Source organism: Pistacia vera, unplaced genomic scaffold (genome assembly GCF_008641045.1).
Source record: "Pistacia vera cultivar Batoury unplaced genomic scaffold, PisVer_v2 Contig63, whole genome shotgun sequence".
Lineage (NCBI taxonomy): Eukaryota > Viridiplantae > Streptophyta > Magnoliopsida > Sapindales > Anacardiaceae > Pistacia > Pistacia vera.
This window is the reverse complement of record NW_022196479.1, coordinates 132,865-277,043: the sequence shown is the minus strand read 5'-3', so window position 1 is coordinate 277,043 and position 144,179 is coordinate 132,865. Positions and strand designations below refer to the sequence as shown.

General features: G+C 35.1%; 9 protein-coding genes, 1 non-coding gene and 1 pseudogene across 13 annotated transcripts in view; 9 read left to right on the top strand and 2 right to left on the bottom strand.

Moving 5' to 3' along the window:
• Nucleotides 1–1,263, bottom strand: part of LOC116111238 — a 1,570-nt gene extending 307 nt beyond the window's left edge. Inside the window, exon 1 of the mRNA XM_031397436.1 lies at nt 939–1,263. Within this exon, the coding sequence (XP_031253296.1) occupies nt 939–1,191 (253 nt within the window). The 5' untranslated portion in view covers nt 1,192–1,263. The remainder of the gene's footprint in view (nt 1–938) is intronic.
• Nucleotides 1,264–2,914: 1,651 nt separating this feature from the next.
• On the top strand, nt 2,915–5,987 carry LOC116111217 (lisH domain-containing protein C1711.05-like). 3 transcript variants are annotated; one of them, XM_031397413.1, is made up of 4 exons: nt 2,915–3,229; nt 3,693–4,063; nt 4,618–4,660; nt 5,244–5,987. In XM_031397413.1, exons 1-4 carry the CDS (start codon nt 3,103–3,105, stop codon nt 5,699–5,701), a joined length of 999 nt encoding a protein of 332 aa, XP_031253273.1. In that variant the 5' UTR covers nt 2,915–3,102; the 3' UTR covers nt 5,702–5,987. The 3 variants fall into 3 exon arrangements, with proteins under 3 accessions (XP_031253273.1, XP_031253270.1, XP_031253272.1); XM_031397410.1 differs by having other exon boundaries at nt 5,214–5,987; XM_031397412.1 differs by having other exon boundaries at nt 5,238–5,983.
• A 375-nt stretch (nt 5,988–6,362) lies between these two features.
• LOC116111218 (ATP-dependent Clp protease proteolytic subunit 3, chloroplastic) lies at nt 6,363–10,349 on the bottom strand. The gene is made up of 5 exons (XM_031397414.1): nt 9,946–10,349; nt 9,387–9,501; nt 8,080–8,255; nt 7,009–7,104; nt 6,363–6,903 (listed from the first exon to the last, which is right to left on the bottom strand). The coding sequence occupies exons 1-5, from the start codon at nt 10,228–10,230 to the stop codon at nt 6,610–6,612; spliced, it is 966 nt and encodes a 321-aa protein (XP_031253274.1). The 5' UTR covers nt 10,231–10,349; the 3' UTR covers nt 6,363–6,609.
• Nucleotides 10,350–10,795: 446 nt separating this feature from the next.
• LOC116111216 (E3 ubiquitin-protein ligase SINA-like 10) lies at nt 10,796–14,115 on the top strand. Its single transcript, XM_031397409.1, has 2 exons — nt 10,796–11,309; nt 13,307–14,115. The coding sequence occupies exons 1-2, from the start codon at nt 10,893–10,895 to the stop codon at nt 13,955–13,957; spliced, it is 1,068 nt and encodes a 355-aa protein (XP_031253269.1). The 5' UTR covers nt 10,796–10,892; the 3' UTR covers nt 13,958–14,115.
• A 3,833-nt stretch (nt 14,116–17,948) lies between these two features.
• LOC116111194 (E3 ubiquitin-protein ligase SINA-like 10) lies at nt 17,949–19,044 on the top strand. Its single transcript, XM_031397390.1, has 2 exons — nt 17,949–18,287; nt 18,403–19,044. The coding sequence occupies exons 1-2, from the start codon at nt 17,949–17,951 to the stop codon at nt 19,042–19,044; spliced, it is 981 nt and encodes a 326-aa protein (XP_031253250.1).
• Nucleotides 19,045–21,770: 2,726 nt separating this feature from the next.
• LOC116111193 (ultraviolet-B receptor UVR8-like) lies at nt 21,771–22,403 on the top strand. Its single transcript, XM_031397389.1, has 3 exons — nt 21,771–21,913; nt 22,131–22,229; nt 22,309–22,403. The coding sequence occupies exons 1-3, from the start codon at nt 21,790–21,792 to the stop codon at nt 22,401–22,403; spliced, it is 318 nt and encodes a 105-aa protein (XP_031253249.1). The 5' UTR covers nt 21,771–21,789.
• Nucleotides 22,404–24,082: 1,679 nt separating this feature from the next.
• Nucleotides 24,083–27,201, top strand: LOC116111192 (annotated as a pseudogene).
• An 8,827-nt stretch (nt 27,202–36,028) lies between these two features.
• Nucleotides 36,029–38,137, top strand: LOC116111191 (E3 ubiquitin-protein ligase SINA-like 7). Its single transcript, XM_031397388.1, has 3 exons — nt 36,029–36,283; nt 36,610–36,699; nt 37,352–38,137. The coding sequence occupies exons 1-3, from the start codon at nt 36,029–36,031 to the stop codon at nt 38,135–38,137; spliced, it is 1,131 nt and encodes a 376-aa protein (XP_031253248.1).
• A 17,150-nt stretch (nt 38,138–55,287) lies between these two features.
• Nucleotides 55,288–105,377, top strand: LOC116111186 (E3 ubiquitin-protein ligase SINA-like 10). 2 transcript variants are annotated; one of them, XM_031397380.1, is made up of 2 exons: nt 55,288–55,777; nt 105,183–105,377. In XM_031397380.1, exons 1-2 carry the CDS (start codon nt 55,292–55,294, stop codon nt 105,270–105,272), a joined length of 576 nt encoding a protein of 191 aa, XP_031253240.1. In that variant the 5' UTR covers nt 55,288–55,291; the 3' UTR covers nt 105,273–105,377. The 2 variants fall into 2 exon arrangements, 1 of the variants encoding a protein (XP_031253240.1); XR_004125026.1 differs by lacking the exon at nt 55,288–55,777 and adding an exon at nt 62,483–62,573.
• On the top strand, nt 91,557–91,663 carry LOC116111246. Its single transcript, XR_004125030.1, has one exon. It is a non-coding gene; the product is annotated as a small nucleolar RNA R71 (small nucleolar RNA).
• LOC116111185 (peptidyl-tRNA hydrolase ICT1, mitochondrial-like) lies at nt 99,111–101,915 on the top strand. The gene is made up of 7 exons (XM_031397379.1): nt 99,111–99,456; nt 99,536–99,595; nt 99,691–99,773; nt 100,762–100,826; nt 100,919–100,952; nt 101,247–101,317; nt 101,780–101,915. The coding sequence occupies exons 1-7, from the start codon at nt 99,174–99,176 to the stop codon at nt 101,868–101,870; spliced, it is 687 nt and encodes a 228-aa protein (XP_031253239.1). The 5' UTR covers nt 99,111–99,173; the 3' UTR covers nt 101,871–101,915.
• Nucleotides 105,378–144,179: the final 38,802 nt, after the last annotated feature.

Here is a 144,179-nt window from a genome sequence, read left to right as displayed (position 1 = left end):
ATCTGTCTTCAGCAAGCCAAAAAAAGAAATAAGAAAAAATAGCATAAGGAACAAATAATCCAAATACAGGAAGGTTTTACAGAGTAAATCTATTTTACCATATTTAAGAAAAGAAGAGTTTAATTTACTTGAAGCTTAATCAAATCATGGTCACTAACATTCATGGTTTGGTACAGTCAGTGGTAACTTATCTTGTAATGGATGACATCTACAAATTTAAACTTTCCCATACTTGCAAGTCTGCAAGCTTAATAACCGATTGACTTTCCATGATTCTTCTCCCATCAAAAGATACACTATGTATATGTACAAACACACACATAGATAACTTCTATATTCATATTCACACACATAGATAACCTCTATATTCATATCTAGATTTTTCATTTTTGCCAACACTATAATTTTAAATTAACTTCCTAACTAAAACTTGTAGACAGGCATCTTTCAGCAAATTTCCCATTATATAGTAAGAGGATTTAATTCTCAAAACAGCAGAGACGCATTGCAATTTCGGTAAATTACAGGAGATCAATGTAAAAATTTACCCTTTTTCTTAAAGTATGATAGTAAAACCTGCTGAAAATATGATAAACAATTCATTAGGGTTGTAAAAAGCTCAGCTCAAATTTTCAACGAATTGCAAGATGAGAAAATTAACAGTCAATCAGTTACCAGATTATCATATGCAGAATTGCAATTAATGGCCATAACATAATTTCTTCCACAAAATCTAATTCTCTACGGACAAGCCTAAACTTTAAAACCCTTGTCTTAATCAAAATTACAATTTTTTTTTTAATTTTTTATTGAACACTTAACTGCAAGAACTTGGAAACAAATTACCAATAGAATAGAACTACCAATAAAAGGTTAAAGTAACGATGAAATGAGATGAAAAATTAGTTAAAAAGAGAAAGAGAAATGAAGTGGGTTACCTCCAAAATGGGCGGTGTGGAATCTACAAGCTCGAGGGTGATTAAGCAAAGGGTCGAACTGGGTTTTGCAGTTCTTGCAAGTTCTGAGAGTTTCGGTATTGGGGTTGGCTGAGCATTGAATTGTATTGAGTTTTGGTGAATACGTGAGTGTTGTTATTGGTCGCAAATGACGTTGGAAAATCGTTGGTGAGGTTCGATTTCTATGGAATGAAGTGAAGGAAGGGAGCGAGTGATGAGGAACGGAGACAGCCATGAGAACTGAAAGGAAGATTCAATAGAATGACGGTTCGGTAGACAAACTAATTGTTTTTACTACACTGCCACTGCCCACTGAAAAGGGCAAATGCCAAATGGGGGTAATAGTACAACTCATAATACAAAATTTTTGGATGAGAATTAGTTTCATGGAAGGTTTTCTTTTGTGATTTTTTTAACTTTAATGAAAACTTTTCTGTCAAAATTTCAAATTAGAAGATTTATTTAATGCTAACCTTAATCATTCCCCCTACTCACTTCTCTTATTCATCTTTATTAAAATATTAGCCTTTTCCATTTTTTCACTTTTTTAAAAAAATGTGAGTAAGAGAAGTGAGTAGGAGAAGTGAGTAAGATTAGCATTATTCTTATTTCTCAAAGGAGAGGAATTAAAATTATTCCCATATTTTAAAAATAATTCTTCCAAGAACAGATTTTGTTAAATTTAACTCAGAATTAGTAACTTTTAAGAGTTACCATGTCTTAATTTATTTATTCATCACTCTTTAACCTTGTTTTATTTTATCATTTTAGGTTATTTTTACTTGGAATTCAAAACTATTATTATATTTTATCTTTATAATAATAATAATTATTATTATTGTTGTGATTTAAAATATTATTATAAATATGTTTGTATGAATCTATCCAAATGAAATGATTTTATTTGGACTCTTACTTATTAAGACAATTAAAATAATAGATAAATAAATAACTATTGTTAATTGTTAATATTGTTAATTAAAATTAATAGAGTAACCGACATGTACCCACCAAGGTTTGGCAAATCTACAAGTTCCTGTCCATAATTTCATAAATTCTAGATTCTCACACTTAAGTTAACATCGTTAGTGATTTTTAGGTTTTGATACTATATATAAAGTGTTATTATCATACTGCCCTTAATAAATAAATTACTTTTTAACCCCCAAGTTAATAGAATTAGAAAAAATCATCATACTTTCAAATATCTTTCAATAACACCCTTTTCTTCAATATATATATATATACACGAACCTTAAGAGAAGATGGACGATGATTGATAGACTAAGAGGGTTAGGTTGGTGGGGGATTTTGGAGAGCAGATGCCGAAGAAGCAAAGGGTGGTGACGGAGGTTATTTCTATGGTGGTCGACGATTGACAAAGTAAACGGGTATGGTGTCATAGGGGTTTTGGTATAAGGGCTGAGGGGAGGAAGATGGTGGTGTCAAGGAAGGCCAACGATGCTGAGTATAGGTTGAAAAGGCTAGAAATGGCTGTCGCATGTGATGGAGCTGGGTTGTGAGAATCGACCAAATCGAGAGTTATCAAGTCTGAAAAACATTTGGAAAATGATAAGGTGATGATTTCTATCGATTTTGGTGAGAAAATCAACCTGAACCAACTTCAAACAGTCGTTGATGGTGATAGCGATGCTAACACTTTGTTGATTTTGATATGTAAAGGGTTATTTTAAAATTTTTATTTTTATTTCAGATTTATTGTGGTGGAAATGACCAATTTACTCTATAACCTTTTTATTAAATGATTTTATGTTAATTTAAGAGTAAGAATTTAGAATTTATGAAATTAAGGTTAGAAACTTGCCAGTAAGCCAAACCTTGGGTGCGATCATGTCGTTTACTCAAATTAATATAACATTTTTGTCTTAAAGTGATAAAATGATGTGCTTCCATCAATTTAATACAAAAATTAAACGTAAGCCCGCTGCCAGAAGCAACTAATTAACGAACTCCACTACTCTGAAAGACCAAACTACCCTCTACCCTCTACCCACAAACTCCCTTCTCTGACTTGTCTGCAACTGGCAACTGCCATCTGCAACTCACCAGAAAAAAAACCCTAGAATTCTAGGGTTGAATTCTGCTCCAATTGTCCTTTATTTCATGAATTGGAAAGTTTTCAACCATGGCTAACAACAATGAAGAGCCAAGCTCTGCTCCAGCGTCTGATCGCTGGTACAACATTACTCTTGGCTCCTCCTTCAGAGACCACCACTACAATGGTCAATCTCCCAAGTTCTGCACTTTACGTTGTAAGTACTTCTGTGTTCTTCAAGAAAGCTCAAAATATTTTCTGGGTTATATTTGGTTAAGGGGAAAACTAAGTAAAAAATGAAAAAAAAAATAAAAATTTGAGCTTTGTGTAGGTGTAATGTTGTTTTGGTTTCTAAAACGTTAAGAGTAAGCTCAAGGGAGCAAGTAGACATTGTAAATTTTAGATTTATGTTAGTTTGGAAGTGTTAAAACAGTTTATATTTAGAAAATGACAATTGGACATTAGTATTTTTATTTTTTTGGGTGCCAAGATTGCTTTTTGGAGAAAAAAGGGAAGATTATGTTTCAATGGTTTCTTGGCGGGCTAACATCTGAGGGAATCATCTGAATCAAGCTCAAAGGATCATTTTCATAAGGGTTTAAGTCGTCGGGTTTTGTTGTATAGTAGATGCTCTGACGCTATTGATATGTTTTCTCTCTTTTTTTTTTTTTTTTTCCCAGATGAATTTAAACCAGCTTCTATTGATCGTAACCAACCTGGCTTACTCCACAAGAGCAAGGATAACAGGGTTACGGTAGAATTTCAAAACAATCAGCAGGGAAAACCTAAGGTGATTTTTGAGGGCGTTGGTGAAGATTACAGGGATAAGGACAACGATGCAGTTTTATTTTTTGATGGTGAGACATTTCGATTGGAGCGGTTGCACCGAGCTGTGAAGCGATTGAGGCATGTTCGTATACCTGGTGAGCCTTCAGCTGCAGCCGCATCAACCATGACTACTTTGGTCACACCTGTGGTGGAATCTCACTCTACTGCAGTTGGTAAAGGATCAAAACTACAGCCTTTGAGCTCAGGCATAGTCCATGAAACGGTGAGCCTGCAGATTTTTATATCTTTTTTATGGATACGATCATGTGAAGAGTGATCTTGATTTGTGATCTTGTAGGAAATTATCATTGAAGAATACTATAGATTATTTTTTCAGTTTCACAATTCTAACTTTTACTTGATTGTACCTCTGAGTTGACATGTGAGACAGTAACTAAGTATTTTAGGATTGCCATCCTGTTCATATAATTTTAAATTGCTTGACATGAAGATCCATTATAACTTAGAGGTTTTCTTTCCACACGACACAGATTTAATATCCATCATCAGGTGCTGAAATAGCTACTGAAAAAAGATATACTTTAATTGGTTGGAATCATCCATGTGAGTTGTGACATCTGGAACCTTTGTGTGTGATTACTACACTTAGTGTAGTTATTCTCTGGATGCCTGTATCATATACTGCAGGAATTATATTAAATTTTTCTTCTTCTTTCTTCAGATGTATAGATGACAAGTGTAGATTGTCTGCAACTGCTCCTATTTTGACATTTATAATGAATTTTCTGTTCATGCCATTTTGTATACAATCTCCAGGTTCAGGTGGAACAGATTGACACTGGAAACTCAACAAACTTAGGTATGGTTCCTTTCATTTCTTTCATCAATTTGCCATAATGGATAACGTTAAAACGTTAGTCACTGCACTGAAGACCTATATGCTTTAGTTAATGTCAAATTGGTCTGCGGCTAATCTGAATAGAAAGACTCAATTTCTTTGATTTTCTACTTTCATACAAATAGTTTTTTCACCGTCCTAGGAGCCCACTGGCCTTAAGTCGATCTCTCTGATTTCTGCATCAGAGTGTTCTGATTCTTGGTCTTGTTTTTCCTGTTCAAATTTGTGTACCAGAAACACATCCATTTTTGCCTAGTAAGCAATTTGGATGAAAATTACACCAATTTTGTAAATATACATAAAATTCAAAAATAAAATGATTTTGACCTGCTTTAATTACTATATTTGATCCAAAATTCACTGCATATAGGTGAAATGTGATAAACATATAGGGATTGCAAAATTTCAAGTAGGTACCTTTTTCCTTTAAACAGAATCTTAACAACGGAGCAATTGTGATTGTGTTTAATTCTAGTTTCATTTAAATGTGTATATTTACTCAGTTTTGTTACAGCAACTAAATTTTCCCCCCACTCAGATGCAGAACCTCAAAGTGAGAAGGATGTGGAGTGTTCATCTCTTCCTAATCCATCAACATCATCACCATTTGCTGAGAATTTTGAAGCCGAGGAACATGTAGAAATAGTTGATGACAATGATGACGGTTTTGAAGCAGGAAATAAAGGGAATGTTTCTGAAAAGGAATTCTGCACTGGTCTTGATATTGATATCAACTTACCGCATCAAGTTGACGTGGATGAAGAAATTGCTGATGTAGATGTTAGTGATGACGATGCGGATAAGGGCCCTAATGCTGCTGAAGCTCTTAGAGCTCAGGTAAATGCCGAATGCCGAAAGAAACAAACCTCAAGCTCAAGCAGCAGCAGTGAGACTGAGAGTAGTGGGACAGAAAGTGGTAGTGGGAGTGGGAGTGGAAGTGGGAGTGTGAGTACTAGCACTGATAGTGAAAGTAGTGATGGTGACTCAGTCAACTCCATCTGAGATATCTTGGCCATGCAAGCCTTTCAGCAAATTACTATGTTGGTGTAGCTTTGATATATGTATTGATAGTTGTAGAAAGATAAGAGTTTTAAGTTCTTTATGTATTTACTAATCTAGGATGGTTCTTAGGATTCTATATTAAACTGATCAATTGTTGATGTACTTGTAAAATTATGGTGGTAGGAATAAAAATTAAAGCACGTAGATTGTAGAGCCTGATTTTGTAGCATAGATGGATGGTTCATATTGAACTGATGAGGTTGCCCTCATTATCAATAACCAACTTTCGATCATCCTCAAATTATGCACGTACATTAACCAATTGAAGGCTTTGGAATGAAGTGGAGCATATTGGCATCTTCTAACGTTTTCATTATAAGTGATGACATAGATTATTAGATATACTGCTCTTGGAAATAGATGCATTAAACTATGTATACTTGTGCTTGTTTAGCTAGACTGCTTTGAATTACAGTGAGCATTAGCCTTGAGCAGTACGTTTTTGCGAAGTTGACGAAACTTAAGCAAAGGTTTCACCTCCACGGCGGGTAAAAAACCCCAAAACTCTCACAGGACAGGAAGGTTTTGCACTTGACACATTTTCTTAATGCTATTTGTTAGCTGTTAGAGATGCCAAAAGAGACACCATCGCATATGAAAGTATTTAAAGCCAGCTCCTCGTTAAGTGAACCATAATGTTAAGCAGCTACTAAGTGCAAATACAAACAGGAAAAACGCAATTGTGTAGGCACATTGGTAACTGTTTTGAATCAAATAAATAAAATCTGTACCCTACCAATTCTCTCAAAATTTATATTCAGTGATTGATAACCACTTAATCGACAAAGGTGAACTATGTATAGACCAATAAAAGTCAGGGGAAAGAAAGATAAGAGATGACTCAAATCTCATACAGGAGCAGAAGCTTCCTTTTCTTGTTCTGTGCCTCTGTCCTCGTCACTACCTTGATCCCCTTTATATCCATCTTGAAAAAGTTTATCCTCCGATGGAAAGTTCTTCTTTGCTTTCTTGCTACCTTCGACTTTCCACATATCCCATACCTTGGTTTTGGGTGGAGGTATTGCCTCTCCACTGGGTGCAACTAATCCTGGCTTGCCATCATCAATAACTTCATCTACTAATCCATATTCCTTGGCTTCCCAAGCATTCATGAAATTATCGCGGTCAGTGTCCACTTCAATCTGCAAACAACCAGAATTTCAAAGGAAAAACTGTAAGGAACCAAAAGGGAAATTCAGGAATGGAATATGAGAAATAACTAGAGGTATTATCATATAACCCAGAACCTGCTCTAGAGGCTTCCCAGTAACTCTTGACAATATCTTGTTCAGTTTAATCTTGTGGTATGACATCTCTCTTATCCGGATGCTCATCTCTGTTGCCTGAAATCACATGGCAAGAAAGAAATTAGTGACTTGCAGGAACAAACCATAGGCCTGATCTCAGCCAAACCCTAAGGATTGGAATTTCCTCTCAATTAGTCAAACAAATTTGTCACAGACGTCTATCATGAAGAAAGCAATGACATCTGATAAAGTTATTTTTATATAGAGACAATTGCGTGGTTATCAAACTTCATAACCATCACAAAAGATATAGACATTTTATATTAAAATAAAGAAGAATAATATTGAGCAACTTCTCGTAATATATAATACTAAAAGCATTTTGAATCCCCAGGCAAACGGCTAATAATGCTATTCCAACTTAATACTAGAGGGACGCTCCTTACTGAATTGATCATAGATGTGAACGGTCTGGTACTTCGTAATAAAAAGGAACTAGAGAGAGAGAGAGAGAGAGCAACCAAAGAAAAGTTTAAAGCATGCACTCTAGAAAGCATCAGAAAAAGTTGATCAAAGCCAAGAGAAATAATAACAAAAAACTTTGAATTATCCTAATATTTTAACATAGCTTTTTTATGTAATAGAGAGAAAATAAACAAACAAATATATAAAGAGTTGCTGTGCTACCAGAAAAAGGTTCCTAGGTGTGACTAAAAACTGCTTGTGGCTGACTGCGCTATTTAACCATGATTGGCTGCAAGGTGGCAACCTTAAAATTCTATTCAATCCTATTCTTAGACTTGATGTCTGATGAGAAAACATTTTATTCATCAATGCTATGTCTTCTGTATCAGCAACTGTTATCCTTATGTAATTCAACTTAGAGAACCTAATCCTACTAAATATCCCAGGAATTCTTGTCTAGCGCTAGAATTATAGGGATCTTGCTTGCCTCAAATTAAAGTTGGAGATTAAAGCATCCGATTCAAGAGATTTTTCATGCATTAGCAACTTCTAGTAGTAGGATTTCAAGAGTAATGTCCACGTAAAGAGCAGATAATGAACACTTACTTTGCCTCCAGCAGTCCCCAGTGGTTGATGGATCATCACTTTTCCATTAGGCATGCAAAATCTCTTCCCTTTTGTACCAGATGCCAGCAGAAATGCACCCATAGATGCAGCAAGCCCCAAGCAAACAGTTGAAACATCAGCCTTGCACAACTTCATTGCATCATATATTCCCATTCCTTCATGCATTGGCAAAAGACAAGAACAAATCAATCAGCATGTGAACAGATGTTTTTTAATTGTACTTAACTCCATACAGTAATGTGTAGACAAAAATCACTTGGATTCCTTTTTGGCTAGTTAAACCTGCCTAGGTCATCTAAGGAAATAAGATGGGAAAATTAAAGAAATTATGTGTAATTAAAAAAATTATGTGTATAAGGGTTTCCATGAAAGATTTCTTTACCAATTGTCCCTAATACAACCCACTTTAACAGTACTACGACTGTTGAGTAGTTTCATAGAATTTAAATCTACAAACCAAAGTAAATATAGACTTGAAGTTCTTCAGATGTGTTATCCAAATATTCGAAAGAACCATGAGCTTCAACAGAAACCAAGAATAAATAATTAGTTCACTTTAAATTAATCCCACTGCAGCAGATGGCAGGATAAGCAGAAATGTGATGGAAAGCAACAAGTACCAAACCTAGGAAGACAATAGACCTGTTTAACTCTGAAGAGCACAAACAGCTAAAAGATATTTCTAAGAAAGTGATGGTTTTTAGAGCATGCGTTTATAGGGGTGCGGGTGCTTTTGTGCATGAACAAAACAATAAATGAAAAAATAAGGGGTTTACTAAAAGTTTATAACTTCCTTTTGTTGCTAGAAGAGCAGAAATTCTGATTTCCCCTTCACACTGAAAATCAGAATCAATGTGAAAAATCATAAATTCTTATGGGATGAGTATCTCTGGCTTATAAAACTAACTAGCTCAAACCAAATATAATTGTAGAACCCTAGCATACCCATTGTTGACTTAATAACATCAAAAGAGCCCTATGCCTTGCAAAAACAATCCTCAATGGCTAATCAGAACCATCAAATATTTTCCTAGCCATAAAACCACTTACAAGTCATTATTGGATGCCAATTGGTATATATAAATGAAGTCGGTGATAAAATCATTTCTCAATCCGAGCCTAAACTTCAACCTCAAGTTACATTACTTATGCTCATTCTTCATAACAAGTTAACCAAAGATCTTTACAAGCATTTACACCATCTAACACCCCAAATACATACGCCAAATTTTCCGCAGATCCAATCATGCATAGTACAAAACATATATATTAACATATAGACGTACCAGCAGTAACAGAGCCACCAGGTGAATTGATAAACAACCTGATGTCTTTCTTAGGGTCTTCGGCATCAAGAAATAAGAGCTGACTAATAACAAAATCAGCTGTCATGTCATCAACCTGCCAAGATTGATATGAAAACCGGAAAATTTAATATACAGCAGAAACAACAATTTCCTTCATATTTTCCAGCTAACACAAATAATTTATGCATATACAATCATCATCCAACATATCCATTACAAAAATCCTCAAAATCATTATCAAACCACAATAGAATTTCAGAGAACACAACTGTATTGACAATAATCAGTAATCCCATCAAAACACCAAAATACCAGCTAATTCATCAGCATACATTTTACCCCAAATTCTGTATTGAACCCAGAAAAAAAAAAAAAAAAAAACCAGCTATACAACATCTATAACCTCATGTCACATCTCCAAAACAACAAATACTTCACAAATTATCAATTAAAAAAAAAAAACCCACTTCAGAAACCCAACAATTAAACCCAAAAAAAGATTCCTTTCACTGAAAAAGAGGACAATAAAGATTGAAACCTGAGAGCCCAAGAAGATGATTCTCTGACGAAGAAGCATGTTGGTGGTATCAAGCTCTTCAAATCTGGGTAGCCATGGAGCTGAAGTGGTGTTAGCAACAGAGAGATTAGACAAATCCCACTTGGTAGATAAGATGTGTCCTCTTGCGGACAAGCTATTCAACGCCTTAACGAAAACGGGTCTCTTTGTCTTGTTATGAAAGTGGGTTTTTACATGGGATTGGTTTGAGAAACACAAAGGCTTTGAAACTGAAGCAGCTGCCGCACATGTTAAACTCATCTCCATCTTCCTCTCTTACTCTCTTCCTCACAGTTTGTGTCTGGGCAGTTAAAATGGACTTTCGAGTTGAAGAGATTGTGTTCTTTCGCTGTGTCAAAACGGCGTCGTTCCCAGCTGCAGTTGCAATCAGTTTATAAGCGAGGGAGATATTATAATTAATTTATAGGTAGTTTTATTCTTTAATTTGATTAAAGATATATATAATTTCTGTGATTGGGGAATTTTTTATTTTAAATTTATGAGCCAAAATAAGTTCGATTAATATTAATCCTTAAAAATTCATATAACAATTTTATATGCTATCAAATCATGCATTTTAATTGAAAATTATCAAATTCTATATAACACATTAATTTGTATAAGTTAATTTACATAATATTATTCAGTATCAATTTTTTTTTTATTATTAATTCAGATTCAGAAAATTCGTAAACAGTTTCGTTCAATAAATAATTAGCTGTTTAACAGTAAATTTCTTGTTCAACGCAATCAAATTCTTTCTCTGTTTACCCATTTATATTTGGTTTTTCTTTTTAGAATCATCAATTATGTGGTTCGGGTCGGGCTCGCGCTTGATTCTTGATAATGAATTCAACCCGACACAGTTTCTCCCATCCCATAAAAATAAAAATAGGAAACGATAAGAGGTCCGGACAGAGGGTAGAGAGATGGCAAAATTCTCAGTGGGTAGTTTAGATGAGGGAGAAGGATCCAGTTCCAGGTACCAAAAGAGACGGAGAATGGATCGTCAACCTCAAACCGATTCCACAGAAACTGTTTCAGAAGAAATTGATCATGTAGATGAAGAGACGGATATCAGAGATCCGGATTATCTAGTATTCCTTTCTAATCAAGAAGTTCCTTTTGAAGAAGAACAAGAAAACGACGCCGAAGACGAAGAGGAAGACGAAGACGAAGCCGGATATGGAGTAGAAGAAGGAGGAGTTAATAATACGAGTGATGAAGAGATGGATGATCTGGTGGTGGAACCCGGTACAAATGAGTCAATTTCTGTGACGCTAACTGACCCAGAAGTTTTTGATTGCCCCATCTGCTATGAGTCGTTGTCCTCTCCCGTCTTTCAGGTTTGTTTTTTTTCCCTTCAAGCTCTGTCTTTTACACGTATTTGTGCTTGTATGAAGGTCTACTCATTTGGGTGTTTTTTTGTTTTGCATGAATTGTTTAGGGTTTTGGTTTTGGTTTCCTATTTTTTATTATTCTGGAGTTGATTGTGTTGAGATTCTCTTAAGTACTGGTAGTTTTTGTGGCTGGGGAGAAGTTATAATTGGATCATAAAATTAAGAGCAATTCTACTTTACTGGGGAGGTATGGATACCGCTTTGTTTTAGACCGTTGGATAGGATAAAGTAGTTCTCATGTGATAGTCCCAACTTTCCTTTATGATACTTTTCCGTTGGGTAGAATCACACAAGAATTAAAAGTTTAGGGCTTTTTTTATTTGGATAGTTGAGACAACGGTTTAGGGCTGTAATGATGAAGCCTGTGCAGACTTCCTATCATATCGTCTCAATAAATGTATCAGAATAAGTTTGCTTTGTTTAGATTAATTTCCATCTATTTGTGAGTTATGTAACTTGCAGTATGCTCATGAATTTGTTGGGTAAATTAACTTAAACACTAAGGAAGTTTTATCCAAGGGTTTTGTTCCTGTTGTCTTTGGAAGTCTTTAATTATTCATTCAAATATTGTATAAACAGGGTCTTCAGAAGATAAAAACCAAGAGAGTCAAACTTGTTAAGTTTAGATTTTATCTTTGAGACTTTTAGTGTTATGTTGGTGTCATTTTAAGAAGAATTTATTGGTTTCTTTATGAGAGTAGGAAGAAAGGTAAGTAATTGAAGCTGTTTAACTGTCCTCTACCTGTTTTTGCTTCCCTTTTTATGTAGTTATATATTTCAATAACCTTTTAGTGTGGAGAACATGTATAATAAGCTCAATGATAAATTCTGCTGCCTAATTTCCAATACTTTCAAGGTTAGTGATGCAAAGGCATCAAGATAGGGTGCATGTTGAAGCCCAGTAAACCTACCTTGCTGTTTTGTTGGGTCATTACTTAGGATTATATGTCGTCTCAATTTAGTTTCTGTCTTGTCCTTGCTTTCAATTGTTTAATGTTTGTTAGTTTTGAACACTACAGTTATTTGGTCGTTAGCCCTGTTTCTAAATTTCAAATTAGTATGTTTCCTTGAATGTGCTTGAAGGGTAGGAGCTTAGGCTTGGGATGGATTCATTTGTGATTTGCGATCAAGAGTTCAGTTTGATTTTTTTAATTTTCTCATTTTCTAGTTTTTTTTTCCTTTATTTCTTGATCTAGTGCATCAGTCGCTCAGAATCCCACCCTCCAACTCTTTTTGATTCATTTTGATGGTGAAAATTATTGCTAGGTACATAGTCTCTCATATGGTAAGCTGAGAATCTTCACCACCTTATAAATAATTTTAAGATTATGGTATAAATAAATGTTTCTTTGTACAAGTTAATGAGATGTAGAGTTTTCTCTCTCTATATTGAGTTCACATCCAATCTCCTCTGTTTAATTTTACTTCTGATAAACAACTGAATAGTTTTGTTTGGGAATGAGGTGAAGTAGGCCTATAGACTGATAGTTCAAGGTTAGTTGAAAGGATAAATTAGTTGACTAATTCATTATCATTTCTTTTTATGCTCTGCAAATATCGTTTGTGTTTAGTATCTATTGACATTCATACATACATATATGCATAAATACATGTGTGTATATGTGTCAAGGAGTAAAGTCTGCGTACTTGTCTTCTCTGTTGCATGAAATTATCTCTTACTGGAAGATATTGATATACTGGAAGCTCTCTATTATAATGTGAAATATACAGTTTTTGTGAAGAAACTGTGTTATATACTCTTATCATATCCTATACTGTTCTAAGAGTGCATGTAAATTATTAGGTGTGTATAACGGACATGCATGCTTGAGCATTTACATATATTCATGTTCTGAAATCTTTTTGATAATCTTCGCTGCACTAGCAATTCCTTGTCCAAATATAACAATCTGACGTCTTTTTCCATGCTTGTGGCATGTTAGTGTGAAAATGGGCATATAGCTTGCTCTTCCTGCTGCACCAAAATTATGAACAAATGTCCCTCCTGTTGTTTGCCTATTGGATATAACCGTTGTCGAGCAATTGAGAAAGTTTTAGAATCTATCAAAGTAAAATGTCGAAACACAAAGTACGGGTGCAAAGAAACGACGAGTTTTAGCAAGAAACTTGATCATGCGAAGACATGCCACCATGCACCATGCTCATGCCCCATGTCAGACTGCAATTTTGTTGGTTCTTGTACCCAGTTATACAAACACTTCAGGGATGAACATGAGAATTCATCAGTACAATTTCAGCACAACAAAGTCTTCCAAATTACCTTAAATGTTGATGACACTTCGCTTTTTCTTCAAGAAGAGAAGGATGGTGTCGTATTTATTCTTAACAACAGAATTGACTGTCTGGCGAATTCAATTTCTGTTTGTTGTATTGCACCCTCAACGAAGGAACGGTTCTGTTATGATATTGTGGCAAAATATGGGAGAAGCATCATAACATATCAGTCTTATACAAAGAACATTCAAAGCCGGATTGATAACCAACCTTCATCTAACATCCTTCTACTTCCAGCTTATTCCTTTGGTCATTCTAGGCAACTCAAGTTGAAGATTTGCATAAGGCATCATGGATGAAACAGAAATTAATTTTCAGGAGGGCTATATATATGTAAAAGAAATTATGATCATGTTGATTTGAAGAAACTCTTTTGTAAACAAGTGCTGTGCTTTATCATTTGAAATGTATATTTTATTTTGAACAGGCAGGGAAATGAAAATGACCACATGATAAGTTGAATCTATTATAACATTACTAAGAATAGAAAACAAAATAATATGTTTTTTTCAGTTTAGGAATTGAGAAAATTAACATTTCCCTTTGGAAACTAACGGTTTCGTCCCAAGAGCTGTCTTAAGGCAAAACTAACTGCATGAGATTAGTTGCTGAGACAAAAAAACACAGACTGAAGAGACTACGGTACTCCCAAATACCTTTCCAAATTAAATAAAATAGGATAATAGCTTAAGTAAACCCCATACTTTTCACAAAAACACTCACTAGTTTTGAAAATGCGAGCCTAACCCCCGTTCTGATAAGTTTTTTTTTTTTTTTTTCGTTTAATTAACTGTTTTAAAGGTTATATTGATGTTTTCAAATGTCTACAAGGGTATTATAGACTTTTTCATACCCTGAACTTCTTGACTGCCCCATTTGCTTTTAGCCCTTGACCATCGTGTATTTCAGGTCACTTTATGTTTGATGCTTGAATGATATTTCAGGGTGAGGATCAAGGGCATACAGTTTGGTCTCTTTGCTGCAGCCAATGGATTGAATCTTCTGCCTGCATTTTGCCTGTTGTATATATCTGCTGCAGGGCGATTGAGAAAGTTTTATAATCTAAGTAAGATGCCCTAACACAAAGTATGGCTGCAATATTCGAAACAATGCTTCACTCAACTGACATGTAGAATTGGGCACTTAACCTGCTTTAATTTTGTATGCTTGTATGGCGATTGATCAGTGTATGATTATGTTCAATCCCATTAGTGACGTCTAATACGTGCTATTTTGATGGCCTTTAATTTTGTGTGGTTGCATGGTAATTGAACAGTGTGTAAATAGACACTTAACCAGCTCTATCTGCTGCGCAGACCCCGCATTCAATAAGAGATGTCACTCCTGCAGTTTGCCTATTGGTATGAACCGGTGCAATGTGATTGAGAAAGTTTTGGACTGTGTCAAAGTTGTTTGCCAAAACAAAAATATAGGTAAAAAGAAAAAGTCCCTTACTGCAAGAAAATTGATCATGAGAAAAAAAAGCCTACATAAACCATGTTCTTGTCCCCTTTCAGTTTGCAAGTCCAGCAGTTTATCCAGTGTCCAGTGAGTTATACCAATACTTCTGTGATAATCATAAAAGTTCAGCGATTCACTTTCTGTACGATAAGGACTTTGTGATAAACTTAAAGTTCAATGACATATCCATATCCTTCAAGAGGAGAAAGATAGTGTCCTATTTACTCTGAATAGCAGTAATGAGCTTCATGGAAATTTGAAGTAGTGTAATTTAGCTAAGTTGCATTGCGGCTTCACGCCTTCACGGAAGAGAGATTTTACTTCCCATTCTCGAGCAGCATGCGAAGGTTACAGGATAAGAAAAAGAATGCACCCAATGAACATTCAGAACAGGATGGATAAGCCTCTACTCAGACACTCTTGAACCACCATCGTTTTCTTTTCTTAGTACTACTGAGCTCAAGTTGAAAATATGCATCGGTATATTGATTGTATATTCATACCAATTTTTTATTTTTTTTATTTTGTTGGTTGTGTTTCAATTTCTTTAATAATACTATACTTACAAAGAAATTTTACAAAGATTTTTATATGGCAAAAAATGAATGAAAAAGTAAAACAAAAAATCAAACTTATTAAATTCATTCATTCATTTTTTACCACATTATTTTGTATAGAGATCTTTGTAAAATTATTCTAATTTCTTAAGACAATTATAATGACCTTTTTTTATAATCATTTCCATGTAAATTATTTTTTAAAGTTCTTTTAAAAAAATCATATTTATTTAATTTTATTTTTTTCATAAACCATTTAATTAGTTTTATTATTTTAAAATAATAAAACTCCAATATAAATCATATCTAATATTCGAGCAATATTTAAAGTAACTTCCGAACGTGCCTTGAACAGGAGGGTTACTATTTCTATTTTCTTTAGTTTGGAAACTGACAAGCGGGTCCCATAGAATTGGAAAATACTCAGTCCGTCCTGGTTACGTTGGGCGCGGAAAGAGTGACATAAGACAAATCCAAATGTTTACGTATATTCTCTACTTAGTTCCTCTTAGGAAAAATAAATCTTTTATATGCAAAGATCTCCTGGGCTTCGTTTGGTTGGATTTTGGGAATATTACTTTTAGTATTCCTAAAAAAGTTAAATAGTAAAATACCCAAAAACTCACAATATTATTCAACTTTATTCAACATTTTTTAAACCCTCTAAATTTGTTAATTCAATTAAATACCCGTAAATATTTTTAATATTTTTGTTACGGCGACTCCGGCCACCCGTCCGACGGTGGTGGCCGACTGTCCGTATTTGAGGGTAGATTGAGGGTGTTTTTGTTAACTTTTAATGTTTTATTATAAGGGGTGTTTTGTAAAAAAACAAACATAGGAGATATTTTAAAATTTGTAAATCCTACATCGTAATACCCGTCCAATTCAACTTTTTTTTTTAACTTTTTTCAAAAAACTTTTTTCAAAAACACAAAATTATGAACCAAACGGAGCCCTGGATGTTCAGTTTTCAAAGAATTTGTCTTGTAATAGAAGAGATAATAACATTTTCATCCCTATAGTTTGGAGAAACTAACTCGGGTCCATAAAATGGGAAAGACTCTGCAGTCCTGGTGACGAGCTTCGGACGGTGAGATAGTGACGTAAGACAAATCCAACTGTTGGCATATCAGAGATATTCTCCACTTACATACTCAAACATCAAATCCCAACCCTACTTTATCTCTCTCCTCTGCTTGTTAAACTGAACAGAAACACACTTCTATATAAGAAAAATAATCCTGTCTTACAAAAAACAAAATAAAAGGAACCCCTAAATTTTTTAATCAAGTTCTTTCATTTCTAGCCATGTGATTGCATCGGATTTTCCACTCTCTTGATCTCCTTCAAAGAACCTTGTTTTTGTGGCGGGGTTGTTAGAAAATCCAAGTGGGTTTGCTTGACATCAGGTAAAGTGTTTTTTTTTTTTCTTTCTCTGTGTGTGTTTTCTATCTATGCTTAAAAGTCTTCTCTTTGTTTTTTCATTTTTGAAATAGAACATAATTGTGAAGAAAATATATCAATTAAAGTTAAAATGGAAATTCTTTTCACATTCAATAAAATGTTTTGTAAAAACATGTTGTCTTTATTGCACGAATATTTATTTTAAAAAACCTTTGTGGATTGGTTGAAATCAGTAAAGTTATGAACTTCTTTGAGTTTTTTCTTGTTCTGTGTTAATATTTTATTTTCTTATGTATTGTGAAATAAAAGTCCGATTTTCTGTGTCTGAAGTTGGATGAAAATTTCTATGTTAGATGAAATGGACCGACCCTTTACGTGTTTCATTGATTCTCTGTCTTCCTCACTTTTCGTATATTATCTGCCATGAAAAGAAAAAATAAGAACTTAATCGATTTGTATTGAAGATTAATTGATTTTGGGAGATGAAATATAAATCGCTGGACTTATACTTTATCAACCCCAGAATCTTGAGAAACTCTCCAAACCGAACAAATTGACTACCAATTCAAGGGGGTGTTTTTTAACCAATAAAAACAAAAACAAAAAAATAAAAACAAAAATTCAAGGGTGTTTTGGTGATCACATCAAGTTGAGCAATCTGCCATTTTTTTTTCAATTGTTTGCTTGATTTTCATTCTGCTCTTTTTGGACCGATGGTAGCTTCAGCTGAGTTGGTAATCACTTCGCGGTTATTATTTTTTATTTGTTGCTTCAATTGCTAATTTATGAATCATTTATGAAGAAACTCTCTATGATATAACAATTGAGAATAATGCATGGTTTTAAATAGAGTAGAGAACAAGAAATGGAAAAAATCTCAAGTGGTAAATTAGGAGATGGAGGACAAAGAAGCAGCAAGCGTCCTAGGAGATCGAGGAGTGCAAGTCAACCTCGAATCAACTACCGAGAAGAAAATTCTGAGGAAGAAGAGGATCCTGCGGAAGATGAAGAAAGTGCAACAGATGAACAGACAAATGAACCACAAGGACACGAAGAAAGAGATGAAATTTGTTGTGCAAGAAGTGTGGCTCAACAGCTGGGAGCAGGACTTTCCAAAAATGGTCCCGTTTCTTGGATCGTGTCCGACCCTGAACTTCTTGATTGCCCCATTTGCTTCGAGCCCTTGACCAGTCGTGTATTTCAGGTAATTCGGTTTTCCCTCAATTATTGGTGCGGCACTATTTCATTTTTCTGTAGTAATAATTTAGTAGTTCTTAGTTCTTACTGTATGTTTGATGCATGAATGATAATTGATTCAGTGTGAAGATGGGCACATAGTTTGCTCTCTTTGTTGTACTCGATTGGGAAGATGTTCTACCTGCCCTTTGCCTGTTGGAAATATCCGCTGCAGGGCGATTGAGAAAGTTTTAGAATCTGTCAAAGTAAGATGCCCAAACACAAACTTGTTTCGTTACAGCCTCCAGAAGGATCATGAGCAGACATGCCAGCATGTACCTTGTTCGTGCCCTCTTTCACACTGCAACTTCATCAGTACATCCACCAAGTTATACCAACATTTCAGTGAGAAGCATCAGAATTCAGCTGTACACTTCATGTACAACAGAGTCCTAAACATTGTCTTGAATGTCGATAACACGTTTATTGTCCTTCAAGAAGAGAAATATGGTGACCTTTTCATTCTCAACAATATGATTGAACTCCGTGGGAATGTAATATCTGTTACTTATATTGCTCCTCCGGCAAGGAAGGAGAGTCTCGTATACGATCTCATGGCAAGGTCTGGTGGAATCTCCCGCAGATTCCAGTCATTAGCAAAGACCATTCAGAAGGGGGATGATAATATACCTGCTTTGGAAGAGAGTCTTCTGGTACCAGCTGACATGTTTGGTTATTATGGGCAGCTCAAATTGCAAATTCTCATATCCAAGTCAAGGAATTAATAGCTAAGCTTATGTATTTTGTAAGGATCTGGAGCTTTATATTTTGTCTAAATTAAACTGGAAGTCTAGTTTTCCAGTTAATTATAGGTTAACATGTTCAGTGTTGGAGACAATTGGCAGCTGGTCAACTAATCAAGTAATATGCTGGAAAATATTTTGGTTACTTCTTGTCTTTCCTGGTCAATGTTGAAGAAACATAAATATAAATGTTATTAAGTGTTTTTGATATTGTGTTAAACATTGGGATTAAAATCCCAACCTAATGGGGTACTTTTTTGAATGTAATATTTGTTACGTTGATCCGGAAATATAGAATTGTACAAATATTAACTGTAATATCAATAATAACTGTGACATAATATGAAGGATATTTCAATTCTTTATCTTGACGAATTAATTTGTCCCATAGCTGTGGTCTTGTGTTAATTCACAAGTTGGGCCGGATAACAATGGTCTTTTCGGCATACTCTTCTCTTATTACTCTACTCTTATTATCTTATCCTATTATTCTATAATAAAAAATGCTTTTGATTTAATATTCTTCAACATCCAATTTTATTCTATTCAATTTAAAACATTAACATTCTCAATAAAAGTTTTAAAATTAACAAAAATGTCCTATCCATCCAAACTACTATCATCCGCCAACAGTCAACGTCGATTGACGATACACGATTAGAGATGGCAATGGGCCCGAAATTTTCGGGTACCCGGCCCGGCCCGGCCCGAAAGGGGCGGGCTTTACCCGAGGTTGGCGGGCTTGGGCCTGGACCTGGGCTTGATTTTAAGGCCCGACCTCGGGTACGGGCCGAGCATGGGTATATCTTTAGGCCCGGCCCGTCTTGAAAATTTTAGTATTAATTTTACTAATTTACCCTTATACTATATATTTAATTACAATATTATCCTATATATATATATCCATTTTTCCCAAACCCTAACCTCAATTTTCATCCCATATTAAAGGTTTAACATGTTAAAATTGCCTTTAAATGAGTTAGATGGGTTTAGTTCAACTTATTAAAGTGGATTTCACCATAACATATTATGCACAGCTGAAAAGTTAGTATAATCAACTATTATAGAGTTTTAATTGCTCACTTATTGCTTAAATTATTTGTGGAAATAACTTCAATTAATATTTAAAAACCATTTCTAAAATTAAAAATATAAAAAAATTTGAAATTTATTAATATTTAAAAATAAACATTATTAAAAAAGGCGGGCTTGGGCCGGGCCTGCGGTTATAAAAAACCCGTCGGGCCGGGCTTGGGCTTTGCCTATCATACCCGTAGCGGGCTCGGGCCGGGCTTGGGCCTGTGTCATGAGGTCGGGCTTGGGCCTGGGCCAAGGGGTACCCGGCCCAGGCCCGGCCCATTGCCATCACTATACACGATCGACTGAATCTGGGTAATTGTGTGTCAATCTATCTATTCCCGGCTGGATCTACTGTCAAATTTTCACAATTGCTTTGAACGAAATGACATCACTAGTTCACCGTTCACGAGCCCAACGTATGCAGGTTCACAACTTGAGTAAGTTCGAATTACAAGAGTGGAACCTCTGGCTGTTGCTCGAATATCGGATATGAACTCTGTCATCCATGGAGGCGCAATACAATTAATGAAATTACACTTCTAAGAAGTTCATTACTGTTGTTTAGAATAAACAAGACACCATCTTTATTCTTGAAGAATAAGGATTCTGTCATTGAATTTAAGTGAGTAGAAAACAAACCCATACAGGAAAGAACTTGTGGGTCGGTTCGGATCACAGAATGAGACCACTGTTACAAGGTTCCACCAGATGATAAACCTTCTCTCTGCTGCCTCGATTATTATTATTTACTTCATAAACTTCTTCTCTGACGTTGGTTTGAGGTGGATAATCCATTCAGAAGAGGGATGATAGTATTCTTTGCTGTTTATGACCAGATGATAGTTCAATTTAACTCAACTCAAAGCTTATTTATGGATGTCTGGAATTTTAAGGCATTTTCATAATTAATGCATCATGTTTGTAATGTACGTATTCAATCTTCATTAAAAATTTTTTTTTTTCAAATAAATGGTATATATTACCTTCAACAAAGCTACGGACACCGATTATTTTATACCAAAAATATGCACCGGCCTATGTGTACCCCTGACTCACACCAGCAGTCCAGACACCTGATTTTTCTATAAATATTTTTCTAGTGAATAGCCGTCCATCAATTATGGACGGCCATTCACTTACATGGACTCTCGTCTATATTATATATACGGACGTATCTATTTAAAGGACGCTCGTCCATAAAAAAAATAGAATAATTTTTTTTATAAAATTAGGGACGATCGTTCATCAGTTATGGACGATTGTCCCTTCATTTTAGACGAACGTCCACAAATAAGGGACGTCCGTTCTTAATTAAAATATGAAAATTAAAAAAAAAAAAAAACTTTGGGATGCGCATCCATAAATTTTAGACGGCCGCCTTATGTTTGGACGGATACTTTAAAAAAAAAAAAAAAAAAAATTCTAAACACATCTTCTTCGTCTTCATTCCCCATCTCCTCTCTTCTTCTTGTCCAGTGTTATTCTAAGAGTAATGCAGATAGTAACCTGACAGGATCAAGGGGAAAGAAGAAGAGGAGATGGTTACGTTTACTGTTAAGTGGTTTGTGTATTTCCTTCTTTCATCCCATTCTTCCATTTCTCTCCACATCCCTCTTTACCCTCTTCTTTCTAGTTACAAGATGGTACATGACTTGTTCATGGCAGTCTTCAATTTCTGTAGCAGGTGATAGAGAAGTTTTTATGCTTGGTGGATCCAACCATGGCGTATTAAGTGATCCTGAGAAGATGAGCCCTGCAAAGCCTTTATCTGGTAATACATTTTGATATCAAAAACTGTCATGAACCTGCTTGATAATTTGGATAATAAAAAGTGATTATTCATCTACATTTCTAATTTATGTATTCAGTAAACTACTTCAGTTTGATAATTGAAATCTTTATGGTCAAATGGACAATATTATCTTTACATTTACATTTGGTTATGATTGTAGTACACATAGTGATATATCTGTTGTTTTGTGCTCCAGAAAATTCGAACGAAGCTGCTCTTGAGAAAGTATCTGGTCTTGACGACGCGAAAGTTGTTCAAATTGCTGCTGGAGCTGAGCACTCTGCATTAGTAACAGGCAAGTTTCTGCAATCTTTTTTTATCTACTTACTTTTTTTCTCTTGCTCATCTGTTTTCACTTCTCAATGCCATTGCAGATAATGGAATAATTATGACATGGGGTTGGGGTGAACACGGTCAACTTGGCTTGGGAAACACTAGTGATCAAACCCAAGGCAGTAAGTCTGGATGATGAAGTCCAGAGCAATGATGCTTCGTTCCAAGTCTACTGTGGGAGTGGGTTCACATATTATCTGCATTACTCTTAGAATAACACTGGACAAGAAGAAGAGAGGAGATGGGGAATGAAGACAAAGAAAAAGAGAGGAGATGAGGAATGAAGACGAAGAAGAAGAAGAAGAGCGAAGAAGAAAGGTGTTTATAAATTTTTTTTTTTTTTTTTTTTTTAAAGTATGGACAAATGGATGGTTGTCCCCAAAGTTTGTTTATTTTTATATTTTAATTAAGTACAGGCATCCCTTATTTGCAAGCGTCTGTCCAAAATAAAGGGACGATTGTCCTTAATTTTTATAGAAAAATTTTATTCCATTTTTCTTATGGACGGGCGTCCTTTAAATGGGGACGCCTGTCCGTAGTAAATGGACTCCGTCCATATAATATGAATGAGAGTTCATAGAAAAATCAGGTGTCTGTACTACTGGTGTGAGTCAGGGGTACACGTAAACTGATATACATTTTTGGTGCAAAATAATCAAGTGTCCGTAGCTTTGTTATATTGCCTTAGTTATACCATAACAAGTTGTTATGATATAACTGAGGCAATATATAGCATTTTTGGTTTCAAAAATTTGGAATTAGGAATTTTCGAGTCAGGTTTTGGTTCCCGTAGTGTTGGAACCAAGAATCTAAACTAAGGTCTAGGTATCAGGATATGAACTAGGACTAAATTGTTATTTGTAAACTATTGGGGGTTTATTTGTTATTTTTCAAAAAGTTGGGGGTAATTTAAACTGGAAACGGAACCCATGTTTTAGGTTTTGATTCTAGTTTCAAATCTTAGAAATCGATCGGTTTTAATTTCGATTCCTTAAAAAGATCCAAGGTACTTGGAACCGATCACCTATGAATACTAACTAATTAAAAATTGATTTATAATTCGATGAATCAATGGCACTTATCATTGGTTCATCAGGTTAGTTATAAGAACTGAACAAATCGTAATTAACTTTGATATGATAAAAAGTAATTAGGTGGTTATAATCAAATTAATTTATATAAACAAATTGCGTCGCTTTTAGATAATTAAATTCAAGAACTTTTAACTAATTAAATTTTGTTTTGATATGACATCACATTGAAAGTTTTGATCTGCTTGCCTCATAAATTTATAAAATACTAATAATAATAATAAGGCTCTTAATCAATAATCCATTGTTTCTAAAGCTTAAAGATCGATCTAACTTTGATGATTAAATTAGTTTATAAGGTTAATTAATATTTGGTGAGATGTTTTCATGGGATAAACAAATATTCAAGTTGATCAAAACTAAAAGTTGGGGTTCATTGTAATATTTGGAATTCTAATCGACATTAAGGATAGGGAAAGACATCCTATGAATTTACAAGGATTAATTGAACGTTATTCAGTACTTTAACAAAATCACACATAAAATTCTTAATGAATCATCACTTCATTCATTAATAATATACAATGTATTTAAGTAAAATTTCATTGAATCTAGAGAATTAATTGAATAAATAAATAGTGATTGTATCAACGGAATACTAAGAAATTAAATTTATTTGAGGGATAATTAGTAAAAGTGAAGAGTGTGTATATATATATATATATATATTGAGGAAAAAAGAGAGATTAAGAAAGGGAGAGAGTATCATATTCATTTGTATCAGATGGAGTATTTTCAAGCAACGTGCTTTACAAGCATCCAAAGCAAAAAGGCAACACAGTATCTTCAAACCAACTTAAGAGAAAAAACTCATGGAGAAGATGAAACAGTGGAAAGCCGTTATTGTAATGAAGAAGTGAACAATGCTGAAGAAGAGGTAGAACATGAACAGCCAATAGAAGAAGAACAACAACATCAAGAATCAGGTCAAAATAGAGAACATGAACAGCCGATAGAAGAAGAACAACATCAAGGAACAGCCCGAAGTTCCGGATTAGGCGATGGGCTTGATTTTGTTTCCTGGAACGTCTCTGACCCAGAAGTTCTTGACTGCCAGTTTGCTGTGAACCTTTGACCATTCCCGTCTATCAGGTAAGTTGTTTTCTTCCCAAATTCTTTTCCAATTTAAATGTATATTTAACACAATTATTTTAATTAAAAAGTACTTTATTCAGTGTAAAAATGGGCATATTGCTTGTGAATCCTGCTGCAAAGGAATGAGTAGATGTGCCTACTGCTCTTCGATTATTGGGTACGATCGTTGCAGAGCCATTGAGAAGGTTTTAGAATGTGTACAGATTAAGTGCCAAAACGTAGAATACGGGTGCCAAGAGAGGATGAATTACAGCAAGAAACGTGATCACGAGAATAACTCCCGCCATGTACCATGTTCATGCCCCCTTCCAGATTGCAACTTCATCGGCACAAGCATCAACTTATACCGACACTGCAGTCTCAGGCATAAGGAAGCAGCTGTTCAGTTCACTTACAAAAGAATTATACACATCACATTACATATTGAACAAAAATTTGTGGTTCTGCAAGAAGAGAGACGTGGCGACGTATTTATTCTGAACCATAGGGCTGAACGTAATAGGATTGGGCATGCAATTTCTGTTCGTCATATTGCCCCCACATGCAAACAGCCAATCTTCTACAGTATTTTAACAAAACCAGGAGGAAGCAACCTTAGATTTCAATCTTCTACAAAGAACATTCAGAAACTGTCTGATAAACCTCCTTTGACAGAGGAATTCTTAATACCAGCTTCAAGCTTTGGTTATTATAGGCAGCTGAAGTTGGATATCCGCATTGGGCGTTAAATATGATAAGTTCTGATATATGCAGAATTAGGTAGTATTATGGTTGTGATAATAAAAGATCATATAGCCACAGAGGATAGTTGGAATTGCTTAATTGATTATCATATATTGTACTCTTGAATCTTTATGCTTATTAGAATATGGTTTCTATTTCGGAAAATCATTTTGAGTCACTTGCTCTTTGATTGGTGATCATATATGGTAATTGTAATAGTATTTCATCCAACGTCCATCAAATCCACAAATGAAATGTTTTCTGATGTCCCCAAATAATGTTCTTTGCTGTTTATGACCACTCAAATGATAATTTCATTTAACTCAAACCAAAGCTTATCTAATATTTATGGACCTCTGGAATTTTAAGGCATTTTCGTAATTAATGCATCATGTTTGTAATGTACGTACTGAATCTTTATTAAAATTATTATTTTCCAATAAATGGTAATATTGCCTCAGTTATACCATTCTAGGTTTTGAAAAATTGGAATTGGAAATTCCTGGATCTGCTTTCAGTTTCGGTTCCAGGAACAAAATCGAGGTCCGAGTACTTGGATAAGAACCGAAACTGAATTATAATTTTTGTAAACTATTAGAAGTGTATTTATAATTTTTGGAGGCTGTATTTTTATTTTTTTAAAAGTAGGAGTAATAGAATTAACCCAGGTACCTTAAACCAATCACCTTTAATAACAACAAATACTAAATATTTAAAAATTGATTTATAATTCGATGCATCGACGGCACTTATCATTGGTTCAATGGGTTAATAATAAGAACTAAACAAATCGTAAATAAACTAGATATGGTAAAAAATAATTAGGTGCTTATAATCAAATTTATATAAACAAATTGCTTTGGCTTTTAGATAATTAAATTCAAGAACTTTTAACTAATTAAATTTTGTTTTGATATGACATCACATTGAAAGTTTTGATCTGCTTGCCTCATAAATTTATAAAATAATAATAATAAGGCTCTTAATCAATAATCCATTGTTTCTAAAGCTTAAAGATCGATCTAACTTTGATGATTAAATTAGTTTATAAGATTAATCAATATTTGGTGAGATGTTTTCATGGGATAAACAAATATTCAAATTGATCAACATTGAAAGTTAGGGTTCATTGTAATATTTGGAATTCTGATAGACATTGAGGATAGGGAAAGACATCCAATGAATTAGAAAGATTAATTGAATGTTTTCAATACTTTAACAAATCACCCATAAAATTCTTAATGAATCATCACTTCATTAATTTAATATGAACCAACACTTCATTAATAATATACATTCATTAATAATATACAATGTATTTAACTAAAATTTCATTGAATCTAGAAAATTAATTGAATAAATAATAGTGATTATATCAACGGAATACTAAGAATTTATTTTTATTTGAGGGATAATTAGTAAAAGTGAAGTATATATGTTTCAGATCGTAATTATTAAGAACAGTGGACCAACAAGACGATTAACGAACAGAATGGAAAATTCCTCTGCAGTGAGTTAGGAGAAGGAAAAAGGAGGGATCATCAAGTAGCGAGGAGAGAGGAGACTTTCGAAGTAAACGTTATGAAGAAGACCAGGACAATATTGAAGCAGATGAAGCTGTAGCAGGAAATGTTGGCAAAAGAAAGGTGGAGGGACCTTTCCCAATGGCTCCGTTTCGTGACCGTATCAGACCCAGACTTCCTTGATTGTCCTCTTGTTATGAGCTCTTAACCTTCTCCTGTATTTCAGGTTTGTTAATCTTCTAAATTTAAGTTTCTTTTATGAGATTTTACATTTGGGAATTACCATGAGATTGAATTTTTGCTTTTGAATGATTGCTGTCAACGCACTTCAGTGGGCGAAAACGGACATGTAGTTTGCTCTACTTGTTGCGCCAGCACTAAACTGAAGAAGAAATGCCCATCTTGTAGTTTCCCGATCGGATTTAAACGTTGTAGGGCCATTGAGAGAGTTCTAGAATCTGTCAAAATAATATCTCAGTACAAAAAGAACGGGGCAAAATAACAAAGATGATCGTTGACAGAATGAAATTCATCACAATCTCCATCTTCAGTTTTTGGATCAGGAAGAGTAATACATATCAATCAAGGAGAAGAATTTAAATTAGGGTTTACTGAAGTTCTTAATATTTTTGATAGCTGTAAAACCATACAAGCAATTACTATATATGAAGAAGAATTGTTTTTAATTTCAAACTCCATTTATTAACTTATTACATATTAATTTAACAATAATATCCTTAAATTAGTTCAAAAGGTTCTTCAAGATATCTAACATGCACACAAGACAACCAAATTATGGCTATTTATCCAATTCAGTATTAGACGAATATTGATAAAAAGATTATTTTGCTTAGAATTTGACGTTGGAACCAGGAAATGAAATCTGATTATATGGTATTTTGTGATTATGTGAATTAGGAAAAAGAAAATAAGTGATTCTTTTGAGTGTGTTATTTTATGAATTTTATGTTTTTGTTTTCCTTTTTGGGCAAATATTGAAAATTATTAAAAAATGTGAAGAATGAAAACGTATTCAACATGTTTATCAGAAAATAATATATGAAAATATAAACAATAAAAATCCATGTGACATGGTTGTCTAAAACAATATTTTAAAAATAATATATTTATGATTTAAAAACATGTTTAACGTAAAATGTAATCAAAATAGATCTTAATTTGATCCCCTTAAGGAGATGAAATTGAATATGATGTAAATTAAATTAAAATATCATGTATTTAATATTGTTTAAGAGAGAAGAGAAAGACTTAATAAGGGGATATTTAAAAATGAGGAATTTATAAATTTTGCCCTTTTTTTAAATGAAAATTGGAAGTTTGCAAACGAACCACTTTCCCAAATTTTACAAAAAAAGAAAAAAAAAATCAGAAACCAAAGAACAAAAATGTCAACAAACGAAGACCTTTTATTTCGCTCTTTTATTTATTTATTTATTTTTTATGAAAGTATGATAGATGCTATAGGTGACCAGATGTTCGAATCAATTAAGTAAGTACACTAAAAAATAAATCATAAAAAAATGAAATGGAATTGTTTTGAAGCATCAGGAAGTGATATATTTTGTCGTTTTTATATATACAAATAAAACCAAATATGATGATTTTTAAGAACTCAACGGGCACTGTCCCTGGACCTGGAATCGAACGAAGAAATTTATGGAAAGACAAAGACAAAACTAGTGTTGTCTGACATAAATTGACATTGCAGAGAAAAAGCAGGGATGGAGAAGGAGGAAGCAGAAGGTGTAATTTTTATGAAAAGACAAAAAGGTGGGAACATCAATTATCAAAACTAGTTGCGGGAAGAAATTCCTGTGAAGTTCTTCGATTCAGCTACGACTTAACCATTCCTGTCTTTCTTTAGTATGCTAAGAGCGTCTGAAACCTCCTAGTCCTACACATCAACCCAACTTCTAAGGAATTGAACTTTTCTGACTCTCATCACAGTTAATTGGTTTCCTATTATTTTTAGATGAATATGGGGTGGATCATTGCCCAAAACAAAACATTTTTGAACTTTTATCCTATTTATAAAAATCAAAGAGAGTGATTAATAAACCACCAAGCTAAGCCTTTGGAGGCTTTATATTTATTCAAACACTTGTGTTAAAATTATAAAGATCTGTAAAATAAAATTATAATAATTTGTATAGCTAGAAAGTATGTGTCAAGAGTATCAATAACTAGAATATAAGATCTAGTATTTTCATGAATTTCCTACCATATCAAAACTCCATAGTTAAGCCCAATTAAAAATATAAATGTATTTTGGATAAAATGACTCAGTATATGAGGGATTGCTATAAGATTCTAGTGTAAAATTAATTGCAACACTAAGATATACTAATTAAGCAAATTAAATTTTAACATTTATTATCTATTATAATGTTAATATGTTACTCTTCATCTTTATATATTATAGCCAAAATTTATTATTTTGATCTAATAAGAGAATTTATTTTTATATTTTGTAGGGTCAAAATTTTATGCATCAATATTGCATGCACCTGACAAATAATTGAAAAGCACTTTACTTATTACTTTGGCTGGCTGGAAGCTTGGAACTTGTGAGTAGTGAAGCCATGGCAAATTCCTCTGAAGATGGTGAAGGAAGCCGGTGTGGGAAGAGGCGAGAAGTTAAGCCTGACCATTCCTGTCTGTCAGGTTTGTTTTCTTTCTCCCTTTCAAGTTACTAGGGATTTTGATTCTCTTTTTTCAGTTTTTACATTTTTATTGTGAGTATGGTGTTTTGAGATTCTTTGATTTGAAGTTAAGACCTTGTGGTTGGAAATAACTGGTTGATTGACTGTATATATTATCATAACGCTGTAAGATGGGGGGTTTCCTTTTGTGGGCCAGTAGTGGAACAACTTGAAAGAAAAGTTAAATCCACCCTTTTGAAGAGGGATTTTTTCGTTTATTCTAGAGATTAGTTTAATTCAATCAACCTTTTTTTTTTTTTTTTTTTTTTGTAATTTTATTTGCTAATTTCATCTGCTGCCTAATTTTTAGTGATTTCAAGGTTGGTGGGGGGGCAAGGGTACGAAGTCTACAAAGTATATTGAGGGCCTTGACATAAGTATGTATAGCCGGGTAGCACATAACGTGACAAAACTTAACCGTGATTATATTAAGTTAAAATTAATTACGTCATATTTTATCACGTCATCGAGTGCACAATTTGTACACTATGTTAGTGGCTGTATTACTTTTCCCTGATATACTGGGTCCCTACAAGCTTGGTTTATGATCTTGATTTGGTCCCTGTTTGGCCCTTGCTTTCCTTTGTTTTAGCTAGTTTAACTTGTTTGCGATAGTGAAAATTCTTGCAAGTTGATACTGATTTCATGGATGCTTGTCCATTAACACACTACAAACTTGGTTGACGTCGAACGATTAGTTGCTTCCTTTAGTGTGATTTCACGAACTGCTGTCTGTTTTTGATATGGTTATAAAGTTTCTGAAATTTGAGCCTCAAAATGTTGTAAACATGAATGGATTTGGGTGCGAAGAATTGCTTTCTTGTATTCCTGGGTTGAAAAGCACTTTATATTTGTTTTTGTTTATGTACTAAATTCAGTCTCGTAACATTTATTGCATTAGTGAGTCATCATATGCAAATATTAAGCACAATTTGATAATCTTTTGTTTGCTTTCATGGAAATTAAGTGTGAAAATGGGCATATAGCTTGCTCTAATTGCTGCAATGGTGCTATATTCAAGACCAAATGTTTCATCTACGTTCACCTATTGCGTAACCGCTGCTGGGCTATGGAGAAGGTTTTAGACTCGGTGACAAATTTTTTTAGATAGGTAATACATCACGAAAAAAAGGACTAAAAATAGCAACGACTTTGACCACTAACTCATGTTCTGCCCCAACACTACTAAAATGCCTAAAGACTAGGTCTACACACACGAATTCCAAGGACCCACGTGAAGGACTACTTTGACAAATTCATACAAACCCTCCCTTAAACTGATGTCTTCAAACATTCAGTTTAATACAATAGAAAAAAAAACTCCGAAATCCCTCAAATATCCCGCTTACAAACACCTAGCAATTCTTTTAACTTCAGAAACGATGGCATTTGAGGGGCTTTGTAATATGTCTGCAACCTGATCTTCACTTCTACGGTAGATGAGCTCAATTGTTCCATTCTTTGTGAGATCTCTAAGAAATGAAATTTCACTCTATGTGCTTACTTCTCCCATGTAGAACAAGATTTTATAGAGATTTTGATTGCTAAATTATTGTCACAAAAGATTGCAGTAGGCCCTTGTCTCTTGAAATGAAGCTCTCAAGAATTTTCTTCAACCATATGGCTTGACATGTACATGAAGTTGCAGCAACAAATTCAGCTTCAGTGGTTGATAAGTGACAATTGTGTTTCTTTGATGACCATGAAACAACCCATGAACCAAGGATAAAAGCAATGTCTAAAGTGTTTTTTTCTATCATCTTGATCCCCAGCATAATCGCTGTCAATAAAGTCTACTTTTCTCCCTTCTTGTAGAACAACCCAAATTCCATTGTACCTTGCAATATCAAAGTATTCTCTTGGCAACTAGCTAGCAGATGCATCTCTGTTGGATTCTCCATGTATCTGCTGATGAGACTCATTGAATACATTATATCTGGCCTTGTTGATGTTAAATACATTAGACTTCTTGCAATCTACTTGTAAAGAGTGTCATTAACCTTCTTTCCATTATGAGCTTTATTTAGCTTCAAACCAAACTTAGTTGTGTACTCACTGAATTGCAATTCTTCATCTAACCTATATAAAATTTCTATTAGCGCATATAATTTTTTTTTTTTTTTTTTTTTTTTGAGAAATAAAATTCCACACCAGTTGACCCACCTCAATGCCAAATAAATAATGCAACTTTCCAAGATCAGACATATGAAATTCATTCATCATGGACTTTTTAAACTTTTCAAACATAGTCATGTCATTTCCAGTGTAAATTAAATCATCTACATAAGCATACAAAGATCATCTTTCCTCCCTCAATTTTAATAAAGAGTGTATGCTCATATGGACATCTTCTAAAACCTTCCTTCAAAAAATAAAAATCTATACAGCTGACCAAGCTCTTGGAGCTTGTTTCAGCCCATGTAGAGTCTTTTCAAGTTATACACCTTATGCTCATACCTAGCTTCACATAACTAGGAGGTTGATCAACAAATACCTGTTCTTGTAGGTCCCATGTAGAAATGCTGATTTCACATCCAACTAGAAATAAGCCATGAGTTTTGAGCTACCAATGCAATCACCAATCTAATTGTGTCATGCCTCACAACCGGAGCAAAAACTTCTTTGGATCAACACCAAATTCTGCTTATAGCCCTGGGCCACCAAAAGCGCCTTGTACTTGTCAACTTCACCGTTCTCCTTCACTTTGTTTTTATAAACCCACTTCACACACCAATGGTCTTTTGCCCTTTTGAAGCTCTGTCAACTCCCAAGTGTTGTTTCTTTTGATGGCCTCATTTCAACATTCATAGCCTTCTACCACTTTAATTCTTTGACAGCCTCTTTGAAAGTTATTGGATCACAGTTTGGAAAACATGGCAAAATGGGTGAGTGGATCCTCAGAATAATCATTCTTGTTACCTCATAGTCTTGCATCCATGCTAGCCTTTTTCTAACACATTGAGATGTGAACCTTCTATAGCATCAACCTGCTCATCATATGTTGTTGCTGCTGGTGAAGTTTCAGATGTTGTAAACCTCATTTCGAGGATCTTCAAGAGTAAAACTGTTGTAGCTTGTTGTTGATGAGGCTGTTGTGTTTCTTCTTCTTTTCACATTTCACCATCAATATATGTTGGTATTGTCTGTTCAACACCATTGCTACTCCAAGCCTAGGTTCTATCTTCAATACAACAACATCACGACTAATGACAATTTTCTTGGTGATAGGATTGTACAATTTGTACGCTTTCGTTGATCACTAACACTAAGAAATATGCATTTTTCTCCTTGTCATCCAACTTTTTCTCTTTGCATCCGGAATGTGAGCGTAAGCAAGACACCCAAAAATTCTAAAATAATCTACCGCTGGTCTTCTCCGCTCCATGGTTCCTCCAAGCGCTTCTCTTCAGATCTCCTGTCTATGAGGTTTGTTTTTTCCTTCTATATCCTTCTTTTGAAGGAATTTTGTTTTATTAACTTGGGTTCCAAAAAAGTGTGCACACGAAAATGTTTTTTGCAAATTTCAACCTTGTAGGTGCTCCCTTCTGGGCTGCAACTTGTTGGTTCATCTACAAAGTTATATCAACATTTCTCTGTTGAACATATTAACTCAGCCATACAGTTCTCATATAATACGCCTTTTACCATCACTTTATAATATTGCTCGAACTAGTTTTCACGCACTTAACTAATTTTGGGGTTCATTAAATACCCTCTAAGCCTAATGTTCTAAGTAAGTCACAAATGTGATTGGTGACCCTAAGGTTCAAACTCGTAAAGTCAATGAAGAGAGCAACATTTTAACTACTAGGGCAGTTATTCTTTTCTATTATTAACTCAAGTTAATATTGGGTATATGTTGATCAGATGTTTTACGGCCAGCACATGCAAATTCCACTATGATCTCGGCAAGTTACAAAAAGACACCACCCTTAAATTTCATTCGTCCACATTTAGATGTAGAGAACTGCTTGAGGACCATTGTCAAAACGGATTTCTTTTGGTTCCATCCTTCTTAGCAGATCTTATGGAAACTCCATTTGGGCATCTGCATATGGGAAAGTGGTTTATCAGGTGTTCAGTAATTAAATGTTTTTTGTTTAAGAATCACAACATTTCTTCCAGAAATCTCTACTTATTTTGATCCAATTAATGTTAATTTAATTAACGAGTAGTTTGACACACCGTTAACGAGAGATTCATAATGTTAAGATTTTAACATAAATTAATAGTGTTAATATTATATATGTTACACCATTCAGTTTGAAATTATTATTTTTTCAAGAAATAAATTTGATGATATGATTAAATAACAAGGGATGAGATTAATTAAAAGATGGTGAAGGAAGAAGCAAAAAATTTTGGAAATAAAGAAGGAGAAAGAGAGACTCAATCTCGAACCAATAACAAGAAACTAAGTTTGTAAAGAAGGTGATAATAGCTTCCCGTTAAGAATTTTTGGGTGTATTACATAACAGGTTTTTAGTTTGAATCTCTACGATTATTATAAGGAGTTCATCCTAAAAATTTAACTGATCGTTAATTTCAAGATTCTAAAGAATTAGTTAAGATGAGTCCAGCTTGGACAACCAAAAAAAAAAAAAAAAAAAAAATGGTAGTAATTAGGGGTGTTCAAAAGAACCGGTTGAACCGAAACCGACGGGTACCCTGGGTTTGGTTCCGGTTCCGGTTCCTACCCAGAACCAGTAGTCAATGGGTAGGTTCCGGTTCCAAATTTTTGGAACCGTTACTGTGCGGTTCTGGTTCCTATAGTTAGGAACCGGAACCAAAACCAGGAACCAGGAGCCGAGACTAATATAAAATAAAATTAAAGATTAGGGGGGTTAATAAAACTTTTGTAAAAAAGTAATGTGAATACATTTATATTTATATTTATAACATTTAAAGTAAGTTGGTTTGACTTTTGAGAATTTACCTTTACAAAGTAATGGAGTTTGTAATTTTGAATTTATAATTTGTAATTTTATTTTTGTTAACAAGTGCTAGGTGGGGGGGTATTTGTAAGTTTTTAAGGGTTTTTTTGCCATTTTAAAAACTTTTGGGGGGTCATGAATTTTACAGGGTACCCAGAACCGGAACCGGAACCGTTCTTACAGGTTCTGGTTCTGGGTACCTAGGAACCGGAACTGTCGATTCCGATTCTGGTTCCAAATTTCAAGGAACGATCAGTTCCGATTCCTTCAAAAAGTGCAGGGTACCCGGAACCGAACACCCCTAGTAGTAATGATGGTAACACTGAAGTTCTGTGGGAGTGGACCATTTCTCTGATACTGACTCTCACAACACAACAGCTTTCATTTGCTCCATTTCCACTTTCCGTCTTTTGGGTTTTGTTTTCTTCTGATTTAAAGTAAATACTTCTCTTGCAACTTTTTCTGTTATTGTCAATTATATGCAAATATAAATTTCTTCTCATCACTTTCCATTTGAATGTTTGAATAACAGTTCAGCGTGAGATTGGGTAAAATTTATATGGCATCTTCTCGCGTAATATATAAATGGATTCGATGGTTAAAAAAAGAAAGTTGGAATAAAGATTTCTGGGTAGTTAGTAACTTCCAGTTTTTAACTCAAAATGTGATAAATAATATCATTTCATATTTAAGTTGATCACAGATAATACTTATGTAAAACGGGTGTTTCATGTTTGAATTTGGAAGAATGTCGTCATGAAAAGAAATCAAATCCTCAGATGTTGAAGATATGGATGAAGGAGAATGTTTAATCACAAGAAATGCTTCTGTGCACATCATGTTGGAGTCCTCTTCCAGAAAATTTTCCAGAATTTTAACTTTGTTAGTGCTAAAGATAAGAACTCAGACGTTCAGCTCCTGAATAATAAGCTCCATCCCATCATCTTAATTGTTTGATGACATATTTCTTATTCTTCAGGGAGAGAAAGAAAATATCCCTACTTATTCAGAATTCTATGAATCAATGGAAACTCCAGTTAGTTTTTATATGCTTGTATATTTGTTTTCATTATTCATTTTAAAATATTGAATCAAATTAGTGGCAACAGAAAAGAATTCAAATTTTATAATAAATATTTGTTGTCTGATCACCACAGAGAGTTTATCCAAAACATTCTTCATAAATTCAAGAAGAAGATGCAGAAGCTCTTACTTCGAAGTGATTGCCAGTTAGCAATTGATTCATACTGTAGGCAAGGAGATTTCTGATAAAATTCTACAATTACAAAGTCCATGGAAATTGATAATTAATTTAGTTTCGATTCTCAATTTTTCACTTATAAATTTACTATGAAAGACAAAAACACTCACAAAAAAGTAAAAAAAAGTAGCACTACCTAATATTCTTTGAGTTCTAAAATTAAATGAAGAAGAGAAAGAATTGTAGACGTAGTGAGTTGTCATTAATAAACTTTAGGGTTGACATGACATCACAATCTCTGAAATAATGCAGCTTCCGCAGTGTTTCTCATGGGTAGCTTCATAGCTTTGATAATTGATTTTCATAGTAGTGGCATTGGAGTCAGAAACCACTTTTCCATATGCTCAGTTACTTTACAAGACTCACCATTTAATCTTACTTCCATTTTTATATGCAAAAGTGAAACCAAAAATGCCTCAGAATTTCTCTTCTATGGATGCCTTGCAGTATGGAGACGGACCAAGCAACAGAAACCCTAAGAGACCAAGGAGGGATTCTCAAAATCATACCCACTTCAGACATGAAATTTCTCAAAATCGTGGCAATGGAGAGAGTCTTGATTTAATTGGAGCTAGTGGAAATGGCCCTTTGTCTTTGGCTCTGACTGAACCAGCCGTTTTTCACTGCCCCGTTTGCTTTCAACCCTCGATCCCTCCTGTGTACCAGGTTTTGTTTTCTGTCTCTTAGTTTTGTTATGTTTCTGAAATGGGTATGTTTGTTTTGCATGAACTGTTACGGATTCAGATATTAAGTCTTCAATTTTTATATGGGGTTTCACTTTAAGTTTTTTATATGATTTTTTGAGCTTGTGGGTTGTGAGACAGACATGGATCTCGTCTAATGCAGCTTGCACCTGAACACTGTTAAAGTTTGTGTTTGGCTTTTAATAAATAAACAAGGCTTTTAAAAAAAAAAAAAAAAAAAAAAGATAGAACAAACAAACTTTTGACCACAATTTTACGATGTCCTAATGGCAGTATTCAATTTGTTAGGCGATTTTGAAGATTTTATCAGTGGGCCGTAGGAACAGAGTTTATGACATTTCTTTGAAGATAGCTGAAGAACAGTTTTGGATGTACACTGTTTGAGTACATGGATCTTTGTGAGATGGTGGATTTTTAATAGATGCTATTAGAGATTATGGTTCGAGGCACCTACTGTTCCTTTATTCTTGTTGATCGTAGTCTTCCTGGATATCTTTGTGGGTAGAACAATTTAGAAACAACTTGTGTATTTGCTTTGGGGGAAAAACTTTAATGGGACAAGCTCTTCACCTCCTTTTGATGATGCCATATATGTCTAATTTTCTCTTTTGTGTTGCCATATTTGGGCCTAATTTTCTATTTCATCCAATTGTCATCATGATTCAGAATAACTACTCTTATCATTTGTCAATAACCATAACCATGATGGGCGATTTTGAAAACTATCTATTTCTTTATTCCATTGGATGGTCTCATCATGCGCTAGCAAAGTGAGGAGGTGAGACTGTCTTTTTGAAGTTTTTATCTTGGTTTCCTTGTTGAATGATGTGGTGTATGGATATTTTATCAATGGCATCTCTGCTTGTCTTAAAGCTTGAAATTATTTATGTTTACTTTCACTTCAAGGTAGAGTTCGACCAATACCAATTGATTGCTGAATCATAATTTCCAGAGAAGCTATGACATCCTCACTTGAGAATGAGAATTTTTTTTTGTATTAACTTGTTTGTGATAGCTTTTTTTGCTGTAGCAAGTCTTTGTATACATATCTTCGATAGAAGCTGATAACTGTTTGTATGCTTGCATGGCAATGGTAATTCAGTGTGAAAATGACCATTTATGTTGTTCCTCCTGCTACGCCAAATTACAGAATACATGTCCCTTCTGCTATTGGCCTATTGGTTACAATCGTAACTGGGCCATTGACCGACTTCTAGGATCAGTCAAATTGATATGCCGAAATGCCAAGTATGGATGCAAAGAAACTATGACTTACTGGAAGAAAGATGAACATGAAAAGGAATGCCACTATTCACCATGTTCATGCCCCTTCTCAGATTGCAATTTTGTTGGTTCATACAAGCAGTTTCAACGACACTTTGGAGGTGAACATAAAGATTCAGTTGTACAGTTTCTTTACTGTACATTCATGACCATTGCCTTAAATGTTAGTTTCAGAATAATTGTTCTTCAAGAAAAGGAATGCGGTGACTTGTTTATTCTCAAAAATACAAGTACTGAAAATCATTTGCATCAAATCTCGGTTAGTCATTTTGCTCCGTCCTGGAAAGGATTTAGCTATCATACTATACTGGCTAGACGCAACAACAACAGCCTTGCTATATTACAATCTTTGACAAAGAGCATTCATGCCCAGCAGATTAATGACAACCGTTTGATCGAGAGCGATCCTTTAATGGAGTTCATTTACATACCATCCCATGTTTTTGGTTGGAACGGGCTACTCAGGGTGGATATTTGCATCTCCCAGCCTACTCACAGGAGTGATGAAGAAACAGAGTTGATTTTAGCTTGAATCTTCAATCGAAGCTACTCATTTTGCAGTTGAAAAACACAGCTCTGATGCCATGAACAATTTGTATTTGAGAGAAGAGAAATTTTATTCAGCTTGAAAAAATTAGTATACAAGACGTTTATTACAGTTTATATATACAAGTAACCATGGGTTGCTAACCATAGTTCCAAATAGTGGTGTACTCACTGAATTGCAATTCTTCATCTAAAACCTATAAAAATTTCTCGCGCATATAATTTTTTTTTTTTTTTTTTTTGAGAAATAAAAATTCCAGCACCAGATTGACCCACCTCATGCCAATAAAATAATGCAACATTCCAAGATCAGACATATGAAATTCATTCATCATGGATTTTTAACTTTTCAAACATAGTCATGTCATTTCCAGTGTAAATTAACATCTACATATAAGCATACAAAGATCATCTTTCCTCCATCTTCAATTTTAATAAAGAGTGTATGCTCATATGGACATCTTCTAAAACCTTCCTTCAAAAAATAAAAATCTATACAGCTGTACCAAGCTCTTGGAGCTTGTTTCAGCCCATGTAGAGTCTTTTTCAAGTTATACACCTTATGCTCATTACCTAGCTTCACATAATAGGAGGTTGATCAACAAATACCTGTTTGTAGGTCTCCATGTAGAAATGCTGATTTCACATCCAACTAGAAGATAAGCCATGAGTTTTGAGCTACCAATGCATCACCAATCTAATTGTGTCATGCCTCACAACCGGAGCAAAAACTTCTTGTAATCAACACCAAATTCTTGCTTATAGCCCTTGGCCACCAAAAGCGCCTGTACTTGTCAACTTCACCGTTCTCCTCAACTTGTTTTTATAAACCCACTTCACCACCATGGTCTTTTGCCCTTTTGGAGCTCTGTCAACTCCCAAGTGTTGTTTCTTTTGATGGCCTCAATTTCAACATTCATAGCCTTCTACCACTTTAATTCTTTGACAGCCTCTTTGAAAGTTATTGGATCACAGTTTGAAAACATGGCAAAATGGGTGAGTGGATCCTCAGATAATCAATTCTTGTTACCTCATGCTACTTGCATCCTGCTAGCCTTTTCTAACACATTGAGGATGTGAACCTTCTATAGCATCAACCTGCTCATCATATGTTGTTGTGCTGGTGAAGTTTCAGATGTTGTAGAACCTCATTTCGAGGATCTTCAAGAGTAGAAACTGTTGTAGCTTGTTGTGATGAGGCTGTTGTGTCTTCTTTCATTTTCACCATCAATATATGTTGGTATTGTCTGTTCAACACCATTGCTACTCCAAGACTAGGTTCTATCTTCATCAATACAACATCACGACTAATGACAATTTTCTTGGTGAGTAGGATTGTACAATTTGTACGCTTTCGATTGATCACTAACACTAAGAAATATGCATTTTCTCCTTGTCATCCAACTTTTTTCTCTTTGCATCCGAATGTGAGCGTAAGCAAGACCACCAAAAATTCTAAAATAATCTACCGCTGGTCTTCTCCGCTCCTGGTTCCTCCAAGCAGCTTCTCTTCAGATCTCCTGTCTATGAGGTTTTGTTTTTCCTTGATCTATATCCTTCTTTGAAGGAATTTTGTTTTATTAACTTGGGTTCCAAAAAGTGTGCACGAAAATGGTTTTTGCAAATTTCAACCTTGTAGGTGCTCCCTTCTGGGCTGCAACTTTGTTGGTTCATCTACAAAGTTATATCAACATTTCTCTGTTGAACATATTAACTCAGCCATACAGTTCTCATATAATAATACGCCTTTTACCATCACTTTATATATATTTGCTCGAACTAGTTTTCAGCACTTTAACTAATTTTTTGGGGTTCATTAAATACCCTCTAAGCCTAATGTTTAAGTAAGTCACAAAGTGATTGGTGACCCTAAGGTTCAAACTCGTAAAGTCAATGAAGAGAGCAAACATTCTTAACTACTAGGGCAGTTATTCTTTTCTATTATGAACTCAAGTTAATATTGGGTATATGTTGATCAGATGTTTTACGGCCAACATGCAAATTCACTATGATATCTCGGCAAGTTACAAAAAAGAACCACCCTTAAATTTCATTGTCCACATTTAGATGTAGAGAACTGCTTGAGGACCATGTCAAAACGGATTCTTTTTGGTTCCATCTCTTCTTAGCAGATCTATATGGGAAACTCCATTTGGGCATCTGCATATGGGAAAGTGGTTTATCAGGTGTTCAGTAATTAAATGTTTTGTTTAAGAATCACAACATTTCTTCCAGAAATCTCTACTTATTTTGATCCAATTAATGTTAATTTAATTAACGGTAGTTGACACACCGTTAACGAGAGAATTCAATAATGTTAAGATTTTAACATAAATTAATAGTGTTAATATTAATATTGTTAACACCATTCAGTTTGAAATTATTATATTTTCAAAGAAATAAATTTGATGATATGATTAAATAACAAGGGATGGATTATAAAAGATGGTGAAGAAGAAAGCAAAAATTTTGGAAATAAAGAAGGAGAAAGAGAGACTCAATCTCGAACCAATAACAAGAAACTAATTTGTAAAGAAGGTGATAATAGCTTCCCGTTAAGAATTTTTGGGTGTATTACATAACAGGTTTTTAGTTTGAATCTCTACGATATTAATAAGGAGTACATCACTAAAAATTTAACTGATCGTTAATTTCAAGATTCTAAAGAATTAGTTAAGATGAGTCCAAGCTTGGACAACCCAAAAAAAAAAAAAAAAAATGGTAGTAATTAGGGGTGTTCAAAAGAACCGGTTGGAACGAAACCGACGGGTACCCTGGGTTTGGTTCCGGTTCCGGTTCCTACCCAGAAACCAGTAGTCAATGGGTAGGTTCCGGTTCCAAATTTTTGGAACCGTTCTGTGCGGGTTCTGGTTCCTATAGTTAGGAACCGGAACCAAAACCAGGAACCAGGAGCCGAGGACATAATTAAAATAAAAATTAAAGATTAGGGGGGTTAATAAAAACTTTTGTAGAAAAGTAATGTGAATACATTTATTTATATTTTAAACATTTAAAGTAAGTTGGTTGACTTTGAGATTTACCTTTACAAAGTAATGGAGTTTGTAATTTTGAATTTATAATTTGTAATTTTATTTTGTTAACAAGTGCTAGGTGGGGGGGTATTTGTAAGTTTTTAAGGGTTTTTTTGCCATTTAAAAACTTTTGGGGGGTCATGAATTTTACAGGGTACCCAGAACCGAACCGGAACCGTTCTTACAGGTTCTGGTTCTGGGTACCTAGGAACCGGAACTGTCGATTCCGATTCTGGTTCCAAATTTCAAGGAACGATCAGTCCGATTCCTTCAAAAAGTGCAGGGTACCCGGAACCGAACACCCCTAGTAGTAATGATGGTAACACTGAAGTTCTGTGGGAGTGGACCATTTCTCTGATACCGACTCTCACAACACACACAGCTTTCATTTGCTCCATTTCCACTTTCCGTCTTTGGGTTTTGTTTTCTTCTGATTTTAAAGTAATACTTCTCTTGCAACTTTTTTCTGTTATGTCAATTATGCAATAGAAATTTCTCTCATCATTTCCATTTGAATGTTTGAATAAGTTCAGCGTGAGATTGGGTAAAATTTATTGGACATCTCTCGCGTAATATATAAATGGATTGGATGGGTAAAAAAGAAAGTTGGATAAAGATTTCTGGGTAGTTAGTAACTTCCAGTTTTTAACTCAAAATGTGATAAATATCTATTTCATATTTAAGTTGATCACAGATTACTATGTAAAAAGGGTGTCTCATGTTTGAATTTGGAAGAATGTCGTCATGAAAAGAAATCAATCCTCAGATGTTGAAGTATGGATGAAGGAGAATGTTTAATCACAAGAAATGCTTCTGTGCACATCATGTTGGGTCCTCTTCCAGAAAATTTTCCAGAATTTTAACTTTGTTAGTGCTAAAGATAAGAACTCAGACGTTCAGCTCCTGAATAATAAGCTCCCATCCCATCATCTTAATTGTTTGATGACATATTTCTTATTCTTCAGGGAGAGAAAGAAAAATCCCTACTTATTCAGAATTCTATGAATCAATGGAAACCAGTTAGTTTTTATATGCTTGTTATATTTGTTTCATTTTCATTTAAAATATTGAATCAAATTAGTGGCAACAGAAAAGAATTCAAATTTATATAATAAATATTTGTTGTCTGATCACCACAGAGAGTTTATCCAAACATTCTTCATAAATTCAAGAAGAAGATGCAGAAGTCTTACTTCGAAGTGATTGCAGTTAGCAATTGATTCTACTTAGGCAAGGAGATTTCTGATAAATTCTACATTACAAAGTCCATGGAATTGATAATTAATTAGTTTCGATTCTCAATTTTTCACTTATAAATTTACTATGAAAGACAAAAACACTCACAAAAAAGTAAAAAAAAAGTAGCACTACCTAATATTCTTTGAGTTCTAAAATTAATGAAGAAGAGAAAGAATTGTAGACCGTCTGTCAGGTTTGTTTTTCTTTCTCCCTTTCAAGTTACTAGGGATTTTGATTCTCTTTTTTCAGTTTTTACATGTTTATTGTGGAGTATGGTGTGTTGAGATTCTTTGATTTGAAGTTAAGACCTTGTGGTTGGAAATAATTGGGTGATTGACTGTATAATATTATCATAACACTGTAAGATTGAGGGGGTTTCCTGTTTGTGGGCAGTAGTGGAACAACTTGAAAGAAAAGTTAAATCCACCCTTTTGAAGAGGAAGTTGTTCGTTTATTCTGGAGATTAGTTTAATTCAATAAACATTTTTTTTTGTAATTTTATTTGCGTAATTTCATCGTGCTGCCTAATTTTTAGTGATTTCAAGGTTGGTGGGTGGGGCAAGGGTACGAAGTGCTACAAAGAGTATATTGAGGGCCTTGACATAAGTAATGTTATAGCCACCGACGGTAGTGCACCGAATAACGTGACAAAATCTTAACCGTTGATTAATATTAAGTTAAAATTAATTAACGGTCAATATTTTATCACGTCATTCAGTGCACAAATTTGGTACACTACTGTTAGTGGCTGTATTACTTTTCCCCTGATATACTGGGTCCCTACATAGCTTGGAGTTTATGATCTTGATTTGGTCCCTGTTTGGCCCTTGCTTTCCTTTGTTTTATGTTAGTTTAACTTGTTTGCGATAGTGAAAATTCTTGCAAGGTTGATACTGAATTTCATGGATGCTTGTGCCATTAACACACATACAAACTTGGTTGACGTCGAACGATTAGTTGCTTCCTTTAGTGTGAATTTCACGAACTGCTGTCTGTTTTTGATATGGTTATAAAGTTTCTGAAATGTTGAGCCTCAAAATGTTGATAAACAATGAATGGATTTGGGTGCGAAGAATTGCTTTCTTGTATTCCTTGGGTTGAAAAGCACTTTATATTTGTATTTGTTTATGTACTAAATTCAGTCTCGTAACATTTATTGCATTAGTGAGTCATCATATGCAAATATTAAGCACAATTTGATAATCTTTTGTTTGCTTTCATGGAAATTAAGTGTGAAAATGGGCATATAGCTTGCTCTAATTGCTGCAATGTTGCTATATTCAAGACCAAATGTTTCATCTACTGTTCACCTATTGCCAGTAACCGCTGCTGGGCTATGGAGAAGGTTTTAGACTCGGTGACAAATTTTTTTAGATAGGTAATACATCAACGAAAAAAGGACTAAAAAATAGCAACGACTTTGACCACTAACTCATGTTCTGCCAACACTACTAAAATGCCTAAAGACTAGGTCTACACAACTGAATTCCAAGGACCCACGTGAAGGACTACTTTGACAAATTCATAACAAACCCTCCCTTAAACTGATGTCTTCAAACATTCAGTTTAATACAATAGAAAAAAAACTCCGAAATCCCTCAAATATCCCGCTTACAAACACCTAGCAATTCTTTTAACTTCAGAAACGATGGCAATTTGAGGGGCTTTGTGAATATGTCTGCAACCTGATCTTCACTTCTACGGTAGATGAGCTCAATTGTTCCATTCTTTGTGAGATCTCTTAAGAAATGAAATTTCACATCTATGTGCTTACTTCTCCCATGTAGAACAAGATTTTTAGAGAGTTTGATTGCTAAATTATTGTCACAAAAGATTGCAGTAGGCCCTTGTCTCTTGAAATGAAGCTCTTCAAGAATTTTCTTCAACCATATGGCTTGACATGTACATGAAGTTGCAGCAACAAATTCAGCTTCAGTGGTTGATAAGGTGACAATTGACTGTTTCTTTGATGACCATGAAACAACCCATGAACCAAGGATAAAAGCATAGTCTAAAGTGTTTTTTCTATCATCTTGATCCCCAGCATAATCGCTGTCAATAAAGTCTAACTTTTCTCCCTTCTTGTAGAACAACCCAAATTCCATTGTACCTTGCAAGTATCAAAGTATTCTCTTGGCAACTAGCTAGCAGATGCATCTCTGTTGGATTCTCCATGTATCTGCTGATGAGACTCATTGAATACATTATATCTGGCCTTGTTGATGTTAAATACATTAGACTTCTTNACAAATTCATAACAAACCCTCCCTTAAACTGATGTCTTCAAACATTCAGTTTAATACAATAGAAAAAAAACTCCGAAATCCCTCAAATATCCAGCTTACAAACACCTAGCAATTCTTTTAACTTCAGAAACGATGGCAATTTGAGGGGCTTTGTGAATATGTCTGCAACCTGATCTTCACTTCTATAGTAGATGAGCTCAATTGTTCCATTTTTTGTGAGATCTCTTAAGAAATGAAACTTCACATCTATGTGCTTACTTCTCCCATGTAGAACAGGATTTTTAGAGAGTTTGATTGCTAAATTGTTGTCACAAAAGATTGCAGTAGGCCCTTGTCTCTTGAAATGAAGCTCGTCAAGAATTTTCTTCAACCATATGGCTTGACATGTACATGAAGTTGCAGCAACAAATTCAGCTTCAGTTGTTGATAAAGTGACAATTGACTGTTTCTTTGATGACCATGAAACAACCCATGAACCAAGGATAAAAGCATAGTCTAAAGTGTTTTTTCTATCATCTTGATCCCCAACATAATCGTTGTCAATAAAGTCTGACTTTTCTCCCTTCTTGTAGAACAACCCAAATTCCATTGTACCTTGCAAGTATCAAAGTATTCTCTTGGCAACTAGCTAGCAGATGCATCTCTATTGGATTCTCCATGTATCTGCTGATGAGACTCACTGAATACATTATATCTGGCCTTGTTGATGTTAAATACATTAGACTTCTTGCAATCTACTTGTAAAAAGTGTCATTAACCTTCTTTCCATTATGAGCTTTATTTAGCTTCAAACCAAACTCGGTATACTCACTGAATTGCAATTCTTCATCTAAAACCTATCTAAAATTTCTCGCACATATTTTTTTTTTTTTTTTTTTTGAGAAATAAAAATTCCAGCAGCAGATTGACCCACCTCAATGCCAATAAAATAATGCAACATTCCAAGATCAGACATATCAAATTCATTCATTATGGACATTTTAAACTTTTCAAACATAGTCATATCATTTCCAGTGTAAATTAAATCATCTACATATAAGCATGCAAAGATCATCTTTCCTCCATCTTCAATTTTAATAAAAAGTGTATGCTAATATGGACATCTTCTAAAACCTTCCTTAAAAAAATAAACATCTATACAGCTGTACAGCTGTACCAAGCTCTTGGAGCTTGTTTTAGCCCATGTAGAGCCTTTTTCAAGTTATACACCTTATGCTCATTACCTAGCTTCACATAACCAGGAGGTTGATCAACAAATACCTGTTCTTGTAGGTCTCCATGTAGAAATGCTGATTTCACATCCAACTAGAAGATAAGTCATGAGTTTTGAGCCGCCAATGCAATCACCAATCTAATTGTGTCATGCCTCACAACCGGAGCAAAGACTTCTTTTTAATCAACACCAAATTCTTGCTTATAGCCCTTAGCCACCAAAAGCGCCTTGTACTTGTCAACTTCACCATTCTCCTTCAACTTTGTTTTATAAACCCACTTCACACCAATGGTCTTTTGCCCTTTTGGAAGCTCTGTCAACTCCCAAGTGTTGTTTCTTTTGATGGCCTCAATTTCAACATTCATAGCCTTCTACCACTTTAATTCTTTGACAGCCTCTTTGAAAGTTATTGGATCACAGTTTGAAAACATGGCAAAATGGGTGAGTGGATCCTCAGAATAATCAATTCTTGTTACCTCATAGTCTTGCATCCATGCTAGCCTTTTTCTAACACATTGAGGATGTGAACCTTCTATAGCATCAACCTGCTCATCATATGTTGTTGCTGCTGGTGAAGTTTCAGATGTTGTAGAACCTTCATTTCGAGGATCTTCAAGAGTAGAAACTGTTGTAGCTTGTTGTTGATGAGGCTGTTGTGTTTCTTCTTCATTTTCACCATCAATATATGTTGGTATTGTCTGTTCAACACCATTGCTACTCCAAGACTAGGTTCTATCTTCATCAAATACAACATCACGACTAATGACAATTTTCTTGGTGATAGGATTGTACAATTTGTACGCTTTCGATTGATCACTAACACTAAGAAATATGCATTTTTCTCCTTTGTCATCCAACTTTTTTCTCTTTGCATCCGGAATGTGAGCGTAAGCAAGACACCCAAAAATTCTAAAATAATCTACCGCTGGTCTTCTTCCGCTCCATGGTTCCTCCAAGCAGCTTCTCTTCAGATCTCCTGTCTATGAGGTTTGTTTTTCCTTGATCTATATCCTTCTTTTGAAGGAATTTTGTTTTATTAACTTGGGTTCCAAAAAAGTGTGCACGAAAATGGTTTTTGCAAATTTCAACCTTGTAGGTGCTCCCTTCTGGGCTGCAACTTTGTTGGTTCATCTACAAAGTTGTATCAACATTTCTCTGTTGAACTTATTAACTCAACCATACAGTTCTCGTATAATAATACGCCTTTTAACATCACTTTATATATATTTGCTTGAACTAGTTTTCACGCACTTTAACTAATTTTTGGGGTTCATTAAATACCCTCTAAGCCTAATGTTCTAAGTAAGTCACAAATGTGATTGGTGATCCTAAGGTTCAAACTCGTAAAGTCAATGAAGAGAGCAAACATTCTTAACTACTAGGGCAGTTATTCTTTTCTATTATTGAACTCAAGTTAATATTGGGTATATGTTGATCAGATGTTTTACGGCCAGCACATGCAAATTCCACTATGATATCTCGGCAAGTTACAAAAAAGACACCACCCTTAAATTTCATTCGTCCACATTTAGATGTAGAGAACTGCTTGAGGACCATTGTTAAAACAGTTTTCTTTTTGGTTCCATCTCTTCTTAGTAGATCTTATGGGAAACTCCATTTGGGCATCTGCATATGGGAAAGTGGTTTATCAGGTGTTCAGTAATTAAATGTTTTTTGTTTAAGAATCACAACATTTCTTCCAGAAATCTCTACTTATTTTGATCCAATTAATGTTAATTTAATTAACGAGTAGTTTGACACACCGTTAACGAGAGAATTCAATAATGTTAGGAATTTAACATAAATTAATAGTGTTAATATTAATATATGTTAACACCATTCAGTTTGAAATTATTATTATTTTCAAAGAAATAAATTTGATGATATGATTAAATAACAAGGGATGAGATTAATTAAAAGATGGTGAAGGAAGAAGCAAAAATTTTGGAAATAAAGAGAGGAGAAAGAGAGACTCAATCTCGAACCAATAACAAGAAACTAAGTTTGTAAAGAAGGTGATAATAGCTTCCCGTTAAGAATTTTTGGGTGTATTACATAACAGGTTTTTAGTTTGAATCTCTACGATTATTAATAAGGAGTCATCACTAAAAATTTAACTGATCGTTAATTTCAAGATTCTAAAGAATTAGTTAAGATGAGTCCAAGCTTGGACAACCCAAAAAAAAANTGAACCGAGTTCCAACCAAGGCTGTTCCTAAAACACCATTTGAATTATGGAAAGGTTGGAAACCGAGTTTGCGACATATGCGTGTTTGGGGATGGTCGCCTGAAGTGAGAATTTATAATCCACAGGAGAAGAAGCTGGACCCAAGGACCATTACTGGGTATTTCATTGGATATGCTGATGAAACTTACGTTACATGAGTAATGTAAATAACGTGATTTTCATCAGTTTTAAAGTTGATGGTCCACGTTCTTTGTTCAGTTTTCAAACGCTTCAGTTTTCAAACGTTTGGGATTTATGGCAGCCATTAAGCAATGCCATTATGAGCTTTATGGAAGCTTGGCTATGTATATTATTTTGGTCCCTAAGCTCAAGAACTCGAATATACAGAAAAATACACCATCAATAGAGTGTCTTGAGAGCTTAAAAGATCCAAAATACTGCTCGTGAGTTTGCTTCAATGGCTAGAGGTAATTCTTGATTCCTGGTTTATAGTTTAAGAATATTATATTCTTTGTATTTCTGTTTAGATTACAGATGAAATGTCTTACATTTTGATCATCTAATTTTTGTGTATTCTGTGATGAGAAACAAGTAAAGGTTTGATTTTTCTGTGCTCGGGATAATTTGCTCATTCCTACCACATATCACATATTCAGAATGTACAAATTATGTGGGTGAAATTTAATAATCATTAATTACATGAATTGTGGTAAGAATGATACGTTAAATAATAGTGTAGGTTTCGCAATTAAGAAGAAGAAAACAGAAAAAAAAAAAAAAAAACAATTCAACGGTATTAATTTCGATGATCGTAACTCATCGTTGGTGGTTGGCAAAGTTTTAAACTGATGTCATATGTCGCTTGAGATTCTAGTCTATTACTGGCCAAGACGTGATGCAAAATTAATTGTGCTAAAATGGTGATAGGGATCACCGTTTTTGCGCAGGTGATGAGGGAGTTATTGTTGCTTTAATATTTGTAAGGGGAGACTGTTGATATCCTATTCCCTAATATGTAGCAATATGCGGATATGGCTTTACTTCATTGATTTGATGTAGTTAAACCTCTAATATATCCATATCTGTATCTTAACGAATAAACAATTGAAATTCTAACTCATCTGGCATTACAGTTGCAGGGAGCCTTTTCGATTGATATTTTCTCTTCTGTCTTACAAAACCAAAATCTTAGTTCATGGTTTTTACAGGTTCGTCATATCCAACACCTAACTTGGAATTTCTCTTTTGATTCAGGTACTCACATTCATTATGTTCTTTCTCCCACTTAATTTTATTGTTAAGTTGTTTGTTTAATTACTTCATTAAGTATGTGTTAAAAACCAAATCCAGACTGAAAATGGAGGCTAATCTCACAATGCCTGGAGTACAAGATGGAGAAGGACCAAGCCTCCGGAAGCTAACAAAGAAGAAAAGGAAGGTTGGTTTTCGTCGATCTCGGACCAACATCAGAGAAGAAATTCCTTATCAAGGAGTTAATATTGATGATAACCTTGAGGAGCAACGATGTTGTTGGACTTTGTTTGCCTTTCTGCTTAACTAACCCAGAGGTTTTTGACTGCCCCATTTGCCTTGAGTCCTTGACACCTCCTGTTTTTCAGGTTTGTTTTCTCTTAAAACTTCTTGTTGATGTTCTTTACATGATGGTTCGGGTTTAGAAATGTTTTATCAGAGTAATGTTTGATCAATCAGTTGTATTTCCTCGAGACGTAACAGTTTTCAATATGATATTTTGGCAATGGCGTTGTTTGGCAGAGTCAGCGTTGAATCTCACACTAATGGGTTATCTGTTCGTGAGCGGCTTGATTACCCTGTTAGTTTATATAGGATTAACACCGTTGGGTTCCTTTTAGTTCCAAGACTTTTCATGGTTTATGTAATGGGCAGCTTGAGTTGGATATTTGCATATTGGAGCCTTTTTTACCTATTGACGAACACAATAGAAACTAAGTAATGTTTCTGACTAATGCAGCTGTAAATATTGCTTGAGGCAATCATTTCCTTGGAAAAAGATGAGAGATAGATATCAAGCTTTTGTTTGTCATGACTACGGGAAAAAAAATGGAAAAGTTGAGGGCTTGATTAGTAGTCACGAGATGAAGAAGGATAGTCAGCAGATATCCAAAGCGACATAGGACCTAAACGGACCTTACAGACCACAGACAAAGAGAGTAAATATGGTGGCATGATTTCTATTACCTTGAAAGTACAGAATCTTACTAACTTAAAGTTGATGAATCATATCAGTAGTGGTAATATCAAACATGAGAGTAATAATTTTTGAAAGTAATTTTTTTTTTAATAAACTAGCAAAGTGATTTATAGACTTTCAGCTATCACATTATTCTTGGAACTTGAAAGAAATATTTAATGTGTAATATATCATCATTTCCTAACATTTTGTCTTTCGTTAATTTGCTGAAAACTAAACGATTGTAATGTGCAAATGTTATAAAGTTTCTTGTTTCATTGAAATTGAAATGGCCTATCCCATTAACTTTAGTAATTATTATATATTATATTTTGGATGAATAGATCATTCTATGCAATGAATAGATTACTTTTAAACTTTCCAAGTTCATCCCAATAAGGGGTTGAGTCAGAATGAGTAATGATATATATATTGCTTGTCAAATATTTTTTACCTTGCAAAATAACATATGAGAGATGCATAGATAGAAATTATCTTTTTGTACAATAACAAACGGTAGAATAGAAGATATGTAATGTTTATATAGGATTAATTTCATCGTCCTTTTGGGAGACAATTAATTAAGTTGAAAAACTTCCTCATTTTTGGGAAATTATTAAAACCCCTCCCTTTTAAAAATATCACATCACCCTGCATTGTTTCTTTAATAACGTACAATATATGTTATGTCTAGGAGTGAAATCGAGTTGAGCGAGTCAGTATTGATAAGTTGAACTCGACTCAATCGCTACAGTACCAAGTTCGAGCTTGAAAAATCAGTTCAAACTCATTTCTCTCAGGCTCGTCCAGCTCGAACTCGAATTGAGTACTTGAATTAGAAATCGAGTTCGTATAATTGAGTTTTTTTCAAGTTCGAGTTCATCTAACAGGGGGTGGATTTGCAAATTTTATAACTTCTAAATTATATATGACTCCTTTACTTTGAAAACTATCAACTTAACTATTGGCTTGGAAATACTTACAAAAATATCAAGTCGAGTTCTATTGTGATCGACTCGACTCGATTACTACTCGAACTCAACTCGACTAATGTCGCTGAGTTCGAGCCAATATCAAGTCGAGTTCGAGTAGCTTGCACGTGATTCAACTCGATTTTTACCCCTAAATATGTCTATATGTGTTTATTAAGAAAAAGGAAATAAAAGAATATTGAAATTGTATAAGGTAATTTTAAATCATAACTATATAAGGTAACAAGAAGAATATTTAAATAAACTACGCAAAGGAGTTCGAGTGGTTCGACTCAATTTTTACCCCTAAATAGGTCTATATGAGGTTTATTAAGAAAAGGAAGTAAAGTAATATTGAAATTGTATAAGGTAATTTTAAATCAAACATATAAGGTAACAAGAGGCTAGGGGTGAGCGGTTCGGGTACCTTACATTTTTTGGGGGAATCAGAACCAGCCCACAGTGCAGGTTCCAAAAAGGTACCGAAACCGAACCGCACAGTGTAGGTTCTTAATTCGAGGAACCGAAACCTAAATGCAGGTTCCGGTTCCTTTCCTGGTACCCTGTAAATAATCAAGCACCCCTTATTATTAAAAAATGATAAAAATACCTTAAAAGTTTACAATACACCCCTAACAAATTTTGATTACTCATTTATTTATGTCCAATGTAACTCTAACCTGTAATCTCTAGGCAACACTTGAATTCAATCAATTCATCACAATTCACATAAAATTTGTCAATCAAAACCAACACAAACATTATTCATCACAATTCCATCAAAATCTCACCAAAATCATTGGAACAAACAACAAAATAGAAAGTTAGAAACTGTCACAAACTTTTTTTATTCTCCCACTAATTTCAATCACTACAATTATAAAACTACAAACAACCCAAAAGCATATATGATACATGACTCATGTCTAATGCTCCAAATAGGTGTGGATGTTCCTTCGTCAAGTGATTGAAGTCCAATCATTTCTACAAAATAAACACAAGAAAGTCAGTTAGTAGATTCAAAAAGTAAAAACTTGAATAAATTTATTACTAATAACTTAAAATAAATTTAAGAGATAAGAATATAATTGTTTATGTTTATAATGTAATATTATAATTAATTACATTTTTAATCATTTAATTAAATATTGTTATTGTTTATAATATATGTATAATTAATTAGTATCATACTATAAATTTATAATGTAATGTTATAATTAATAAAATTATAATCATTTAATTAAGTATTGTGTAAATTAGTAATTTACTAAAGTTTATATATAATGTCATAATCAATTAAGTAATCATTTAATTATGTAATGTTATAATTATTATGTATCATACAAATGTAATGTTATAATAATTATAATCATATTATAAATCTATAATTATATTAATTATTAAATTTCTAATCATTTAATTAATATACTATGTTTATAATGGAATGTTATAATTGATTAAGTAATCATACTATAAATATATAGGATAATGTTATAATTATAATTTTTATCATTTAATTAAGTAATATAATAATGTAGTAAATTACTAATGTTTATAATGTATTTATAAATTCATAACTAATTATGTAATCATTTAACTATATAATACTATAATTAATTAAGTGATCATAATATAATGTAATATAATAATGTTATAATTTAATTAAGTAATTATTTACTATATGTAATGCTTAATTAATAATTTCTGATAATTAATAAATAATCATTTATTATAATGTAATGTTACAATTAATGTTTATAATATGATGTCATAATCAATTAAATAATCATCTAATTATGTAATGTTATAACTAATTATATAATCATATAATAATGAATTAAGCAATTATACTATAAATCTTTAATATAATATTATATTTATAATTAATTTGTTTATAATAAAATGTTATTTTAATTAAGTAATCATTTAATTATAATATAATGTTTACATTATTAAGTAATCGTACTATAAATTTATAATGTAATGTTAAATTAATTAAATTTCTAATCATTTAATTAAGTATTGTGCTATTGCTATGTTATGTAGTAAATTAGTAATTATAATATTTATAATGTAATGTCATGATCAATTAAGTAATTATTTAATTATGTAATGTTATAATTAATTATATTATCTATAATGTAATGTTATAATAATTAAGTAATCAGACTATAAATCTTTAATGTAATATTATAATTAATTAAATTTGAATCATTTAATTAAGTAATATAATAATGTATAAATTACTAATGTTTATAACGTAATGTTATAATTTATGATTAATTAAGTAATCCTTTAACTATATAACACTATAATTAATTAAGTGATCATAATATAATGTAATGTAATAATGTTATAATTTAATTAGAATTATTTACTATAGTGTATGTTTAATTAATAATTTCTAATCATTTGTTTATAATGTAATGTTATAATTAATGTTCTAATATAATGTCATAACCAATTAAATATCATCTAATTTGTAATGTCATATAATTATGTATCATACTATAATGAAATATTACAATGAATTAAGTAATCATACTATAAATATTAATATATATTATAATTTATTTATTTATAATAGATATTATAATTAATTAAGTAATAATTTAATTATAATGTAATATTACAATTAATTACGTAATCGTACTATAAATTATAATGTAATGTTGTAATTAATTAAATTTCTATCATTTAATTAAGTATTGTGCTAATGTAGTAATGTTTATGTAATAAATTAGTAATTACTATATTTATAATAAAAATGTCATAATCATTAAGTAATCATTTAATTAATAATGTTAAAATTAATTATGTAATCATACTACAATGTAATGTTTAGTGAAGTAAGTATTATCCTATAAATTTTTAATGTAATATTATAATTAATTAAATTTTTAATCATTCAATTAAATTTGTGCTAATGTTTATAATGAAATGTTATTAATGATAAGTAATTATACTATAACTATAATGTAATGCATAATTAATTAAATTTCTAATTATTTAATTAAGTAATATACTATATGGTTAACTTATAATTCACTTAATGAAGTTAATAATCAATTAATGTAATGCTATAATTAATTATACTATAAATCAATTAAATAATGTTATAAAATTATAATTAATTAAGTAATTATTTAACTATAATGTAATGTTATAATTGATTAAGTACGATATTTAACTAGTAATTAAATTTATTAATGTTTATCAATTTATCATATATAATTAATTAATTGTTAATTTATTAAGATATACTTAGAACATGATAATTGAAGGAAATAGCTAAATATATTATTATTCAATCAAATATATTATTTTATTCAAAAATAATTATTTTAATAACATTAAAACACTTTTAATTGGATCATAATTCCAATTATTCACTTAATTAATTAAAACTTTAATATTAATATATTATAATATATTAAAGTTTTTAATATAGTGTAATTTATAATTTTATATGTAATAAGTATAATTGTATATTTATTTAATTAGGTTATTCTAAAAATTTAACTTTTTCTATTTTAAAGTTTTTTATATGTAAAATAATAGAAACTCCCCATTATTCTTTATTCACATTTCACGAGATATTTCATATGTTCATTGCAGTTCAGATTCCAAAACAAGTTCTAAACATATTTCAAAACAGGTTAAAAAAATCGGTTCTTTTTTCAGGTTCCGGTTTCGATTCCTCCATACATAAGAATCAGAATCGGAATCGTATAATATCAATTCTAATAAAATAAAATTGAAACTTACCTATATAGTATCGGTTTCAGGTAGATTTTGGTTCTACCCGCTACCCCTACAAGAGGCATATTTAAATAAGCTATGCAAACGCCAAACAGGGAAACATGAAAAAGATATTTCAGGTAAACTGCGAAGAAAGTGAAACAAATTTACGAAAGATAATGGAACAGACAAATATCAATTAACCCCCTTTCGTTTTGAAGAGACCAGGGTGGGTAATTATTTTTTTTCCCTTACATATAGTGGGAACTTTAATTTAGGTTAAGAAAAAAGGGAAGGGAAAATGGGAAGAAGCAAAACCTGGATTTCGGGTAGAGAAGACGATGGAAAAAGACCTATCAAAAGTTTTGGGCCAAATCCCAAGAGACAGAGAAAGGTGGCTCCGGTGAGTCAAAGTAAAATCAACTTGAGAGATGAAATTCCTGAAGAAGAGCGAGGACTTATTGAAGTGCGAGTAGAAGTTAAAGGGAGGAATGAAAATTCATGTGAAGAAATTGAAGTAGGCGTAGAAGATAAAGTGAGGAATGAAGAATCATGTGAAGCAATTGAAGTGGAAGACGAAAGAATCGAAGAGGAAGAAAAACACGAAGAGGAAGATAAGGAAAGTTATGAAATTGAAGAGGCAGCTGCGGCTAATAATGGTGGCAAAGGAGAAAGTGCTGATACCGTCAAACGTAGTGGAAATGGCTCAATTTCTGTGACTTTAACCGACCCAGAACTTTTAGATTGCCCCGTTTGCTTTGACGCATTGACCACTCCAGTCTTTCAGGTTTCTTTTCTTCTCAACTTTCTTAATTTACATGTGTTCTTATGAAGGTTTTCTTCACAAGTTTCTTTCTTTCTTTTATTTGTTTATTTAATTGTGCTTGTATGAAGATATTTTCAGTTGGGTATGTTTCTAAACTAAAGAACTTGATTGGATTTTTGCTTGTGCCAGTACTTTCATATTCTATTGAAGCAGAATACCCTTGACATGTCTCATTTTGAATTTATTGTTGTACCTTTTTGTACTCTTTTAAATATATGTATGCACATTGATTTTATTTTTATAGTACTAATCATGTCTATGTGATGCAAACTAACTGCCTTGCGCAGCAACATGTCCGCAATTTGTGCAACTATCAACTTGAAATTGCATGGAAGACTGTCTTGTTTACAGAGTTTCAATAAAACACAATTAATGCCAATTTTTTTTTTTTTTTTTTTTTTTTAATTCTTGGAAAAGAGATTTTACTCTTGCTTTTAAGAAACCAAAAATGAGTTAAATCATTATGAGATGCTTGCATTGTATTTAGTTGAATAGTTTAAAATATTCATGATTTTCTACTTATTATGCTGTGATCGACCCAAAGTGCTAAAACACCACACGCTGTCCATCTCATTTTATTTTCACTGCATTCTCCACCTTGTTTTACTTTTTTTTGGTGCTTCATCTTTGTGTTGAATCTCTAGTTTTTTTATCAAATTAGTTACTATCGATGCGGTAGATCATCATCTCTATCAGTTATCACTGAGCGATGTGTTTTCTGCAAAAAGTTATGGAATTTGATCCTTACATTTGAAATTTGTGTTAGAATCCCTGGTATTAGCATGTTTGATGAATGCAAAAGGATCTGGATCTTCTCTCATCTTCTCAAGGAATTGAACTTTCTTTGACTCTCACTAGTAGTTGGAGTACTGTTGAATATCAGATAAATCCCAAGAGGGTGGATAGGTTTAAATCTTGGAAATTGTTATGCTACAATGGGTAAGGTTACCCCTACTGCTGATCCTTGGATCATGGTCTAAGGGCTCTTGATCGGCACTGATCCAAAGATAAAGAAGAGTTTTGATTTCTAACTCAAGGCCAAGGGAACCTTTACTAATGATTATTCACTGCCAAAAACCTAATATGACACCAAGGACATGATCTTCTGCAAATTTTTGTTCATATAGTTATGTGATTTAATTTATTTCCTGGCATTCATACCTATATGCATCCTTTTTAATGTTAACGTGATCCAGGCATTCATATGTTCATCTGTAAACAGTACATGTATTGTGGCTGGAAATGTGAATGCTCGTGCAATTTCTTACATGGATTCATCAATATTCATATGGCTGCTGGATGCTCAGTTTCTCTGGAAAATATACATATTTTTAGGACTACCTAAGTCAAATAAAAAAATATTATGTCATATAGAGCTATGGTAGTTGGTAGAAGAGTCCATGTAACCTAGTGCACGTCTGCACGTACTTTATACATTTTTCTTTATTAAATTTTGTCTTCTAACCTTCAGTGAGCTAGCAATTATATCAGTAGTGCTACAGACACCAGGGTTTTTACACCGAATTTTTTTACCGGCCTACGTGTTCCCTGACTCAGACCATTCAACACATTTGACGTTATTAAATTTTTTCTAGTGAACAGCCGTTCATCAAATATGGACGACCGTTCACGTACATGGACGGGTGTCCCCATTTAAAGGACGTCCGTTCATCAGTAAATTGAATAAAAAATATTAAAAAAAATTAGGGACGGTCGTCCATAGGTTATGGACGGGCGCTCATATGTTAATGAACGCCCATCCATAGGAAATGGACGCCTGTCCATCACGTAAGGACGGCCGTCCGTATGTAATGGACGCCCGTTCATAAGTAATGGACGATCGTCCTTTGTTTTTGGACCGGCGTCCCTACTCTAATTAAAAAACTTTAGGTTAAAAAGTAAAAAATTTTGGGGGAAGTGTTTCAAAAAACAAATCAGCCGCGGTCTTCTTCTGCTTCTTCCATCTGCGCTCTGGTTCATCGTCTTCTTCATCTCATCTGCGCTCTGGTTTCGTCTTCTTCATCTCATCTGCGCCCTGGTTTCGTCTTCTTTATCTCATCTGTGCTCTGGTTGTTGGTCTTCCTCATCTCATCTGCACTGTTGTTCTTGGTCTTCCTCATCTGCCATTGGTAATCAATCACTTTCGTTTTTCAATTTTTTTTTATTTTTTTATTTATTTTTTTATGTTGGATGAATGTGTTGGATTCTACATTTGTGTTGAATGGAGTTGAGTTGATAAAGAGAAATCCAGTCAATTTGGCGGAACTGGTTTGTGTGATTGACAAATAGAAGTGTTCTGTTTTGAGTGTTTTTGCCGTGGAAAAAGCTAACATTTTTGTTGGTTGGGAGCAAGTCATTTTTATGATTTTTACAAGGAAGCTGTCCATTGACCACTTGCTATTCAACACTTAAGCGTTTGGCTGAATTAGCCGTCCGAATCCTAACTCTAATATTATAATAATACCCATGTGTTTGATATTGAAATAACAAATTCAGAAATTGACACACAATCACTCTCCCCTCCCTTCGCTTTTAAATATCTTCACCCTCTGCTTCCTTCTTTGTTGTTTGTTGTTTGAGTAGAATTGATTGGAGTTATGAAGAGATACAGAAATGGAGAAATGTGGTATTTCGAGTGTGGGGAGGGTGGAAGAGAAGTTATTTTGGGGTTGGATGGAGAATATTTAAATAAACTACGCAAAGGAGTTGCGAGTGGTTCGACTCTTTTACCCCTAAATATGTCTATATGTAGGTTTATTAGAAAAAGAAAGTAAAAGTAATAATTGAATTGTATAAGGTATTTTAAATCATAACTATATAAGGTAACAAGAGGCTAGGGGTGAGCGGTTCCGGGTACCTACATTTTTGGGGAAGCAGAACCGGAGCCACACAGTGCAGGTTCCCAAAAAAGGTACCGAAACCGGAAACCGCACAGTGTAGTTCTTAATTCGAGACCGAACCTAAAATGCAGTTCCGGTTCCTTTCTGAGTACCCTGTAAATAATCAGCACCCCTATTAGTTTAAAAAATGATAAAATACTTAAAAGTTTACAAATACACCCCCTAACAAATTTTGATTACTCATTTATTTATGTCCAATGTAACTCTAACCTGTAATCTCTAGGCAACACTTGAATTCATCAATTCATCACAATTCACATAAATTGTCAATCAAAACCAAAACAAACAATTATTCATCACATTCACATCAAATAATCCTCACAAATCATTGAGAAACAACAAAATAGAAAGTTAGAAACTGCACAAACTTTTTTTATTCTCCCACTAATTTAATCACTACAATTATAAAACTACAACAACCCAAAAAGCATAATATGAGACATGACTCATGTCTAATGCTCCAAATTAGGTGTGGATGTTCCTTCGTCAATGATTGAAGTCCAATCATTTCTACAAAATAAACCACAAGAAGTCATTAGTATTCAAAAGTAAAAACATAATAAATTTATTTACTAATAACTTAAAATAAATTTAAGAGATAAGAATATAATTGTTTAATGTTATATATTATATTATAATAATTCATTTTAATCATTTAATTAAATATTGTAATATTGTTTTATAATATGTTATAATTATAGTAATCATACTATAATTTTAATGTAATGTTATATTATAAAATTATAATCATTTATTAGTATTGTGTAAATTAGTAATTTAAAGTTTATAATATGTCTAATCAATTAGTAATCATTTAATTATGTAATGTTATTAATTATGTGTGATCAACTATAATGTAAGTTTAAATGAATTAGTAATCATTTATAAATCTATATTTAATATTATATTAATTAATTTCTAACATTTAATTATATACTACGATTTTAATGGAATGTTATAATTGATTAAGTATCATACCTATAATATAAGGTAATGTTATAATTATTATTTTTAATCATTTAATTAAGTAATATAATAATGTAGTAAATTACTAATGTTTATAATGTAATGTTATAAATTCTAACTAATTATGTAATCATTAAACTATATACTATATATTTTAAGTGATCTAATTAATGTATATAATAATGTTATATTTAATTAAGTAATTATTTAATTATAATGTAATGCTTAATTAATTAAATTTCTGATAATTAATTAAATAATCATTATTATAATTTGTTACAATTAATGTTTATATATGATGTCATAATCAATTAAATAATCATCTAATTATGTATAGTTATAACTAATTATATATCTATAATAATGAATTACAATATACTATAACTCTTTAATATATATTATAAATTTATAATTAATTTGTTTATAATAAATGTTATTTTAATTAGTAATCATTTAATTATATATAATGTTAAATTAATTAAGTATCGTACTATAAATTTATAATGTAATGTTATAATAATTAAATTTCTAATCATTTAATTAAGTATTGTGCTATTGCTAATGTTATGTAGTAATTATAATTATTAATATTTATAAGTAATGTCATATCAATTAAGTAATTATTTAATTATGTATGTATAATTAATTATTTATACTATAATGTAATGTTATAGGAATTGTAATCAGACTTATCTTTATGTAATATTATAATATTAATTTTGAATCATTTAATTAGTAATATAATATGTAAAAATACTAATGTTATAAACGTATGTTATAATTTATGATTAATTAGTAATCCTTAAACTATATAACACTATAATTAATTATGACAATAATATATTTAATGTATATGTTATAATTTAATTAAGAATTATTTACTATAGTGTAATGTTAATTAATTAAATTTCTAATCATTTGTTATAATGTAATGTTATAATTAATGTTCATAATAATGTCATAACCAATTAAATACATCTAATTATGTATGTCATAATTATTATGTAATCATACTATAAGAAATATTACAATGAATTAAGTAATCTACTATAAATATTTTAATTAATATTATAATTTTTTATTATATAGAATATTAATTAATTAGTAATAATTTAATTATAATGATATTACAATTATTACGTACTCGTACTATAAATTTATAATGTAATGTTGTATTAATTAAATTTCTAATCTTAATTAATATTGTGCTAATGTGTAATGTTTTGTAATAATTAGTATTACTAATATTATAATAAAATGTCATAATCAATTAAGTAATCATTTATTATATAATGTTATAATTATTAATATCATACTACAATGTATGTTTTGTAGTGAATAAGTAATTATCCTATAAATTTTTAATGTAATATTAAAATAATTAATTTTTAATCATTCAATAAATTTGTGTATGTTTATAATGAATGTTATAATTGATTAAGTAATTATACTATAAATCTATATAATGCTATAATAATTAAATTTCTAATTATTTAATTAGTAATATACTTGTTTACTTATAAGTCATTATTAAGTATAATCAATTATGTATGTATATATTATACTATAAATATTAAAATGTTATAAATTATAATTAATTAAGTTAATTATTTAACTATAATGTAATGTTATAATTGATTAGTACGATATTAACTATAATTAAATTTATTAATGTTTATCAATTTATCATATATATTATAATTGTTATTATAGATATACTTAGAACATGATAATTGAAGGAAATAGTAAATATATATTATTCAATCAAATATATTTTTTATTAAAAATAATTATTTTATACTAAAACACTTTTAATTGATCATAATTCTTATTCACTTAATTAATTAAAACTTTAATATTAATTATATGATATATATAGTTTTAATGAGTGAATTTATAAATTTTATATGTAATAAGTATATTGTATATTTATTTAATTAGTTATTCTAAAATTTAACTTTTTCTTTTTAATTTTTTATATGTAAATAATAGAAACCCCCATATATTTTTTTCACATTCACGAGATATTTCATATTCATTCAGTTAATTCAAAACAAGTTCAAAACATATTTCAAAACAGGTTAAAAAATCGGTTCTTTTTTCAGGTTCGGTTTCGATTCCTCCATACATAAGAATAGACGAATCGTTAATATCAATTCCAATAAAATAAAGAAACTTCCTATAAGTATCGGTTTCGGGATATTTGGTTCTACCCTACCCTACAGAGGCATATAAAATAAGCTTGCAACGCCAAACAGGGAAACATAAAAGATATTTCAGGTAACTGCGAAGAAAGTGAAACAAATTTACGAAAGATAAGGAACAGAAAATATCAATTAACCCCCTTTCTTTGAAGAGACCAGGGTGGGTATTTTATTTTTTTCCCTTCACATAGGTGGGAACTTTAATTTAGGTTAAGAAAAAAGGAAGGAAAATGGGAAGAAGCAAAACCTGGATTCGGGTAGAGAAGACATGGAAAAAGACCTATCAAAATTTTGGCCAAATCCCAAGACAGAGAAGGTGGCTCCGGTGATCAAATAAAATCAACTTGAGGATGAAATTCCTGAAAGAGACGAGGACTATTGAATGGAGTAGAAGTTAAAGGGAGGAATGAAAATTCATGTGAAGAAATTGAAGTAGGCTGTAGAAGATAAGTGGGATGAAGATCATGTGAAAAATTGAAGTGGAAACAAAGAATCGAAGAGGAAGAAAAACACGAAGAGAAGATGAGGAAAGTTAGAATTGAAGAGGCAGCTGCCTAATTGGTGGCAAAGGAGAAAGTGCTATACCGTCAAACGTAGTGGAAATGGCTCAATTTCTGTGACTTTAACCGACCCAGAACTTTTAGATTGCCCCGTTTGCTTGACGCATTGACCACTCCAGTCTTTCAGGTTTCTTTTCTTCTCAACTTTCTTATTTACATGTGTTCTATGAAGGTTTTCTTCACAAGTTTCTTTCTTTTTTTGTTTTTATTAATTGTGCTTGTATAAGATATTTTCAGTTGGGTAGTTTCTAAACTAAAGAACTTGATTGGATTTTTGCTTGTGCAGTACTTTCATATTCTATTGAAGCAGAATACCCTTGACATGTCTCATTTTGAATTTATGTTGTAAACATTTTGTCTTTCGTTAATTTGGCTGAAAACATAAACGATTGTAATGTGCAAATGTTATAAAGTTTCTTGTTTCATTGAAAATTGAAATGGCCTATCCCATTAACTTTAGTAATTATTATTATTATTATTATTTTGGATGAATAGATCATTTCTATGCAATGAATAGATTACTTTTAAACTTTCCAAGTTCATCCCAATTAAGAGGGTTGATGTCAGAATGAGTAATGATATATATATTGCTTGTCAAAATATTTTTTACCTTGCAAAATAACATATGAGAGATGCATAGATAGAAATTATCTTTTATGTACAATAACAACGGTAGAAGTAGAAGATATGTAATAGTTTATATAGGATTAATTTCATCGTCCTTTTGGGAGACAATTAATTAAGTTGAAAAACTTCCTCTATTTTTGGGAAATTATTAAATACCCCTCCCTTTTAAAAATATCACATCACCCTGCATTGTTTCTTTAATAACGTACAATATATGTTATGTCTAGGAGTGAAATCGAGTTGAGTCGAGTCAAGTATTTGATAAGTTGAACTCGACTCAATCGCTACAGTACCAAGTTCGAGCTTGAAAAATCAAGTTCAAACTCAATTTCTCAGGCTCGTCCAAGCTCGAACTCGAATTGAGTACTTGAAATTAGAAATCGAGTTCGTATAATTGAGTTTTTTTCAAGTTCGAGTTCATCTAACAGGGGTGGATTTGCAAATTTTATAACTTCTAAATTATATATGACTCCTATTACTTTGAAAACTATCAACTTAACTATTGGCTTGGAAATACTTACAAAAATATCAAGTCGAGTTCTATTGTGATCGAACTCGACTCGATTAACTACTCGAACTCAACTCGACTAATGTCGAGCTGAGTTCGAGCCAATATCAAGTCGAGTTCGAGTAGCTTGCACGTGATTCAACTCGATTTTTACCCCTAAATATGTCTATATGTAGGTTTATTAAGAAAAAGGAAAGTAAAAGTAATAATTGAAATTGTATAAGGTAATTTTAAATCATAACTATATAAGGTAACAAGANTTATGTCGCCGCGGCGAAACTGTCCAGCAGCTTCCCCGTGGCTTGAACACCTCTTCGCTGCGGCGAAGATTATTCTTCGCCCCGGCGAAGCATAGAATACTGAACTTCTTCTATTTTCAACCAATTTCAGGGCAAGTATTTAACATAACACTCAATCAAAGGTCAACCAACCAAAATTACCAAACACCCAACTCAAATAAGAGCAAAAGAAGAAACAATAACTGCGTACCTCAAGTGGGGCGTTACAATGACATACCGAACTTGCAGTCGGTAAAGATTTGGTTATCCAAGTGCTTCTCCATGAAGGACTTAGGGGAAATAGCCTACATCCTTGGAATAAAGATCTATCGTCATAGATCGCGTAGGTTGGTTGGCCTAAGTCAGAGTGTATATATTGACAAAGTACTGAAAAGATTCAGTATGGAGGAATCCAAGAAGGGATTTCTTCCGATGTCACATGGTGTTTATCTCTCTAAGGAATTGTGTCCTAGAACACAAGATGAGAGAGATAGGATGAAGAGGATCCCAAATGCATCAACAATTGGATCCATCATGTATGACATGCTATGTACTCGAATTGATGTCTCATGTGCTTTGAGTACTTGTAGTAGATATCATTCGGATCCAAGTGAGCATCACTGGATGGCTGTCAAGAATATTCTTAAGTACCTAAAGGGGATTAAGGATATGTTTTTGGTTTATGGAGGGGAAGATGAGCTCATTGTAAGAGGATACCGTGATGCTAGTTTCCAAACGGACAAAGATGATTATCGATCGCAATCAGGGTTTGTATTTTGTCTCAATGGGGGTGTAGTGAGCTGGAAGACCTCCAAGCAAAGCATTGTAGTGGACTCTACAATGGAGGCTGAGTATATTGCATTATCAGATGTGGCCAAAGAGTTTGTCTGAATTAAAAAGTTCGTTATTGAACTTGGTGTGGTGCCCACGATTGTTGATCCTATAGACATCTATTGTGACAACAATGGAGCAATTGCTCAAGCTAGGGAAACACGGTCTCATCAGAAGTCCAAACACATACTCAGACGATTCCATCTCATTAGAGAGATAATTGAGAGGAAAGATGTGCAGATCAGTAAAGTGCATACTGATGACAATCTCGCAGATCCACTAACAAAGTGATGCGTTGTTACTACAACATACAAATATAGCAAGTACACTAGTCGCACAAAGTAATAAAGTGACAAGTGAGTATCGTTCCCATGAGGATTGGTTCCGAAGCACTGAATTTCCTATTCGTTTTCAGGTTGGAGAAACCAAATTGTTGGATTTATGGGAGAATATAAAACTAAACTGAAAGCAAAATTTACTAAGTGTAAAAACAACTAAATTATGAAAGCACGATTTAACACAAGAGTAATATCAATTAAAACAAACGGTTAGGGTTTGACTTCATTCGGACTCTATGGATTAATTCTGTGGATTATGCTACTTTTACATTCACATGCAAGGATTGTAATCCGAATTCCCTAAGTTGTAAAACATACCTTCTCAGGCTATGAATTCCTACTTTTCCCTATTAATCTTCCACACCCAACAAATTAAAGATTTACAAATCCAAGTTCATTAAGCTAATGGAATCCTAGATTGATTTCATTGTTTCTTAAATCTATCTCTAGCATTCAAAATAACAATGGTAATTATCCAAGAAGCTCAACATGATTCATTTCTCAATCTCATCATGTTCAACAAGTAAAATCAATAAAAATCGGAATAATCACACAATCTATGCAATAGAATATAAAGGCAACAATAATCAATTGATTAATCCATAGAAATTCGAATTACATCAAAACCCTAACACAAAATGGGTTAGTTCATGACTAAATTAACACAAACAGCAAGAAGAACAATAAACCCAGTAATTAACATAGTGAAATACGGAGAAAAGAGTAGAGATCTCCCCTAGTTGAAGAGTCCACAAGATTAAAGCTCAAATCTTCTCTCTAAATGTAAAAGCTACTGAAAACCCAACGAAAACCAAACAAACCCGACCAAAATGGCAAGGTTTTCCTTATATAGTTCCCCCAAAAACCTAAAACCTTTCCTAAAATAAAACTATGCATTTTGGAGAAAATAGAATTTCGCAGACTTCGTCGCGGCAATGAAAGAATTTCGCCGCGGCGACAAACTAAAGTGAATCTCGTGCCTAGCTTCTTTCGTCGCGGAGAACCTTCCTAGAAAATTCTGAATTTATAGAATTGCCCTCCGCTTGCTTCCTTGCTTGAATCTTCGATCTTTGATGCTTTCCCATGGGAACAAACTTCATAGTGCTTCAACTCTGCTTCAGAACTTTCCTAAATTCTGAGATTCGCTTGCTTCTGGGTCCAGAAACTCCAATCCGCTCATTATTTGCTAAAAATGCATGTTTCGGCCTGAAATATAAAATATTTAGAATTAAATAGCAATTCAGGCATAAACGACTAAAGAAGTATCTAAAATCCGGCCAAAAAGCCTAAATAAAATAGTATAATCCCCGGATTATCAAATACCCCCAAACTAAAGACATGCTCGTCCTCGAGCATCAGGTACAAAACACAAAGAAAGAAAAACAACAAACAACCAAAAACACAAAACAACAACACTGAATATAATAAGACAAAAATTAGACTCAACTCAACATAAGAACTACCTAGAATTTATTCAAATCTCAATAATTGTTGAAAAATTATTACTGACAAATGCTTAACACTCCAAGAAGTCATAAGTTGCATCGACTATCTTTCTTTATTGGTCCCCCGAGCAGGTGATCCCCACTTCAGTCCACATTCTGACTTCTCGGATTATTTTATGCAGAAATGCAAAGTTTATCAAATGGTGCTAGACTCCATAAGCCTAAGTGTAACGCCCACATGGAGGTACGTAATTTAATTTATGTTATTATGCCTTTAGTTGATTTTTGCTAAGGTTATTTTAAGGAAAATGTGAAGAAAATGCCTTAAACTTGCATTAAGGGTAAAATAGTCTTTTCACTCAAAATTAGTTGAAATTGTGGGCAATGAAAAGAGATAGAATTTCATGGAGAATGCAATTAAAATGAGGGCATTATGGTAATTGACTAAGGGACATAGATGAAATTTTAAAGAAAGTGCAAGGGCAAAATGGGAAACTACATATAATTTTTATGTTATATCAAATTGAAGAGTGAAACCCTAGCCACTCTTACCCATATGCACGCCACTTTCACCTCCATATTCTCTCAAATTCTTCAATTCTTCTTCAAAGGAAATTCAAAGGTTTTGGGTGTTTTTTAGTGGATTTTCAATCTTAAGCTTCTATAGGTAAGATCCTTGCACTAAGAAGTGAATTTTAGTTTTTAAAGTGTTGATTTTGATGGTTTTTGCTCATAGGATTTAAGAGGAAGAGAGTTTGATCAAAGGAGATTCTTAAAGGTTGAATTGTGGCTCAATCAAAGGGTAGTAAATCCTACCCTAAGTTGTTTAGTATGTTGTGTGTAGATATTTTCTTTGCTGCATATATTATGTTATATTTGGACATTGTTGCATGGATTTGGTGGTTAATAATAATTAGAACTCTATCCTGGAAAGTTTGGTGTGGTGATGTGATACTTGATGAATGTTTGGTCGAGATTTGGAAGAGTTGAAGTGCAAAATTTTGAAGTGTGTATTTTGGGCAGATTTTGGAGTTAATTCTGGAGGAGTTTATTTCCAGAGTTTTTGGGGCCTCAATAAGAGATGAAGTGTAGCCAAATTAGTATTGATTTGTGCACTGAATTGTGTTGATGAACATGCCAAGGAGAATGCATTATGAGTAATATCTATGTGTTCCTGGGATGTGTTTGTAGATGTAGAGAGACATGTTTGCATTCCATAATGCCTAAGTCTTTAAATTTATTGTAAATTTAGAAGAATTACAAGCATGAAACCATCTACAGCATATATATTCATAGAGCATGAACAAGCCCTAGAATATGTAAAGAGAAACTAGAAACTAAATGAGGTAATATAAAGGTAGCTCAATCTAAATTGTTACCTAACGAAGTTTATAAGATAAAACAAAAGAAAAAAAAGAGAAGGTTGTTGCGATGGGGGAGCCCGTGAGGACATAGTCCCACATGCAAACGGCCTGCCTTTAGTGAGCGGCGTCCCTCAAAATTCAGAAAGAAGAAATGTACAGATCCGTATAAGTGTGTGTGGATGAGTACTGTCCTATAATTAGAGAATTCCTCACACGGCCAATGGCTCCAAATCCATGCCTCAACTGAGTCGATGCAACGGAATAAAGAAAAAGAAAAATGAAAGAAAGAATAGAAGAAGATAGAAAAGAAAGATAGAAAGGAAAGAAGAAAGAAAGAAACAGACATAAGAAATAGAGAAATAGAAAAGAAAATGTATAATTTTATGCATTTGTTGGCATTTGCACTCATGAATGATGCATAATACCATGCTCATTATAATGGGTAGTGAAAATTTTAGAAAACCCAGAGAGGCAAAAATAGAGAAAGAATAAAAGAAAGAATGAGAAAGAACAAAGAAAGACAGAGAGATAATATGGAAAGAAAATAGAGACAATAATCGGGAAATGTGATGCAAAGAAAGAAATTCAGAATTTTAAGCCGACGAGAGAGAAGGGTAGCATAGCGCGTGTTACTTTACTGAGCAATTTTATGCATACTTCCGTTTTTTTAATGTTTTTGCGGTAAGGTAGCTGGCGATCACAACAGGCATCGCACAGTGGATGGGTAAGGCTACACTGTACCTTTGCTTATTTGATATCTTTTGTAAATATTTTGTATACTAAAGAAAATTCAATATGGCCCATACTTGGTACTCGTTATACTGTTATTTTCTTATATATATTGTTTAGGATGAATGTATCTTATTTATTAATTATCTTTACCGAGTATACTAGCTAACGAAAGCAGGTTAACATAATAGCGAACTACTCTCATCCACTATGAGGATTAGACTCACTAAGATCAAAGGTCTTACAGGCTTGTAATGTTAGGCTCGTAGTGGGCTTCAAAGAAAAGAAAGATAAACTAATCAAGACGAATCGGTTTCCCTTTAAGCAAACAACAGACTTAAATCAATTTCCACTTTTCTCCCACCACCATTAAGAGATATCAACCATTTCTAACCCTCATCATTTGTCACTTCTCATTTTTGCTACTGCATGGCAATTCTTTAGATTTTTTATTTATGTTATTTTTTTTAGAAGACAACAATCACCATTTGAGTTGTTAATCCACCCTGGAATTCTTACTTGCCCTCTTCGCACAAGAATGACCTCCGCCGACGAACATATCCTTGGATTACGTTCATGGGTCACAACTCGCCAAGCTCTTTGTGTCTTTTGTATTTAGGCGAACTTCTCGCTTACAGAGTCTGCGGACTCGTGTTTTAGGCTAAAAGCTTACGCACGTTATTGGTTGCACAAGAAAGATCTGACAATGATGGAAGGCATTCATAAGGTTATCAAGGGATGGTCACTCGGGTACATCTAATAGGATCATGTTTGAAAGACTCAAGCGTTTTGAAATAACTGTCCTGAAACCACATTCTTAAATACATGCGTAATTTCCGGAATTTCGCCTGCAGGCAGTGTTCTCAATCTAGAGTGTCTAGAGCCACCACCATTTCAAGACCTTACCATAACACATAAAATAGAATCCTAAGCATGCTAGATCAGGTAAGAATGGTGTTGTATACTACTCTAACCAAACCTCAAACAACACAATATTAAGTCAAGGCTCCACATAAACATTAAGCAATGCTTGCAACAATCTTTGGGGAGTAGACATACATCCCAACAATCATATTCTCATCATAGACTTAGTAATTCATCAATTGGCCTAAAAACATGACACAAACTTAACACAATAAAAAATTGAATATGGCCAATCTTTTCCTACCCTAAACGAAATATTACTTGATGCCCCAAGGTGTCACATTAATTGCCGGTTTAGGAATAGAGAAGACCTAGAAGTATGTGCAAAGGGGTACCGAGATAGGTTCCCTATAATCGCGTGAAGTCTAAGTTCCGCTGCAAGCATGGCACACCCTTTGTCATTGGGCTTTAGCTCATCAAACTATAATCTGTAAACAATTGAAAGTGTTGTGGTGTCCACTGTGTTGAAAAGTGTTCGGACTGAGCGGGTCCTAGGTGAAAATATTACAATACCAATCCGCCCTGTATGGACTACTAGTAAGTCTTCAAACCAAATTAAACAATCCAAACCAAAAAATTGTCCAATGTCCAAATAAAGCACTACAACTGCAAAATACAAAATAAAGTACAAAGCAGTGTCTCAGAGTATCATTCTTCAGCCTCCTCGCTCTTCTTCTGTTCTTCCTCTTCTTCGAGAGCCCATGCCATTCCTCGGCATCCAGATTCTGCCCATTGGAAACTCGGCAAGTATCATGTTTGAGCCTTGGTGAGCAGCTGTGTCTGCCATATCATACATCTGTCGGTATACTCCTGCCGCCAATCTTGGACGTTTTTCCAGTCGTTTCATCTTAACTCAACTCTGCTAGTCTCGGCTCCTTGTACTGTGGATTGGAACTGGATGATGGTGGGCGAGCTGTTGCATGGTCTTTGTCTTTTATGTGTGCCAGCTAGGTTCTTCTTTAGGAGTACTGCCTAATAGCTTCCGATAGTAGAGCTGTTTTGAGGAACTGGGGCAGGGTGAATAGGTGGTTCATGCATCCATCTTCTTTACATCATTGCTGAGTGCACAGCTCGGTGAAATTGGGAATGTGGGAAGGGGAACTCCCTGACCCCTGGTTGGGCCGCTTCGTTACTTCTGTCTTGATATAAACTCCCCACATCCATTCTCTTGACAGATGCAATGGAATAGAAGCAACAACCGCCTTATCGAAGGTTACGACTAAATGTGTCTCCGGTACATCATCCTCGCACACCACAAAATAGCTGAACCACCACCTAAAAGCAATGTCGATATCAATAGTTGTGGCGCCTGTGATGCTCTTTTCCCGTTCTTCGAAACTTCCAAAGGGTCTGGGTTGGTTAGCTATGGACTATAATGTATCTCATCCTCGTTGAAATTTTCTCTCTCTTGCTAAAATTTCCTGAGATACTCATCACGGATCCAAATTAATTGCAATTCAGTTGTAAAATTCGGTTTATGATCTTCACATCGAATATTGGCACATCAATCCCACCTAACAAATAGCATTAAGGAAGAATAGGGTCAAATGTTTACGGCAGTCAACTGTTATTGTACACGATTGTAGGTAGTGGAGAAGGATAGCGGGGAAGTTTCGAGTTGGATAACGATAGCGATCGAAAAATGAGGGACTTGTTGGGTAACCTGGGCAGACAGGGCAACGGGCTTGAAAGGATAAACATGATGGTTGGGGGATAATGGTAAAGTGCCGCCCAAGGGAGTGACGGACATACGGGTGGAAGTTCCCTGGAGGGATAATCGGTTGGTTGTAATTTGTTCATAAGAACAAAAATCAGGGGGGGGTATATCAGAAAATGACAAGGGAATGAAAAGGTAAAAAACAAGAAGAAAAAAGGAAGACAAAAATAGAAAAGAGGTAAAAAGTGAGAAAGGAAGAAGAAAGAAGAAAAAAAAAAAAAAAAGGAGAAAAAGAAAAGAAGGAAAAAGGGAGAAGGGAAAAAAGGAAAAGAAGGGGAGGAAAGAAGGGGGAAAAAGGGGGAAAAGAAGGGAGGGGGAGGGGAAGGGGAAAAAGGAAAGGAAGGGGGGGGGAGGTGTGAAAAGAAAAAAGGGGAGGGAAGAGGGGAAAAAAAAAAAAAAAGGGGGGAAAAAGAAAGGGGAAGGGGGGAGGGAGAGGAGGGCAAAGAGGGGAAAGGGAAGGGGGAGCGGGGAAGGGGAAAGTGGGAAGGGAGGGGGGAGGGAGGAAAAGGGGAGGGAAGGAAGGGGGGAAGGGGAGGAGGAGAGGAAGGGAGGGGAAGGAGGAGGGAGGGAAAGAGGGGGAAGGGAAAGAAAAGAAAAGGGGGGATGGGGGTAGGGGGGAAAAGGCGGGGGAAGGTGGGGCAGAAGGAGAAAAGAGGAAGAGAAAAGAGAAAAAAGGATAAAGGGGAGAGGAGGGGGGGGGGAAGAAAGAAGAAGAGGGAGAGGAGAAGAGAAAAAAGAAAAGGAAGGGGGGGGGGAGGGGGGGGGGGGAAGAGGGGGAAAAGGAGGGAGAAAGGGGGGGGGAAGGGGGGGAGAGGGGGAGGGGGAGGGAAAAAAGGGGAGGGGAGGGAGAAAAAGGGAGAGGGAGAGGGGGGGAGAAGGAAGGGGGGGAGGGAAGGGAGGGGGGGGGAAAAAGGGAGAAGAAAAAAGAAAAAGAAAAAGAAAAAGAGAAAAAAAAGTAAAGGAGGAAAGAAAAGAAGAAGAAAAAAGAGGGGGGGAGAAAAAGGAGAGATTAGCATAGAGTATGAGATTTAAAAAAGAAAAAAAGGGGAAAGATAGAGAATGAAAGAAGAAAGAAAAGAGGGAAAAAGAGAAAAAACCTTAGAAAAATTAGGAAAAGTAGACAAACGGAAAGATGAGGGGTGCAGAAAAAAATAGCGAAAGAATGACAAAAAAAAGGAAATGAATTGGAAAGAAAATAAAAAGCTGAGAAAAGGGGAGGGGAATGAGAGGATTATTAGGTGAATAGATCTAAAAAGAAGGGAAGGAAAGGAGGGGGGAAGAAAGAAAAAAAGAGAAAAAGGGAAGGGAAAGGAGGAAAAAGGGGGGGTTCGAGGAAAAGGGGAAAAAGAAGGGAGGAAAAAGAAGAAGAAAGGAAGAGAAGAAAGCTTAGAAAAAAAAAAAGAGACCAAGACCAAGAAGGGGAAATAAAAAAAAAGACGAAATAGAATGGGAAAAAAAAAAAGAAAAAGAGGTACAAAAAATAAGAATAAACACATTTAAAAAATGGTAATTCAATAATAAATATAATAAACTATAAAAGATGTTTTGGGAGGGATGGGGGGGAAGAAAGAAAGGGGGAAAAAGAAAAAAAAAAAGGGTGTGGAAAGAAGGTTGGGGAAGAGGGGGGTAGGGGGTAAAGAGAAGGGGAGGAGAGGCGAGAAGGGGGGGAAAGAGGAATGGGTGACTTATTGGGCGGGGAAGGGGGGAAAAGGGGAAAGGGAGGAAAAAAGGGAAAAGGGAAAAAAAAAAAAGGGAAAAATAAAAAAAAAGGGGGGGGGAGGAAAGAAAAAGAAAATGAGGTGACAGGGAAAATGGAGAAGGGAAAAGGGGGGGGAGGGCGGAAGGGAAAGGGAAAGGGAAAGAAAGGGGAAGAAAAGAAGAAAAAAGGGAGAAAAGAAAAGGGGAAAGGAAGGGGGGAAAAGGGAAAGGAAAAAAAAAAAAAAGGGAAAAGGTAAGAAAAAAAGAAGGAAAGGAGAAAGAAAAGATAAGAGAAAAAAAGGGAGGGAGGGGGGGGAGGAGGGGGGAAAGGGGGGGAAAAAAGGAAGGGGGGGAAGGATGGGGGGGGAGAGGGGGGGGGAGGAAAGGGGGGGAAGAGGGAAGGGGGGGGGGGGGGGGGGGGGCGCCGAGGTAATCGTAACATACAAAAAAAAACTTTAATACATTATTTGTTTGAAGTGTTTGTTTGATTTTTCCCTGCAAAATTGGCTGAAAAAACCAGAAGAAGTTCAGTCTGCCGTGGCTCGCCGGGGCGAAGAAGAAGGCGAAGATGTGTTGAAAACAAGGGGAACCCCCTGGAAAGTTTCGCCGCGGCGACAGATGTTTCTTCGCCGCGGCGACGGGCCGAATAAAAGGTTGATTGAGTTTTAGATATTTCTTCCTTAGGGATAATTTGACCTTTCTACCCCTAATTAGCAGGAAAAGTGGGAGTTAATTGTAAGGATTTTTCATGGAGAATAGGTTGAGATGGGGGTGAGTTTGTATATTAAAGGATATGGATGGAATTCCCAAAGTAAGACAAGGGCAAAATGGGAATGAGTGTGTTAATATTTCATTAAAGGAATTAGAATCAAAGAAACCCCTCATTTCTTCTTCTCACGTGACTCTCCATTCTTCTCCTCTCAACTTCTCTTTTCTTTTGATCAAAGTTTCCAAGGGATTTTTGAAGGATTTGGGGTAGAAAAGCAACCTAAGGCTTCCTAAGGTAGGATTTCTTCTTAGTTGTGTGATTTGGGAGTTTTAACCCATATTGAAGTTTGAGGGTTTCATCTTTGGTTTAAGATTTGAGGAGATATCAAGCTAAACAAGTGAAAGGAATTTGTGAAGTCTCTCCTTAACAAGTAAGTAAAACCCACCCAAGTTGAGATTTATGAATTTTTCTGATTAGGGTTTTGTAGAAATGTGTAGTGTATGTGATTGGCATGTAATATCATGTATGAGGAAGTTAATAGAGATTCTATGCTTTGTGATTGTTTATACCTTGCAAATTTGAGAAATGGTTTTGTTGTTTGGCAAGGTAGTTGAGATGGAATTTAAGGGTTATTATGTATTCCCTTGGAAGTGTTTTCTATGGCAGGTTTTATGACTTTGTGAGGGGTTTTTCCCCATTTTGGATTGTTAAGAAAATTTTTAGAATCATGGCTATGATAGGTTTTGTAGTGCACTGAGTTGTTTGATGAAATCGCTAATAGAGGTTTGAGTGTGAGAAATGAACCTTAATCTTGGCAACATTGCATGTTGGCATCTCATAAGTGCATTGGTGAAGATGAACCATCTCATAGGCACTAGTTGTACATGGAAAAGTGACCTAAGAAAGTGTAAGAAATGGGTTATGCAATTACCTATGAGTAGAGAGCTTAGTGGGTAAATACTCTAAAGGTAGAGAGCATTGAAAAATCTACAATAGAATGATTAGAAGAGTAGTATAGTTGGGATGATGCTTTGTGATCATCACCCACGCGTTAGGAATCGGATTGATGCTTGGTGATCATCATCCGAATAGCCCTTAGAGTGATGGGTCGATGCTTTGTGATCGTCACCCGATGAGTAGTAGAGATGGGTAGATGCTTTGTGACCGCTACCCGGTTAGTGATAGTAAGTAGGTTGATGCTTGTGATCATCATCCAAACACTTAGTAGAAACGGGTTGATGCTTTGTGACCATCACCCGATAGGACTAGAGACGGGTAAATGCTTGGTGATCATTACCCAAAATTTATGAGGAACAGGTAGGCGCTAGGTGATCTCCACCCGATAGTTAGAAAGAACGAGTGGTGCTTTGTGTCCTCACCGGTAGTCACAGAACGGGTTGGTACTGTGTGAATTCCCCCGATAGCCTAGAGAGTGAGATGGTGCTATGTGAACGCCATCCGGCCATACCTCCGGTAAGATGAGGCCATGATGTTATTAGAAACAGAAATAGAATCAGAGATAGCATAAGGAAAGAATTAAAGTTTATTACGGGGACAGACAGATAGAGAGTTTTACTTACTGAGCATTATTTTGTGCTCACCCCGTTATTTTCCTTTGTGGATGCAGGTTCAGGTGATGTTCGGTCGGAGGGGCGTCGGCAAGCAATGAGGAATAGCTACACTGTTTCCCCTGTTTTGTCTTTTAATACATTTTTGTAAACAATACTCTTTATGTATAAAAGACACATGAGTTTGTAATGAAAGAAAACTTTGGGCCCAACTTTTCTATGTTTTTATGCATGCATTGACAGTTTTCAGTAGGTGTTACATAATTGACTAAGGGACAAGATGAATATTTAAAGAAAGTGCAGGGCAAAATGGGAAACTATATATAATTTTTATGTTATATCAAATTGAAGAGTGAAACCCTAGCCACTCTTACCCAAATGCACGCCACTTTCACCTCCATATTCTCCAAATTCTTCAATTCTTCTTCAAAGGAAATTCAAAGGTTTTGGTGTATTTTAGTGGATTTCAATCTTAAGCTTCTATAGGTAAGATCCTTGCACTAAGAAGTGAATTTTAGTTTTTAAAGTGTTGATTTGTGATGGTTTTTGCTCATAGGTTTAAGAGGAAGAGAGTTTGATCAAAGGAGATTCTTAAAGGGTTGAATTTGCTCATATCAAAGGTAAGTAAATCCTACCCTAAGTGTGATTTAAGTTATGTTGTAGAGAATTTTCTTTGTGCATATATTATGTTATATGTGGAATTGTTGATGGATTTGGTGTTGAATAATAATTAGAATCTATCCATGAGAAGTTGGGTTGGTGTATGTGATACTTGATGAATGTTTGGTGAGATTTGGAAGAGTTGAAGTGAAATTTTGAAGTGTGTATTTTGGGCAGATTTGGAGTTAATTAGGAGGAGTTATTCCAAGTTTTTGGTGGCCTAAAATAGAGTAGAAGTGTAGCCAAATTAGTATTGATTTGTGCACATGAATTGTTTACGAAATGCCAAGGAGAAGCGCATGTATGAGTAGATTATGTGTTACCTTGGGATGTGTTTGTAGATGTAGAGAAGACATGTTGGCATTCCATAATGCATAATTGCATTTAAATGTGTAATTTAGAAAGAATTAAGCATGAAACCATCTACATGCATATTATCATAAGAGCATGAAAAAGCCAAAATATGTTAAAGAGAAAATAGAAATAAATGAGAATATTAAAGGTATTCAATCTGAAATTTTACCTAAAGAAGTGTAAAAAAGATAAAAAAAAGAGAAGGTTGTTGCGATGGGAAGCCCGTGAGTGACATAGTCCCACATGCACGCTGCCTTTAGTGAGTGGCCTCAGAATTCAGAAAGAAGAAATGTACAGTCCGTTAGAAGTGTGTGTGGTGAGGACTGTACCCAGAATTAGAGAATTCCATCACATGGCCAAGGCTCCAATCTGCCTCAACCGACTCAACCGATCCATCGGCAAGAATAAGAAAGAAGAGAAAAGAAAGAATAAATAAAGAAATAGAAACAGAATAACATAATAGAAAAATAGAAAAGAAAATTGTATAATTTATGCATTTGTGCATTTGCATCATGAATATGCATAATACCATGCTCATTATCATGGTAGTGGAAAAATTTAGAAAACAGAACAAAATAAGAGAATAGAAAGAAAGAACAGAGAAAGAACGAGAGAAGAACAGGGAAAATAGAGATAATCGGGAAATGTGATGTAAGGAAAGAAAATTCAGAATTTTAAGCACGGAGAAAAAGGTAGCATAGCGGTTTACTTACTGAGCAATTAGTGCTCACCTCCGTTGTTTTAATGTTTTTGCAGGTAATAGGTGAGTTGCGATCGCATGGAACATCGCACAGTGGATGGGTTAGGCATACACTGTCACGTTCTATTTTGAGTATATTTTGTAATATTTGTATATAAAAGAAAATTCAATATGGGCCCATACTTTGTTACTCGTATACATGTGTATTTTCTTATATATATTGTAATGAGTTTATTATTATTAATTATTTACGAGTATACTAGCTAGAAGAAAGCATTACACTAGTATCGAACTACTCTCCACATATGAGGATTAGACATCACTAAAGATCAAAGGTCTTTACAGGCTTGTAATGTTAGGCTCGGTTAGTGGGCTTCAAAGAAAAGGAAAGGATAAACTAAGCAGAGAAAATCGGTTTCCTTTAAGCAAACAACAAGATTTAAATCAATTTCCACTTTCTTCCACCACCACTTAAGATATCAACCATTTCATAACCCTCAAGCATTTGCACTTCCATTTTTGCTACTGCAATGCAATTCTTAAATAAATTTTTTTTTTTTTTTTTTTTTAAAAACAACAATCACCAATTTGAGGTTAATTACCCCTAGTTCTCTTGCCCTTCTCACAACCCAAACTATTCTTTTAGTTCATTCACAAACTCTCCAAGCTCTTTGTGTTTGTATTAGGCTTAGACTTCTCTTAAAGGTTGTGGAGTGTTTTAGGCTAAAAGGTTTTGGCATTATTGGTTGCACAAGAAACATATGACAACTGAATTCATAAGTTTCAAATGGGTCACTAGGATAAATCTGTGATCAACTAGAGAGGCTCAATGTTTTGAAAAACTGCCTAAACCACTTCCTTATAATGCCTATTCCTAGAATTTCGCCTCAAGCATTTCTCAACTAGGTTCTAGAGCCCACCAACATTATCAAGACTTTACCTAATACATAAAATGAATCTAAGCATGCTGAAATAATGAAAATGGTGTTTGAACTACTCAACAAACCTCAAGCAAAATTTAGTCAACCAACATAAACTTGAAGCAAGGCTAACATCTTTAGCAATAACATCCCAACAATCATATTCTCATCATAGACTTATGTAATTCATCATTGGCATACATGACAACAACTTAACACAAATAATTGTTCAAATTTTTCCTACCCAAACTAAAGATGACATTGTCCCCAATGTCACATTATGCACGGTTTGGAATAGAAAAATAGAATTTGCAAAGGTACGAGTAGTTCACTGATTAATCCGTGAAGTCGAAGTTCCGTTCAACAGCATGCACACCGTTCATTGGCTTTCTCTCACTATAATCTGTAAAACAATTGAATGTTGTGGTGTCCACTGTGTTAGAAAATTTCACTGACTAATATGAAAATATTACAATCCTAATCTCGCCCTTACGACTACTAGTAAGTTCAAACAAAATAAACAATCCAAACACAAGAATTAGTTCAATGTCCAAAATAAAAGACAATACAACTGAAATAAAAAATAAAGTACAAAACAGGTGTTCAGTGTAACATCTACTGAAAACTGTACATTGCATGCATAATAACAATAGAATTGGGCCCAAAGTTTTCTTTTCATTACAATTCATGTGTCTTTATACATAAAGAGTACTGTTTACAGAATGTATTTTAAAAGACAAAAACAGGGGAAACAGTGTACTTATCCTCATTGCTTCCGACGCCCCTCCGACCGCAACATCACTTAGAACTCATCCACAAAGGAAATACGGGGTGGAGCACAACAATGCTCAGTAAGTAAAACCTCTAACGCTGTCCCGTGTGACTCTTAATTCTTTCCTTTTTCATTTTGTTTCTAATAACATCATGGCCTCATCTTACCGGAGGTACGGCCGGATGGCATTCAACCAGCACCATCTCACTCTCTATGGCTATCGGGTGGAATTCACACAGTACCAACCCGTCTTGTGACTACCGAGTGAGGATCACAAAGCACACCACTCGTTTCTTTCTAACTATCGAGTGGAGATCACCTAGCGCCTACCCGTTCCTCATAAATTTTGGGTAACGATCACCAAGCATTTACCGTGTCTAGCACTATCGGGTGATGGTCACAAAGCATCAACCCGTTTCTACTAAAGTCGGATGATGAATCACAAGCATCAACCTACTTATCTATCACTAACCGGGTACGGTCACAAAGCATCTACCCATTTCTACTACTCATCGGTGACGATCACAAAGCATCCCCCATCACTCTAAGGGCTATTCGGATGATGATCACCAAGCATCAATCCGATTCCCTAACGGTCGGGTAATGATCACAAGCATCATCCCAACTATACTACTCTTCTAATTCATTCTATTGTAGCATTTTTCAATGCTCTCTACCCTTAGAGTAATTTTACCCACTAAGCTCTCTACTCATGGTAATTGCATAAACCATTTCCTTACACTTTCTTAGGTCACTTTCCCATGTACAACTAGTGCCTATGGATGGTTCATTTCACCATGCACTTAGAGATGCCAACATGCAATGTTGCAAGAATTAAGGTTCATTACTCACACTCAAACCTCTATTAGGCATTTCATCAAACAACTCATGTGCACTATAAAACTCTATCATAGCCATGATTCTAAAACTTTTCCTACCATCCAAATGGGGAAAAAACCCTTCACAAAGCCATAATAACCTGTAAAAACAAACACTTCCAAAAAGGTTCCATAACACTCTCAAATCCATCTCAACTACCTTGCCAAACCACAACCCATTCTCAAATTGGAAGGTATAACAAATCACAAAGCATAGAAATATCTTTTAATCCTTCATACATCTATTTACATGCACATCACATACATACATCATTTCTATCAAAACCCTAATCAAGAAATTCATAAATCTCAACTTGGGTGGGTTTTACTTACCTTGTTATGGAGAGACTTCACCAACTCTTCCTTTCACTTGTTTAGCTTGACTTCTCCTCTAATCTTAACCAAAGATGAAAACCCTCAAACTTCAATATGGGTTAAAACTCCCAAATCACACAACTTAAGAAGAAATCCTTACTTAGGAAGCCCTAGGTTGCTTTTCTACTCCAAATCACTTCAAAAACCCTTGAAAATCCTTGATCAAAAAAAGAGAAGTTTAGAGGAGAAGAATGAGGAGTCAAGTTTGGAAGAAGAAAATGAGGGTTTCTTTGATTCTAATTCCTTTAATGAAATATACACACTCATTCCCATTTTGCCCTTGTTCTACTTTGGGAATTCCATCCAAATCCTTTGATTCATTACAAACTCACCCCTATCTCAACCTATTCTCCATGAAATATCCTTACAAATAACTCCCCCTTTTCCTGCTAATTAGGGTTAGAAAGGTCAAATGTCCTTAAGGAAGAAAATATCTAAAACTTCATCAACATTTTATTCGGCCTGTCGCCGCGGCGAAGAAACCTCTGTCGCCGCGGCGAAACTGTCCAGGGAGTTTCCCTTGGTTTTAACACATCTTCGCCGCGGCGAAGCTTCTTCTTCGCCCCGGCGAAGCACGGCAGACTGAACTTCTTCTGTTTTCAACCAATTTTCAGGGCAACATTCAACACAACACTCAATCAAACAATAACAACAAAAACCAACTCGATTAAGGGCAAAAGAGGAACAATAACAACGTACCTCAAGCGGGGCGTTACAATTCTCCCCCCTTAAAAGAATTTCGTCCTCGAAATTCATGCAAATACTCTGGAAAACGATTCTGCATGTCTCGTTCTACTTCCCAAGTGGCCTCTTCCACTTTGTGATTCCTCCAAAGGACCTTCACTAGCGGAACACTCTTGTTCGAAGTTCTTTAACCCTTCGATCTAAAATCTGAACTGGACGTTCTTCATATACTAGATTCTCTCTACTTCAACGTTTTCTACGCTTAGGATGTGGAGGGGATCACTTACATACTTCCGTAGCATCGAGACATGGAAGACATCATGCACCCTGTCCATACTAGGTGGTAGTGCCACTGTAAGCCACATTTCCTACTCGTTTAAGATCTCAAAAGGACCTCATACCTCTGCTAACTTCCCTTTGCTTCCGAAGCGCATTACTCGCTTGTAGGGGGAAACTTTCAGAAACACTTTGTCGCCACTTGGAATTCTCTCTTTCCTCTTCAAGTCGGCATAACTCTTCTGTCGATCTTGGGCTTGCTTCATTCTATTTCTGATTAACTTCACATCTTCTACTAGTTTCTGAGTCATCTCTAGCCCAAGAGTCATACTCAACTCATCTCTTTCGCCTACTTCATCCCAATGAAGCGAGACCTACACCGTCTACCATACAAAGCCTCGTAAGGCGCCATTCTAATTGTGACTGATAACTGTTGTTGTAGGCAAATTCCACTAAGGGTAACATCTCATGCCAGGATACTCTATACCATGCAACAGGCTCTCACATTCCTCGAGCACCTAATTCGTTCTCTCGGTTTGGCCATCTGTCTGAGGATGATAGGCAGTACTGAATGCTAAACGGGTACCCAAACTCCTCTGTAAACTTGTCCAGAAGACTGAAACAAATCTGGAATCTCTATCTATACTATAGTCTTGGGCACACCATGCAATCTGACTATCTCCTTGAGGTAAATCTAAGCCAACTGATCTGTAGTGGTACTTCCTTTACTGGGAGAAAATGGGCTGACTTGTTAATCTATCCACAATCACCCAATTGCATTACACCCTTTTCTGCACTCTGGGAAGACCCGTGATAAAATCCATTGAAATGCTCTCCCATTTCCACTCCGGAATACTCAATGGTTGAAGCAACCTTGACGCCGTTGGTGTTCTGCTTTCACCTGCTGGCAAGTTAGACATTTAGCCACAAACTCTGCAATGTCTTTCTTCATACCCGACCACCAATAGCCTTTCTTAATATCCTGATACATCTTGGTTCTCCCGGATGAGGCGTGTATGGTGTGTCATGAGCCTCCATAAGAATTTTCTGTTTTAACTCCTCATTGGAGGTATGCACAACCGATTTCTAAAATAGAGGACATCATTTCTCACAAGAACTCTGCTATCTTGCCCTCATGCACTTGCTGAACTGTCTTTTGACACCACTCATCAACCATTTGCTTTTCTCTAATTTCCTCTAGTAAAGAGGACTGTACCACAAGGCTGGCAATCTTCCCGGAACCACCTCAATCTGTTCCTTGACAATTCTTCTATTACTCTTTCTGTCTAGTAAGCGGGAAAACATGGGCTTTTCTACTCAAGGCATCGGCTACTACATTGGCTTTCCCCGGTTGGTACTTGATCTCACAATCATAATCCTTGACCAGCTCTAACCACCTTCTCTGCCTCATATTCAACTCCTTTTGGGTGAAGAAGTACTTTAGACTCTTATGATCGGTGTAGATATTACTCTTCACACCATAAAGGTAGTGCCTCCAAATCTTTAAGGCAAAACCACGGCTGCTAATTCTAGTCATGCGTAGGGTATCTGGTCTCGTACTCTTCAATTGACGAGAAGCATAAGCTATAACCCTACCTAACTGCATTAACACAGCACCAAGTCCCTGCAAAGAGGCGTCTGTATAAATGTCATAATCTACCCCTCCGCGGTAACACTAGTACAGGAGCTGATGTTAACCTCTTCTTCAACTCTTGAAAGCTTTCTTCACATGCTGCTGACCAGACAAAAGGAGTTTTCTGCTTAGTAAGAGCTGTCAACGGTTTTAGCCAACTGGGCGAATCCCGCTACAAATCGCCGGTAGTAGCCTGCTAAGCCTAGGAACTCCTGATTTCTTTCACTGTTCTCGGCTTCTGCCATTCCAGGATGCCTGCACTTTACTCGGATCTACCGAAATCCCTTCCTTTGATACGGTATGACCTGGAATATCACTTGGTTCACCAAAACTCACACTTAGAAAATTTAGCACACAACTTCTTTCTCTCAGCCGTTGCATACTAATCTCAAGTGTTTCTCATGTTCTTCTCTAGACTTTGAGTAATCAGAATGTCGTCGATGAAGACAACAATGAACTGATCCAAATACTCATGAAAAACCCTTTTCATCAGGTCCATAAAAACTGCTGGGGCATTAGTCAAGCCAAAAGGCATTACTACAAATTCATAATGCCCATATCTCGTTCGAAAGGCAGTCTTAGCCACATCTTGCTCAACCACTCTTACTTGATGATATCCGGACCTCAAATCAATTTTGGAGAACACTGCTGCTCCTTTCAACTGATTAAAAAGGCCATCTATCCGGGGTAGCGATACTTATTCTTCACCGTAACTTTATTCAACTCCCTATAATCAATACACATCCTCAGTGATCCATCCTTCTTTTTCACAAATAGGATTGGAGCTCCCCAAGGGGAATGACTTGTCGATGAAGCCTTTATCTAAAAGCTCTTGGAGTTGCTTCTTTATTCTTGGAGCTCGCTGGGCCATTCGATAAGGGGCTTTGGATATGGGTGCTGTTCCTGGTGCTAGTTCGATACTAATTCTACCTCCCTCTCTGGAGGCAAACCCGGTAACTCTTCTGAAAACCATCTAGAAAGTCCGCTACTGGCACCCTCTGGATCCTAACTGTGGAACATCACCACTCTGCACTACATGGGCGATATAACCCGAACACCCCTTTCTCAACATCTTCCTGGCTTTCACATTATCATCAGCATGCTCAACTGATGGCCTTCTCCAAAACTAAACTTATCTCCATATAAACACACCTCGCCTTCTTTCCGACAGTCAATCCACTCCATACCTTCCTAAGAAGTCCAACCCAGAATCACGCAAAATCAGGCATGTCGAAGACTATTAAGTCAACGATTAACTCTCTACCCTGGATCACTAAGGACTCTCTTAACAAAACTCTTGAGTCAAAACACTAACCCCATCGGGTAATTCTATCTTAATGGGTTGTGTCGTTCTAGTAGGTTTCAAACCTAATCTCTCAAGCATCCCATAGATATAAACGAATGGGGCACCTGAATCAATTAAAGCATATCAAGGACTGCATGAAATAATAACTGACCAGTAACGGCTGATGGACTGGCCTCTGCTTCACCCTGTGCCACAGTAAACACTCTGGCATTCGCAGTACCCCTGAACCCTGAGTGGTTGGTGGAGAGAAGCTTTACAATCCCTCATCATGTGCCCTGGCTGCCGGCCCCTATACACACTCTCTGATCCCTCAGACACTCTCCCGGGTGATTCTTCCCACATTTAGGGCAGGAGGAAACCCTTCCGTCCGAGGTCGTTTATTCTTCCACTCTTTTCTATCTGTTTATACTGAAACTTCTTCTTCTGATTCTTCATTTCTTTCCTCTTACACCCTCATGCTTCTCTCTCTAGGGAGTAGAGGGTAGCTCCTTTGGTCCTCCTGTCGAGGATCCTACGGGAAGATTTTATTCTCAAAAATCTCCGCCTTCATTGCCCTCTCAGGCCTCACTATAACTTCGAGGAGGGTTGGAGCTGTCATAATATCCCGGGCTATCTCCGGCTTCAATCCATGCACAAACTTATCCCTTCTCAAGGCTGGAGTGCTAACTATTCCCGGTGCAAACCTTGCAAGGGCGTTGAACTTTACTGAGTACTCTTTCACAGCGCTCGTCCCTTGCTGTAAACGATAAATTCTTGGACCTTCTCATGAACTTGGTCCTCTGTTCTATACTGCCTCAAACTCTTGCCTAAACTCTCCCCACGTCATCACTGTCACATCATGAGTTTCTTCCATTAATTCCCACCAAATTCGGGCATCACCCCGAAACAAGAAACCGCATACCGATCTTCTCCCGGTCTGACATGGGAAATAAACCCGTGGCTCGTTCACTGACCCAAGCCACTCTTCTGCTATCACTGGATTTGTAGTACCCTAAACTCTGAGGGTTGATGCTCTGAAAGACCGTAAATCGGTTCCACTTGTTCGGTACTGGGGAGGTACCGTTTGCCCTCTTTCGACAGGCGTAACTGGCGGTACTTGTACGGGGGTACAACTCTCCCCTGAGTTTCAGCCATACTTGCGTATAATTCCCCGGATTCTAGCTTCATCCAAGGGAGGGGGTGTAGACTCTAGTGGGTTAAAGGTTCTCCTTCATTCACCACACCTTTACCGCGATTTCGATAACTACGCCTCATCTACAAAATGATCACACTAATGACCTCAAGAAACAATTACTGTAAGGAAAGAATTACTCACACACTCGGTTAGAGGACATCGTGGCGATGAGAATAGTACACTGTTCAATCCCAAATCTTTGCTCGTACCAAAAATGTAACATCTACTGAAAACTATACATTGCATGCATAATACAATAGAAAATTGGCCCAAAGTTTTTCTTTCATTACATTCTGTGTCTTTTACATAAAGAGTACTGTTTACAAAATGTATTTTAAAAGACAAAACAGGGAAATAGTTAGCTATTCCTCATTGCTTGCCGACGACCCTCCGACCGCAACATCACTTAGAACCTGCATCCACAAAGGAAAATAACGGTGAGCACAAACAATGCTCAGTAAGTAAAAACCTCTAACTGTCTGTCCCCGTGTGTACTCTTAATTCTTTCCTTTTCTCATTCTGTTTCTATTTCTGTTTCTAATAACATCATGGCCTCATCTACCGGAGGTACGGCCGGATGGCATTCACACAGCACCATCTCACTCTCTATGGCTATCGGGTGGAATTCACACAGTACCAACCCGTTCTTAGTGACTACCGAGTGGGATCACAAGCACCAACTCGGTTCTTTCTAACTATCGAGTGGAGATCACCTACGCCTACCCGTTCCTTATAAATTTTGGGTAACGATCACCAAGCATTTACCCTGTCTAGTCACTATCGGGTGATGGTCACAAAGCATCAACCCGTTTCTACTAAATGTCGAGATGATCACAAAGCATCAACCTACTTATCTATCACTAACCGGTAGCGGTCACAAAGCATCTACCCATTTCTACTACTCATCGGGTGACGATCACAAAGCATCCACCCATCCCTCTAAGGGCTATTCGGATGATGATCACCACATCATCCGATTCCCATAACGGTCGGGTAATACACAAGCATCATCCCAACTATACTACTCTTCTAATTCATTCTATTGTATCATTTTTCAATGCTCTCTACCCTTAGAGTAATTTTACCCACTAAGCTCTCTACTCATAGGGTAATGCATAAACCATTTCCTTACACTTTCTTAGGTCACTTTCCCATGTACAACTAGTGCCTATGATGGTTCATCTTCACCAATGCACTTATGAGATGCCAACATGCAATGTTGCAGAATTAAGGTTCATTACTCACACTCAAACCTCTATTAGGCATTCATCAAACAACTCATGTGCACTATAAAACTCTATCATAGCCATGATTCTAAAACTTTTCCTAACCATCCAAATGGGAAAAACCCCTTCACAAAGCCATAATAACCTGTCAAACAAACACTTCCAAAAAGGGTTCCATAACACCCCTTCAAATCCATCTCAACTCCTTGCCAAACCAACAACCCATTCTCAAATTTGCAAGGTATAAATAATCACAAAGCATAGAAATCTCTATTTAATCCTTCATACATGCTATATTACATGCACATCACATACATACATCATTTCTATCAAAACCCTAATCAAGAAAATTCATAAATCTCAACTTGGTTGGGTTTTACTTACCTTGTTATGGAGAGACTTCACCAACTCTTCCTTTCACTTGTTTAGCTTGACTTCCCTCAATCTTAACCAAAAAGAATGAAAACCCTCAAACTTCAATAGTGTTAAAACTCCCAAATCACACAACTTAAGAAGAATCCTTACCTTAGAAGCCCTAGTTGCTTTTCTACTCCAAATCACTTCAAAAACCCCTTGAAAATCCTTGATCAAAAGAAAAGAGAAGTTGCGAGGATGAGAAATGAAAGAGTCACGTTTGAGAAGAAGAAAATGAGGGGTTTCTTTGATTCTAATTCCTTTTAATGAAATATAAACACACTCATTCCCATTTTGCCCTTGTTCTACTTTGGGAATTCCATCCAAATCCTTTGATTCATTACAAACTCACCCCTATCTCAACCTATTCTCCATGAAATATCCTTACAATTAACTCCCCACTTTTCCTGCTAATTAGGGGTAGAAAGGTCAAATTGTCCTTAAGGAAGAAAATATCTAAAACTTCATCAACATTTTATTCGGCCTGTCGCCGCGGCGAAGAAACCTCTGTCGCCGCGGCGAAACTGTCCAGGGAGTTTCCCTTGGTTTTAACACATCTTCGCCGCGGCGAAGCTTCTTCTTCGCCCCGGCGAAGCACGGCAGACTGAACTTCTTCTGTTTTCAACCAATTTTCAGGGCAACATTCAACACAACACTCAATCAAACAATAACAACAAAAACCAACTCGATTAAGGGCAAAAGAGGAAACAATAACAACGTACCTCAAGCGGGGCGTTACACTCAGGTATCATTCTTCAGCCTCCTCCTCTTCTTCTTCAGTGTCTTCTTCTTCTTCGGAGCCCATCCATTCCTCGGAATCCTAGTCTACCCATTGGAAGCTCGAAGTATCAATGTTGAGCTTGGTGAAGCAGCTGTGTTGCATATCATACATCATCTGGGTCTACTCTACGGGCCAATCTTGACGTTTTTCCATCCATTTCATCTTACTCAACATCTGCTGCATCGGCTCCTTTACTGTGGATGTGGAACTGGATGATGTGGCAGCTTTTGTGGTTCTTTGTCTTTTTGTTCCGGAGCTAGGTTCTTCTTTAGGAGTACGCCTAAATAGCTTCCGATAGTAGGCTGTGTTGAGAACTGGGGCAGGGTGAATAAGTGGTTCATCATCCGTCTTCTTTACTCTTGCTTGAGTGCACAGCTCGGTGATGAGATGTGGGAAGGGGAAACTCCCTCACCCTGGTTGGGCTGCATTTTGTATACTCGTCATGATAATACTCCCCACATCCATTCTCTTACCAGTGGCAATGGAATAAAGCAACACCGCCTTATTGAAGGTTACTGAACTATAATGTGTCTCCGGAATCATCCTCGCACCCACAAAATACTGCCACAACCTAGCTGTCGATATCAGATTAGTTCCCTTGATGCTCTTCTTTCCCTTCTTCGAAACCTCCCAAAAGGTATCTGGTTTTGCTATGACCTCAAGTATCTCATCCTCCTGAAATTTTCTCTTCGTAAATTCCAGATACTCATCACGGTTAATTGAGGGCAGGTTGTAAAATTCGTTTATGATCTTCGCATCTATTGGCACATCAATCCCCCTAACAAATACATGCCCAGGATCACACTCAAGGAGGTTGGCATAAAACTCTTTTACAATCGGCTCTATAGCTGCATGTTTGGGTTAACTCATAAATGCATTCCACTTTCACCCTTGACTCCACTCTTCAGCATAGACAGTGGTCAACCCCCGCTCGATAATAAACCCTTTATCCTTCCTTTTGATTGCTCTTTCATGCCGTTGCCAAGCCTTGTTACTCACAAATCTATTGTCCACTTTCTTTCCTTTTCCTTTACCCCTGGATGGTACTTTGAGTGGCATTGTTGGTTCGATAACTCTAATGTATCCCAAACTAAGATTCTAAATACACAATTAAACTCTAACTACCCTCGCTACCTACCACAATCAATCCTTTAAAAACACCAAAATTTCAAAAAATTGCATCTAGACCCCCAAAAATCACTCTTTGTCCAAACTCAACACAACACTCCCAAATTGCAAATCCAACCTCCTCAACACCATACAAATCATGATCCACACTTCTCTTCTCAAAATCAAAGCACAAACAACACTAAAAATCCACAACTCACGCAAACAATCAAAATCTCAGATTCAAAACTCTAATAATCGAAATTGATTAATTTAAAGTTTGGAGAACTAGAAATCTTACCAATCCCAAGATGCATTCACCACCAATTTAACCAAATTTGGCCTAGATTGCAAAATCCTCAAATTCGTGAACCAAGGGGTTTCCAAAAATTTTCTTCAAATTTTCGCAAAAAGCCTTGCTAAAATGAGTTGTTTTGGTGTTTGTGAGGGTTAAGGAGTGAAGAAAAGTAATGAAGATTCACTGGAAAAGCTCAGGATTGAAGGTGGAAAAGTTTTGCTCTTGGATGTGTTTTGAAGTTTTCGCGAAAATGAAGAGTCGCGATTCACTATTTATAAAAAGCAGTTTTCGCCGCGGCGAAGTTCTTCAATTATGAAAAAAAAATGAACCTAGTCAATGCCGCGGCGAAAATTTCCAGTGCATACAATGCCACAGTGAAATTCCCTTCGTCAAATTTCGATAAACCTTTTCTGCCGCGGCGACGAAAATTGTTTTGCCACGGCGAAAAATAACAGGGAGCACGTTGCCTCGGTGAAAATCTAACTTCGCCGCAGAAAAATCTGAGACTTTTCGAATTCCATTTTGTACAAAATGCGTTTCGCCGCGACGAAATCTGGAAAATTTCCTTTTTTCGCCTTAGTTTGATATTTCACCTGAAACACCCAAAAACACACGAAATCAAAATCATTCTAATTCATATAACAACTAAACAAATTTAAAACAACAAACAAATGATAAATAAATGAAAACACTTAGGTTGCCTCCCAAGAAGCGCTTGTTTATAGTCGGAAGCTCGACTTTCTCAAGTCATCATGTCATCCGAACTATCCAAATACATCAACTCCCGAGCATTGTCCTTACACTGAAGCTTCAATTGTTGACGATTTTTGTCACATGGGGCCTTTGTTGAGAGCTTAGCCACCCATTTCCATCCCTTGGTCATTCCTTTCATGGCTCAAACATTCTCATCGACAACTTTCCATTTTCTTGACTTTCCCTCACCCTTTTTGAGCTGAGGAATCCGTCCCGTGTGAAGACACATGCTCGGTTGTGGCCTATCTCGGAATGGTGTAAAAATTTCTAGGTTGTGGTCCTCCTTCTTGAATTGCCTTGAATTGACCGTGCATTCTTTAATTGACGAATTAGGATCGTTAAGTTAGGAAGTTTCAATTGTTGTCGGACCCACCGAGTCAATTTTGAAACATGATTCTCGCTTCGGTGAGACTTTCAGAGACTCAAGGACATTAAATGTCACTTCCTCATCTTACATCCTCATGATCAACTTCCCCTCTTGCACATCAATTAAAGCTCTTCCGGTAGCCAGAAATGGTCCTCCCATGATGAGAGGAATCTCCTTATCTTCTTCCATATCCAACACAAAGAAATCTGCTGAAAAAATAAATTTGTCCACCTTGACCAGCACATCTTCAACAATGCCCCTCGGATGCTTTATCGATCTATCTGCAAGCTGCAAGCATATGGTTGTCTGCTTCAATTCACCAATTCCTAATTTCCTGAAAACAGAAAAAGGCATAAGGTTTATGCTTGCATCCAGATCACACAAAACCCTATCAAATGTAATATTCCCTATAACACAAGAGATAGTGAAACTCCCTGGATCTTTAAGTTTTGGTGGCAGCTTCTTCTGTAGAATGGCACTGCATTCCTCCGTGAGCATCACTGTTTCCTCATTATCCAACTTCCTTTTGTTGAATAAAATTTCCTTGAGAAATTTCGCGTAGCTTGGCATCTGTTGTAATGCATCTGCAAAAGGAATGTTAATGTGCAATTTTTTAAATACATCAAGAAATTTAATGAACTGCTTATCCTGTTTTTCTTTTCTGAGCCTCTGAGGGAAAGGCACCGAAGGTGTGTGATGTGCTAACTCTGGTGGTATCTCGGGAAATGGCAATTTTTCTTTCTTTTGCCTTTGCCTCTCTTACCGCTTTGGTTCATCTTCCCTAGAACTAGTTGGTTTCTCTGCAACAATTATTTCTTCGTCAACTTCCTCATTGGAATCTTCCTTTTCTTTTGATGGGCTTTCTACTTTCCCTAATTGTTCCACCTCTTCCAAGATTGTCCCACTCCGTAGTGTTATTGCATTCACTTGCTCACGTGGGTTAGTTATTGTGTTGCTTGGTAGGGAACCCTGTGGTCTTTCATTTGGCTTATCAGCCAATTGACTTACCTATACTTCCAAGTTCCAAATGGACGCTCCTTGGTTTCTGAAATTCGTCCTAGTCTCATTCATGAAAATTGTGGTCTCTTGCATAAACTTTCCAAACATGTCCTCCAGTTTTGTCACTTTTTGCTCTCCCGATTGATTGTTCACCCCCGCTAGGTTGTTTGGCATCGTTCTTTGGTTCCATTGATTGTTCTGCTGATTTTGTTAATTCTGATTACCCCAAGATAGGTTTGGATGATTCCTCCAACCAGGATTATATGTGTTGGAGTACGGATTGTTTGGTTGCCTTTGATTTCCTGCCAAGTAGTTAACCTGTTCTGACGATAAAGATGTTGAAGCAAACGTGTTCCCCACTTGGCATTCACTGCTCACATGACCACCAGCACAAAATTCACAAATTAGTTGAGGAGCTTGAATAAAATTTACCTGCATACTTCCCAACTACTTCTGAAGTGTCGTAAGTTAGGCTGAAATAGCCGTGTATGCATCAACTTCATGAAGACCCATAGATTTCTTCTGCTGCACCCTTTCATTAGGTCTTTGATAGTTGTTACTTGCCAAAACTTCAAGCAACTCATGAGCTTCTTCCGGTGTCTTATTTTGCAATGCTCTTCTCGATGCTGCATCCACCATGGTTTACACATTAACCATCAATCCATTGTAAAACGTTTGGACTTGCATCCAAACTGGCAACCCATGGTGTGGACACTTCCTCAGTAGTTCCTTGTATCTTTCCCACACCTCATATAATGATTCAGACTCTTCCTGTAGAAAAGATGTGATACCATTTCTCAATTTCGCTGATTTTGTTGGAGGAAAGAATTTGGTCAGGAACTTCTGTCTATGTTGTGATCGTTCTTGATGGTAGTGCCATTAACCATCCCTTAGCTTTATCCCTCAATGAAAACAGGAACAGTCTCAATCTGATGGCGTCATCTGACACTCCGTTTGACTTGAAAGTATCACAAATCTCCAAAAAATTTGCAATGTGCAGATTTGGATCTTCCTTCAAATCCCCTTTAAACTGTACCGACTGTTGGATCATTTGGGTGATTATCGGGTTTATTTCAAAGTTGTTGGCTTGTACTGCTGGTCTAGTTATGCTCGACCCACTGCCATCAACTAAGGGAACTAAAAATTCCTTTAATGTTCTATTTTCTGCCATCTCAATAACTATGACCTCTGGTTCAACAATAGCCTCTCTTTCTCTTCTTTCTCTGTTAAGTCTTCTAGTGGTTCTCTCAATCTCTAGATCAACAAGAACCACTGGTTGACGTCTTGCTTTTCGCATAAACTACACAAAAAGAGAGAAAAAGTGCAATCACAAGTTCACAGAAAAAAACAACAAAAATTAAACTAACACACAATTAAAACAAAAAAATAAACTCCAATCTAGCTAACATAAGAAAGACTCAATGTTAACACAAAAATCAATCCTCGGCAACGGTACCAAAAACTTGATGCGTTGTTACTACAACATGCAAATATAGCAAGTACACTAGTCGCACAAAGTAATAAAGTGATGAGTGAGTATCATTCCCACGAGGATTGGTTGCTAAGCACTGAATTTCCTATTCGTTTTCAAGTTGGAGAAACCGAATATTGTTAGATTTATGGGAGAATATAAAACTAAACTGAATGCAAAATTTACTTAGTGTAAAAACAACTAAATTATGAAAGCAAGATTTAACACGAGTAATATCAATTAAAACAAACGGTTAGGGTTTGACTTCATTCGGACTCTATGGATTAATTTTGTGGATTATGCTACTTTTACATTCACATGCAAGGATTGTAAACCGAATTCCCAAGTTGTAAAACATAACTTTTTAGGGTATGAATTCCTACTTTTCCCTATTAATCTTTCACACCCAACAAATTGAAGATTAACAAATCCAAGTTCATTAAGCTAATGGAATCCTAGATTGATTTCATTGTTTCTCAACTCTATCTCTAGCATTCAAAATAACAATGGTAATTATCCAAGAAGCTTAACATGATTCATTTCTCAATCTCATCATGTTCAACAAGTAAAATCAATAAAAATCGGAATAATCACACAATCTATGCAATAGAATATAAAGGCAACAATAATCAATTGATTAATCCGTAGAAATCCGAATTACATCAAAACCCTAACCCAAAATGGGTTAGTTCATAACTAAATTAACACAAACAGCAAGAAAAATAGTAAACCCAGTAATCAATATAGTGAAATACAGAGAAAAGAGTAGAGATCTCCCCTAGTTGAAGAATCCACAAGATTAAAGCTCAAATCTTCTCTCTAAATGTAAAAGCTACTGAAAACCCAACGAACCCGACCAAAATGGCAAGGTTTTCCTTATATTGTTCCCCCAAAAACCTAAAACCTTTCCTAAAATAAAACTGTGCGCTTTAGAGAGAACAAAATTTCGCAGACTTCGCCGCGGCGAAGAAAGAATTTCGCTGCGACGACGAACTAAAGTGAATCTCATGCCTAGCTTCTTTCGCCGTGGAAAATTTTGAATTTACATAATTGCCCTCCGCTTGTTTCCTTGCTTGAATCTTCGATCTTCGATGCTTTCCCATGGGAACAAACTTCATAATGCTTCAACTCTGCTTCAGAACTTTCCCAAATTCTGAGATTCGCTTGCTTCTGGGTCCAGAAACTCCAATTCGCTCATTATTTGCTAAAAATGCATGTTTCGGCCTGAAATATAAAATATATAGAATTAAGTAGCAATTCAGGCATAAACGACTAAAAAAGTATCTAAAATCCGGCCAAAAAGCCTAAATAAAATAGTATAATCCTCGTATTATCACAAAGCCTTTGTCACAGTAGAAGCATGAAAGGCACTTGAGATCATTTGGTATTAAATACATGAATGATTGGCTATAGTGTAAGTGGGAGATTGTTAGAGTAGATGCCCTAGAGTCAATCAATTATTGTAGAATTGACTCTTTGTAATAATGGTCATTGATCAATAAACGACATTTTATACTATAAATCATCATTGTATGTATTGATATATGTCCTTAGAATGGTAGAACCGTGACGAGGGTATCAAGTGTTTCAAATCTTGATAGTGAGAACCCTATGAGCACATATGGTGGTCATTATAGAAACATTCGTAGCCCCAGTATTATTCCGAAGTAAGGGCACAGATAATACAGTAAGGCTATCATAGTGTTGATCGACCCTGTCGAAAGGCAGTGACTGATCTCACTTGTCAAGGTTGTTTGCTGACAACCTGGTGCAACACATGGGTGCATACTATAGGCAAGTTCATTGGACTGACCTACCAGAGGATTCCACATGGATGGTAACCCCAGTGTCTATGGAACAAATCCTCTAACGAATGGTGATGTATGTGATCCTTAGACTTGAGATCACTGGAGCACCTTGTGCACCGATTGATGTAGTTTGACACTAGCCTAACGCATTTCTTTTCAAAGCTGTCAATACGGTGGTGATTGGCTGCATCAAGGAGTGTATCAAGACTATGGTAGATAGACAGAGGATTCATCACTCATAGGTACGGGAGAAGTTATCTCATGGCGCAATTTAGTAAATGGCAATGACACTAAAACTGTGGCCATAGTGGGATTGAGTTGTTGCTCTATCCAGTTTATAATATAAGTCATTGGTCCAGTAATTGAATATACAATATCGAGAGTAACCGAAGGTTGATACTATTTCTATGCCTCGGTCTCGTAGAGATAATGGATGATGAAAGGATCGAATTGTACAGTAACCATATCGTTGATAGGTAGCTACTTTGCTGAATCCGAATCTATCGGGTTGCCATGATGCATTGCTAGGGGCCAATCTTAGTCTGTATATAGTGAGACGATTAATTGGTGTTAATCACGATACTATACACTGCCGGTATGATAAGGAGCCTATGGGTCACACACATAGAAGATAATTTAAAAGCCAGGAAGTTAGAAGGGCGTTTTCGTCTTTTTAGGCGAAAGGGTATTTTGGTAATTTCACAGTGCAATTAAATTTGCTGAGGTCGTAGCCTTTATTTAATTTGTTAGAAAAATTAAATAAGTGAAATTACGTTTAAATATGTGTTCGCATATATTTAAATATATTATCAATATTGTTAAATATTAATATATATTAATTGATTTTAATTGAGATAATGATGAACTAAAATAAATATCTAATTGGGAGTGTTTGGAAACAAGGGGTGTTTGGGTTGGAGCCCAAGTCTATTTCATATGAGAACAGGGCAATTAAAATATCACTATAAAAGAAAAGTTTTAATTGAAAAAGGTTGAGAATTCATTATTCATTCCTTTGATTAAAAAGAAAAACCCACAGCCCCAAAACACACTCTCCCACGCCAGTTTTAGTTTTGATTGAAAAATCAAATACTCTTCATTTCCTTCTTTGTTCTTAAGGCTAAAGAGGATCTAGCAAATCCTTCTTTAGTTCCTTGCGATTGTCTTCGTGTGAACTACATCGGTTCGATCCTATACTTGGGTCGGTAGCAAAATACGTTCAGAGACAACTTAGAGGAGCCTCCAAACGTGCGTATGATTTCTTAAACCTTGGACTGATTTTTTTGCAGATTTAATATATATTGTATAAACTGTAAATTTGTACCCAGATCTTGGTTCTAAGGACCGATCTATCATGTTATTAATTTTTGTTTTTGGTTGCGTAATTGGGTCGTTTCTTAACATAACATAGATAAATAAGAGTACAAGTTGATGAAATGAGGGTCTGAAATGTTGAAGGACAACTTAATATTTTTACATATAACTAAGGAAGATGTCGAGACATACACATTCACATGAGCACTCTTATGTACAGCCAAATTACACAAACTACTGCTTAGATGTGCCTCAAGCCAACAAAATCCTCATCTTATCATCATCATCATATTCTTCATCTACTCATAGCACCTTCATTTTTCTCTCTCACCAAGCAATTTATGAGAAAAAAATCCTAATTTTTGGTAGAAACAATTATCAATCTTAGCCCACCAATGGGTGATAGAACACCCTCAGCTTATCATCATCATCATCATAATCTTCATCCACTCATAGCAAGCCCTCCAAAGAATCCAAGCAAGTAACCAAAGAAAGGAACACATATACCCACTGCCATTGTAAATGCTGAATTAACAAAGATAAAAGAAATTACTTTATTAGTTTGTGTTCCCAGGAGAGAAAAGAGAATAGTTGGGCATGTACTTACCAACATATGTACTTCGGGTAAGAAGGAGAAGAAAGAAGGAAGGTGTGAAATGCAACTTCTTCATCAAAAAAGCTTCAAGCATGTTGAACACTAGCATTGCAAATATATGCAATTTCCCAAAATAAGGGGAAGTAGTGTTAAAACGTTTCTGAAATAATTCAGATACAAAAGTAAAACTCGAAAGATGATGAAACCAGAGTGACTATTGAATTAGATTAATCTTGTAGCTTCCAATGACATGGATGACCACAAAAATATTACCCACAGCAACAAGCCAATGGGTTTCTCTAATGTGATGAGGATGTTGTCATTAACATTGTTTCCGAAAATGTAGAAACCAACAATTGAGACTGGGAAGTAATACAAAGCTCCAACAATATATTCAACTACTCTTTTCCACATTGGTCATTTTGATGGATTCTCAGGAGTTGAGGGAATTGTTGCTTGGATCTCTAGAACCACATTATGACTTGCATATGCAAAAGCGAACTCTCCCAACCCACTCAAGAAGTCAAACAAAACCCTTGTGTGGTTTTCGAGTTTGGTTTGGGGTAACTGATTTAGACAAGAAATTGAGGAAGATGATAGAGTAGTGTGTAAAAGGAAGAGTAAACAATGTCGGCGGGTGGTGGAGGAAGACGATAGGTCGCGGTGGTGGAAGAGGAAGAACGATGTCCAATGGTGGTGCAAGACAACAGCCAGCCTGTAACGCCCCACTTGAGGTATGTAGTTAAATTATTGTTGCATTGCTTGAATGTTTATTGATTTGTTCTCATTTGAGCTTGCATGTTGTTATTTTTGGTTGGTTGGCCCTTAGTTGAATTTTGTTAAAGTTATTTTGAGAAAAATGTGAAGAAAATCCCTTAAACTTTCATTAGGAGTAAAATGGTCTTTTCACTCAAAATTAGTTGAAAACTTGGGGAGTGAAAAGAGATAGAATTTCATGGAGAATGTAATAAAAATGAGGGCATTATTGAATTGACTAAGGGACATAGATGGAATTTTCAAGAAAGAGCAAGGGCAAAATGGGAAACTATATATATATATGTAATAAGAGTTCAAGAGTAAAAACCCTAGCGACTCTATCCCCCCATTCATGCCATTCTCTACTCAAATTCTCTCAAATTTCTTCACTAGATTTCCAAGGAAATTCATAGATTTTGGGTATTTTTGAGTGGATTTTCAATCATAGCATCCAAAGGTAAGATTCTTGCATCAAGATGTGAGTTAAATTTTAAAGTTTTGAATTCTTATGGTTTTATATGCTAAGGGTTTAAGAGGAAAGGGAATTCTATCAAGGAGAGATTATAGTGTTGGAGTTGCCTCAATTCAAGGTAAGTAAATCCAACCTAAGTTGAGATTTGAGAAATCCTTTGAGTAGAGATTGAGTAGAGATTTATGTATGTATAATATGTTATGTTATTGAGAATGGTTGAGATGAATATTTCTTTGTGGTTGTTGAATACACTTTAATTATGAAAGTGTTTGCTGTGTGAAGAGAGATTGAAATTGAGTTGAATTTGAGGATTTTGCATGAATATTTTTGGAGTATTTCCTTGGCAGGAATTATGACTATATGAGGGTGTTTTCCTCCCATTTTGGATGTTAAGAGGGAAAGAAAGTTATATAAGTAGAGTTCTTGTATGCACATTATTTGCTTGATGAAATGCCTAAGTGAAAACATGTTACCAACTATCCTGTCACAGCCAGACTTTCTAGTATTTTTGGGCATCTTACGGATTGAACTGGGTTTAGACCAAAACATAAACGTTATAGCCCTGTCTCTAAGCTTTAAAACGAGACAAAAATTGTAGCAATCTGATGTGTATAACTAAAGTTTGCCTTCTTGAGTGTGAGCTGTGCAGAATGACTATCTTGATGCAACTTGCATTTGTGCATTTCATGAGTGCATTAATGAGCATGAATCATCCATATGCATTAATTATGCATTAGAGAAAGATATAAAAAGAGTAGAGAACTTTGAGTGTGAGCTTTATTAAGAAAAAGAGAGAAAAAGAATAGAGTAGGTTGTGCGATGGAAAACCCTGAGTAATAGGTAGAGTATTCTCGCATGTACGCCGCATTGAGAGAGCGGCATGAGTATGAGAGAGAGAAGTGGTGTAGCCGTGAGAGTGCATGTGGATGAGGGCTATACCCGAGAGTATCCGAAGAGAGATTAATACTCACATGGCCAAGGGTTCCGAATCCATGCATAACCGAGTCCGATCGACTAGAACGTAGAATCACGGAGAGCGGGAGCGAGTCCGGCCGTGCCCCCGGTAAGATGGGCCTGACTTACTAAAGAGAGTTAGTAGAAAAGAGTTCTAAGAAGAGAAACAAAGAGAGAGAAACAGAAAGAGAAAACAGAGAGAAGTATAAAGAGAGAGTAAATGAGAATTGTAAGGAAAGACTTAGAGAGAGAGAGTTACAGATAGATGACTAGAGGTTTACTTACTGAGCATTATTCGTGCTCACCCCGTTGTCTTTATATTTTTTTGCAGGATTTAGGTGAGGACACGGTCGGATACGTCGGCACGCGGAGGATGCTACACTGTCTACATAGTTTTTGATAGTTTTTGTTTATGATACTAATTTTGTATAAAGAATGTATATGTTATATAAAAAAAAAATTTGGGCTCACTATTATGTTATTATACATGTATTTTATTATGTATATTTTTATGAGTATTTGAGTAGGAAATAGTTATTACACACGCCGGCCCTAGTGGTGGAAGATGATAGACTGGTGGGAGAGATCTGATTTAGGGGAAGGAATGAGATTTCAATTTAGGTTTCATTTCAATTTTAGGAGGCTGATTTGGGAGGGAATAGATTCACAGAAAGATGATGAATCAATTTTTTTTACCTTTAATTCTTTTATTTTTGGGATTGGTTGACGTGGTAATTAACTGATGTATATGAGATGATATCTGCCACCTAGCATCAAGTCAATTAGTATGGTATTAGTAAGGAGATAGTAAGGCTAACATTACTTTTTGTAGATTTAATGGAGCATGTAGTATAATTTTTCAAATTAACAGCAACCACCAATAACATCTGGCTGTGTTTTATTAGGGTTTTCATTTCACTTGAAAAGGGTGTAAAAAAAAAAAAATGACAATTAGAAGCAAAACAAACACGATCTTTAAAGAAATGCTTCATCATCGACCATTATCCTCCTCCGTTTTCATATCACCGATCCGTTTCACTTTACCTGGCTTAGACCGTTTAAGTATCCAACGTTCAGTCAGCTTTGGCGGTGTTCGTTGCGCCGCCTCTGATTCTGGCTCCGACAAGAAGGTATCAGCTCGGCTGTCTCAAGTTCAGCAACTATTGCAAGAAGCCGAGGAGCGAGCCAGCTCTGCTGGCAATGACCCCATCCCTAAAATTACGCTAGGTACTTGAAATTTAATTATCATTTTCGTTTAAGAGAGACAAGTCATCATTAAACTTAACCCAATCAGCATTGCTTGCAGATCATGTGACTGTTAGCTTTGCTCGAAGTGGTGGGCCTGGAGGTCAAAATGTGAACAAAGGTATGCTGCTCTCTACTTCTATTTTGTGTTTTAATTTTTCACAAATTTGGTTTTCGCATCTCTTAATAGGTATGTGACTGTAATTGATTTTACAGTGAACACTAAGGTGGACATGCGTTTCAATGTTAAAAATGCGTACTGGCTGAGTGACAGGGTCAGACAGAGGATTATGCAAATGGTTTGTTTTTTTATCATTTCTTATTGTATGTTTGAAAGTCATTGTTGCATGAATATAAAAATTAATCAAGATAGGAATAGGGGATAAGAGTTCTATTATATTGGATTATAGGGTTCTGAGCTCTAGTTTCAGATCAGTCAGTTTTGTGAGATTTTTAACTTTAATATAATAGAGAAAAAAGAAAAAAAAAGGAAGCGAGAGTAGGGCCTTCTTTATATCACCTAGGATTTCTTGAGGCGATTCTGATTATTTTTAGAATCCAAAGATTCTATAATGACTAAAATTTAATATTTTTCTGTATGATGAAATTGTGAATGTTAAAAAAGTGCCAAAAGCTGAGAATAGATAGTTTTAGAATGCATAATTCCCAGTTCAGTGAATGGCTCTAAAACTGGTAAAAATAAATAGTTTCAAGATTAATGTCTAGTAAAATTATGGATTCTAGACATGGGAGGTATGGATTTTATCAGCTATGAACTGAATGACAGTATTTCCCCTTTCCTAGCCATAAATACAAGAGAGATTATAAATTATCAGAGAGATCTTAGGTGACTTTTCTGAAAATATGTGACTGTTGTGTTATTAAGTTAGCTTTCGTGCTCCTTTCAGTTGAAAATCATTTAATTGTTTTCAGTTAGATTATTGTAAATGTTCAGTATATTTTGATTGAATAAATTGTTTAGTCATCTTGTGATATCATGAATGGCACCCTCAAACTCCTGTGGCTTACATCAAGCAAACATTCTCACACCTCTTTGTAATTTGTCAAGAGGTGCAATAACCCCAAGAATAATCCTTGCTGTCTATGTGCATGTGTGAGTGAATGTGTAAATGTGTGTATGGGTGGGTGGGTGTCTACAAAATGGATGGCCTCATTTTGAATTTCATTTAACTCTTATGTTTGTGACTACTTTTCTAGAAATTGGTCATGGTAGCCATTTGCTTGTCTTTATTCAGGTTCTCAAATGGTTGTTTTGTATGTGAACAGGAGAAAAATCGAATAAACAAGGATGGTGAAATTGTAATTTCTTCAACAAAGACTAGAACACAGAAGTTAGCTTCTGTTCCTCTTCTTCTTTTTTCTGCTGTCCATTTTGCTTATATGTTGTGAAAGCAAATAGTTTGATTGTACCATTCTTCTTCAGGGGTAACGTTGAAGATGCCTTGGGGAAACTACAGGTACCTTAGTACTGTAGTTGCTTGTTGCATCACTTTGTTTCTGCAATGATAAGTCGCTGTCATATTTTTTCCATAAACTAAACTAGAGCTCTAAATATTATAAACTGCCCTTGATGATCTTATGCTGATGATTTAGACAAGATTTTATCTGCATGTTTGTCTGGTACATTAAAGAATTGACCATAATTGACATTCATTACATTAATCTTAAAGTAGATGTTTCACCACTGTGTGTGATGCTTTTAATTTTTTTTGTAACTGTGACCTTTTACCTCTTATGAATTCACTAAACAGGCAATCATTGATGCGGCCTCTTACGTCCCACCACCTCCTTCTGAAGAGCAGAAGAAGAAAATTGCTAAGTTGTAAGTGCTGAAACAACCTATGTTGTATAATATGATTTGAATTATTTTGATTCTATGCTGGTCTTCATTTGAATTATTTTGATTCTATGTAGTTTAGAGGTGAAATTTGAATTTTCTGTTTGCACTTCTACTGGCACTCTTAACAAAAGTAGCAAGTTAAACATAAACAGTTTCAAGTCTTTCGGTTTTTTTTTTTTTTTTTTCAATCAAATTATCACTTAAATGATATGATTATAACTATAATTACTACTATCAATCAAAGGACATATAAGCAAATTTCAAACATGGAAATTCTTTTTTAGATATCATCAATTATAAAACAAACTCCCTATATGCCTTCTTAAAACTATTGAGTATTTGGTGTAACTAAACTCTATAAAGTGTTAAGTAAATAAACCCTCCATTAGTGTTCTTGAATTTTGAAGGGCTATGTATTGACCTATTGTCTTTTATGTTTTAAAGGGCTGCAATCGGGGAGCAGAAACGCCTTAAAAGTAAAAAGACCCTTTCAGATAAGAAGGCATTTCGAAGAAGTCGGGACAGTTGGGACTGATTTTCTGTACATTAAGGTTTCAGTTTTTGAATTGTTATATTCGTAGTGGCCATCCTTGCCCTACAATTCAGAGGGCCTCGGGAAAGTATGGACTACTGGAGAGTAGTAGCAGTGCTTTTGGCCATGTTTCTTAGTCAAAATTATTAGATATCTTCTTGATGTAAAATTACAACATTATACTTTCATTAAGCAAGCACTTGGTGTATGTATTGGGTTGGACCAATTTCTTGGGATTGTATTATGGTTTGGATAATACAAATTCGACAAAATAATTAGATTCAAATTTCATAATTATATAATAATTCATTTAAATAAATATGTGTGTGTATATATATTATAAACCAAGTAAAGAAAAAATTTCAGATTTGTAAGTTATTTGTTAACTTATGATTCTATTGTGGTTACATTAGCCGTGATATGAGCACCTTATTTTTATTCTTGCAAAGTCATTTTTGTTTCATTTTCAATGTGACGACTCTTTGTCAAAGTGATCACTTCATTTTATCTTGTTTTCCATTATATCGTTTCAATTAATTCTGTTTTCCATTATATCGTGTGGGCACTTCCGAATCTTAGTAGTCACGTAGATATTTTTGCACAACAGGTATTGCATTCTGTTTTTAATTGAACTAATTTTGTTCTCTTTTGAGATATTATTTGTGGTCTATGTACACATGTCATTATATAAACAACAATGCTACAGACACCGAGATTTTTACACCGAAATCTTGTACCAGCCTACGTGTCCCGTGACTCACACCATTCAACACATTTGACGTTATTAAATTTTTTTTTAGTGAACGGCCGTTCACCAAATATGGACGGCCGTTCACTTACATGGACTCCCGTCCATATTATATGGATAAAAGTCCATTTACTACGGACGGACATCCCTATTTAAAGGACGCTTGTCCATCAGTAAATGGAATAAAAAATATAAAAAAAAAATTAGGGACGGCCGTCCATAAATATTGGACAAACGTTCATATGTTAATGAACGCCTGTCCATAAACAATCGTTTTTAAAAATTAAGAAACATTTAAGGACGATCGTTCATCAGTTATGGACGACCGTCCCTTAATTTTGGACGGGCGCTCGCAAATAAGGGACGCCCGTCCATAATGTAAATATAAAAATTTTAAAAAAACCTAGGATGTCCGTCCATAAATTGTGGACGGGCATCCCTAATGTGTGGACGAACGTCCGTAAGGAATGGACGTCGGTCCATAAATTGTGGACGGGCATCCCTTAAGTATGGACGAGCGTCCGTAAGTAATGGACACCCGTCCTTAATGAATGGACGCCTGTTCATTATGTAAGGACGGCCGTCCGTCAGTAATGGACGCCCATCCATAAGGAATGGACGGGCGTCCGTACTGTAATTAAAAAACGTATTAGGTTAAAAAAATTTGGGGGAAGTGTTTAAAATTAAAACAAATCAACCGCGGTCTTCTTCTTCTTCTTCTTCCATCTGCGCTCTGGTTCTTCGTCATCCTCATCTCATATGCGCTTTGGTTTTTCGTCTTCCTCATCTCATCTGCGCTGTTGTTCTTGGTCTTCCTCATCTGCGCTCTTCTTCTTCGTCTTCCTCATCTGTGCTCTTCTTTTTCGTCTTCCTCATCTGCCATTGGTAATTAGACACTTTCCTTTTTCAATATATATATATATATTTTTTTTTATGTTGGATGAATGTGTTGGATTCTACATTTGTGTTGAATGGCATTGAGTTGATAAAGAGAAATCCAGTCAATTTGGTGGGACTGGTTTGTGTGATTGACAAATAGAAGTGTTCTGTTTCGAGTGTTTTTGGCTTGGAAAAAGCTAACATTTTTGTTGGTTGGGAGCAAGTCATTTTTATGATTCTTACAAGCCTTTCCAAGTTTGTGAACAATTGTTTCTCTGGCTTCTTTTCAAACATTTTGGCTGCAAAATTTTAACAGGTTGACTCGAAAATTTGTGAACAATTGTTGCCATTGCATCAACTTGTTGTCCACTTAAGAGGATATCAAGTTTCACCAAATCAGATTCTTGGTATCTGTTAACAACATCGCTCAGTATGTGTCAAAGAGAAGTAAAACCATCAAAGCATCTAAAATCACTGCCTTCTGAAGAAATGAGAAATTATCTTAATGATGAATCACATTGAGACATGACTCCAAATATGAGGAAAGTCTGTTGGGAGGCTTCATACAAAATCAATTTTATCAAGTGGCATGAGATAGGCTGTCCAAGGGTGTGAATTTCTAAGTAGTCAGTAAAACTCCCAGTAGGTCCAGTAGTAATAAAAAAAGTTACAACTCCCTCCAAACATTAGAAATCGAACTGGAATATCACATCCTCTGGCTGGTGCCATTCTTTATGATTCAAATTGTGCTTGTGGGTGCACATATGCGAATGTATGTGTGTGCATGAGAGAGATATAGTGAGAAACTTACTCTGAGTCCTCATAATCAAATGATGCATAACAAGCGTCCATTAACAAGACAACCAGTTGATGCAATGGCAAACTTTTGCAGCCAAAATGTTTGAAAAGAAGCCAAAGAAACTAGGGTCAATAGTCAAACTCACCAAACCACACCACTCACCATGCCCTTTCTAGGGCTAACCAAAACCCTCCAATAATTGTACACATTGCTGATACATCTAGGTTCGTCTACCCGGATTCAGGACTCTATTATTACTCTTTTTCTTCCCACTTTACTGGCTCAATTACCAATATAGCTTCACAAAAAAATCTCTATCTTTTGAAACACATTAATCTCATTTTCTTTTCTTTCTGGAGGGGGTCTTTTGAATCTAATCTAGCTTTGATATTATAATACTATAATGTATATGGTCTAACAAAAACTAGCACCTTTTTTGTAACAATTACTGAAACTAAGGGACCCTGCATCCCAGAACCCAAAGTGAAAGAGAAATAAAGGTTTGAAAAAAAAAAGATAAAAGAAAGAAAAGGTCTTTAAACTAATACATCTCTTTACCTTGTGGTTATTACTTTGGAGTTTTCATGTTTCTCTCTTCTGTGATGGAACCTGCTTGTGTTTGTTATTTTGTCCTTTGTTGAAATGGAATATGCAAAGAATAAAGATTTTGCTTTAAAACCATTGGGTTTGCAATAAACAAAATATGCTGCCATTTTGATTAATTTCTCTTTCGATTGTCTACAATGTGATTGATTTTGATAGTATGCTGTTAAAGTGGGATACATGGTTATGTTGTTTGTGCTTTAAAGTTTATGGTTGTAATATTGGTTTAATGTCATATATGTTTTGTCATATAAAATGAATTACTTATGGATATGTTTTTTTCCAGGAAGTTGCTGGTTTTAGAAGAAAGCAGAAAATGGTAAGAGCAAAAAACACAACCACTCAGGGTGGAGGCACATCGTCAGCTGGAGTCTAATTTCGAGACGTGCAACATAAAAAGCAATACAAAGAGATGACGAAAAGAGATATTTGTCTTGGAAGAAGTTCGGATTTAGGATTTATAACTAGTTTGGGATTAGGTGATGAGATTAATGGTTGGATCCGTAATTTGAAATGGGACAAGTTGGTGAGTATTAGATATGATGGATATAAGCATTTGATTTACGAGTTTTTTAGTAGTTTGGAAGTTGTGGAGACAAGTACTGATGATTTACCGCCGTATACAATGTTTTTTATATCAAAGAATCAGAATTGTGTAGTGAGGCCACAAGACTTAGCAAACTGGATAGGGATTGATTTTGAAGGTTTGGATAACGTACCCAGAACGTGGGATTCCAAACAAGCTTGGACGGATGTTTCTGGAATAGGGGTTTATCATCCACATAGGTATAAATCTACAAAGTTAAAGAATCCTGCCATGAGAGTTTTTCACAGATTTCTGACATTCACATTTAATTGCAAGAAAGAGACAAATGAAAATGTGATAGTGAAGGATTTATTGTTGATGGAAGCAACAATAATAGGAAAGCAGGTAAATTCAACAAAGTTATTGATTAAGAAGTTGGGTGAGATTAAAGCAGAAAAACGTGGCATTTATTGGGGGATGGTTGTTACGCTAATATGTGAGAAGTTGGGTTTTGAGATCAGCCCTTCAGATGAAGCCAATAAGATAACATTTTCTACAAATAATTTGTTGGGGATGTCACATTGTCTAAAATGGGTTTGATTAAAAAGGATGTGTTAGGAGAATGGTTGCTGATTAGGGATGAAATGGAGGAAGAGGCAACGGTTCAGGAAGGTGTCCCTATTCCAGAAGGGGAAAATGAAGGACAAGTCTATGTGCGCAAAAGAAGAATAAAAAGTATTGAACCTGGATCTTCTCAGAATGTAGAAGAAATGTCTTCTCATACCTTAGACGAAATAGTAAGCAGAATTGATCGGATCGAAAGGTTTCAAGAAAAGAGTTTTTTACGTATTTAGAGGAAAATGCAGGAACAACAAGATCAGTTGCAAAGTGATTTCAACTTGTTCGCATCAAGAATAGAAGAAACGGTTGACATCCTTGGGGAACGCATGACAGAACTATCCAACATGATGAAGAAATTGTCACCAGCCTCGTCCTCCTCTAGTCAGCCTCCACCCCCCACACTAGGATGAAGAACTACTAAACAACCTCCACCTTCTCAACATCTTTGGGGAGCGGACTATGAATGTTAATTGTAATTATATGTAGTTCAAATACTAAATTGTATGTACACAAATATGTTAATTAATAAAGTTTGATTTCACAATATGTTCTCAATTACCTGAACTTCTCCAATATCATATGAATGTTAATTCTCAGTATAAATGTTATGTGCGAAGATTGTATTTGCCACAGTATCATATCATTAATTATTGTTCAATACATATCTGAATGCTCATGTATATGTAATACTAAACATACCAAAAGACATAGCAAAATTAAAATCTGAAATGAAATGTAGAATAATATATACTGAAATGTGACGATAATATATACTGAAAACATTCAGAATAAGAATAATATATACATTTACGTTATTATTATGAATTCAGCACCCTACAACCAACAGTCTACTCTTACCCAACCAGCAACAAAAATAATAAAACAAAACAACTGATTCAGCATATAGCTCAACTACATTCGTCAGAAATTGATCACAACGTGAATAATTTCTACCGAATACAAATGTATATGCTTCAACCGGTTAACGATATCAAATCTCTCCCAACGAAACATGTTCATTAGGGGTGAGCACGGGTAGCGGGTAGAACCGGAAACGGGGGTAAGAACCGGAACCGGAACCGGAACCTACCCAGAACTTGCACTGTGCAGGTAGGTTCCGGTTCCAATTTTTTAGAACCACTACTGTGCTGTTCCATTTCCGGTTCTTGCATGTGGAGGAACCGGAACCTGTAAAAAGGGTACCCTGTTTGGAACCTGTAGGGGGTACCCGGTTTGGAACCTGTTTTGGAACCTATTTGGAACCTGTTTTGGAACATGTTTTTGGAACCTGTTTAGAACCTATTTTGGAACATGGACTATAATAAAATATTTGTGAAATGTAAATAATGGGGGAGTTTCTATTATTTTACATATAAAAAAATTTAAAATAGAAAAAGTTAAATTTTTAGAATAACCTAATTAAATAAATATACGAATACAATTATACTTATTACATATAAATTACACCATATTAAAATCTTTAATATATTATAATACATTAATATTAAAGTTTTGATCAATTAAGTGAATAATTGGAATTATGATCTAATTAAAAGTGTTTTACATTTTTAATGTTATTAAAAGAATTTTGAATAAAATAGTACATTTGATTGAGTAATAATATATTTAGTTATTTACTTCAATTATCAAGTTCTAAGTATATATATAATAATTAGAATTAATTAATTATATATGATAAATTGATAAACATTAATAAATATAATTACTAGTTAATATCATATTTAATCAATTATAACACATTATAGTTAAATGATTACTTAATTAATTATAATTTTATAACATTCTTAATTGATTTATAGTATAATTAATTATAGCATTACATTAATTGATTACTACTTAATTAATTGACTTATAAGTTATAACATAATAAATAGTTAATTAATTGACTTATAATTATAAATTTAATTAATTATAGCATTACGTTATAGTTATAGTATAATTACTTAATCAATTATAACATTTATTATAAAACTTAGTACAACTTATTAAATGATTAAAATTTTAATTAATATAATATTACATTAAAAATTTATAGTATGATTACTTAATAGTTAATTCACTATAACATTACATTATAGTATGATTAATAAATTATATATCGTTACATATTAAATAAATACTTAATTAATATGTCATATTTAAATATTAGTAACTACTAATTACTACATAAACATTAGCATAATACTAATTAAATGATAAGAAATTTAATTAATTATAACATACCTTATAACATTTCATTTAAACATTAATTAAGCATTATTATAGTTAAATAATTACTCAATAAATTATAATATTATTAATTACATTATATATTATGATCACTTACTTAATATAGCATTATATAGTTAAATGATTACATAATTACTTAATTAGTTATGAATTTATAACATACATTATAAACATTAGTAATTTCTAATTTACTATATATTACATTACTTAATTAAACGATTAAAAATTAATTAATTTAGCATTACCTTATATATTTATAATAATGATACTTAATCAATTATAACATTCCATTATAAACATTAGTATATTAATCAAAAGATTTGAAATTTAATTAATTATAATATTAAATTATAGATTTATAGTATGATTACTTAATTCATTATAACATTACATTATACTATTATAGTATGATCAATAATTATATAACATTACATAATTAAATGATTACTAATTGATTATGAGTTATGATATTATGTTTTAAACATTAGTAATTACTAATTTACTACATAAACATTAGCACAATACTTAATTAAATGATAAGAAATTAATTAATTATACAATTATCTTATAAACATTTCATTATAAACATTAATTAAGCATTACATTATAGTAAATAATACTCAATTAATTATAATATTATTAATTACTTATATATTATAATCACTACTTAATTAAGATTACATAGTTAATGATTACATAATTACTTAATTAGTTATGAATTTATAACATTACATTATAAACATTAGTAATTTCTATTTACTATATTATTACATTACTTAATTAGACGATTAAAAATTTAATTAATTATAACATTACCTTATATATTTATAATATGATATTATCAATTATAAAATTCATTATAATTTAGTATATCAATCAATAATTTGAAATTTAATTAATTATAATATAAATTTTAGATTTTAATATGATTACTTAATTCATTATAAACTAACATATACTATTATAGTATGATTATATAATTAATATAACATACATAATTAAATGATTACTTAATGATTATGAGTTATGATATTATGTTTTAAACATTAGTAATTACTAATTTACTACATAAACATTAGCACAATATTTAATTAAATGATAAGAAATTTAATAATTATAACATTACCTTATAAACATTCATATAAACATTAATTAAGCATTACATATAATTAAATAATTACTCAAATAAATTATATATTATTATATTACAATATTATTATTATAATTACTTACTAATTATAGCATTACATAGTTAAATAATTACATAATCATAATTAGTTATGAATTTATAAACATTACATTATAAACATTAGTAATTACTAATTTATATATTATTCATTACTTAATTAAACGATTAAAAATTTAATTAATTAACATTATCTTATATTTATAATATGATTACTTAATCAATTAAACATTCCATTATAACATTAGTATATTAATCAAATGATTTGAAATATAATTAATTATAATATTAAATTATAGATTTATAGTATGAACTTAATTCATTATAACACATATACTATTATAGTAGATCATATAATTAATATAACATTAAATAATTAAAGATTACTTAATTGATATGACATATATTAAACATAGAATTTATATTTACACAATACTTAATCAAATTATTATAATTTTATTAATTATAACATTACATTATAAATTTATGGTAGATTATTAATTAATATAACATTCTATTATAAACAATATTACAATACTTAATTAAATGATTAACAATTTAATTAATTATAATATTACATTATAATTAAATAGTATATTACTTAATTAATTATAACATTACAATTTACATTGTGTATGATCACTTAATTAATTAAACATTACAATTTACATTGTAGTATGATCACTTATCTAATTATAACATTACTAGTTTCTAATATTAAATTTACTAAATTATATTTGGTATATTATAAATACCCAATTGACCAATTATAACATTAAATTAATAAATTTATAAATATTAATAATTTATTTTATGTGAATTGTGATGAATAATTGTTTGTGTTTTGGTTTTGATTGACGAATTTTATGTGAATTGTGATGAATTGATTGAATTCAAGTGTTGCTTAGAGATTACAGGTTAGGAGTTACATTAGACACAAATGAATGAATAATGAAAATTTGTTAGGGGTGTATTTGTAAACTTATAAGTTGTTTTTGTTACTTTTTAAACTAATAGGGGGGTAATTGATTTTTTATAGGGTACCTTGGAAAGGAACCAGAACCTACATTTTAGGTTCCGGTTCCTTGAATTGAAGAACCTGTACTGTGCGGTTCCGGTTCCAGTTCCTTTTTTTGAGAACCTGCACTGTGCGGTTCCGGTTCCGGTTCCCTCGAAAAATGCAGGGTACCCGGAACCGCTCACCCCTAAATTGTTCATCATTTACATCCTCCTGTCCAGTACATAAATTACTATTTACTGCGAGATTCTGAAGCGGACCAGTGGACAAATGTCAATGTTTAATAACCACAATTTAGCACATGTTATAGAAAACTTAAGGTTTTTACAATTATACAACATACATAACACAAACCTGAGTAGCAATAATATCATTTGACAACACTTGAGTTCTTGGTACACTTTCAGCAATGTTGTCTTGCTCTGCTGATGATTCTTTCCCTATAAAGTAGCATACCACATTAATAATCAAGTCAATATTATTATAAACTTCAAATAAGTAAATAATGTTAAAAAAAAAAATATATCATGTCAGAATAGGTGTATAACTCATACCAAGTCTTTGTTTTCGCAATTTTTTATTTTTAGCCCTACGTACAATTTCGTCAACCTTCGATTGCTTTCTTTTGCATGGAGGACGACCTTTGCTGCGAGCTACTCGTGGACTACTAATTAGACTATTCCTCTCTTTCGAAGGATTGTCCCCCTCTTTACTACCAAACCCTCCCTCATTTTCCTTCTGCTCCAACTTATTTCTCACTCCAGTCATCAATTCCATCAACATGTTACAGTCTTCCTCATTGTTTGATGCCATATCAGCTAATGTCAGCTTTAGATTAGACAACTTCTCAAAACGCCGTCCTTCAACGTTTGTGCTCCACCTATTATAACTTACCTTAATTTTCGTATGACATCTTTTTATGTTTTTCCTCCAACGCCATAGAATGTACTTATCTGGAATGTGTGAAACCTTTTTATGAATCAACACAATAATGGCATGTCTGCATAAAATCCCTTTGAACTCAAACAAATGACAATTGCAACGAATATCACATGAACTTTCTTCAAAGTATACCAGAAAGGGAACACGTCGATTACTATCTCCAAACCAAACATCTTCTAAAACTTGATGCTCCTCATACGAATCGGACTTTTTTAGAAAAGATAATTCACAATAAATCTTCCCCACAATCTCTTCTTGAAACTCTTTAAATTTAACAGTTGTGTATGCATTTTGAAATTGTTTCTCAATGGGGTAATTAGTTATGCACGATATCCAAGACTTGAAAGATCTAAAATCAGCCTCGCTTTCCTTTTCCACTTTGTCTCGCAATGCATTATCATATTGTTCCACAAATTATTTCAATGTTGTTTTGGAATTTACATATCCATCGAAAAATGCATGCATACTTTCACTACGTTGGGTAGTAGGCATACTTGCCCAGAAAGTATCTCTAAGAAATGCAAGCACCCAACATACTCATTCTTTATACAATCCAGATAACCAATCATTCTCATGAAGGTTATACACATCAATGAATTTGTTCTACCGTTCTTTGAACTCTTCACGTGTCAACGAATCATACACAATATTTTGTAACGTAAACTTTATAGTTTCATATTCGTTATACCCTCTTAACTTCTCAGGCATTTTCTTTATTATATGCCACAAACACCACCTATGTCTTGTACCGGGGAAAACAATCTCAATTGCATTTTGCATGGCCTTATCTTGATCAATGATAATTCCATTAGGAGCAACATCCATGCATTCAAGCCAAGAACGAAATAGCCATACAAATGTCTCTGTGTCCTCACGTGAAATTAACCCACAACCTAACAATGTCGAATGTCCATGATGATCAACCCCTACAAAAGCAGCAAATGGAATATCATACTTGTTCGTCAGATACGTTGTGTCGAAGGTCACAACATCACCGAAATCTTTATATGCGGCCTTACATCTAGCATCAACTCATAGCATATTCTTTAATCGACTTTCTTCATCTACATCAATCATGTACCAGAAATTTGAATTATATGATAGCCTTACTGTTAGAGTAGATGCCCTAGAGCCAATTAATTATTGTAGAATTGACTCTTTGTAATAATGTTCATTAATCAATAATAAAATGCATTTTATTCTATATCTCGTAAATCATTTTTATTGTAATATGTATTGATATATGTCCTTAGAATGGTAGAACCGTGACGAGGGTATCAAGTGTTTCAAATCTTGATAGTGAGAACCCTATGAGCACATATGGTGGCCATTCTAGAAATGTCCATAGCCCCAGTATTATTTTGAAGTAAGGGCACAGATAATACGGTAAGGCTATCATAGTGTTGAACGACCCTGTTGAAAGGCAGTGACCGATCTCACTTGTCAAGGTTGTTTGGTGACAGCCTAGTGCAACACATGGGTACTTGCTGTAGGCAAATACACCGCAGCAAGTTCACTGGACTGACCCACTAGAGAATTCCATATGGATGGTAACCCCAGTGTCTATGGAACAAATCCTCTAACGAATGGTGGTGCATGTGATCCTTAGACTACAGATCACTAGAGCGCCTTGTGCACCGATTGGTGCAGTTTGACACTAGCCTAACACAGTTCTTTTCAGAGCTGTCAATATAGTAATGATTAGCTGCATCAAGGAGTGTATCAAGACTATGGTGGATAGACAGAGGATTCATCACTCCCGGGTATGGGAGAAGTTATCTCACGGTGCAATTCAGTAAATGACAATGACACTAAAACTGTGGCCACGGTGGGATTGAGTTGTTGCTCTATCCAGTTTATAATATAGGTCATTGGTCTAGTAACTGAATACATAATATCGAGAGTAACCGGAGGTTGACACTATTTCTATGTCTTCGTCTTGTCGAGATATCGGATGATGAAAGGATCGAATTGTACGATAACCATATCGTTGACAGGTAGCTACTTTGCTGAATCCGAATATATCGGGTGGCCATGATGCCTTACTAGGGGCCAATCTTGGTCTGTGTATAGTGAGACGATTAATTGGTGTTAATCACGATACTATACACTGCCGGTATGATGAGGAGTCTATGGGTCACACACATAGAAGATAATTTAAGAGCCAAGAAGTTAGAAGGGTGTTTTCGTCTTTTTGGGTGAAAGGGTATTTTGGTAATTTTACTATGCAATTAAATTTGCTGAGGTCGTAGCCTTTATTTAATTTGTTAGAAAAATTAAATAAGTGAATTACGTTTAAATATGTGTTCGCATATATTTAAATAAATTATCATTATTGTTAAATGTTAGTATATATATATATTAATTGATTTTTAATTGAGAAAATGATGAATTAAAATAATCTAATTGGGAGTATTTGGAAACAAGGGGTGTTTGGGTTGGAGCCCAAGCCTATTCCATATGCGAATAGGGCAATTAAACTTGACTATTTAAACAAAAGTTTAATTAAGAAACAAGTTAAGAAATTCATTTCAAGAAAGAAAACACATAGCCCTTTTTCACTCTCACACGCCAGTTTTGGGTTTTGATTGAAAATCAAAATATTCTTAATTCTTCTTCTTTGTTTTTTAAGACAAAAGAGGATCTAGCAAATCCCTCTTTAGTTCCTTGCAATTATCTTCATGTGGACTACGTCAGTTCGATCCTACACTTGGGTCGGTAGCAAAATACGTTTAGAGACAACTTGGAGGAGCCTCCAAACGTGCATATGATTTCTTAAACTTGAACTGATTTTTCTGCAGATTTAATATATATTGTATAAACTATAAATTTGTACCCGAATCTTGGTTCTAAGGAATGATCCATGTTGTTTATGTTTTTTTTTTTTCTGCTGCGTAAATGGGTCGTTTACTAACACTTACCATATTATTTGTGCCCTTACTTTAGAATAACACTGGGGCTACAGAAGTTTCTAGAATGGCCACCTTATGTGCTCATAGGATTCTTACTATCAAGATTTAAAACACTTGATACCCTCGTCATGGTTCTACCATTCTAAGGACATATATCAATACATACAATGATGATTTATGCGATATAATATAAAATGCCTTTTATTGATTAATGAACATTATTACAAAGAGTCAATTCTACAATAATTGATTGGCTCTAAGGCATCTACTCTAACAATCTCCCACTTGCACTATAGCCAATCATTCATGTATTTAATACCAAATGATCTCAAGTGCCTTTCATGCTTCTACTGCGATAGAAGCTTTGTCAATGGATCTGTGAGATTATCGTCAGTATGCACTTTACTGATCTGCCCATATTTCCTTTCAACTATCTCTCTAATGAGATGGAAACGTCTGAGTATGTGTCTGGACTTCTGATGAGACCGTGGTTCCCTTGCTTGAGCTAGTGCTCCATTTTTGTCATAGATGTCTATTGCATCGACAATCGTGGAAACAACATCAAGTTCGGTGACGAACTTCTTCATACAGACTGCCTCCTTGGCCGCATATGATAATTCAATATACTCAGCCTCCACTGTAGAGTCCGCTATGGATCTTTGCTTAGAGCTCTTCTAGCTCAATGCACCCCCGTTGAGAAAAAATACAAACCCTGATTGTGATCGATAATCATCTTTGTCCGTTTGGAAACTAGCATCATTGTATCCTCTTACAGTGAGCTCATCTTCCCCTCCATAAACCAAGAACATATCTTTAGTCCTCTTCAGGTACTTAAGAATATTCTTGACAATCATCCATTGACGCTACCTGGATTCGATTGATATCTACTACAAGTGCTTAAACACATGAGACATCAATCTAATTACATAGCATGGCATACATGATGGATTCAATTGCTGATGCATATGGGAACCTCTTCATCCTATCTCTCTCATCTTGTGTTCTATGACATAATTCCTTAGATAGATAAACACCATGTGACATCAGAAGAAATCCCTTCTAGGATTTTCCCATTCTGACTCTTTTCAGTACTTTGTCAATATATGCACTCTGACTTAGGCCAAGCAACCTACGCGATCTATCACGATAGATCTTTATTCTAAGGATGTAGGCTGCTTCCCCTAAGTCCTTCATGGAGAAGCACTTGGATAACCAAGTCTTTATCGACTGCAAGTTTAGTATATCATTCCCGATCAGAAATATGTCATCGACATACAACACTAGGAATGCCACTGCGCTCCCACTCACTTTCTTGTAAACATGGGGCTCATCTTCGTTCTTGATAAAACCGAATTCTTTTACGACTTCATCAAAACGAATGTTCTAGCTCCTTGAAACTTGCTTGAGTCCATATATGGATCTCTGCAACTTGCATACCCTATCAGCTTGCCTATCAAGAACAAAACCATCGGGTTGTGTCATATACACATCCTCTTCAAGGTTTTCGTTCAGGAAAGCTGTTTTGACATCCATTTGCCAAATCTCATAGTCATGATATGCAGCAATCGCAAGTATAATCCGAATGGATTTAATCATGGCAACAGGCGAAAAGGTTTCTTCACAGTCAACATCATGAATTTGTTTGAAACCTTTGGCAACCAGTCGTGCCTTATAAGTATGCACTTTGCCATCCATGTCAGTCTTCTTCTTAAAGACCTATTTATACCCTATGGGTTTTACCCCTTCAGGTAGTTCCACCAGAGACCATACTTGGTTCTAGTACATGGAGTCCATCTCAAATTTCATGGCTTCAAGCCATTTAACGAAATCTGGATCTGATATAGCGTCTTCGTAGGTTCTGGGTTCATCGTCTTGGTAGACTAGTACGTCACCATGTTGAGTCATGAGATAACCGTATCTCTCGAGCTCATGGCATACTCTCCCAGATCTACGTAACTCTTGTGCTACCTGAGGTGGTTCACTTTAATCCACAAGTTGTGGAGTAACCTCCTCATAATGTTCAACCACCTCCTGTGGCACATCATCTCGTCCTTCGTCTAGTATATTTTGTGGTTCTAGAATTTCATTGACTTCTACTTTTCTTCCACTAGTACTTCTTAGAAAAATTTCCTTTTCTAGGAAGATACCAGAACGAGCAACAAAAATTTTGCGCTCTTCTGAGTGGTAGAAATAGTATCCTTTAGTCTCCTTTGGATATCCCACAAATATACATTTACAAGATTTTGGGCCCAGCTTGTTTGTAGTCAATTTCTTAACATAAGTTTCACAACCCCAAATCCTTAGATAAAACAAGTTGGGCTTTCGCCCATTCCATAGTTCAAATGGAGTCTTATCTATAGACTTTGATAGCACACGGTTCAAAACGTGAGTCGCAGTCTCTAGGGCATAACCCCAGAATGATGCAAGTAGATCACTAAAACTCATCATGGACCTAACCATATCAAGTAAGGTCATATTCCTCCTTTCAGACACTCCATTGTGTTGGGGTGTATACGGAGGGGTGAGTTGTGATACTATCCCATATTCCTTCAAGTATTCAAAAAACCCTGAGCTTAAGTATTCACCTCCTCGATCCGACCTAAGAGCTTTAATACTTTTGCCCAATATATTTTGTATTTCATTCCTGAATTCCTTGAATTTATCAAAGGCTTCCGATTTATGTCTCATAAGGTAGACATAACCATATCTACTGAAATCATCAGTAAATGTGATGAAGTATGAATATCCACCTCTGGCCTCAATTGTTAGTGGACCACATACATCATTACAGATGATGCCTAACAGCTCAATAGCCCTTTCACCTTGTCCTGTGAAAGGAGACTTGGTCATCTTGCCTAACAGGCATGACTTGCATACCTCAAATGACTGAAAGTCAAAAGGGTCCAAAACTCCATCCCTTTAAAGTTTTGCAATGCGAGTCTTATTAACATGACCCAATCTACAGTGCTAGAGGTATGTTTGGTTTTGATCGCTATGTTTAGCTTTCTTGGTTTCAACATTGAGAATATCTTTATTGTTTAAATCAATAACATATAATCCATTATATAACCTTGCAATTCCAAATAGAATATCATTCAAACTAAAGGACAACAATCCATTAGATATCTCAAAATGATAACCTATATTATCCAAAGTGGATACTGAAATAATATTTCTAGAAATAGAAGGTACGTGATAACAATTATGTAGTTCCAACAACAAGTCCGTAGGCAAAGATAAATAGTAAGTCCTTATAGCCAATGCAGCCACATTTGCTCCATTTCCAACTCGTAGGTCTACCTCTCCCTTGGCGAGCACTATACTCTGCCTTAGTCCCTGCACATCAATACAAATGTGAGTACCACATCCTGTGTCAATGACCCAAGATTTTAAGGGAGAGAAGTTAATCTCAATCATAAACATACCTGAAGTGGTAGCATCTGACTTCTTCTTGCTTGCAAGGAAAGCCTTGTAGCGTTTCCTCCAGTGGCCAGGCTTGCCACAAAAGAAGTAGAGTACTTTACCCTTCCCTATGCCACTCTCAGGCCCAAGAACAACCTGTCTTTTGGGCTTGGGCTTAGGTTTGGCCTTGGCCTTACCCTTATCGTTACCCTTTCCTTTACCAATAGCAACCAGTAAAACAGGCTTGGACTTATTTAAGTCCTTCTCTGCAGTCCTCAGTATGTTTAAAAGCTTCAACATGGTTTTCACCATCGTGTTCATATTGAAGTTCATTATGAACGGTGCATAAGAGTCAGGCAAGGATTGCAGAATCAAATCCATTTGTAATTCTACATCCAACTCAAATCCCAAAGTCTCAAGCCTCTCTATGTGCTCTATCATCTTGAGCACATGAGGACCAACTTGGGCTCCCTCAGTCAGACGACTCCTAAACAGTGCTTTCTACACCTTGTACCTCTCATGTCGAGCATTTCCTTCAAAAAGCTCCTTAAAGTGTAGAATAATGGCAGCAGCGTCCATATTCTCATGCTACTTTTGCAGTACTAGTGTCATCGATGCTAACATCAAGCATTGAACTCCATCAGCATCATCAAGGAACTTTTGATAAGTGTCCTTTACTTCCTGAGTGGCATTAGGATCAGGCTTAGCCATGTATGGCTTTTCAAGGATATACAATTTCTTTTCTGACTTGAGTATAATTCAAAGATTACGATACCAGTCTGAGAAATTGGATCCATCCAACCTGTTTTCTTTCTCGATTATCGGTTGCAGGTTCATTATGCTCATTTTGGTGAATCTACAATTGCTAAAAAGATAAAGTCATTATAAAGTTCATTATTATTTAATATGGTCTTTTATTAAATGATGCTCCCACTACTTTACTCAAGTCAATAGCCCTCACTATTAACTCAGGAAAGCCCGTTGACTTTCCTAGTGGACTGAGATCCCATCCGGCCCATTTCAAACCTTCACTTTGGCAAACAAGCTAAAATGAGTTGATTAGGTAGGCCAACAACTTAATCCGCACCAGTTGATAGCTCATACTATCAACCTCAAATGTGAAGAAGCCAACAAGCCTATCACACAATCCAATGGCTTCAACCATTGTCCTCAAGTGTGATAATCAGTATCAATAGAGTGGACACTACATGCCATCACGTACACACAATATGTGTACTTCTCTACTATGCCTATGACGCGTTTTTCAACCTTCGCTTTGGAAAACAAGCAAAACCTTCATTTTAAGTCGACCCATCACCATTAAGGAAAACTCTAATGCATTTTAACCTCCCACTGGTAGAAGTATACCCTTCGCTTTGACGAACAAGGTTTCGACGAACAGTGGTTTGATTAAAACCATAGTGATGGAAGGCTTATGTGACTTAATATCCTTTAATTGAGGGTTTGTTATTTAATGTCTCACTAGATTATTATCTTTGTTAGAATGACATTGTTTGGCATGTTATTGAACATTCAACCTTAGCATGCATTCTAAACAAAATATTAAAACGTGCCAGTACATAGCCCAACTAAAAACCAATTTCCTCGAGCCTAGAGGAATCGGTAGGTCACCTAGGGGTCTTGTAATAAAATCTTGAGTCTTTAAGTATGGTCTTCTTTTCCTTGATCCGTCTTCAAGTACATTACAAAAATATCATTCTAAATTTACAGTGAGAATAATTCTACAAAATTTTCTACATTAATAAATTTAGAAACCTCGATTTACATTCGAGGGGAATGAGATGAGAAGAGAATGTACATCGAGAATAGGGGAAAGGCAGGACACGCAGGCCTTATTTAATAAATTACAACCATACATACCCAAAAATTTTAAAACATTCACCATAGGTCTAAGGCTCATGTACCGGGCACCATGCAATATACAAACTAAAGTACATGGCATACATTTAAAAAACAATCAATTTTTGAATTGGGTGGGTTAATTATTAATTACCCCCTGACAATTTACATATCTACATTTGGTCCAAAAGTTTTGAAACTTTATAATCTGGCCCTTGCGCACTCGAAAGTGAGCTTTCTGTGGCAATGGGTTATCAATCAAATACATGTAATCAACCATACACATAAAAAACTGTAAAATTTGGTACCCTAAGCTCTGATACCATTGTTAGGACACGATCAAACATGGCAGCGGAAAAACAAAAACATTTACAACATGGATCGTTCCTTAGAACCAAGATCAGGGTACAAATTTACAGTTTATATATTAAATAAGAATCTGCAGATTTTAGTTTATCGTTTAAGAAATCATACGCACGTTTGGAGGCTCCTCCAACATGTCTCTGAACGTATTTGACTACCGACCCAAGTGTAGGATCGAACCGATGTAGTCCACACGAAGATAACCTCAAGGAACTAGAGAGGGATTTGCTAGATCCTCTTTAGCCTTTAAGAACCAAAAACAAATCAAAGTGCATTTGATTTTTAGCAAAAAGCAAAACTGGCGTGAGAGAATCTTAAAGGGGCTGGAACTTTAGTTTAATATTATTGAAATGAATCATTATTTATTTCACAAAGTGTGCACTTATATAGCGCACACTTTAACCTATTCCATCATGGAATGGGCTTGGGCTCCAATCCAACACCCCTTGTATCCAAACATCCATTTTAAGATATTTTAATTTTAATTTATCATTATCTCAATTAAATTCAATTAATATATATATATATATATACACATTAACATTTAACAATACTGATAATTTATTTAAATATATGCGAACACATATTTAAATGTAATCTCACTTATTTAATTTTAACATCAAATTAAATAAAGGCTACAACCTTAGCTGTTAGAGTAGATGCCCTAGAGCCAATCAATTATTATAGAATTGACTCTTTGTAATAATGTTCATTAATCAATAAAAGACATTTTATTCTATATCGCGTAAATCATTATTATTGTAATATGTATTGATATATGTCCTTAGAATGGTAGAATCGTGACGAGGGTATCAAGTATTTCAAATCTTGATAGTGAGAACCCCATGAGTACAAATGGTGGCCATTCTAGAAACATCCATAGCCCCAGTATTATTCTGAAGTAAGGGCACAGATAATACTGTAAGGCTATCATAGTGTTGAACAACCCTGTCGAAAGGTAGTGACTAATCTCACTTATCAAGGTTGTTTGGTGACAACCTGGTGCAACACGTGTGTGCTTGCTGTAGGCGGATATACCACAGCAAGTTCACTGGACTGACCCACCAGAGGATTCCATATGGATGGTAACCTCAGTGTCTATGGAACAAATCCTCTAACGAATGGTGGTGCATGTGATCCTTAGACTTGAGATCACCGGAGCGCCTTGTGCACCGATTGGTACAGTTTGACACTAGCCTAACGCAGTTCTATTCAGAGCTGTCAGTACGGTGGTGATTGGCTATATCAAGGAGTGTATCAAGACTATGGTGGATTGACAAAGGATTCATCACTCCCGGGTACGGGAGAAGTTATCTCACGGCGCAATTCAGTATATGGCAATGACACTAAAACTGTGGCCACAGTGGGATTGAGTTGTTGCTCTATCCAGATTATAATACGGGTCATTGGTCCAGAAACTGAATATATAATATCGAGAGTAACCGAAGGTTGACACTATTTCTATGCCTTCGTCTCGTCGAGATAACGTATGATGAAAGGATCGAATTGTACGGTAACCATATCGTTGACAGGTAGCTACTTTGCTGAATCCGAATCTATCGGGTGGCCATGATGCCTTGCTAGGGGCCAATCTTGGTCTGTGTATTAGTGAGACGATTAATTGGTGTTAATCGCGATACTATACACTACCGGTATGATGAGGAGCCTATGGGTCACACACATAGAAGATAATTTAAGAGCCAAGAAGAAAGAAGGGCGTTTTCGTCTTTTTAGGCGAAAGGGTATTTTGGTAATTTCACAGTGCAATTAAATTTGCTGAGGTCGTAGCCTTTATTTAATTTGTTAGAAAAATTAAATAAGTGAAATTACGTTTAAATGTGTGTTCGCACATATTTAATTAAATCATCATTATTGTTAAATGTTAATTAAATATTAATTGATTTTAATTAAGATAATGATGAATTAAATTAAAATATCTAATTGGGAGTGTTTGGCAACATGGGGTGTTTGGGTTGGAGCCCAAGCCCATTCCATGTGGGAATAGGGCAACTAAGTTTGCCTATAAAAGGAAAGGTGTTTGTGTGATTTGTTAATAATTAATTTTGCCCTTTTGAAAGAAAAACACACACACAACCAAAGCTCTCCCACGCCACTTTCACTGCTTGATTGAAAATCAAATATTTCTTTTCTTCTTGATTTCTCCTTGGTTCCTTGTGATTATCTTCGTGTGGATTTCGTGGGTTCGATCTTACACTTGGATAGGTAGCAAACACGTTCAGAGACAATATTGGTGGAGCCTCCAACGTGGGTATGAATCTAAACTTTAGATTTATTTTTTTCAAATTCTTGATGTAATATATAAACTGTAATTTTCTGTGCCCTGATTTTGGGTTATAAGGAACGATCCATGGTTGTAAAAATTTTGTTTTTCGCTGCACAACCGGGTCGTTTCCTAACAGTGGTATCAGAGCCTAAGGTACTAGATTTTACAGTTTTTATGAATGGTTGATTATATGTGTTTGTTGATAACATGCTGCCTTGATGAATCTGCCATGAAAACCTTGTTTTTGTTAAATCTGCAAAATCTGTAAATCTACTGTTGATTGAATGATTCAAATGATAAAATGGTTTAATAATGTGTTGATGGATGTTATATTGGTTGGTTGATATCCTGGTTGAACGTATGTGCGTTCGATTTGATTTGGATTCGTGATATTACACAAAAACTATAAAAAAACGCGAACTGTACGATTTGGGGATTTCCAGGTCTCGCCGCGGCAAAGTTCTCTCTGGAAATTTTCGCCGCAGCGAAGTCTGTAGCTTTTCCCAATTTCTGTTTTTCACGAAGGGACTGAACTGCAGTTTTTTTTAAGAACCTATAAAGCCAATAATCATTCTTCACATTTAAGAGGGTAATTAATAAATAACCCACCCAATTCAAAAATTGATTGTTTTTGAAATGTATGCTATGTACTTGTTTGTATATTGCATGGTGCCCGGTACATGAGCTTTAGACCTAAGGGTAAATGTTTTAAATTATTTTGGGTATGTATGGTTGTAATATTTTAAATAGGGCCTTTGTGTCCTGCCTTCTCTCCTCTTCTCAATATACATTCTTTTCTCATCTTATTCCCCTCGAATGTAAATCGAGGTTTCTAAATTTGTTGATGTAAAATTAGTTTTAGATTAATTTTATAATAAATTTAGAATGATGCTTTTGTAATGTACTTGAAGACGGATCAAGGAAGAGACGATCATACTTTAAGACTCAAGTTTTTATTATAGGACCCCTAGGTGACCCATATCATTGACAGGTAGCTACTATGCTGAATCCGAATCTATCGGGTGGCCATGATGCCTTACTAGGGGCCAATCTTGGTCTGTGTATTAGTGAGACGATTAATTGGTGTTAATCACGATCCTATACACTACCGGTATGATGAGGAGCCTATTGGTAACACACATAAAAGATATTTTAAGAGCCAAGAAGAAAGAAGGATGTTTTTGTCTTTTTGGGCGAAAGAGTATTTTGATAATTTCACAGTGCAATTAAATTTGCTGGAGTCATAGCCTTTATTTAATTTGTTAAAAAAATTAAATAAGTGAAATTACGTTTAAATGTATGTTCACATATATTTAATTAAATCATCATTATTGTTAAATGTTAATTAAATATTAATTGATTTTAATTGAGATAATGATGAATTAAATTAAAATATCTAATTGAGAGTGTTTGGCAACATGGGGTGTTTGGGTTGGAGCCCAAGCCCATTCCATGTGGGAATAGGGCAACTAAGTTTGCCTATAAAAGGAAAGGTGTTTGTGTGATTTGTTAATAATTAATTTTGCCCTTTTGAAAGAAAAACACACACACAACAAAAGCCCTCCCACGCCACTTTCACTGCTTGATTGAAAATCAAATATTGATTTTCTTCTTGATTTCTTAAGGCCAAGGAGGATCTAGCAAATCCCTCATTGGTTCCTTGTGATTATCTTCATGTGGACTTCGTGGGTTCGATCCTACACTTGGATCGGTAGCAAACACGTTTAGAGACAATATTGGTGGAGCCTCCAACGTGGGTATGAATCTAAACTTTAGATTTATTTTCAGCAGATTCTTGATGTAATATATAAACTATAATTTTCTGTGCCCTAATTTTGGGTTCTAAGGAACGATCCATGGTTGTAAAAATTTTGTTTTCCGCTGCGCAATCGGGTCGTTTCCTAACATTAGCAAATTTAATTGTACTGTAAAATTACCAAAATACCCTTTCGCCTAAAAAGATGAAAACGCCCTTCTTCTAAACTGGTTCTTAAATTATCTTCTATGTGTGTGACCCGTAGGCTCCTCATCATACCGGTAGTGTGTAGTATTGCGATTAACACCAATTAATCGTCTCACTACACATAGACCAAGATTGGCCCCTAGCAAGGCATCATGGCCACCCGATAGATTCGGATTCAGCGAAGTAGCTACCTATCAACGATATGGTTACTATGCAATCCGATCCTTTCATCATTCGTTATCTCGACGAGACCGAGGCATAGAAATACTGTCAACCTCGGTTACTCTCGATATGTATGTATTTAGTTACTGGACCAATGACCTGAATAATAATTTGGATAGAGCAACTACTCAATCCCACTATGGCCACTATTTTAGTATCATTGCCATTTACTGAATTGCGTCTTGAGATAACTTCTCCCATACCCGAGAGTGATGAATCCTCTGTCTATTGACCATAGTCTTGATACACTCCTTGATGCAGCCAATCACTACCGTATTGACAGCTCCGAATAGAACTACGTTAGGCTAGTGTCAAACTATACCAATCGGTGCACAAGGCGCTCCGGTGATCTCAAGTCTAAGGATCACATGCACCACCATTCGTTAGAGGATTTGTTCCATAGACACTGGGGTTACCATCCATATTGAATCCTCTGGTGGGTCAGCCCAGTGAACTTGCCTACAACAAGCACCTATGTGTTGCACTAGGTTGTCACCAAACAACCTTGACAAGTGAGATTAGTCACTATCTTTCGACAGGGTCGTTCAACACTATGATAGCCTTACCGTATTATCTGTGCCCTTACTTCAGAATAATATTGAGGCTACGGACGTTTCTAGAATGGCCACCTTATGTGCCCATAGGGTTCTCACTATCAAGATTTGAAACACTTGATACCCTCGTCACGGTTCTACCATTCTAAGGACATATATCAATACATACAATGATGATTTATACGATATAGTATAAAATGCCTTTTATTGATCAATGAACATTATTACAAAGAGTCAATTCCACAATAATTGATTGGCTCTAGGGCATCTACTCTAATAGAAACTGTTATGCACACAAACTTGAAATGAACCAAGCCAAGACACAAGTCTGGCAACCAATGTGCACACAGAACTGATGTTCAGTCACACAACAAAGAAAACAATCCAAATCATAAGATTGGCAACTAGTGTGCACACATAACTATTGTGCACACACAACTCTTAAGTTTGACAAATATGAATATTCCACAAATGTCATAGGTAGGAAATGTGTATAAGAGTTATATGGGACAAGTTATAGCAGGTAAAAAGAAAGAAAAATCAAGGCTAAATATATAGAATAAGGCTCAATGGGGTGACTAAGGATAATTACATATAAGGTTGGCTTGAAAGGCTCAAAAAGTCTAAAGAGACCATAAATCATGCATGCATTGTCGAAAATTTCACCTCAAGTGATCATCAAATAGCTTCTAGAGTTTTTAGGGATCTCATAAAAATCATAGGAAGATTACACACAAAACATCCCTAAATGCTAGAATCAACCAACCAAACAGACCACATACCTAAGAGTTTCAAACTAGAACAAAACCAACATCCGGAATAGTTTTTCGACTAGGGTAAAAATTGACCTCACCTATTCACTACATGTCATTGTAATCATGTTATCTCATAGACATTTGACATAATCCAGGAAACACAAAGATTCCACAAACTCACAAATAATTTACAAGCATGCATAGACATGAATTCATAAACATAAATTTCATACTTTCCCACCCCCACCTACATTGTCTCCAATATAGGCATCAACACAAAGTAGAGGTGAAAACGGAAAGAAATGAGTTACAACGCGCCCCCCCCCCCCCCTGATTAACAGATCGTAAAGCATCGGAAGTAACTCCATTGAATGCGCATCCCTAGTCAACATGAAATCTACCAGCACAAAAGAAAGAACACATAGTGTCTTGGAATAGAATATATGTTGTCAATTAGTCATCAAAAAGTTTACCGAAATTAAAACAAACACACAAATAAGAAAAAATGAAATCAACATAAAAGCAAATAAAGTTTAAACTGAAAACAAAATAAAAGTAAGTAAACAAAGATAAGAAACAAAATAGTAAATGGAAACAGCAAATCCAAAAGTGTGTCGCGGCTTGACTTTCTGCACTGAAATAATGGAAATGAAATAAAACGTACCGAAATGAAGTAAAACATCAACATGTATAAAACAAAAATTAAACAAACAAAAACAACAAAAATTAAACACACAACAGCAACATAAATCAAGTCAACATCACTAGAAATCACAGAGCAACTTAACAATCCTTGGCAACAGTGCCAAAAACTTGATAGACATAGAAAGTTTAATCCTTCGTAATTGCACGAGTCGCAATCGTAGCATAGTGCACGAGTAAGGGTTGATCCCATAGAGACTGGAGATGCTCTTGTGATCCTAGTAACCATGCCTTGATGAGCATAACAAGAATGAAATAAAGAAAACATATAAATGACATTAAAATAAATCTAAATCTAACTATCCACAATGAATCCTAGGGCTCTAACTCCATCATAATTATCAGGCTACGTGTTCATCATCAAACTATCGTTCTCCCCACTCCATTCTAGGTTTCGTATATCATTGGGTTCAACCTAGTATTTTCATCATCTAAACTAGCTAGTGGCGTATAGCCTAGTCTAATCACGAAAACCCATTAAGCGCAAGATGATCTTAAAGACAAAAAACAATCTATACCCAGGCAAGGCTACAAATAAGTCATTCCACACACAATCTTGTCACATACAATCAATTAACTAACATCAAGGTTGATCAGGCCCTAATATCAACTAAAGATTGAATTAAATGCAATGAATGAATCTAGAGTATAATAGAATGGATCAAACAAACAGAACAACAATAAAATACAAGCCTTCAATTAGATCACATCAAATCCCTAGAAAACAGACTACAACATAAAGGAAAATAAACAACAACACCTGGAACCATAATCTAAAGAACAAAGAATGAGGAGAGGAAGAGAACCTCCTCTCCTCTCTAAGCTCCTCATTTCTAGGAGCCCTAAATGTATTCCAATCCCTAAAATGTGTATATAAAACCTAAAACTTGTTAAAAATGGACTAAAGCTACCTTTATATAACTTTTAGACAAAATGGCAAACTTTTAAGTACTGGTCGCCGAAATTAGGGTTGGAAATGTGACATTTTTACATTCTACGCGATTTGCATCACGACGAGTTTCCAGGCGATTTCTTCATTGACAAAAACCGTATCACGCCACAACACAGTTTAATTGTGTCGCAATGCCACACAGATTTTGCCGATTTGTGCTGCAGCGTTGTCAATCTTCACTACAGCGCAACTTAGGTTACTGATATGTGTTGTAGCCCAAGAAACAGTGATACAGTGCAATTTGCAATTAACTCTTTTTCTTTATGCCTTAATTTGTCAGCACTCGAACGGGTCCAAGATGTCTGAACACCACCACAAGCACGAATAATCCATCTTTTTGTACTTGAACACCTGAAAACACACACAACACCCGTGATTCCAAAAGATAACAAAACATGCAAGAAATCATATCATAAATCATGCATTAAACCTTAAATTCTTTACAGTTTCACCCCCAAATCACTAAATAAATATGCATTCCAACACTCATCAAGGACACAAATAATATGGTAAGGTTATCATAATTTTGAACAACCCTATCGAAAAGCAGTGACTTATCTCACTTGTCAAGGTTGTTTACCGAAAACCTAGCACAACACATGGGTGCTTGTCATAGGCAAGTTCACCATACAGACCCACCAGAGGATTCCACATAGATGGTAACCCTAATGTCTATGGAATAAATCCTCTAACGGATTGTGGTGCATGTAATCCTTAGACTTGAGATCACTGGAGCGCCTTGTGAACGTAGTTCTATTTAGATTTATCAAAATGGTAGTGATTGGCTACATCGAGAAGTGTATCAAGACTATGGTAGATTGACAAAGGATTCATCACTCTCGGGTATGGGAGAAATCATTTGACTGATCAATTCGGTAAAGGGCAATGACACTAAACCTATGGCCACATTGGGATTGAGTTGTTGCTCAATCCAATCTATTATGGTCATCGGCCCAATAATCGAATACAAAGAGATCAAGGATATTCGAGGCGTTAGGAAACGATCATACATAGCAGTGGAAAACAAAATTTATTTACATCATAGATCGTTCCTTAGAACCAAGATCAGGGCACAAATTTACAATTTATACATAATTTTAGAATCTGCAGAATTTCAGTTTAGAGTTTAAGAAATCATACGCACATTTAGAGGCTCCTCTAACTTGTCTCTGAACGTATTTCACTACCAACCCAAGAGTAGGATCGAACCAGTGTAGTCCACACGAAGATAACCCCAAGGAAATAAAAAGAGATTTGCTAGATCATCTTTAGTCTTCAAGAACTAAGAAGAAATCAAGCAAACTTGATTTCAAGCAAAAATACAAACTGGCGTGGGAGAGAAAATGGGGGCTGGAATGTTTTACTAAATGATTGAAAAATATGTTATATCTTTTTCACAAAAATATGCACTTATATAGTGCACATAATGCCCTATTCCCTCATGGAATAGACTTGGGCACCAACCCAAAATACCCCCTATGTCCAAACAGCCCCATTTAGATATTTTAATAATAATTGTTGTTATTTCAATTAAATTCAATTAATATATATATTTCATATATTAACATTTAATAATAACAATAATTCATTTAAATATATGCGAACACATATTTAAATATAATTTCACTTATTTAATTTTATTAACAAACTAAATAAAGGCTACGACCCCAGCAAATTTAATTGCACTGCGAAATTACCAAAATACCTTTTCACCTAAAAAGACGAAAATGCCCTTCTTGTAAACTAGCTCTTAAATTATCTTTTATGTGTGTGACCTGTAGGCTCCTCATCAAACCGGTAGTGTGTAGCATCGCGATTAACACCAATTAATCATCTCACTACACATAGACCAAGATTGGCCCCTAGAAAAGCATCATGGCCACCCGATAGAATCGAATTCAGTGAAGCAGCTACCTGTCAACGATATAGTTACCGTGTGTAACGACTCGATTCGTATAAAAACATGCACAGTGAAAATACACGTAACCATAATATAAAGAGTTGGGCCCAAAATTTTTCTTTCATTAAACATATATATACAAGGTTTTTGACATATGCAAAACTATCAAAAAGGGTGGACAGTGTAGCCATTTCTCTTCGTGTGCCGATGTCCATCCGACTGTGTCCTCATCTGGAACCTGCAAAAACATAGGGAACAACTGGATGAGCACAAACAAGGCTCTGTAAGTAAACCTCTGAACTCAAATATCTCCGTAACTCTTTCTTTAATCACTGTCTAATTACCCCTTCTCATAATTCCTCTATACTAACTTTCTTTCTAGTAAGTCACGGCCCCATCTGACCGGAGGCACGGCTGGGACTCGCTCCCACTCCCGGTGACTTCTACTCATTCTAGCCGATCGGACTTGGTTATGCATGGATTCGGAACCTTTGGCCATGTGAGTGCATAGAATCTCTCGGGTAAACTCGGGTATAGCCCTCATCCGCATGTACACTACGGGCTACACCACTTCTCTTTCTGATATTCTGGCCGCTTTATTGATGCGGCGTACATGCGGGAATACTCTACCCGTACTCACAGGTTCCCCATCGCACAACCTACTCTATTCTCTTATTAAGCACTACTCTCTTATTAAGCACTACTATAGCTTTACTCTATAGTGCTCATTCTCTTTTTCTTTCTACTCTTAGAGTAGTCTAAACTCAAAAGTCTCTACTCTTTCTCTACTCTCTTTTCTAATGCATAATTAATGCATATCAATGATTCATACTCATTAATGCATTTATGAAAGGTAACTATGACATATAGCAACAATTAAGGCTTCCACCCTTACTTATGATTCTCTTGAGCATTTCATCATACAACTCATGTGCATAAATAACTCTACTCTAATTCTAACTTTTCTGTTTTCTTTAATCAATCAAATGGGAGAAAACTCCCTCATAAACCCTAAATTCCCTATCAAAAGAGAAACACTTCCATAATCTTGCTCAAAACCTCCTCCAACTCCAACCAAACTCAACCCAACATCAAACAAATACCACACTTCTCATAACTCATAACTCAAACATAATTACTACTCTCATTCAACAATTAAAAGAAAGCACATATGTATTTCAATCTACTCAAAAGAGTTCTTAAATCTCAACTTAGGTTGAGTTTACTTACCTTATGAGAAATTAGCTTCTTTAACACTTCTCCTTTCCTTTGGAAGCTTGCTTTTCCTCTACAATTAACCAACAATCACAACATGAGATTTTAATCAAAACATAGGGAAACTCTCCTCTAAAGCACAAATCCTTACCTTAGGAAGCTTTAGGTTAAAACCCTACTAAAAGTTTCTCAAAAAGGCTCTTGGAAATCCTTGAAAGATTGAAGGAAATTTGAGAGAGTTTTGGAGAATGAAGGAGGCGGTGGAAATGGGAATGAAGAACTTTCAAAGGCTAAACCCTTTTTAATATCTCTTAATACTCATTCTTCCCATTTTGTCCCTTGCTCTTTTATGGAAATTCCATCCATATCCTTTGCTTCCTTACTAACACACCCCCATACTAACATATTCTCCTTGAAATTTCCTTACAATTTACTCCCCACTTTTCCTGCTAATTAGGGGTACAATGGTCAAATTGTCCTTAGGGAAGAAAACATCTAAAACTTAACAAACAATTTAATCGGCCTGTCGCCGTGGCGAAACTGTCCAGCAGCTTCCCCGTGGCTTCAACACCTCTTCGCCGCGGCGAAGATTCTTCTTCGCCCCGGCGAAGCTTGGCACACAACACTTCTTCTATGTTTTTAACCAATTTCAAGGCAATTATGCAACACAACACTCATACTAATGTCAAACAAACAATATTACCACGATACCCTCTCAAATAAGAGCAAACGAAGGAACAATAACTACGTGCCTCAAGTGGGGCGTTACATCGTGCAATCTGATCCTTTCATCATCTGTTATCTCGATGAGATAAAGGCATAGAAATAGTGTCAACCTCGGTTACTCTCGATATGTATGTATTTAGTTACTGGACCAATGACCTGAATAATAATAATCTGGATGGAGCAACAACTCAATCCCACTATGGCCACTGTTTTAGTGTCATTGCCTTTTATTGAATTGCGCCATGAGATAACTTCTCCCGTACCCGGGAGTGATGAATCCTCTGTCTATCCACCATAGTCTTGATACACTCCTTAATGCAGCCAATCACTACCGTATTGACAACTCTGAATAGAACTGCGTTAGGCTGGTGTCAAACTACACCAATTGGTACACAGGGCGCTCTGGTGATCTCAAGTCTAAAGATCACATGCACCACTATTCGTTAGAGGATTTGTTCCATAGACACTAGGGTTACCATCCATATGGAATCCTCTAGTGGGTTAGTCTAATGAACTTGCCTATAGTAAGCACCCATGTGTTACACCAGGTTGTCACCAAACAACCTTGACAAGTGAGATTAGTCACTGCCTTTCGACAGGGTCGTTCAACACTATGATAGCCTTACCGTATTATCTATGCCCTTACTTCAGAATAATACTGGGGCTACGGACGTTTCTAGAATGGCCACATTATGTGCCCATAGGGTTCTCACTATCAAGATTTGAAACACTTGATACCCTCGTCACAGTTTTACAATTCTAAGGACATATATTAATACATACAATGATGATTTATGCAAGATAGCATAAAATGCTTTTTATTGACCAATGAAAATTATTACAAAGAGTCAATTCCACAATAATTGATTGGCTCTAGGGCATCTACTCTAACAATCTCCCATTTGCATTATAGCCAATCATTCATGTATTTAATACCAAATGATCTCAAGTGCCTTTTATGCTTCTGCTGTGACAGAGGCTTTGTTAATGGATCTGCGAGATTGTCGTCAGTATGCACTTTACTGATCTGCACATCTTTCCTCTCAACTATCTCTTTGATGAGATGGAATCGTCTGAGTATGTGTCTGGACTTCTGATGAGATTGTGGTTCCCTGGCTTGAGCTATTGCTCTATTGTTGTCATAATAGATGTCTATTGGATCAACAATTATGGAAACCACATCAAGTTCAGTGACAAACTTTTTAATCTAGATTGCCTCCTTGGCCACATCTAATAATGCAATATACCCAGCCTCCATTGTAGAGTCTGCTATGGTGCTTTGCTTGGAGCTCTTCCAGCTCACTGCACCCCCGTTGAGACAAAATACAAACCCTGATTGCGATCGATAATCATCTTTGTCCGTTTGGAAACTAGCATCACTATATCACCTTATAGTGAGCTCATCTTCCCCTCCATAAACCAAGAACATATCCTTAGTCCTCTTCAGGTTCTTAAGAATGTTCTTGACAACCATCCAGTGATGCTCAGCTGGATTCGATTGATATCTACTGCAAGTGCTCAAAGCACATGAGACATCAATCCGAGTACATAGCATGGCATACATGATGGATCCAATTGCTGACGCATATGGGATCCTCTTCATCTTATCTCTCTCATCTTGTGTTTTAGGACACATTTCCTTAGAGAGATAAACACCATGTGACATCGAAAGAAATCCCTTCTTGGATTCCTCCATACTGAATCTTTTCAGTACTTTGTCAATATATGCGTTCTGACTTAGGCCAAACAACCTATGTGATCTATCACGATAGATCTTTATTCCAAATATGTAGGCTGTTTCCCCTAAGTCCTTCATGGAGAAGCACTTGGATAACCAAGTATTTACCTACTGCAAGTTCGGTATATCATTCCCGATCAGAAGTATGTCATTGACATACAACACTAGAAATGCCACTGCGCTCCCACTCACTTTCTTGTAAACACAGGGCTTATCTTTGATCTTGATAAAACCGAATTCTTTTACGGCCTCATCAAAACGAATGTTCCAGCTCCTTAAAGCTTGCTTGAGTCTATATATGGATCTCTGCAACTTGCATACCCTATCAGCTTGCCCATCAAGAACAAAACCATCGGGTTATGTCATATACACATCCTCTTCAAGGTTTCCATTCAGGAAAGATGTTTTGACATCCATTTGCCAAACTCATAGTCATGATATGCAGCAATTGCAAGCATAATCCGGATGAATTTAATCATGGCAACCGGGGAAAAGGTTTCTTCATAGTCAATTCCATGAATTTGTTTGAAACCTTTGGCAACCAGTCGTGCCTTATCAGTATTCACCTTGCCATCCATGTCAGTCTTCTTCTTGAAGACCCATTTACACCCTATGGGTTTTACCCCTTCAGGTGGTTCCACCAAAGACCATATTTGGTTCTGGTACATAGAGTCCATCTCAGATTTCATGGCTTCAAGCCATTTAACAGAATCTGGATCTGATATAGCGTCTTCGTAGGTTCTGGGTTCATTGTCTTGGTAGACTAGTATTTCACCATGTTGAGTCATGAGATAACCGTATCTCTTGGGCTCATGGCGTACTCTCCCAGATCTACGTAGCTCCTGTGCTACTTGAGGTGGTTCACTTTGATCCACAAGATGTGGAGTAACCTCCTCATAATGTTCAACCACCTTCTATGGCACATCATCCTGTCCTTCGTCTAGTATATTTTGTGGTTCTAGAACTTCATCGAGTTCTACTTTTCTCCCATTTGTACTTGTTAGAAAAAATTCCTTTTCTAGGAAAACACCAAAACGAGCAACAAAATTTTGCGCTCTTCTAGGTGGCAGAAATAGTTTCCTTTGGTCTCCTTTGGATACCCCACAAATATACATTTACAAGATTTTGGGCCCAGCTTGTTCGAAGTCAATTTCTTAACATAAGCTTCGCAACCCCAAATCCTTAGATAAGACAAGTTGGGCTTTTGCCAATTCCATAGTTCATATGGAGTCTTATCTATAGACTTTGATGGCACACGGTTCAAAACATAAGTCACAGTCTTTAGGGCATAACCCTAGAATGATGCAAGTAGATCACTAAAACTCATCATGGACCTAACCATGTCAAGTAAGGTCCTATTCCTCCTTTCAGACACTTCATTGTGTTGGGGTGTATATGGAGGGGTGAGTTGTGATACTATCCCACATTCCTTCAAGTATTCAGAAAATCCTGAGCTTAAGTATTCACCTCTTCGATCTGACCAAAGAGCTTTAATACTTTTGCCCAACATATTATGTACTTCATTCCTGAATTCTTTGAACTTATCAAAGGCTTCCGATTTATGTCTCATAAGGTAGACATAACCATATCTACTGAAATCTTCAATAAATGTGATGAAGTATGAATATCCACCTCTGGCTTCAACTGTTAGTGGGCCACATACGTCACTATGGATGATGCCTAAGAGTTCAGTAGCCCTTTCACCTTGTCATGTGAAAGGAGACTTGGTCATCTTGCCTAACAGGCATGAATCGCATAGCTTAAATGACTGAAAGTCAAAAGGGTCCAAAACTCCATCCCTTTGAAGTTTTGCAATGCAGGTCTTATTAACATGACCCAATCTACAGTGCCAAAGATATGTCTGGTTTTGATCGCTATGTTTAGCTTTCTTGGTTTCAACATTGAGAATATCTTTATTGTTTAAATCAAGAACATATAACCCATTATATAACCTTGCAATTGCAAATAGAATACCATTCAAACTAAAGGGCAACAATCCATTAGATATCTCAAAATGATACCCTATATTATCCAAAAGGATACTGAAATAATATTTCTAGAAATAGAAGGTACGTAATAACAGTTATGTGGTTCCAACAACAAGCCCGTAGGCAAAGATAAACAATAAGTCCCTACAGCCAATGTAGCCATATGTGCTCTATTTCCAACTCTAGGTCCACCTCTCCCTTGGCGAGCACTCTACTCTGCCTTAGTCCCTGCACATCAGTACAAATGTGAGTACCACATCTTGTGTCAATGACCCAAGATGTTATGGGAGAGAAGTTAATCTCAATCATAAATATACCTGAAGTCGTAGCATCTCATTTCTTCTTGCTTGCGAGGAAAGCCTTGTAGTGTTTCCTCTAGTGGCCAGCCTTGCCACAATATAAGCATACTACTTTGCCCTTCCCTATGCCACTCTTAGGCCCAAGAGCACCCTGTCTTTTGGGCTTGGGCTTGGGCTTGGGTTTGGCCTTGGCCTTGGCCTTACCCTTGTCGTTATCCTTTCTTTTACTAGCAGCAACCAGTAAAATAGGCTTGGACTTCTTCAAGTCCTGCTCTGCAGTCCTCAGCATGTTCAAAAGCTCCGACAGGGTTTTTACCATTGTGTTCATATTGAAGTTCATTATGAACGATGCATAAGAGTCAAGCAAGGATTGCAGAATCAAATCCATTTGTAATTCTGCATCCAACTCAAATCCCAAAGTCTCAAGCTTCTCTATTTGCTCGATCATCTTAAGCACATGAGGACCAACTTGGGCTCCCTCAGTCAGACGACTCCCAAACAGTGCTTTCGACACCTTATACCTCTCATGTTGAGCATTTCCTTCGAAAAGCTCCTTAAGGTATAGAATAATGGCAGTAGCGTCCATATTCTCATACTGCTTTTGCAACATTGGTGTCATCGATGCTAACATTAAGCATTGAACGCAATCAGCATCATCAAGGAACTTTTGATAAGTGTCCTTTACTTCCTGAGTGGCATCAGGATCAGGCTCAGCCATGTATGGCTTTTCAAGGATAGACAATTTCTTTTTTGACTTGAGTATAATCCGAAGATTACGATATCAGTCTGAGAAATTGAATCCATCCAACCTGTTTTCTTTCTCGATTGTCGATCGTAGGTTCATTATGCTCATTTTGGTGAATCTACAATTGTAGAAAAGATAAAGTCATTATAAAGTTCATTATTATGTAATATGGTCTTTTATTAAACGATGCTCCCACTATTTTACTCAAGTCAATAGCCCTTACTATTAACTCAGGAAAGCCCGTTGACTTTCCTAGTGGACTGAGATCCCATCCTGCCCATTCCAAACCTTCACTTTGGTGAACAAGTCAAAATGAGTTGATTAGGTAGACCAACAAACTTAATCCACACCAGTTGATAGCTCCTACTATCAACCTCAAATGTGAAGAAGCCAACAAGCCAATCACACAATCCAATAGACACTACATGCCATCATCTTCAAGTGTGATTCTTAGTATCAATAGAGTGGACACTACATGCCACCACGTACACACAATATGTGTACTTCTCTATTATGCCTATGGCGTGTTTATCAACCTTCGCTTTGGCAAAGAAGCAAAACCGTCATTTTAAGTCGACCCATCACCATTAAGGAAAACTCCAATGCATTTTAACCTCTCACTGGTAGAAGTGTACCCTTCGCTTTGGCGAACAAGGTTTCGACGAACAATGGTTTGATTAAAACCATGGTGATGGAAGGCTTATGTGACTTAATATTCTTTAATTGAGGGTTTGTTATTTAATGTCTCACTAGATTAGTATCTTTGTTAGAATGACATTGCTTGGCATGTTATTGAATATTCAACCTTAGCATGCATTCTAAGAAAAATATTAAAACGTGCCGGTACATGGCCTAACTAAAATCGATTTCCTCGAGTCTAGAGGAATCGGTAGGTCACCTAGGGGTCCTGTAATAAAATCCTGAGTCTTCAAGTATGATCGTCTCTTCCTTGATCCATCTTCAAGTACATTACAAAAAAATCATTCTAAATTTACAATGAGAATAATTATACAAAATTCTTTACATCAATAAATTTAGAAACCTCAATTTACATTCGAGGGGAATGAGATGAGAAGAGAATGTACATCGAGAAGAGGAGAAAGGCAGGACACGCAAACCCTATTTAATAAATTACAACCATTCATACCCAAAAAATTTAAAACGTTCACCATAGGTCAAAGACTCATGTACCGGGCACCATACAATATACAAACAAGTACATGGCATACATTTCAAAAATAATCCATTTTGAATTGGGTGGGTGAATTATTAATTATCCCCTGACAATCTGCAGATCTGTCATTTAGTCCAAAATTTTTGAAACTTTTCACTTTGGCCCCTATGGACTCGAAAGTGCCCTCGCTGCGGTGATGGATTAGATCGTCGCAGCTTGCACTGATTTACGTTGCGTACAAGCACCATGTACGCTCACCGCGGCGATGGGTTATATCGCCGCGGCAAGTGCTGATTTCAATCAACACTCATCCTAAGGACGTTCTTCATGACGATGGGTTACATCACCGCGGCGAGTGCTGATTTTTGCAATCAGCGTGTACGCCAAGCAACGCACGTCGCGGTGATGGGTTATATTGTCGCGGCGAGCGTATACTGATCTGTAGCACCATATCAGTTCAACCAGCCACCAAAAACACACCAAACGGATTTTGCAATCAATCTAAGCTGCTGATTTCAACAAAAATCCATAACCCAATATATTCCAAAATTGTAGATCATCAACAAATTAAATTAATCAATTAATTGATTTCTTAAAACATGCTTTTATGGCAGATTTTGTGCAGATTCATCAAGGCAAAATGTTATCAATCAAATACATGTAATCAACCATTCATGAAAACTGTAAAATCGGGTACCCTAGGCTCTGATACCACTGTTACGAAACGATCATACATAGCAGCGGAAAACAAAATTTATTTACATCATAGATTGTTCCTTAGAACCAAGATCAGGGCACAAATTTACAGTTTATACATAATTTTAGAATCTATAGAATTTCAGTTTAGTGTTTAAGAAATCATACGCACGTTTGGAGGCTCCTCTAACTTGTCTCTGAACATATTTCGCTATTGACCCAAGAGTAGGATCGAACCAATGTAGTCCACACGAAGATAACCCCAAGGAACTAAAGAGGGATTTGATGGATCCTCTTTAACCTTCAAGAACTAAGAAGAAATCAAGCAAACTTGATTTCAAGCAAAAATGCAAACTGGCGTGGGAGAGAAAAAAGGGGCTAGAATGTTTTACTAAATGAATGAAAAATATGTTATATCTTTTTCACAAAAATCTGCACTTATATAGTGCACATAATGCCCTATTCCCTCATGGAATATGCTTCGGCACCAACCCAAATAGCCCCTATGTCCAAACAGCCCCAGTTAGATATTTTAATGATTATTATTGTTATTTCAATTAAATTCAATTAATATATATATTTCATATATTAACATTTGACAATAATTCATTTAAATATATGCGAACACATACTTAAATATAAGTTCATTTATTTAATTTTATTAACAAACTAAATAAAGGCTACGACCTCAGCAAATTTAATTGCACTGTGAAATTACCAAAATACCATTTCGCCTAAAAAGATGAAAACACCCTTCTTGTAAACTAGCTCTTAAATTATCTTCTATGTGTGTGACCCGTAAGCTCCTCATCATACCGGTAGTGTATAGCATCGCGATTAACACCAATTAATCGTCTCACTACACACAAACCAAGATTGGCCCCTGGAAAAGCATAATGGCCACCCGATAGAATTGGATTCAGCGAAGCAGCTAATTGTCAACGATATGGTTAGCGTGCAATTCGATCCTTTCATCATCGGTTATGTCGACAAGACCGAGGCATAAAAATAGTGTCAACCTCGGTTACTCTCAATATGTATGTATTCAGTTACTGGACCAATTACCTGAATAATAATCTAGATAGAGCAACACCTCAATCCCACTGTGACCACAGTTTTAGTGTCATTGCCATTTACTGAATTGCGCCGTGAGATAACTTCTTCCATACCTGGGAGTGATGAATCATCTATCTATCCACCATAGTCTTGATACACTCCTTAATGAAGCCAATCACTATCGTATTGACAGCTCTGAATAGAACTGCGTTAGGCTAGTGTCAAACTACACCAATCGGTGCACAAGGCGCTCAGGTGATCTCAAGTCTAAAGATCACATGCACCACCATTCGTTAGAGGATTTGTTCCAAAGACACTGGGGTTACTGTAATACCCAAGATGTCAAAGGTATGTTCCTAACTCAAAATAGTCCTTTAAATGTTTATTTTATGCTTTTTATTATTTTATGTTAAAAAGCATAAAATCTAACTAAGGGCAAAATAGTCAATTCATTTGGAATGGTATGAATCAATTATCCATAAAGAGGCTTAGGGGCAAAATGGTTATTTTGCCTATGGATAAGCATTGAAAAAGTCAAGGATGAGTAGGCTTCATTGCATTTAATAGCATTAATTAAGTAATAATTATGTCTAGTGTGAAATGACCAAAATGCCGCTTATATGAAGAATTAAGGACTTATGAGTTATACAATTAAAATAATTGGGCCAATTGCATAATTTTGGAAAATAAATGAAATATTTTCCTATAAATGAGATGAAAGTCGTTCAGCCAAAGAAGAGCCTTTCTTCACATTTCTTCCCATTTTCTCTCAATAATCTTCCATGAACAAGCTTTCTTTCTCTAGGTTTTCAAGGAGTTTTGCATAATTTTTCAAGGAGAACAAGATAGAGCCTTGATCTTCAATTTGAAGGGTTTAAGGTAAGGATTAAAAACTTTAGTTTTGATGTGATTTGAAGATTTGGGTAGATGTTGAGGTATAAGTTATATATGTAGGATTAAGGTGTAAAAGGATCAGGCAAAGGATTTGTTGGAGGAATTCTTAAAAAGGTAAGGAAGAACCTCCCATGACTTTAGGTTTATGTTAGGGTTTGTAGATTTTATGAAACCTTAAATTAAAGCTTTAAGGCATAGAATTATTGATGGCAAGTGTAGTTGACCTCTATTATTCTACTTATTGCCTTGAATTCATTATAATGAAGTTATGGCTATTTATGTTTTATGAGTTGTTATGTTTGATTGAAGAAAATGAAGTGTAGATGCTGATTGTGGCAAACTTGTAGTATGGAGGCCACATGTGTTGAATGGTTGCTATTAGAAGTGTTGATGTGTGTTTGCATTAGCTTACAATGTTATACAATAATGGATGGTTATGGGAATGAGATTTTACACTTCCTTTAAGTGTGTAGACTATTAAGGGGAGGCTTTTTGATCCACAGTTAACCTATTGGTTAATGTCAATAGGAATTGATGTGGCATATTTAATATGAAAATTCGGATTTAATGGGCTTAGGGGTTTTGTTAACCCTGCTTCAGTATTTCGACCATAACTTGAGTTATAAAAATCGAATGAGATGATCTTAAAGCATTAGAAGCTAAGACACAGACCATACTTTTATGTTTGCGAAGAGCCAATTCGTTTGAGAAAAGGATGGAAAATGGCCTGAAGTATAAACTGGTTATAAAGTTTAAATTTAACATAATCAATTCTTATGATTATGAATTGCTTATTAATGTATTATTGTAATTATGCCATGTACTAATTTTACCCATAGTTAGATGATCTTTGAAAGATATACATGGTCATGATGTCAATACATGATTAATGTTATGAAATGGCATGAAGATGCAATATAATACATGTTTTAAATGATGTATATGAGCAAGAGTAATGTAAATGGATTGATAATCCATAGATGAATTAAAAGTATTAAGCTCACCAAAATATGTATTTACATGCCATAAGATGTTAGAGATGCAAATAGACATGATAGATAAGCATATACATGATGGAAAAGTCGTAAGCATATCCTCGTATACCGGTTGAGGAAAGATGAATATATGCTTTAGATGCTAAATAACGCGTAAGCATGCCTCCCGATGATATAGCGCTAGATGAATTTGAGGCTAGATGAATGAAGTGCTTAAGATGCAAGAAAAGTCCGATCGCTAGACGTTAAATGTTTCATATGCATTTAGTTCATTCATGAGTTATGATGTTATTTACATCATAGATGATTATACTCATGTTAGATGATTTAGATGTTATGTCATGCTATGTATGTGTGTGTACACATTGATGTTTATATAGCCATGGGATAAAATGATGAAAAGCATATGAATTAGTAATAAAAGGGGGTATCCCTAGATGAAAAAAAAAAGAAAAAATAAGTGATGTGTTAACAGATAAACGATCATTCCTTACTGAGCGATTAGCGCTTACCCTTTCATTGTTGATTGCTTTGCAGGTAGACTAGAAGCGAGGGATGCTAGAGACAGCGGGACTACACGTGAGGGGAGATATTTATTTTATCTTAATGTAAATATGTAAATGATAAATATCTGTGAAATACATTTGAAAGCTTCCACCCTATAATGTGTTTTGATCTTGTAATTTCTTAAAGTTTGTAAATTATAAGTTTAGATCCTGCGTGATATTTTATATGCATGTTTTGGATATATTATTATTATCCTTATACAGATTTTTTCTAAATACAACTCGTTCTCCAGACATGTATCCTCGGGATTCTCATTGAGGGATATTCAGAGGATACCTGATGGGAGGGGTTTTACAGTTACCATCCATTGGAATCCTTTGGTGGGTCAGCCCAGTGAACTTGCCTAAACAAAGCACCTATGTGTTCACTAGGTTGTCACCAAACAACCTTGACAGGTGAGATCAGTCACTACCTTTCGACAGGGTCGTTCAACACTATGATGCCTTACCGTATCTGTGCCCCTACTTCAGAAAAATACTAGAGCTACGAACGTTTCTAGAATGGCCACCATATGTGCTCATAGGGTTCTCACTATCAAGATTGAAACACTTGATACCCTCGTCATGGTTCTACCATTATAAGGACATATATCAATACATGCAATATGATTTACATGATATAGTATAAAATGTCTTTTATTGATCATGTCATTATTACAATGAGTCAATTCTACAATAATTGATTGGCTCTAGGGCATCTACTCAAACACGAGGTTGGCACTACTTCTATACCTCAGCCTTGATGACATAATGGATGGATGGGGAGTTTGATTGCATGATAACCATATCTTGATAAATACTATTTCCCTGAATCTGAATCTATCGGGTGGGCATGATGCCTTGCTAGAGGCCAATTTTGGTTTATGTGTAGTGAACTTAATTGGTATTAATCACGATACTATTCAATGTTGATAGATAGAGAGCCTACAGGTCACAATATTTGAAGATAATTTAAGAATCAATAGTGAAAGGGTATTTTCATCTTTTAAGATGAAAGGGTATTTTGGTAATCTCACAATACAATTAAATTTGCTGAGGTTGTTGCTTGTATTCAATTTTAATAGTGAAATTAAAATTGGTGAGATTATATTTAAATATATGGCATATATTTAAATGGATTATTATTATCATTTAATGTTAACATATATTTAATATATAATATATATTATAATATATATATATAATATATAATATATATATATATATATATTATATATATTATTATATATGTATGTATTAATATTTTTGGATTTTAATAATAATAATAATTAATTAATTAAATACCAATATGGATTGTTTGGTTACAAGAATGGATTAATAATAGAATCCATGACTATATAAGTGCAACTTAAAATTAAAACATGATATATGCAATATTAAAATACAAGCAAATCAAAAACCCTAGCCACCTTTTCACGTGTTCATTGATGTGCAAATTTAACACTTGCAAGCACACGAATCACTAATAGCTAGCGGTAAGTATACTCCCAAGGTCGATCTCTCTGCGGAATTGCAGTGGTCTAAATTCTTAATTTATTTTCTTTAACAACTAAACTAAACAATTAATTAAATCCTAAACTCTCTAACAAAAAGATTGATGAAATTAATCTAAAATAAAACTGTAAATTAATTAAAATTAACGAATGCAATTCGATGAATGTGAATTAAATCAATGAGAGCGATAGTGGGGATTTAGCTAACTTCTCAATCATGTATTGGAATATCTGGCAAATAAAACAATTAAATCCTAGGTTCAGACTGTTGATTTTTCCACAAAGCCATAGATAATTCCAATGATCATGTTTATTCTCCATTTATAATTAACTAATTAACTTCTATGATTAAGTTAACTAATTCATTGTAATCTGCACAAGGAAATCACACAACCATCCAAATCAAAACAATGATCATGTATTCAATTTGAACTCTTGTTTAATATAGCTTAATTAAGGCAAGATGATCACTAGAATCCTAGTTCTCAATTTTAATTATAAAAAATAGTTGGCCAGTCAACAAATTATAATTAAGATCATGAAGAACAATCAAACAAGAAACAATCTAAAACTTTCATAAAACAAATCACCAAATACCCAATACAATCATGATAGTTAAACTAAACTCCCACAATATATTTAGTTGCTCAAAATCAAACTCAAACCAATATACTCAATGAATGAAAAACTAATCATATTGCAAAATAAGATGTAGCTGAAAAGAAATCACCTAGGAATTGAAGTAGATTGATCATCTTCCTTCTCTCCCCTGTTGAAAACTCACAATTTTCTCACACTAAAGAACCACTCTCAAAAACATAAAACTCTCAATTTAGGTCAAAGAGAATAATCCCTAAAATAAGTTACAATGTCCTATTTATACTTTTTCTTTGCTAGGGGTGTTTTTAGGAAAGTACAAGTTTGAGTCAGAGTTGGAAAAGGTGAGAATTTTCTTTTCTTCGCAATCCACATGATAATCCGAGAATTATATTGTTTTTATTAGGCTTTTTGGCCGGATCTTAGATACTTCTTAATTCATTTTTGCCTGAATTGCTACTTGATTCTTTACATTTTGTGTTTCAGGCCAAAATGGACATTTTGAGCAAATAATGAGCGAATTGGAGTTTCTAGACCTAGAAGTGAGTGGATTTCGGAATTTGGAGGAGTTCTGAAGCAGATTGAAGCATATGAAGTTTGTTCCAATGAGAAAGCATCAGAGATCGAAGATTCAAGCAAAGAAGCAAGCGGAGGGCAATTATGTAATTCCATAATTCTTCATGAAGGTT

Excerpts from the sequence above, each read along its gene's own strand:
- LOC116111186 (XM_031397380.1), top strand. The coding sequence starts at position 55,292 with ATGGGAAGAAGCAAAACCTGGATTTCGGGTAGAGAAGACGATGGAAAA. Across the intron at positions 55,778-105,182 it reads TGACCACTCCAGTCTTTCAG|GAAGTTGCTGGTTTTAGAAG; the intron begins GTTTCTTTTCTT and ends GTTTTTTTCCAG.
- LOC116111193 (XM_031397389.1), top strand. The coding sequence starts at position 21,790 with ATGACTTGTTCATGGCAGTCTTCAATTTCTGTAGCAGGTGATAGAGAA. Across the intron at positions 21,914-22,130 it reads CCCTGCAAAGCCTTTATCTG|AAAATTCGAACGAAGCTGCT; the intron begins GTAATACATTTT and ends TTTGTGCTCCAG. Across the intron at positions 22,230-22,308 it reads GCACTCTGCATTAGTAACAG|ATAATGGAATAATTATGACA; the intron begins GCAAGTTTCTGC and ends ATGCCATTGCAG.
- LOC116111218 (XM_031397414.1), bottom strand. The coding sequence starts at position 10,230 with ATGGAGATGAGTTTAACATGTGCGGCAGCTGCTTCAGTTTCAAAGCCT. Across the intron at positions 8,256-9,386 it reads TGGTGGCTCTGTTACTGCTG|GAATGGGAATATATGATGCA; the intron begins GTACGTCTATAT and ends CAATGCATGAAG. Across the intron at positions 7,105-8,079 it reads TGGGGACTGCTGGAGGCAAA|GCAACAGAGATGAGCATCCG; the intron begins GTAAGTGTTCAT and ends ATGTGATTTCAG.
- LOC116111216 (XM_031397409.1), top strand. The coding sequence starts at position 10,893 with ATGGCAAAATTCTCAGTGGGTAGTTTAGATGAGGGAGAAGGATCCAGT. Across the intron at positions 11,310-13,306 it reads TGTCCTCTCCCGTCTTTCAG|TGTGAAAATGGGCATATAGC; the intron begins GTTTGTTTTTTT and ends GTGGCATGTTAG.
- LOC116111185 (XM_031397379.1), top strand. The coding sequence starts at position 99,174 with ATGACAATTAGAAGCAAAACAAACACGATCTTTAAAGAAATGCTTCAT. Across the intron at positions 99,596-99,690 it reads AGGTCAAAATGTGAACAAAG|TGAACACTAAGGTGGACATG; the intron begins GTATGCTGCTCT and ends TTGATTTTACAG. Across the intron at positions 100,953-101,246 it reads ATGCCTTGGGGAAACTACAG|GCAATCATTGATGCGGCCTC; the intron begins GTACCTTAGTAC and ends TTCACTAAACAG.
- LOC116111194 (XM_031397390.1), top strand. The coding sequence starts at position 17,949 with ATGGAAAAAATCTCAAGTGGTAAATTAGGAGATGGAGGACAAAGAAGC. Across the intron at positions 18,288-18,402 it reads TGACCAGTCGTGTATTTCAG|TGTGAAGATGGGCACATAGT; the intron begins GTAATTCGGTTT and ends TAATTGATTCAG.
- LOC116111217 (XM_031397410.1), top strand. The coding sequence starts at position 3,103 with ATGGCTAACAACAATGAAGAGCCAAGCTCTGCTCCAGCGTCTGATCGC. Across the intron at positions 4,064-4,617 it reads CAGGCATAGTCCATGAAACG|GTTCAGGTGGAACAGATTGA; the intron begins GTGAGCCTGCAG and ends TACAATCTCCAG. Across the intron at positions 4,661-5,213 it reads TGGAAACTCAACAAACTTAG|CAACTAAATTTTCCCCCCAC; the intron begins GTATGGTTCCTT and ends GTTTTGTTACAG.
- LOC116111191 (XM_031397388.1), top strand. The coding sequence starts at position 36,029 with ATGCCTCAGAATTTCTCTTCTATGGATGCCTTGCAGTATGGAGACGGA. Across the intron at positions 36,284-36,609 it reads CGATCCCTCCTGTGTACCAG|GCGATTTTGAAGATTTTATC; the intron begins GTTTTGTTTTCT and ends TCAATTTGTTAG. Across the intron at positions 36,700-37,351 it reads AACAGTTTTGGATGTACACT|CAAGTCTTTGTATACATATC; the intron begins GTTTGAGTACAT and ends TTTTTGCTGTAG.